The sequence below is a fragment of the Symphodus melops genome, assembly GCF_947650265.1.
Source record: "Symphodus melops genome assembly, chromosome: 9".
Classification (NCBI taxonomy): domain Eukaryota; kingdom Metazoa; phylum Chordata; class Actinopteri; order Labriformes; family Labridae; genus Symphodus; species Symphodus melops.
Window position 1 is genome coordinate 16,252,317 of NC_136699.1, and position 118,492 is coordinate 16,370,808.

The 118,492-nt window shown below is 41.3% G+C and overlaps 12 protein-coding genes and 1 long non-coding RNA gene across 26 annotated transcripts in view; 6 read left to right on the forward strand and 7 right to left on the reverse strand.

Moving 5' to 3' along the window:
* The window catches only part of rhogd (ras homolog gene family, member Gd), a 3,696-nt gene extending 640 nt beyond the window's left edge, over positions 1 to 3,056 (reverse strand). Inside the window, exons 1-2 of the mRNA XM_079352609.1 lie at positions 2,951 to 3,056; positions 1 to 2,401 (exon numbers count right to left, since the gene is read on the reverse strand). The exon at positions 1 to 2,401 is cut by the window's left edge and continues 640 nt beyond it. Coding sequence (XP_079208735.1) covers positions 1,794 to 2,369 — 576 coding nt within the window. The 5' untranslated portion in view covers positions 2,370 to 2,401; positions 2,951 to 3,056 and the 3' untranslated portion in view covers positions 1 to 1,793. The remainder of the gene's footprint in view (positions 2,402 to 2,950) is intronic.
* Positions 3,057 to 4,710: 1,654 nt separating this feature from the next.
* fhdc2 (FH2 domain containing 2) lies at positions 4,711 to 14,005 on the reverse strand. Of its 2 annotated transcripts, none has more exons than XM_079351997.1 (12): positions 13,745 to 14,005; positions 12,054 to 12,520; positions 11,904 to 11,965; positions 9,905 to 10,007; positions 9,559 to 9,644; positions 9,199 to 9,299; positions 8,924 to 8,994; positions 8,585 to 8,692; positions 8,176 to 8,246; positions 7,589 to 7,706; positions 7,277 to 7,441; positions 4,711 to 7,169 (listed from the first exon to the last, which is right to left on the reverse strand). In XM_079351997.1, exons 2-12 carry the CDS (start codon positions 12,513 to 12,515, stop codon positions 5,208 to 5,210), a joined length of 3,309 nt encoding a protein of 1,102 aa, XP_079208123.1. In that variant the 5' UTR covers positions 12,516 to 12,520; positions 13,745 to 14,005; the 3' UTR covers positions 4,711 to 5,207. The 2 variants fall into 2 exon arrangements, with proteins under 2 accessions (XP_079208123.1, XP_079208122.1); XM_079351996.1 differs by having other exon boundaries at positions 12,054 to 12,622.
* A 15,946-nt stretch (positions 14,006 to 29,951) lies between these two features.
* LOC306828985 lies at positions 29,952 to 37,389 on the reverse strand. Its single transcript, XR_013779822.1, has 2 exons — positions 36,859 to 37,389; positions 29,952 to 31,009 (listed from the first exon to the last, which is right to left on the reverse strand). It is a non-coding gene; the product is annotated as an uncharacterized lncRNA (long non-coding RNA).
* LOC306828980 (UDP-N-acetylglucosamine--peptide N-acetylglucosaminyltransferase 110 kDa subunit) lies at positions 36,161 to 51,387 on the forward strand. Of its 9 annotated transcripts, none has more exons than XM_079351736.1 (23): positions 36,161 to 36,677; positions 39,060 to 39,240; positions 40,199 to 40,442; positions 40,572 to 40,640; positions 44,015 to 44,131; positions 44,243 to 44,322; positions 45,150 to 45,345; positions 45,457 to 45,597; positions 45,728 to 45,828; positions 45,964 to 46,117; positions 46,360 to 46,461; positions 46,571 to 46,768; positions 47,077 to 47,235; positions 47,348 to 47,437; positions 47,531 to 47,656; positions 47,760 to 47,930; positions 48,036 to 48,152; positions 48,425 to 48,595; positions 48,674 to 48,715; positions 48,904 to 49,056; positions 49,628 to 49,880; positions 50,032 to 50,155; positions 50,229 to 51,387. In XM_079351736.1, exons 1-23 carry the CDS (start codon positions 36,641 to 36,643, stop codon positions 50,401 to 50,403), a joined length of 3,201 nt encoding a protein of 1,066 aa, XP_079207862.1. In that variant the 5' UTR covers positions 36,161 to 36,640; the 3' UTR covers positions 50,404 to 51,387. The 9 variants fall into 9 exon arrangements, with proteins under 9 accessions (XP_079207862.1, XP_079207863.1, XP_079207864.1 ...); XM_079351737.1 differs by having other exon boundaries at positions 36,162 to 36,677; positions 46,571 to 46,750; XM_079351738.1 differs by having other exon boundaries at positions 36,164 to 36,677; positions 39,090 to 39,240.
* Positions 51,388 to 52,092: 705 nt separating this feature from the next.
* gcna (germ cell nuclear acidic peptidase) lies at positions 52,093 to 56,952 on the forward strand. 2 transcript variants are annotated; one of them, XM_079352876.1, is made up of 13 exons: positions 52,093 to 52,157; positions 52,548 to 52,648; positions 52,972 to 53,164; positions 53,253 to 53,325; positions 53,396 to 53,442; positions 53,571 to 53,637; positions 53,730 to 53,797; positions 54,554 to 54,940; positions 55,046 to 55,202; positions 55,304 to 55,448; positions 55,944 to 56,079; positions 56,236 to 56,440; positions 56,563 to 56,952. In XM_079352876.1, exons 2-13 carry the CDS (start codon positions 52,559 to 52,561, stop codon positions 56,792 to 56,794), a joined length of 1,800 nt encoding a protein of 599 aa, XP_079209002.1. In that variant the 5' UTR covers positions 52,093 to 52,157; positions 52,548 to 52,558; the 3' UTR covers positions 56,795 to 56,952. The 2 variants fall into 2 exon arrangements, with proteins under 2 accessions (XP_079209002.1, XP_079209001.1); XM_079352875.1 differs by lacking the exon at positions 52,093 to 52,157 and having other exon boundaries at positions 52,414 to 52,648.
* A 1,890-nt stretch (positions 56,953 to 58,842) lies between these two features.
* On the reverse strand, positions 58,843 to 61,654 carry cetn2 (centrin, EF-hand protein, 2). 2 transcript variants are annotated; one of them, XM_079351752.1, is made up of 6 exons: positions 61,520 to 61,654; positions 61,209 to 61,280; positions 60,854 to 61,018; positions 60,637 to 60,765; positions 59,852 to 59,989; positions 58,843 to 59,731 (listed from the first exon to the last, which is right to left on the reverse strand). In XM_079351752.1, the coding sequence occupies exons 2-6, from the start codon at positions 61,209 to 61,211 to the stop codon at positions 59,642 to 59,644; spliced, it is 525 nt and encodes a 174-aa protein (XP_079207878.1). In that variant the 5' UTR covers positions 61,212 to 61,280; positions 61,520 to 61,654; the 3' UTR covers positions 58,843 to 59,641. The 2 variants fall into 2 exon arrangements, with proteins under 2 accessions (XP_079207878.1, XP_079207877.1); XM_079351751.1 differs by lacking the exon at positions 61,520 to 61,654 and having other exon boundaries at positions 61,209 to 61,513.
* A 512-nt stretch (positions 61,655 to 62,166) lies between these two features.
* On the forward strand, positions 62,167 to 65,863 carry nsdhl (NAD(P) dependent 3-beta-hydroxysteroid dehydrogenase NSDHL). The gene is made up of 8 exons (XM_079351543.1): positions 62,167 to 62,258; positions 62,395 to 62,431; positions 62,526 to 62,687; positions 63,233 to 63,379; positions 63,593 to 63,721; positions 64,162 to 64,304; positions 64,729 to 64,831; positions 65,228 to 65,863. The coding sequence occupies exons 2-8, from the start codon at positions 62,411 to 62,413 to the stop codon at positions 65,558 to 65,560; spliced, it is 1,038 nt and encodes a 345-aa protein (XP_079207669.1). The 5' UTR covers positions 62,167 to 62,258; positions 62,395 to 62,410; the 3' UTR covers positions 65,561 to 65,863.
* Positions 65,864 to 68,226: 2,363 nt separating this feature from the next.
* On the forward strand, positions 68,227 to 83,544 carry znf185 (zinc finger protein 185 with LIM domain). The gene is made up of 34 exons (XM_079352228.1): positions 68,227 to 68,323; positions 69,234 to 69,296; positions 69,606 to 69,732; positions 69,825 to 69,932; positions 70,031 to 70,057; positions 70,866 to 70,925; positions 71,028 to 71,075; positions 71,165 to 71,236; positions 71,334 to 71,414; positions 71,648 to 71,704; positions 71,802 to 71,924; positions 72,007 to 73,062; positions 74,386 to 74,451; positions 74,573 to 74,644; positions 75,134 to 75,208; positions 75,436 to 75,510; positions 75,718 to 75,798; positions 76,183 to 76,242; positions 76,388 to 76,441; positions 76,665 to 76,727; positions 77,206 to 77,256; positions 77,364 to 77,408; positions 77,609 to 77,656; positions 78,358 to 78,423; positions 78,580 to 78,651; positions 78,778 to 78,840; positions 79,142 to 79,231; positions 79,459 to 79,506; positions 79,836 to 79,871; positions 80,631 to 80,702; positions 80,797 to 80,871; positions 80,953 to 81,009; positions 81,914 to 82,019; positions 82,858 to 83,544. Exons 2-34 carry the CDS (start codon positions 69,287 to 69,289, stop codon positions 82,957 to 82,959), a joined length of 3,246 nt encoding a protein of 1,081 aa, XP_079208354.1. The 5' UTR covers positions 68,227 to 68,323; positions 69,234 to 69,286; the 3' UTR covers positions 82,960 to 83,544.
* pofut4 (protein O-fucosyltransferase 4) lies at positions 83,257 to 87,438 on the reverse strand. 2 transcript variants are annotated; one of them, XM_079352231.1, is made up of 5 exons: positions 87,061 to 87,438; positions 86,439 to 86,777; positions 85,951 to 86,331; positions 84,535 to 85,157; positions 83,257 to 84,377 (listed from the first exon to the last, which is right to left on the reverse strand). In XM_079352231.1, the coding sequence occupies exons 1-5, from the start codon at positions 87,061 to 87,063 to the stop codon at positions 84,227 to 84,229; spliced, it is 1,497 nt and encodes a 498-aa protein (XP_079208357.1). In that variant the 5' UTR covers positions 87,064 to 87,438; the 3' UTR covers positions 83,257 to 84,226. The 2 variants fall into 2 exon arrangements, with proteins under 2 accessions (XP_079208357.1, XP_079208356.1); XM_079352230.1 differs by having other exon boundaries at positions 86,984 to 87,069.
* A 137-nt stretch (positions 87,439 to 87,575) lies between these two features.
* Positions 87,576 to 92,638, forward strand: rab9b (RAB9B, member RAS oncogene family). The gene is made up of 2 exons (XM_079352234.1): positions 87,576 to 88,040; positions 88,933 to 92,638. The coding sequence occupies exon 2, from the start codon at positions 88,990 to 88,992 to the stop codon at positions 89,596 to 89,598; it is 609 nt and encodes a 202-aa protein (XP_079208360.1). The 5' UTR covers positions 87,576 to 88,040; positions 88,933 to 88,989; the 3' UTR covers positions 89,599 to 92,638.
* A 295-nt stretch (positions 92,639 to 92,933) lies between these two features.
* plp1a (proteolipid protein 1a) lies at positions 92,934 to 100,713 on the reverse strand. Of its 2 annotated transcripts, none has more exons than XM_079352232.1 (7): positions 100,529 to 100,713; positions 98,060 to 98,246; positions 97,763 to 97,919; positions 97,239 to 97,407; positions 95,628 to 95,701; positions 95,463 to 95,528; positions 92,934 to 93,540 (listed from the first exon to the last, which is right to left on the reverse strand). In XM_079352232.1, exons 1-7 carry the CDS (start codon positions 100,530 to 100,532, stop codon positions 93,385 to 93,387), a joined length of 813 nt encoding a protein of 270 aa, XP_079208358.1. In that variant the 5' UTR covers positions 100,533 to 100,713; the 3' UTR covers positions 92,934 to 93,384. The 2 variants fall into 2 exon arrangements, with proteins under 2 accessions (XP_079208358.1, XP_079208359.1); XM_079352233.1 differs by lacking the exon at positions 92,934 to 93,540 and adding an exon at positions 93,700 to 95,072 and having other exon boundaries at positions 100,529 to 100,709.
* A 2,497-nt stretch (positions 100,714 to 103,210) lies between these two features.
* On the reverse strand, positions 103,211 to 106,711 carry pcdh20l (protocadherin 20-like). The gene is made up of 2 exons (XM_079352887.1): positions 106,350 to 106,711; positions 103,211 to 105,767 (listed from the first exon to the last, which is right to left on the reverse strand). The coding sequence occupies exons 1-2, from the start codon at positions 106,395 to 106,397 to the stop codon at positions 103,230 to 103,232; spliced, it is 2,586 nt and encodes an 861-aa protein (XP_079209013.1). The 5' UTR covers positions 106,398 to 106,711; the 3' UTR covers positions 103,211 to 103,229.
* A 933-nt stretch (positions 106,712 to 107,644) lies between these two features.
* LOC306829550 (regulator of cell cycle RGCC) lies at positions 107,645 to 112,637 on the forward strand. The gene is made up of 5 exons (XM_079352632.1): positions 107,645 to 107,865; positions 108,757 to 108,921; positions 109,519 to 109,599; positions 110,232 to 110,294; positions 110,860 to 112,637. The coding sequence occupies exons 1-5, from the start codon at positions 107,844 to 107,846 to the stop codon at positions 110,865 to 110,867; spliced, it is 339 nt and encodes a 112-aa protein (XP_079208758.1). The 5' UTR covers positions 107,645 to 107,843; the 3' UTR covers positions 110,868 to 112,637.
* The last annotated feature ends 5,855 nt before the right edge of the window (positions 112,638 to 118,492 follow it).

Consider the following 118,492-nt stretch of genomic DNA (forward strand, 5'->3'; position numbering starts at 1 on the left):
CAACACAAGTATGCAAACCACAATCTGTTAAGAGCTGTGGGCCACCAGCACTGCGCTTCATGTGCTCCCTTTTACAAATGCTCAGAGATGCGTTGCACAAGATGTCAGTTTAGCACCTGTGACTTTCAAAGAGGGTTGTAAGAACAGGCTGTCAATGTGCTGACTGGAAGAAACTAAGGCACAGAGCTTCTGAGAAATAACAAAAAAAAAGAAAAAGAAATAAACCCAGAGTTTGTCAAACCTGCATTTAAAAAGGCCTTGGTGGCATTTGCATCACTTAAGGAAAACCCTTTGGGGGAGCATGGTGATGGTCTTTGGTTTCAAAAAGGCACCTGACCAAATAAAAGGCTCCTTCAAAACTGTAGAGGAACAAATGTTTTTACACAGTAGACAAACTGAATGGGCAGCTATGAAATGATGCTTCTCTCACAAAGGAAATCAAATGTCACTAACCCTGATGAATGGAACAGACATGAAGAGCGCAGCACGAGCCACACCACACGTACGCTAGTATTTCATGCGATGCTGATTTAGTTCTGCAGTGGTCATTGTCTGCTGACCTGAAATGTAAGACAATGTAATTGACGAGTGGAGCCCTGTTCAATGGTGGTTTATCTGAGTATTAATTATTACACACAAACATTTTACTGATCAAATAAACATAAGCTATTACAAAAAATATATTCAACTTTGGCCATAACCGCACTCAAGGGTTAAAACATTTTAGGGGAGAAAAAAAATCATTTACAGAGTAAATTCAATATTATTAGACAAAATATAGTCTCTTTGACTCGACTGTGTCGAAGAGTCATTCTTAGGCATGCTTTAATGGCATTCGGTAAGACATAGACAGAGGAGAGCTGTACAACAACTCAACTTTCTGATACGCGAGGAAATCCTGTACCAGTGAGGGTTAATTTAACAGAAGCCTTTCGACACCTGCTCCTGTATTATTGATGAGGGCAAACGGTCGGCTGCTTTTAATGGGACCAGCTTATCTTGAAAGGCCAACTGACTCTTCCATGCATGGCAGTGAGAGAGGTGAAAGAGGCTGGAAGTGAAGCCTGCCAGACAGCTTTTACATGCCACACTGAGCACGAGGGGGGGGGGGGGGGGCCGCAGCACCGCAACAGTTCAACCTTTAATCTGTGCTGGTGGCTAAGGGGTACTGGCACTTGTCCGAGTGTAAACGCACCTCATCTGGACTCAAGCTGCTTGAAATTAAAGATGCGTTCACCCTATACTTGGCTGTTTTGTTATATTTAAATAGGCAAGTCAAACCATCTTGATGGTGACGCGGCTTGATACTCATGAGATGCAACCTTGGTGAGAGTATGAGGTAGTCATTATTTCTCCACCTGAACAAAGGCAGATCTCTTCTCTCCAGTCGAACAGGGTAGCTTGGTTTGGAAGTTGTTATGGCTTTTGACAACCATGATCAGCATTTTATAAGGCGAAGCAGAAGAAGCTATAAATCTAGAAAAAAGATGTACAATTGGAAAATAAAGTGTAAATATCAAAAGTTAAAATGTAAGAAAAATAGAGAATACGGTCAGTTGCTGCCGTCTTGGCACAGTCACTTTGGTGATGATGGTAACGGAGTGAAATCCTCCAGGAGATGATTAAGGAAGAGAGGAGTAGCAGAGGAGCAGAAAAACTGCTGAACTGCTGTTGGTGGTGGAAGCAGCCAGATGACGACTTTTGTTCCTTAGCCTTCCTTTGCATCTGTGGATTTCCATCATCCCTCTCTGCAGTCCAAATCTAGGAACCCTTTTTTTTTTTTTTTTTTCTTTTTACAACAGCACACACTTCTTGGGGTTCTTTTTTGTGACAGGATACAACACTGCTCTCACAGCTTCAGCAAACACCTCCCTGACACCATCCTGCAGCAGAGCAGAACACTCCATGTATTTCACAGCCCCAATCTGCTTGGCGAGGGCATTTCCCTGCTGCTGGGTGGTCGGGGCCAGGCCCTGCTCCTTCAGCTTCTTCACTGTTTCTGTATCACCCCTCAGGTCCCTCTTGGTGCCCACCAGCAGGATGGGTACGTTTGGGCAGTGGTGAGACACTTCAGGGTGCCACTTGTGCCTGACATTAGCGTGGGAGGAGGGGCTGCCGATGGAAAAGCAAATGATGAAAACGTTGGTCTGGGGATAGGAGAGTGTGCGGAGACGGTCATACTCCTCCTGGCCTGCTGTGTCCCACAAGTTCAGGCTGACGGTTCGGCCGTCAACGCTCATCTGAGCACTGTAGTTGTCAAACACTGTGGGGATGTATTCTTCTGGAAAGGCATTGGTGGTATAAGAGATGAGCAGGCAGGTTTTACCCACTGCCCCGTCCCCCACCACCACACACTTTATGGTCTGCATCCTGCCTACGACCACTGGGGCTGCTGCAGCACCTGACAACACAAAAAGGGACCCTGAGTAACTTAAATGCCGCACACACAGAGGCTCGTGCACAAAGAGGGGTTTAACTAATACTTATAAAAGGTGAAAATGCCGATCAGTAACTCTGCGTCAGAGAAGCTAACAGCCGCCAACTTCAGCGCATCGACGTGATTAACGTTGCCTAGGTGAGCAACAATTCAAGTCTGTATTTAACAACCTCAACTGAGTTTCACACAGAGAACGTTGAATAAATAACATCACCTGAAAGTGATACGTCGCTTTTCAGTAGCGTTTATTACCCCGGACTCTTCACTTTTCATACTAGGCGTTCCCCCAGTGGTTAGCATTAAGCTAAGGAACTAGCGCCTTTGGTGGCTAACAAGCTAGCTAGTTAGCAAACAAGTTGAAAGTTCATCTGCAAGCTACTTATCAAAAAGTTATGTTTCTGTGCATTAACAAAATCCATTAAGTGACTCAAAACATCCTCACATCTTTTAAAACATTGTTTCAAGAGTAGTTATCAACTTTAACCATTACATTTGAGAGATTTTGTGACTTACCGCCACTTAGCTTTCGATCTCCTTTCGCCTGGAATAGTCAATCACAGCCGCATCCGGGGAGCTGTCCATTACGTGAAAACCGACGCACTGAAGCAAAGCATTCTGGTAGTTGTAGTTTTTTTTGTGACAGTCGTTCGACGACACTAGATGGTGCTAAGCTTCTACTTCTACCAGCACACACGCACACTCCTCATATAGCCTATATATTTAGGACATATATGGCTATTAATATTCTGCTTTTCTACATCTATATTAGACATTTAAAAAAATGATGTGAGACTTTATAAAATCTTTATTATAAAATCTAGGGGAGCATCGTTCAGTAAAGTACTCCGTGCGTCAACTAAACTTTTACTCTTTAATGATACACAATCTAAGCCACATTTATGAATGGATATTGCACATTCATCCCCTGCAGCAAAAAGCATTTATGGCCTTAATTATTGTCACAATGGTGTCCATTGATTCAACTTTCATTTAGCGTTACCCCTTGGAGGCAGTAATTATTTCTAATAGAGTAGTCTGTCGTGTCAACACAATTGACCATAAGACCTGCCACTTATTTAATTTTACTGACCACTCAGTTAACACTTCAACTCAAACTGTCAAGCTTTGGCATGACCATTATGCATGTCAAGAAGGGTATGAATGCATAAACCCCTACACACTCTTTGTTCTGACTTTACCCTTACTCTTGAACTTGCTTCATTCTCTCCACTAAATGCCAGCGTGTGTGTGTGTGTGTGTGTGTGTGTGTGTGTGTGTGTGTGTGTGTGTGTGTGTGTGTGTGTGTGTGTGTGTGTGTGTGTGTGTGTGTGTGTGTGTGTGTGTGTGTGTGTGTGTGTGTGTGTATTGAAACGTAATTACCCCATCTCTTGTCTTGTGGACCTCATGCAAGCTCTTTGGTCAGCACCGGCCTTAAAGCCCATATATCACTTATTCACCTTCAGACAAGATCATTATTCACACCAAGCCAGTTCTTTCAATCAATACCAAATATAGAGGGCAGCTAAAAGAGGGATTACTTTCGACTACTCTTTCTTGCACCCCTGGAGATCTGTTGATGATGTCACCTCTATATACTGAGGCAGGTTCAGAGGCCAGCGCTGACCGACAACCGGACACTCAAGAACACAAAGAGGCACCGGTTTATTGCCTTTCCCAAGAGGTTCTGGCGTCACTACGGCCTATAAAAAGAGAATTCCCACTGGGACCATACACCCACAGTCACCCTCTACCCCAGCCCTTGCACCCCTCTATTCTGCCAAGAGATTCTCTGAGACATCTCTAGCATTTCCATGACAACAGACGCTGACAAAGATGGGGGTGACTGTGTCAAGAGATGCAGTGAGAGGCAGTTCATTTCAGAGGGAAATGATAAAGAGAAAAAGACACAGGACCTCAACAGACAATTTGATTAGCTTTTTAAGAGAAGACACTAATATTCATATAACTGTCTTTATTCATCATCTCTTTTTATCAAACCACATATTACAATGAACAACCAATGCTATTCAATAAAGTTATAGAATCTTTTCAAATAAAATAACAAAACTTACAGAAGTCCTTTCCTCAAGAAGTCCTTTTCCTTCTTCAGTTTGTAAAGTGCATCAGAACAATGAGACCTCTCAACAAGTCAATTAACAAGTTTGATATAGTACCGAGTTCAGGCCAGTTTGTAAGGCAGACAAATGCGATCCCACAGTGGTCTCGAGGGGTAGGAGTGTCACAGTATGCAAAACATTTGGGCATTTTATTAAAAAAAAAAAAAGAACACCCTTTTTTGATGTGCAAGATTGCAATAGTGTCCCAAATTACAATTCTTATAAAGCACCCTTGTCAGGCACAGAGTATTGTCATTTTCTAGTGTTTAATATCCGCATGTTAATATCAATGTTGACCTGTTCAACATCTGAAAATGACTGTAGATAGTGTCTTCCTATAGTGTCCTATCGCTTGCAAAGGACACAGATGTGAGCAAAAGAGGTAGGATTTGCAGCATCTACTGTGAGTTTGTGAGATGAAGCAGATGTGATGAAAATGCTCCCATTGCTTGTAGTGCAGCTCCCTTTCACATATTGGAAACCCAAGCACCCAGAAATACATGCAAATTTCAGAAAAGGCTGAATTTAGAAGACCAGAAATCTGACTGATGACTCACACTCTTCATGAATATTCATCTGACATTAAAACTGAAATCCAAACAGAAATAGAAAGTGTGAAAACACTGTGCAGTAAAGGCCCTTGCTCATGTGCATCACTTCCACAGCGGCTGAGCTGCAGCAGCTCGAGGCATTTTGGGACCAGGAATACGTGAAGCTGAGGGTATTTTTGCGCTATCAGGAGAGCTGCTGGTGCTTGTCGTCTTGGCAGTTTTACTTCGAGCAGCAGCTATGACTGCCGTGCGAAGAGTTTTGGCCGTGGCAGAGGACGGGCTGTGGACACTGCGTGGCTGTGAGGGTGCCTGAGTCTCAGAATTTGGAGCAACACGTTTGGACACCCGTAGAGGAGTCCCTCTGATGAAGGCCGGCTGGCTGCTACCTGAGATTTTCTCTGGTAAAGATCTGTCTGAGGTCCTGCGGGTTAAGGTGGGCTTTCCAGAAGTCTGTTGCTCACTTACAGTTCTCTCTCGTGTGCTATGACTGCGCTTCACCTCTGTCTGAACAGCAGCAGACCGTGCGATAGTAGAGGCGCGCATGGATATGCTACGAGGAGTAGATGACCGACTGGGTGTGGTCGGGTGAGTAGAGGTTGGGGATCCATTTGAAGGCTCAGTTTTGGAGCGCACCCTGGGAATACCTGTGCCATTGGAAGGTCCTGTACGTGATACAAGGCCCCTTTTAGCCCCAATTCCACTACGCACAGGGGTCTTTGAGGCTCGAGGGTCTTCCTTTGATGTAGGAGATCCTGGAGTTGTCGCCTCTCGAAGGACAACCTCCCTCTCTTTCCTCCACTTGGAGCAGAGGCTGGGTGCAGGCCGTGGAACCGGGGAGGCCGGAGGTGACAAGGCGTCGTACGATCGGAGGCCTTTCACCAGAGTGTGGCACTCCAGTGATTCGCCCACTCTGGAGTACTGCTTTGCTGTCTCTCTCTCAGAACTTGGCAGGTCTGAGCTCTCCTCAGGCTGTGATTGGCTGAACTCTGGTAGACTGGAGTGGATGTAGTTCTCCTCCACCGGCGTGGATACCATTTTTGTGCTTGAGGGCTTTTTTAAAGCCTCAACAGGAGCAGAGAGCGCAGCGTTCGTTGACCTTGCGGTTGTCTCCTTTGCCTTTGGTTGGCGCTGGACCCTCTCCGGAGCATTCGTTAATGAATGTGATTGGCTTTCGGATTTGTGGTGCTTTAATGACCCAGCACTTCTTTTACTTTGCGAAACCATTCCCCTTGAGTGAGGGGAACGAGGTAAAGACCTCTCAAAGCAAGATTCGTTAGATTTACTCTGGATAGATATACTACTGTCTGTCACTGGCAGGCCAATCTTATGTCTCGAAATTGAGGTCTGTGTTTTAACACAAAGGGCAGGCGTATCAGGGGGGATAGCACCAGAATCCGTAATGGAACTGGGTGAAGATGAAGTACTCACTGAAACCAAGTGTTCATGTGAAACCTCTGATTCCTTTACAAGTGTTGCTGCCTTCGGTTGTCCTTGCAGAATATAAGAAATGCTGTCAGGTCCATGATGCTTCGCTGTGAAGCCACTGCCAAGCTGAGGACAACTAAATGTAGCAGTGTCTGAGTCCTGAACCATTTCCATGCCCTGGTTTATTGCTTTGCTGCGCTGGAACCTGCTCCTCCGACCTAGAAAGGTTTCTCTGCCAATTGGGGAAAATACGTCGTCAGTCTCTGGAGAGCTACAAAGCACAGCAGAGGACTCGTGGTCAGACGAGCTGTTGGAGTGATAACTGGCTGACGTTGGGCTGCTGCCAAGCTCAGGGAAGCCTTTCAGTATGGAAGAGTTTTGAAAATGGGTGTCTTTGGAGAAGTTCTGGGAAAGTTTGCGGGAGTCGGAGCTTCTCAGGCTACGTCGACTCCAAGTGTGGCTCAAATTCTTCTCCAAAAGTTTTTCCAGTTCATCTTGGTCTCCCTGGCTCTGAGGGTCTCTGGCGAGGCTGAGGCTGAGGTCCAGCCCCGTACAAACAGCCAGAGAGCGACGCTTTTCCCCAATCTCACGTTGACGTTCCAGACGTTTCCGTTCCTTTAGCTCCCTCTCTGCGTTTTCCTATAAGAACGGGAGGAAATTATTAAGTTCCAATTTATTTACAGCATATTTCTCTTTTTGACAGTGTGTTCAATCCAAAAATAAAGTCCTCAATTTCTAAATCCCACCTGGACAGCTCTTTGGAAGCGGTGGCAAAACGAATGGAAGACCCTGCAGGCCTCCTCTGCTCTGAATGTGCTGTCATCTTCACAGAAGAACTCCACCAGTGCCTGACTTGACATCCTCATACCTTCTACTTCATCTTCTGCCTCCTTCAGACGTTCCTCAGCCATCTGCACACGTGCACAAATAACACAATTATCCTTTAAAGCAAGTTCTATGCATTTGAAATCCTGCTTATATTCATTGTTCGGCAGAAAAACAATTTTGGGATTTCATAGGATTCTTTTTCATTTAATAGACTGTTGAATGTTTTATACCTCTAAGAAAGGTTGTGTATGCTGCTGAATCTCTGCCTCTGTCTGAATGTTCGCCTTGTGGGACGCCACTCTGCTTTTTAATTTGGATAAGTCCTCGAGCACAGACTCCTCAGACAACCTACAGAGAAAAAAAGGGGTATCCCATGAGGGTAAGAACTTTTCAGATATAGCTGTGAAACATACTTTGAGAACAGTTTAATTACAGGGAATACCAGAAGCGCTCCTGCTGTCTATTTTTTTTTTAATAACTAAATGATTCAAACGTCTCCTCAGTTATTTATAAACACACAAAAAAGATCGCACTGCATGCATGATATGTATAATTTTACAAACAGAAAAGGGATGGCTATCCTTTGGACCCTTGCAGAGAATTTCACCAGCAGAATATTGGCTCGGATTTCCAGTTTTGTCATGACCCAGTTTCACTCACACAGCTTGCTATTGCTAACAGCTGGGCCCCTTGTTCTAATACACGAATGCAGTCGATTTACATTACAGCATGTTGGGAGTATTGATGTTATTGCGTTTGTCTTGTATATTCTTGCACAGTCAGTATAGGATCTGATGAGGTTTGGGAAGAGACTGACCTGGAGGCGGAGCCAACATGGCCTAGTTGGCTGGGAAATGACAGTAAACTCTGGTCCTTTTTCACAGCTTCCTGTGGAGACAAACACAAATGATTATCAAGCCATTGTCCCACCCGAAGCACAAATGTTGATAAAATCATATGCTCTGTGGAGCGGTCTGGGCTCAGGGGATTAAAAGACTTCTGTTGTCCAATGAAATGTGTTAAGAAAGTTTCCTTTCTGGGAAAAAAAAACTATACTTAAAGTAATTTTAACATCTTTAAAAAGAAGGTGTTTGGCACACAGACATGTTTTTACTTACTCTTCTAACTAAAGAATTCAATACTTCACAAACAGATCTTTTTAAAGATACAAATTCACTTTAGCCCTCAGTAAACTCTTTTTTCTACACCTATATTTTAAATCTTACCATAGCAACAAAATGTAGCAGGTTCATGCCCGGCTTGTTGGCTTTGGTGTCAGCCAGTTTGAGAAGCGATGAAATCCGGAAACCAGCGGCATTCCCAGCATATCCACCCTGAGACGCAACACACAAGGTCAGAATAACACTCATCTACACGCACAGACATTGGGACACAGTTTTAAACAAACAATAATACAAGACCCAGGTGCACCGTCAGAGTGATGCGCCTGAACACACACCCAGACCCCATAGCAAACTGTGTATTGTATCCAGATGAAAGAACTGAATCAGCTTTGTAAGGCTGGAGAAAATAAAAAGAAATGGGAGGAATAAAGGTGCACTCACAGCATTCATATAGTTTCCTGCTTTCAGCACCAAACGTAGGATAGAGTGTAATTCAGGACAGCTCAGCAGTTCTAAGAGTCAGAGAGAGAGAGAGATTCAATATTGTACCTCATATGAGAGCATCGGACACCAAGAGCTTGAAACAAGTAAAACATCGTTTTAAGACACTCCAACTTTCCCACTTCAAACTGATTTAAAGTGGAAGCATTTTAAAAGGGCAAAGACCTCAATCTTCATAGAAGTGGGATGAACGACTCCCTGCTGTTAACTTTTACCTCTGGCCGCCTCCCTCAGACATCTGGCTGCCACACACAGAGAGGTCACAGCAGGGTCGAACTCTTGTTGCAGGATCATGGCATCCAGACGTAGCCGAAAGCTAATGGAAGAGGAAAGAGGGGGACGGATGGATGGATGAATGGGTGGGGATGGGTGATGGTGAAGACAAAAAGGCACTTGTGATCAATCATCAGTTAAACAAGCACATGTCATCACAAAGTGCAGCACGGGATGGGGGAAACGTCAGCAACTGAAACAGGGGAGTTTTATAGCTTAAACTGAAAGTAAAAGTGTCAAGAAAGTACTTTTTTTTTTTTTTTTTTTTACAGAAATGACCAAATATAGGGATATGGGTTTACCTGGGGACTTCCACTAACAGCAGAATGAAAAGATCAGGCTCTCCAAGCCAGCACCGCTCCCCACTGAACTTCTTCAGGCGAGACTCCTGAGAGAGAGCAGATGCTGGTTAAAATCTGGAGAGCAGCTGATTGAAAAACAATCTGGAAAGAAACAACATGCTGTCAACAGTCAACTCCAATATCTCAGCGCAGCCATTCTCCGGAAACGGACCACATCACACAACATGGTGTAATGGCAGACTCTTGATCATCCTAACCAGAGCCAGATGATGAGTAAGAGGAGAGCGTAAGGGAGGGGGAAGGGGTTGTCACTGTTGTATTTGTATGCCAAAAAAAGGCACTTTACCTCCTCATTGTCAGGCAGCAATTTGCAAAGTTCTGTGAGCTTCTCCGCTCCATAACGGTCCCCAGCACCCTGCCTGATGTCTTCAACTATCTCCTTCGCAGGCCTGCAAAAACAAAGCGAAAAATTCCTTTTTCATTATGACATCCGTCTTCATATGTGATTCATCAGCGCACATCAAGCACAAAATCCCCCCCCCCAACCCCAGTGCGTTATGAGCACTAACAGCTTTTAGTTTTGCTTTGATCACACAATATTTAGACATATCCTGTTCTTATCAGTCTAAGTGCTGTGGAGCGGAGCTTGTTTGGCGCCAAACTCAAGTCAAAGAGGAAAATAAAATCTGAGAAAATGTCTGAAAGACAGTGTGATGTCAAGGTGAAAGACCAGAAACTGAACTGACTGACTTTCTGACCCTGACTTAATTTCTCAGAGTGACACATCTGTCCTCTGTTCCAGCAGTTCTTCATTATCTTCTCCCCCCCCCCACCTCCATCTTACAAACCATCACACATGTACACACAGTACATTACATGCATGCTACTGGGTGTGGTTTTAATCATCAAACATAATGTCTTCATACAAAGCTCAACATTCACATCCATAGATATAACGGCAATGTGAGGCTGTTAAAAGCACCTAATGCAGAAAAGCTTTTTCAAAACAGCAGTGTATAACACACTTCTATTGAGCTGTCTGTCCACACAAGTTCCTCTTAAAAAAGGAAAAACTGAGTATAAGGGAAACTGAACAACAACAAAAAGAAGGGGAAAAAAGGATATTGAAGAGCTATTTCCTAGACACTGATGAGTGCAAATAAAAAAACACAGCTTTTGTTTAAACTACAACCACAATTCAGCTCTGCCTGTGTTTAGAATACAGTGAAAATAAGGTCTTAGCGAGGAAGATGTTTGGGTACATTCACATAATGGCTTTCCCTGCAAGTCTTGACAAATCTGCTCAAGAGAGGAGCCACTTTTCAGTTTAGCTGCACACAATTGAGTGAGCATTGTGTACACACATGGAGGCATGAATTATAGCAAGCAAGTAAATCTCTTGAAGTAATTAGTTCTACCTGCTACAATTCAAATGTCACTAAAGACAACAACAAATCATTATTTACAATGTTTCAGACAAACTGTATCTAGGTGTGTTTTAACGATTATTAAACAGCTCGAGTCATTAGACATACCAGAGGCACAGCTTTGTTTGATCCGGGCAAACATGCTAAACAGGCTTTTGTAGAAGGATGAATAGGACAAGCTGCCAGTGGGGTGTCTCTCTGCAGGAACTAGCTTTAACATTAGAAACATCTTTAAGGGCACCAGCAGGTGTCAACTCTGACTCTTAGGGCTAAACTGGTCATAGCTCTCTTTCAAGACCCTCACTCCAGCTGCCCAGGGTGCATCCTCCCCTCCACCTGTCCCCTTGCAATAAACTTGGATTCCCCCAACCTGACACTTGACTTCCTCTCTCTCTCACTCACTTCTGATGAGGATTCACACTTCTGACACAACCTGGTCTGCACACACACAGAAGCCCACCCATCTTTTATATATGGCCACACACAACTCGAGAGAAGAACTGTTCCCTGGGGCACACTTGTAAACACTTCAGTTTCCTGATCTTAGCTCCTTTTTTTTTACTACTACTTTCAGTATTGATTGTAGGTGACTTCCAATGAAAAGCAGCAGACTAATTGATTGAAGAATAAGTTTGTAAATTATCACTTATATCTTGATATTAACCGTTTAAATTGTTAAAAAAGAAAGAATTCAAAATGTTTTTTCAAAACCCAAATATCATTTCTTAAAATGTTGTCACACCAATAGCAGAAACCCTAACATATAACATTTTAAATAATACTTAACAGGGAAAAGTGAAACTGCATAAATCTGCATTTTGCTTTGAAAACAGACTAAAACAATACATTTTGAAACAATAGTTGCTGGCTATATTTCTTTTGATTCTAAGAACTCTATACAGGAACACAGAAGCTTACATTTTAAACTGCCGTAAAAATATTCCAATGTTCATGCTGCGTTTGGAGTCCAACAGGGAGATCTGTAAAAAGGAAAAGGACACATGAGTGTAAGAATTAACTTTCTCTACATACTGCAGATACTTTTTACTGCCATCCATATAATCTCACCTCATCTGGGCTGTCCTGTGGAGATCTGCAGCGCAACAATGAAGACCTACGCCTTAAGGTGGCCGTTCTGTCCTGAGGCTTACTATCCTTCTGTCCAAACAGCTCGTCCAGAGAGTGAAGGTCAATTGGGAACTCATCCTCATCCTGGGCTGCCCCACTCCACACACTCTTCTTCCCCTCCACCTTCTCTTTAGGGATCCGCTCCCAGTTCAGCTTCCTCAGCCGGCTGCGACGGGCGCTGTCTGTCCGGCTAAAAGGCGAAGAGGTGGAGGATGAAGAGGCAGGTGGAGGCGGGGGCGGAGGAGGTGGCGGAGGTGGTGGAGGGGCCAGAGGAGGTAGCGGAGGAGCAACCAGCACTGGACGTGAATCCATGGCTGTCACTTCCACAGCGGAGGGAGGTTCAGGGTGTGTTCCATGAAAGGCGCTAGGTTCCTTGCAGGCAACACTCAAGTTGATAAGCATAGAGGCTGTGTCGGAGTGAGGGAGGGGTGACAGTAGGTGAAGAGTCCCTGCTCAGTCAGGTGTATTTACTTCCAGTGACTCCAAATTCAAAGGTCAGTACTTCCAGTCTTGGAAAAAAGACAAAAAAAATGTATCTTTATTGAACACAAAAAGAGACAGGAAGTGATTTTATCCCAGAGAATTGCATCTGTCCAGCCAGGCAGCTTTAACTTCTTAGGCCACGACCTCACCTGGGCTTTTTCACACCTGGCTCTATTCTCCTTTAATTTGCATGTCTCTGCTGCATTGGCTGATCTAACAAGTAGTTGCAGCTAAAAATGTAACCTCTGGTTCAACTTTCCATGGAAGTTCAAGGCATTTTGGGGAAAGTACAACTTGAGCAAGGGGAGGTCTCATCCTCTCTTTGAAAAGCTTGTCCAATCCTGTTCAGATTCACCTCACTGCATGCACACACGCCTCCATCAAGCACCCTCTCCCTTCTAATTACAGTATATGGAGACACCAGCAAGGGGAGATGCACAGTTAACCACAAAGATGAGAAATAGAGGGGTCTGTAGCCTTGGAATCATGACATTCAATATTATTTCTACTTTATGAGAGGTTCACATCTAAAAACTGGTTGCAAGCACTTGCACAAGCAAGCCAACAGGATTAGATACCTAATGCAATTATATGAGTCATAGGTTTTAGGTGTCTGGTTCGAGGGGAAAATCTTCAATCATAACACGGTTTTGAAGTTGGTCAGAATAAGATCCTCTCGTCCTCGCTTGCGATTTCACCATGAATCACAACTTTAAAGGAATTTGTTATGAGGTAAACTGTTCCAGTGAAAGCCGCACGAGCGCACTGCAAAAACAGACGCGCGTTTCATCCTCCATCAATTGTGGAGATCTGTATCTTCACGAGCGACAAATGATTTGATAATTCTTGCTCAAGGGTTTGTGGGGGGAATTCAAAGTTGTGGGGGAAGCAGACAATAAAGGGAAATGTAAAAATGCAACATTAACTCCAGCCATGATAAATGTGTTAAAAAAACGTTCTTATTTAATAATTGACTTAGGCTGAACAACAAAAAGACTTCCGTTGCTCTGGGGATTATCAGTTAGTCTTTTAAGTTTATCCAATCAGAAAAAACAAACAAAAAAAAAACACTTAAATCAAATTAAGTTAAACTTGTTTGAGCACTTGTCACGTCCCTGATTCAGAACAACTCAATTGATTTCCCTTACCTGACGCTGACGACTTGACAACTCCAGCGAGTTAACCCCACAAGCACCAGGCACAGATCACTTTTGAATATTACAGCACACATTGATTGATGTACGCTTGCATTCAAATGTGTTAGATCGTGAACCTTCTTTATCGCAGTTACTTCCGTCAATCCGCTCGCTGCAGCCCTCTTGTCTCTCTCAACTTGCAGGGACTCTTCCACACCGTTCAGCGGGAACGCGCAGGCGCGCACATGCACGACGATATGCGTTATTGTTACCTCCCAGTTTTCCCATGGGCGGATTTACAGTTGTCAGGTATGAGTAGCCTTTACTAAGTTTATCTACGCTTTACTCCGCTTTAAGATTGTTTTGATGGAAATGATTTCTAAGAAATTTATCTCTTTAAAAAAGAAAATAAGTGTCACATTCTCAGCTCAATCAATAGCCATACCTATACTTTTCGTCATGTATTTAATCTTTCAGATATCGTTTTAATGGCCTTAATGCCTCACATTTAGCTTTAAAAATGTGTTAGCACTGATAAAACTGTGAAAGTTTACAGACAGGAGCTACATTGACAGCTTGACAAGTCTCCATTTCAAACTAATCATCACAGTGGGCAGGGCTGTGATCTGTGATTGGTGCAGAAGGCCTTGATCATGCTAAGATGAGTACGCTTTTGAGAACCCGAGAGGGTGAGCAGATGGCTATCAGACATGGGAAATGATTTATACATCTCCTCCCTGAACCTATAGAGTTGGGTCTTTCGTGAAAGCCAAGACACTGGAAGCCCCTTTTGAGTGCTGAAAAGGCACAGGTGCTGGGATGTAGAGACCCATAACATCGACCTTTCATCTGAGGTGCTGGAGCGCTCCTGGCCCATGTCACCTGGTGCACCGGAGAGTCAGGCTCAGGTAGCCCCGTTCACAGGTTTGCGTTGATAGATAGACGTCATCAGTGTGGGCTGTGCAGTAATTAGGGGGTTACGACCCGAGAGATGTGGCCATTGTTATGGCTGTGCAGCAGGGCATGGTATAGTGTACTCGTGCCAGAATAAACCTCTCTCAGGAAACTTTCCTTTCTGTTCACTCACTCTCTTCTCAGAGTACTGTGCACTCCTCAGAATACAAGGAAATGCCACTGTTGAGAGCAGCTTTATAATCTATAAAGACTTGAACAACCCTGCACAATTGCACATGTTATGCCAGCATCAATGCAGCCAGACATCAAGACGGTGATTAATGAAGAATAAGGAGTAAATCTGGCACCCTTCACTTGATGCACCAAGACACTTCTTTTACATGGAGACAAAACAGTCTGTGATGTGTTTACAGGCCTACTCCCAGCCGCCCCACTTTTGCATAACAGTGAGCATCAGAGCCAGTGCTTCACTCAGCCAATTCAATAGTGAATGGATGTGCATGCGGTTGTCCATGTGTGAGAGAGGAAAATGTATGGATTTAGGTTAAAGTGCAATGCACACATAAAGTTCTGAGAAATAATGTGTTTTTGGTTATCAAGTCTAAAACTCACAAAATTGATGGATCATAAGCGCGTCATTTCTGTGATACCTTGAGGAAACGTGCTACTTTTTTTCCTTTTTGATAAAGACATAAGCATTAACACACCACATCCCATGAGCCTTTGGAGGATCAGCGCTCAAATTCACTGCTGGCTGCAGCCATCACTCCTTCATAATCTCACTTTGAAGTCTCAGAGGGGTCCCAAAAAGGGGAAGGCTATTAGCTCCCTCCACTTCTAACTTACACACACATTATAAGGTGTTCACACAAACACAAAAAATGGCACTTGTGTTACATAGTACTTTGGCTGTGGTGATCGCATTCCCTTCAGTGACCTCTGCTGAAAATGGTTTTTCACACTGCAGAAATAAATACGGATCTACAGAAATCCATACTAAAGATTTTTTAACCAGATGCCCCATTTTAAAAGCATGTAAAAGTAACTGTAAAACTACTCCATGTGAAACTATTGATACAGCAGTATGGGGGACTTAGTGTTAGTGTGCCTCTGCTGAGTCTGGTTTACCTCCTGGATCTTGGCTGTTTCCAAGATGGGGTAAATAGGTCAGTGTGACTGTGGCTCTGCAGGGGTTTTATACACATACACAGACATATCATGTGTGCGTACGAAGGAAAAACGGCATGCACCTGGGTCTGATTCCAGACTGGGACAGTAGGTCTGGGGAGGTATTCCTAATGAAACCCAGCTTCCTCAGATCTCTGTAGTCTCCCAGCTGCACTCAGATCACGTGTAGTTATCCAGAACGGCCTGAAAAGAATCTTTTGCTTTGGTCGGACCGCTAGCTTGATAAGGAGAGACAGCGAGACACAGCACAACACAGACGACACAAACAAACTCGTATGCACTCAAACTAACCGAAACATGACATGAGTTCTTCAAGTATACCCTCTCCCACACATACATGTGTTATCAATCATGCTTAAAAGAAAGGTTTTCACTCAATAGTGCTGCTACAGAATTTGGACTCTTGGGTTCACAGACAGGCCATTAGGCGATGAAACAAAAGTTATAGAGACAGAAAGATGAGACGGCAGAGAGTCAAAGTTGTCCAAAAAGGAAAAACACTATATTAGCTCGCCGTAGAAGCTTTCTCTTTCCAGTTTCTTTTTTTTTTTTGAGCAACAGGAATTTGTCTTCACATTATTTTCTTCAAAATGTTTGTCTTTAAAGCTACTGTGAGGAACTTTAATTTGGGATTTTGACAAACCCTGCTGTGTTTACCTAGCTGTCCACTGTCACAGCAGTTGTAGCACTTGAGTCATGTGTGCGTTGTAGTGTAAAGTTAAATTCACCAGAGGGGGATGCTTGTGGAGATGCATGTGGTCATTTGTCCTTGTGTTGGGTCATTCTCTCAGCGTGTGTGTATGTGTTTAAATTAAACTCAGCAGGAGGGTGGGGGGGGCTGAGGTGCTTGTGGTCAGTTGTCCTTACGGGGGCTGGGTCGACTCTGTTTGTCTTTGCACATCTGGCCACTAGAGCCACTTCCGACTCCAATTAGGATTTCCTGAGACTCAATAAAGGGGATTATTGGCCTGCAAAAACACTCGCCTAGACTCTCCCATCCAGTCGCCTTCCTGCCCCAGCTGCTACGGTCATTACACCAGTCAAAACTACAGTCGCACTTCAGTAGAGGCTCACAATGAAACTGTGACGTACAGCAACAGAGACCTATCAGCCTTTTTCTTCTTCTTCTTTTCTTGCTTCTCTTTGTTTCCTTTTTAGTGAAATGGAAGACTCCTCTTCTATTTGATCCCCCTGAATGTGAAATAAAATAAATGCTCCATAAATGATGTCAGCGAGGCAATGGAAACAGCATTTCTCGCTAACTGGCCACAAGATTGTGTGTACCAAGCTGTGGTTTGGTTGGGCACAAAGCCCCACTTAGAGACGGGGGAAGGGGAGTCCTGAGCGTCTGCTTGTGTGGCAAGAGTGATCACACAGTTAATATTCAAAGGGCCGGGTCTGTTGTAAAGAAGCCACGAAATAGAGGTTGACAAAGCGCATCGTACAAACAAAGGCTTCTTCCTAAGTAGGCTGTGTATATAGCACGAAGCGTAGTGAACGGATGGGCTTTGCTGGGGTGGTCATGTATGGAGTCTATCGTGAGTTATTAAAGCAGGGCCTCCTGCTCTTTCTCACTCTTACATGCGATCTTAGTTTATGTTTGGATCCTTTTGAACTTTTGGTTGGAAGACTTTTGCACAGGGATGCAACATTTCTCATTTCGTGCAATTATGATGCTTGAACTCAGATTTACATTTTTCAAAAATGAACTGAATAAAAAAAAAATCTGCGTTGCATTAATCTCTGCAATTAAAACATTCAGAGGAAAAACTGCATTCTATTGCCAGTTCTTCATCTGATTATTGGTTGTAACGTCTACGTGCTTCATGGTGAGTAAAACCTTGCAAATTCCATTCTACATCACCAAACACACAAACACACACAACATGCACATACACACACAGTTACTTCAACCATCTAAACCTAATTATTCTCCCCCTGCGTCTCTGTGCCAACCAGTGATGTCAACCACTGAGAGACAGTAGGGCCGTTGGCTCGGTGCCAGTGGGCGGCCATGCTGGCAGGCAAGAGAGAAGAGGAGAGAAGTGCAGAGAAGAGGAGGAAGTTAAGAGAAGATTAGCAGTTGAGAGGTTAGCAAAGTAGGAAAATAAGGGGGGACCCCTGTAATTTTGGCTGGCCCTTGTGCTGGGGATGCAGGGATTAACTGGCCTGCTCTGCTGCTGGACTCACAGAACTCAGCCTCTTTCTCTCTGCTCCTTCTCTGGCTACGATAAACATCCCACCAACACATTTAAGGCTGAAAGGAAAACACGGAGTAGTTCTGAGGGCCAGGCCCTGAGGGGACTCCCTCCAGGATTAACCTAGCAGCTACCCTCTTCCCATCATTTCCACTGGCATTCACTGGGCCTGGACTGAAACCTATTCATCCTCACTAAACTGTTGCATAACAATACAGCCTGCCTTTTGCTGCAGCACTGGAGCTATTGGTAAAACAAACCACCCTTGGGCCCCCAGAACCCCTGAGCTTAGGGCCCAGTTTCTTGTGTTATGGGGGACCTTTGGAGGCAGGAGCAGTTATGGGAGCGACTGAACATTTAGGGCACACGTCATAGAGGAGGCATTAATGAGAAGCATAATAATTGTATTGCTTGAATAAAATGTTTGCTAATTGTATGAACAGGCTTATTATATTTCCTGCCAAAAGTTACTTGAGGTCAATACAACTCTAACGTTTTCCTATAGAATAGATAGCTGTCGGTTAGTTTAGAAAAATATAAGTAAGTTTAGTTCGGTGAATGTATGTTGGCTTTGTAGCTGATGAAAGTTTCTGTTTATTCCAGTAAAATGTTAGCTAACTTTGTTCATTAGTTAAGCCAATAAAATGTTTTCTGTTTTTTTTTAAATGTTAGCTAGCTTAGTTCAGCAAAATGTTAGCACTGCTTTTTTAAACAAGACTAGGTCAATTCATGATTGTTGCTCAGTATAATGTTTGCTAGCAAGGCTGTTTTTACATCTGTTCATTGTTATTATCAGTGTTCATAATTTAATTCATTTTCAACGTGGTCATTTTAAAAAAAAAATGTAGTAAGCCTTTAGGTTACTGCAAAGGTTGGTTTCTCTTAATGTCCAAACCCAGCTATGGTAAGATGTATCTTAGAGAGCTTATTAAAAAACGAAATACCTGCCTCTGCCCGATTCAATTTTATTGTGAAGTCCTGCATGACATGAAGATATTTATGGAGTGCCACAATAGTGAAAATAGTGGTGCTGATATTTAAAAAAGAATTTCAATACACACATGCATGTGAATTTTTCTTATTCATTATGTCCTCTTAACTTCCTAAATCTATTGATGTTGCAAAAAGCTGATGGTTTTGACAATAATAGTCAACCTTAACTTCAGTTAGCTTAATATATTACAGAATTAACTGATGTACTTCTATGGATTTGTAAACAGATGAACAGTTGACAAATTAACGTTTTTGATAAGTATTTCATTAAAAAATATCTTAGCTTAGCTAAATACATCCAAGTTAGCTAAGTTCAGTAATATATGAGTTAGCTTGAGAAATTTGTAAATAACCCAAGAAATTGACAAAAAGAACCTGTCACTATAGACAACACGATAAATGTGTAACTCAAAATTAAAGAAACTAGATCTGTAAAATGTCTTTTAGCGAATTACGTGCAATAGGCATACTTGCGCGATCTTAAAACGGAGACGGGATAGCTTTTTCTTATTGTTTCTAGTTTTTTCTGTCAATATATGTAGCCATATAGTCGGCATTATGATATTAATCTTCTTAACCGTAAATGTAAGTATGCCAATATTTAATCCCTTATAAACTATTCCGTTAAGTGTTGCTGACTGTGATGATGATTTATAAGTTGTTTTTAAACACAGTGGCTCACAGTCACCCTAAATGTGACAAGCAGTCAGTGGCAATAACAGTTAGTGCTGTATTTAAACAGTCAGATGATCTCAAAAGCCCTAATGGAGGCTGACAGAAAAAAATGAGAAATGACTTAATGTGGATCAAGTAAATGAGAAGACAGCATGTGGTTTATTCAGCTCCCTGGAAATCACGTGCAAAGCCTTTCTCCCTTCCTTCCTCTCTCTCTAACTCTGGAAGATCTGGCATGTTTTGGCAGAAGCAGAAAAGAGAATGAAACAAAAGGATGAGTGACCAGTGTGAAGTTGCGATGGCCAGCTGAGTTATTTGGTCAAAACCCAACAAAATGGACTGGATGGGCTGTTGCTAGGCTGTGCTGTAAGAAAGAGAAAAAAACTCTGACTGAGCTCATTGAAAAGAAGCAGAACCCTGCTTACTCACACAGATGTATCACTTTTGAAGTACTGCAATCACCACCAATTAGTACTATTAGCCACTATTAGCCTACCTCCTGTCATTCTCTCTGAGCTCTCAGTAAGCACTTAACTTGTTCAAAGGCATCTTAAGGACTTACCAAGAGTAAGAGAGGGATGAAAAAGTTGTGGGTGGAAAAGAAGCAATGGAAATTTACAAAGGATTTCATAGTTGGAAATGCACAGCATATTATTTGTTCAACTAACAATGTTACTCATAAGTCATGTAACTATCTCTTGCTAAACAAATTTCCACTGACCCTTATATCTGAACTCTAAGAGTACATTGAATGTTTGTGTACTTTCTTCGCTTTAGAAAATGTAAAAGTGGTTCAGATTTTTGTGAACTCTCAGGTCAACGCAGTGTCAATATAAGGGCCACAATGACCCTGGTGACAAAAGCATCACACACCAAAACACACAACTCATACAAACAAATCACTCTCCTATTGATCTCTTGCATGATTCTGACTGCAATGTTTTGTTAAAAGAAAAGGTCACAATAGCGAAACCCTGTCAAAAGTCTGAGTCAGATATTATTATACTTTGTGTTATACCATTTGGAATTTGGGTTAGGAACAAAATGATCACGAAGTATTAAAGGTCCCATATTATGCCCTTTTTGGGGTTCATATATCTATTTTCCTTTTTCATTTATGTGTCTACTAAAGTACATTCACAATCGCTAATGTTCGAAAAAAAAAAAAAGTCTGTTTTCATGTACTGCCACTCATCTGCCTGTTTGCAACGCTCTGAGTCCCCCATGACCGGAGTCCCCATGTGGGCCTTGTGTGAGCGGTTCTGCTTTCTAATTGGTCAGTCGGTCAGCACGGATGTCACATGGGCGTGCAGCATGAGCTTGGTCTTGCTACAGCGAGTGTGAATGACCAAAAAATGGCTGATTTTTTTACCCTGACAGAGGTGTGAACACAGCAGATACTATAAAGGAATAAATTTACGGCAAGCAGGAAGCAAGTGACACAGGTGATGCAAGATTAGTGTAATCTTTGTGCTTCATACTCTATTCTACTTGCCAGTATGAAATACTGTCACCATAGTGTTGGCCTTTGTTGTTTGTCCTACACCTTGGTTTTCCACGGCATCGTTTTTATGTCATGTCATGCTTCCCCCACCTAAGGAGATTTGTCTATGTTCAAACAGCTGCGTTTGGCGGCATTGTTCTGCATTGCTTTGAAAGTGGACGCTGTAGTTTAATACAGTCAATCATGTAAAGAGTTGTCAGTGTTTGACTTCCATTGGGTTTTCTTCATGAGCTACAAAGATAATCAACAATTGTGTATATAGTTTTCCCTTTTTTCCTATTTGGTCAATTATGTTGCTACCTATAGCTTACTCTTCATGTGTCAGTATGTATAATTGAAAGTATACATATTGTCTTCAAAATATGAAATGTTACATCCGAAATCTATTGTGATCAACTTTTACTGGAACTGGCCTGTCCTTCACAATGAAAGTTAACTATGTTTGTGGTTTCAATGTAAAACCTTTCTGTTTCATTTAGAAGGAGCAAATTCAACAAATTCCCACTGTGATTTTCCAGCTTAAGGTTTGAGGTTCAGCTCTTTTATTTTCTCATTTTCCTTCACTATTGTGTGAACATCTGAGTGTAAAAAGTTCAATATCTGCGACAGAGTTGTTTTTTATTTAAAAAAAATGCTGCGTCCCCAGATTTAACTGAATATTTGAACAGAGTTGTAAGTTTCCTTTGAAACCTAGCCTACATTTATCCTTTGTTATCTTGTTTTTACCAGACTTAAACTTATGTGTCTAAAAACTGTAGTTTTATTGTGAACTATGGATAAATTAAGAAAGAAGATGCAATCACTTTCAGGAATAATTGTTGCAGGATCTGGTAAGAATGAAACATCTGGAAAATCCTGAATATCAGCCATTAAATAAACACTGTTGTACACAGGAGAATAATTGCCCAGCACAGAGACAATTAGATAAACAAAACTGCTTGCTCGTCACGTGCATACAGCAGCCGCCTGCGGTTCTGTGTTGCAAAAACTCAGGATGGGCTCTTAAGGAAACAGATTCAAAGGATTATCTCAGACCGGTCCCAAACAGAAACCAGAGCGAGGTAGTATAACAAGATAGAAGAGTAAAGAAGTAAAAAGCTAAACAGAGAAAGAAAAAGAAACAACTGAGATATATGTGTTCAATCCCCAGAGGCTGATGTTTTGTTTGAAGAGCCCTGAGGTTAAAGTCAAAGGTCTGAGGTGAGGCTCAGGGGTTATCAGCAAACGTTTGGGGTAAACTATCATTGCCTTGGTGGATGAGCACTTCTACAGTTAAGTGGATTAACTCAGCGAAGGAATTCAAGAGTTAAAACCAGAGAGCAAGCCCACAGAAACACAAACACACAGGCTTTTGAGTACATGCACTGTACACTGGCAGACACACTGGGGATTTAATAGCTTTTTGCTCTGGGTGGGGTTGAATGTGGAGATGGGGTGTGAGAGGAAGTCAGAGGGGGACATAGGTGTTGGACTCTGTCATCCTGTTGTTACTGGTCACACCTGCCTGTTGTTCCCAAGAGCTTAAAGAGTTAACGGGGGGTGATATGTTTGTGTATTCAGACCAATGAAGTTCAACAAAGAAAAACCCGTTAGTTAGACTATAACCCAAATAGAAGAAAAAAATGTTTTGGGCCAACCTGAGGGCTTTACAGAGCCACAACAATTATATCCTGACAAACAAATATACCCATTCAAACTTCAATATACACAAACATACATTTATGTGAAAAATAATGACCAGGCACTTGTTTAACACCGCCCTCATTCAGCATTCTGGGGGATGTACTACAGTGCATTCTTAATGGTCTTCCAACTGTGACCTGAGCAGGAGGTGTGGAAGAGGAGGAGGAGAGGAGGTGGGGAAGAGTTGAAAAGAGAGGGGGGGAGGAAGGGAGGGAAGCAGTGTTGTTAACAAAAAGCTTTGGCTCAAATCTGTGTCCTTGTTGGCCTAATTCCAATACACAGAATGTTTTATTTGCTCTTTTATTTGCTCAGATTTCATCATGTTGACAAAATCTGAAGAGTTAAAAATATCAATGTGTTTCTATTCTGCATGCAGATTGGTTCCTTATTTGATAGGTTACAATGGTTGTCAGTATACAGCATGTGTGCTGCAGTCACTACACATTGCACACCCTCACAGCCGCTCAGCTTGGCCCTAGCTTCATCATTGTTTTGATTCTTGTTGCACAGAAGACCCCACAGTGAATTCTGTGTATCTCAGGCAGACCTAAGTCATGTCCAATGACCCGCAGAGAAGTCGCATATGAAACACGGCAGTCATAATGCCCAGCTCTCTGCTGCTGTGATCAAGCATAAACAGAGTATGCCTGATTACTTCCATAGGATTCTGTGACAATATGGGCATCAAAGAAGATGAGGGTGCCACTATGTGGCACATCAGAGCTGAAGGGTCCAGGGGCACAGATCTGGGCACAGAGTGGGTCTTTCATATGAAGGTCCTTGACTGACATCGAAATCCCTTTGAAGTGCAGTTTGGTGAGGCTTAAATCCCAGCTCTGGTTTAACATATTGAAATGGATCCTTTGTATTTCCACTCAGTGATCACATATGCTTACAGGTCTCACATACAGAGAAACATGGAGGGCATTTCCCCCCTGTGTGTTGAGCCATGTTTGATTTTCAGTGATCAAAGTCAGACGCCTGAAAGAGAGGCATACGCAAAGGATTGCAATGACATGTTTGGTCCTCAAGGTTAATTCTTAGCCTATTTCCCACCAGGTGCTTGCTATGGGTGTAAAAGCAGGGGAGGGCCACATATTGTGCAGCCTTAGTGCTCCACAGGCCATACTAACACAGTGCTTCCATAAAAAAAGCAGATAAGCTCAGAGTACTTATTATAGCTGACAGCAATAATAAGGTATACTGTGCAGGGCAGTGTTATGCTCTGGCCGCAGAATTTAATGTAAATGAATGTGCATGTCAATCTGGATAGGAAAGGCCATAAAATTATTTTATCCTCAGTATAAAATATTTGGACAATCGGACATGTCGAAATTTTCACATTACTTCCATGTAAACATTCATCCAGTTCTCCCTCTTCCACTCCCATATCCCCAGGTGCACTGGGCAGGTTATTACCAAGCAAATGTAATTATGAGCTGGCTGTGTTAAGCATTGTGAATCACACAAAGTGGATTTGCTCTAAATCGAGGCTATCCCAAAAACAGGTCTGCACCCATTGCATACAAGCTTGGGTGTATGAATTGCTGTCTATGTCACAGGTTTTGTCCCATCTTGTAACAGTGACGTAACAACAACCACAACAGCAGCATCACGTAGTAGTCATTAAGTGAAATGTGCAATTTTTAATATAACTGATAACAACTAGAAGGATGTCTATACAGACTTTAAAACTGATTATTTCCATCCCTAACTATTTATTGTGGGTTTTTTTTTTTCAATTCCCATACTGGACAAACTCCTCAGTCATCCTCAGTCTTTATGTTTGCGTTTATTGGCTATATGCACATGGTTCATGTGCTTGCATCTCACTTTGTATAAATTCGCAAATAGGCCTGGGTCCTGTTTCCACAGCCAGACATTGAGCCCTGCAGGCTTTCCACACTGTTTATCTGCATAGCCAGAGAAAGAAAGTCACTCAACCAGACTGTAGCAAACACGACAGCAGGGCTGCCACAGTCTCTATTGTCCCTCAGCTAAGTGTTGCTGATTTTTTTTTTTTGGCCTGAAATTCTCCCCAAAGTGGCTAAACATTTGGGTCAACATTCGTTATCCGTCCCCTCCATGTTGCTGTTGATTTTGTTCTAATTTGGAGCTGCTGGAACAGCCAACATCCTTCCAATCTTTCATGCTGTTGTGTTTTTCTTTCTTTCTTTTTTTTTGTCATAAATAATGTCCTCTTATCTTGACAATCATGCGGACTTGTAGTTGAGTTGAGTCAGGGCTTCAATCTGAGCCAATATCCATTTCTTACATGCACTTCTCCTCTCGGAGTTCACGTCATTTTAGACCTCTCCTGCTGTTCCAACAACAATATGAGGGCAGGCAAGGGATAAATATCCTCTGAATATCTGCCCAAATATTAAATTGGAAGGGTAAATAGATCTTGCTAGCATTGGTTAGCTTTTAACAGTTCCATCCCAACAAACCCCATAAATTGATGTAATGTTATCATTAGGCTTACAGATTTTAAGCTAGTGAAAGTCTTGTTCCTGTTTATGTTGTCTTCCTTAGATTTGAAAACACACATAAACAAAATAATTTATGATACTGATATCTTGCAGTAAGACTGTTTGCTAAAAACACCAGAAATGTGATAGGCTAATTTTAGTTTTAAAAAAAGACTCTTAAAATGTTTCAATTGGTGTAATGTGTTTATCTTTTCTTTTGCCCCCTTACATTTAAAAAAAAACTATCTGATAGTCTATAGCCTAGGCAATAGGCAATATAAAGATTACTTTATGTTGCCTATAGGCGTGTAGGCAACCTGTTAGCCCTGATATGAGAAAGTATTACATCTCTGTTACATCCTTGTTTGCTTGAAACTCAAAAACAAGAACCATGTTGTCCTAAATGAATGGTACTATGCAGAAAAGACCATTCAGGGTACGGAGTGAAAACATTTAAATGTTTCATTTTTATAAGCCTATTAAAGTTATGAATCAGTGGCCTGACTTTTAACAGTTTTTATGTCCTCTTGAGTGCATACATTTTGAAATATCTAACACAGACATTATTTTTTTTTGGTAAGGTTCCTTGAAACACAGAGGATATGGTTTGACTCTTTTATAACACACATTTGGTTGGGTTAATTTGTGGGGTCAGTTTGCGGCCTCTTGTATTGTGCTGCTGCATCATTGACATGAATTACTGGGACACTTAAATGGAACCGAATATATCTGCCAAAATGCCTGTTCATTGGGATGCTTGTGGCCCTTATTGTCCATGTAATGGCACAGTACATTGGGGTAAACATTAGACATAACAAAAAAAAACGATGGGTTCATTGAGTGCGTTTTAACTGTTTGTAATAAACTAAACATGGAAATTTAAAGTGAGTAATTTTAACATGATTGGTTGTTAAAGACTTCGCTGCCTCAGAGTCTTAACTCTGAGGCAGCGATGTCAAAGGTGACAACCCAATGACAACCCTTACTGACCCTTGTTTCTGATTCAGCAACCCCTGTTTCAACCCCGTTTCCCCTTTTTTGGTCCCATCTCCCATGGTGCCGTCTCTGGTGAGTGACCCAGATATTTAGAAAAATATGTTAATAGATTGTTCAAGAGTACAGAACAGCTTGTAAGGGAGATGAGATTATGACACCTTTGTGAAACTCTTGAAGTTCACAGATGACACCACCGCACCGGTCTCATCCAGGACAGTAACCAGTCTGCCTACAGACAGGAGGTGGAAAAGCTGGCTCTCTGGTGTAGTCAGAACTATCTGGAGCTGAACCCACTCAAGACTGTTGAGATGGCAGTGGATTTCAGGAGAAGTGCCTGTACTTCCTGTGTTAGGTCAGGAAGTTCAACCTGCCCCCAGGAGCTGCTGATCATGTTTTACACCTCCATCATTGAGTCTGTTCTGTGCACCTCCATCACTGTCTGATTTGGATCTGCAATCAAACTGGACAGACACAGACTTCAATGGACAATCAGGATTGCAGAAAAGATCATCGGTGTCGACCTTCCCCCCATCCAGCACTTAAACAGGTCCAGGGTCAGGAAACGGGCAGGTAGCTTCACTGCAGACCGCTCACACCCTGAACACAAACTGTTTATATTTTTAACAAATTGTTAAAATGTAATGTTTACATTGTACAGAGAGAGAGCACATTCTACTGAAGTAAAATTACTTGTGTGTTAAACAAACCTGGCCAATAAAGCTTTAGTATACTTAAACACATGTTCACATGTATTTAATCCGTTATACTGCTTCAAATCCAAGCAGAGAGTGTCTTACCTTGGGCCCCACTTCCATATTGTCATTGTTTTTACTTCTCAACACAAAAGTCCCCATGATTCCTGTAATTGTTCAGGGGGAGATAACACAGGAAAGAGAGAGGATGTAATTGTCTGAATCTGAACAGCTTTCAGATAAATACGGTAGTTATTCACTTTATTGTGACATTTGTGAAAATAACTTTCACTTTTTGTTGTTGGTGTCAAGAGGACACAGCGCTCCTTTCCTGAACAGTAATATTGGACATGCACAGTAATAGATTTCCCTATCTGCCTTTTTTTTTTGGCCTTTGACATTACCAGCTGAACCACCACAGCTGAGCCTGAATGCTTCACGCTGTCTCCTTAAAGTACTCCTTAAACCTAGAAAGAGACTTGTACGAGAACAAGATCTTTTTCATAAAACGTGGTTGTTGACTAATGACTGTTGATGAGTATTTAATGTTCTTAACAGGTTTTTACTTGCAAGATATAACTGGATTTGACAGGTTACATAAAGGCGTGTAATGTGCAGACAGTGGTTAATGACACAACAACTGTGAGCAACATTTCAAACAGCCAAATTCACTTTCAGAATATAGCGTTTTCAGTGCTTTCTTGTTTTCATATCTTTCATTTGTGGATTCGGCCCAAAAGTCCTGTTAATCATTTTTACTGTGACGTGACAACTTTACAAGAGGTGGTCAGTGTACCTCCAATGATTATCAGCTCTGTTCTTTCTCTCTATGCTCTCCCTTCGAGCATTAGTGTGTGTGGCATGTGGGAGTGAAAAATTGCCTAAAGTGTGTTTTATTGCAGAGGGCAGTGAGGGCAGTGGATTTGGTGGTCGACAGGCAGCAGTTACGCCTTTTCCTCTGGACTCCTTCACTGTTCCTTCCACAGCCACTGTGGTCCAACCCTGTTTCCGACCTATGCTGAGTACACACTGACACACACACAGAATATAAACACACAATTAGGCAGACATGATTGCACATGTACACTACTGCACATGCAAAAAAAAAAAAAAACATAACGCCCTGTTAATCTCTAGAAGATCCAGGCCTGCATGAGTCAAGATCAAGTCACGAGCAGTTATTTAAGACTAACAATATTTACCAAATGATGTTACGACTTTTGCTCTATACTCCCACTCAAATCACGTGTGTATTGTACCTTGAAATGAGACCCAGTTTCCGCAATATTTCTACAACGAGTGTCACATAAACAGGATATGTACAGAGGAAAACATCAGGGTGGGAAAGACAGAGGTAGGCCAAGATAGGAGGTAAACTGTTGAAAAAACTACATGAACAAATAATTGTACAGAATGGAGAATCCCTATGTGGGAAAGGGCAAATAAACACATCCAAATGAAAAAAGGACTCCATGCTGGACTGCATTAGCCATGCATTGTGGCTGTAAGTCAAAACAGTTGATGGGGAGTTAGATTTAATATTAAACAAAAACACATCACAGTTCAGAAACCCTTCTCTGTGCTGCTTCTGCTTATTATTATTATGAAGCTTATCTCCTCAAAGTTGGTCTAATCCTTTATTGTGGCATAGTGTGCAGTTATGTAACTTGGATCTGCATCAATAAGACAGAGAGGCAAAAGTTCTCACACACGCAGAAGACTGCGGTAAGATGGTCATGACGTCAACCTGTAATGCGCACAGGTGCAATAAGTCGAGTTCAAACACATAAGCTTCTACATGCTTATTCGAAGAGGGCAAGGGCACCTTTGGTTTTTAGGGTGAACAGTGGCATATTGTGCCCTGAGCCTGGTGATTTCTACACCCCAGTGGTGACCCTCTTTCCGGACAAAATGTTCCCCTCCCCATGGCTGACTCACAAGGTACGGCTGATTATTACGCAACCAGTGTGGAGGAGAGAGGCTACAAGAGGGGAGTGTGGTTTGTAATGGATGATCCATTTTTCTGTATAAAGGGTCTCACAAAGTGGATGACTTCTGCGTGAGAATGCATGGGACACAACACAAGTCCTATTTGCACAAGGCTGGCCACAGGTCAATTATGCTGTAACTATCAGTGGTGGGGAAAGCTGTTTGAATGATGTAGAGGGGCCAAGAGAGAAAGCAAAAGAGGCAGAAACTGGCAAGTGAATGGTTTGAAACACGGACGTCATATAGAACAGATGGGGGTTTGTTTTGGTGGAATCAGGGTGTGTGAGTACGTAAGGCCCATTGAGCTATATGTCTCTACTTGTATATCAACTAAAATCACAGTGTCTATAATCTCTAAACAGCATATAATTATAAGATTAGTTCTGGCAGCTCATTCTTAACATCAAGGATATAAGTGTCCAACTTAACTTAATCTTAAACAAACACAATTAAGGTACCAACAAGTGTTCTGTTTACAGCTGACAAAGAGGAGAGAAAATTCATGTTGAAGAACTGTCACTGCAAAAACTCAAATCTTAGCAAGTGTATTTGGATAATTTCCAATTAAAACACATCTCCTTTTATTTAATACCAGCTACATTTACCTGACAAATCCACATAAACATCTTAGTGCAAGATAGTACAAGCAAAGAATAAGGCCTGAAATGCTTGCAATCAGTAAAGATAGCTGCCATTGCAGTTTCACTTTAATTGCAGTGTCCTAAGAGGCCTTTATCAGAAATTATTACTCACATTTTTTTTGTCAAGACATGTACATAAGTCTTGCTGCACTGTTATCGATTTTTACTTGTTCATATTTTGTGCTTTTTAAAATCATAAGATAATAAGATAATAATCTGGACTTTTCAGGTGAACATCTAACATTAAGTAGAATTAAGACACAAATACACTTGCTCACATTAAACATTGCCATGTTACATTTTCAATTAGACAAACAAAACACTGGAAGGGCTCCAAATGATGAATCCCTAAACAATTGAGTTAATAACATTATAAAACAAACTGAAGATAAAACATGGGGATACATTTTAATGCAGACTCCAAGTGGTTTAACAAGCAAGTGAAAGCAAGCTTCATGCTCATACTAGAAATTAAAAGCAGCCTGGAGAAAAGAGTGATAAGATGAAAAAGTAACAACAACACGAATAAAGGACTTGAAAGGCTAGTGATTTTAAAATGCTAGTGTTTGTGCTCATTTTCAAGCTGCCTGATCTAAAGCAGCACACTGGTTCACAGAGGGTATAATATAAAAACAACAACAACATCTGAAAAAACAACACACACATCCACGTAAGCAAACAGGAGGGCCTCTCGGGTAGTCCAGGATCCAGGCCAGCCAGGGGGAGCCTCGTCTAATCCCCTCCTACCCCAGACATCCCGTCTCTGGGATTGCAAGCCGCTCGATGCCCCCTCAGGTGGATCTAAATAAGATCTGGCAAAGCTGGGATCAGCAGAGTTTTTCATCCAAGGAGACTTTTTAACCTAGGGGATTTAGTCTAAACCCTGGGAGAAGGCATATATTCACTGTTAAGTTTCTCTGCTACATCTCCAGTGAAACCTGTAAAACATGACTGGAGAAAGAGTTTGACCAAAAAGGCACCACTCTTCTGGAAAAGAGGAAACTTTAGGGAGACGCTTGGGAAGCTGCATTATGGTGATTAGGTTGTTTGCTCATAAATATTTTTAAAAAAAGATGGTGAATAACAGCAATAATCAGGGTTGATGAGGGTGTAATTGATAGTCAAGAGTGACAGCTGCTGTCATGCGAGGTGTCCCCCTTCACTGCCTCTCTCGAGGAAGGAGAGATGCAGGGAATAGAGGTTGGGCAGGGTGAGCTGAGAGGGGTCAGGGAAGTCAGAGGGATGACAGGTGATGAATGCAGAGATTTAAAGGAGGCACCGGGCAGGTCCTGACACCGTTACTGCAAACACCAGTCCTGACCTGTTCAGACACTGATGGACACAGAAACAGATGAGGTTATAGTATTAAGTAACTTGTTTTATGTCTGTTTTTCTCCCACCTGTGCCAAATGACTTTAAACAAACAACCCAGAGAATGCGCATTAAAAGGTAACTTCAAACAAAAGAGACGAGTTTATAAGAGTGCATTCTTCTGCATATTTGTGTTGTTCAGACACAACTTCCAACCGCAAAATGTGTGGCTATAAAACATCAGTCGCCACCTGACATATGTCTTAAATAAAGGCCAGGGGCATGAATCAAACTGCTAGTACCTGATGATCAACCTGGTGTGCAGCTAGAAGTCTAACATGTGCCTCTGACTGTCTTTAGAGTTTTTCACAAAGTGCACTTACTCTGAGTACACTTCAATTATTTGACAACTCATCTCTGACAAAATAGGGACTGTTATTCTCCACATCCCACTAATCTTCAACCTGCTAACATACAAACATGGCTCACCTTTCTCTCACTGCATTAGTGTGTCAACAGTTTCAAAGGTATGCCACGAAAGCAAATATGCTCTTCTCTCTATATATTCTTTTTTTCTTCCTGTCAGTCTGACAGAGGGAGAGATGTGGATATTTGCTTTGCTGAAGTTAATTGGGCTAAGCAATAAAGAGTGACACTCACACAGACATTGTGTTTGTCTACTTTATCTGTCTCTGATTTCATCTAAACCTTTTTCATGTTTATTTTTATTATCAATCCCATAGGTTTAGCTGTAAACTGGGTTTTTTTTCCTCATCCTTGCTTCCTGTGTCAAGTACAAAGCTCCAGAACAAATTCCTAAAGTTTCCAACCTGCCCCCTCTTTTCTATGTAAGCTGAACTAATACTTAAAATGATGTAGCATCATAATTTGTTGTGAGTGTTTATCAGAAGGGATTTCAATGCAGCAGTAAATGAAGTTCTTTAAAGCTCCAGTGCTGAATTTTCTGTTTATGTCCATTTCAGCGCCCCTTGTGGACAAAATACCTCTTTGCTGATTTTGTCTTGTTCATGTTGATCTTTACTGATGAAAAATCGTATCCTTCTTCTTCTTTTTTTTTTTAGCAGTTAAACATTAGACTCCCTCTGAATCTGTGCTCTACAAATGCATTAGGAATGACTATCATTGTTGTCGCAGATGGTCTTGTTTTTGATTATTGTTCATAAAAGGACATTGGTATTCATTTCAGTCAGTTCCATAAAAAGATTAAAACTCCAGGAGCTTCAATCAGAACTTTGGTTTTGAAATTTAACAGCAGAAATTTCCATTCCGACACATTTTTAAAGAAAATAAGTCTTTTTTTCTGTTAGTTCCCTGAAGGGCCTGTGTATAAGTTCTATTACTCGACTACAAACACATTGATCAGCAGGCATGAAACTGTAGATGCATTCTGAGATACTTTTCCATGATTGCTCTTCCAGATGTGTATGAGCAAGCGAAAATGTAAACTCATTACAGCCCATTATGTTAGTCTGAGCTCATGCACTTTAAGACACAGACATATTTCATTTATGAGTCACTGAAATAAGCTAAAACATTAAACTAATGAACAAAACATCTCCCTGTGTATCCCACAACAACCCCATTCAAGTTTCTAGGAAAGCAAACCAAAACATGACAAAAAATGTGGGTCACCAATTTGAATTGGATCTTATCCTAAAATAAATGGGCTGCAATAATTTAGGCTACTCATTTGGTAGCAGAATATGACCCAGCAATTAAACAGCGACAACAAACTCCCAGCATCTCCAGGCTATGCTGAGATTTTAATAGCAACCCGTCTAAATTGACCTGTGAGTGAATGAACCTCTTGCTCTCACGTGCTTCCGAAAATAGATTGTGTGAAAGCAGGGTCTGTTATGGAGGGCTGTCGGTGACCCTTTAGGCAGGAGAAGATGTAGTCACCCCGACTGTGTTCCTAGTGACTGTAGCCTGCACAAAGATAAAGCATGTCAGATGCAATTGCCATGGACACAAAGTGCCCATGACATCATTTTGTGCACAAGTGACCGCTACGCAGTGTGAAGAGTGAAGAGAGCAAAGTGTGGAAGAGTACACAAACCCTGCACCCTATGCATGCTTTGAGCACACAGAGCAAAGCCAATATGGGGAATGATGTCAGCCATTTTCCCATAGTGAGACTATGGGAAAAAAACAAACTGGAGTGCAGCAAGCAGAGCCCCCTTTTCAACATCTTCAGGGCAGAATGGCACGTTAATGACTTTCACTTTGTGGGCCACGTCCTTCAAACTATAAGGTCAGCGTGAATGAATCGAACAGATTCATTAGTTGAAGAGATAAAGGGCTAAACAAGGGAAAAAATGAGGGTCTGTTTTTCCTATAATTTGAATGGATATCATCATAGGTTTGCATTGAAACTATTATGTCACTCAATATAGAGCCTTTTTTTTTTTTTTTTTTTTGACAAAAATGTGAAAGGGCTCAAACATTGGTGGAAACCGTGCAACAATTATCACTTTTTTCTAATACAACACAATATAAAAACAAAACCAAAGAAAGAGTTGTGTGACTTGGGATCAGGTAGATAAAATAAGTTAGCACCCTACAAAAAAGAAAGAAATAGATGCAAAAAATTCTGTTTAAACTAATTCTCATAAGGTCCAGAGAGGTGCAGAAACCCTCCAGATACATTTACAGAGGTTGCCCTCTGTTGGCAATTTTGAATATTGCACAGAGGCCCATAAACTGTTCTGCAATGGCTGAAAGGAATAAATCATAGGGTGGTTGCCTGAAAGGCAAGCCATACTACTACTATTGCCAATATTCTTATTCTTCTTATTATAATATCCTCAAATTTTGGCACACACGAGTAATGAAACGAGCGGCTCGGCCATGATTTGGGTGCTATTACTTTGTGGAAACTTCTGGCACACGGTGTGGACACAAATCGAGTTTAAGCGACAAAGAATTTAATATGAATTGACAAAATTCAAATCCTAGAGTGTAACTGCCAAAAAGTTCAGTTTTGGAAACATATTTGTAAATCGCAATACTGAAGTCATTGTTGCTCGCATTTACAAACAAAATACATCAAAAGAAAGTTCTGAGTGTCCTCTCACTCATAAAACCAAACATAAATAAAAGGTTTCAGTCTCCCAGAGGAGGCATTTATTTGACAGTCATGCACCACGTACACACACATTGGGCTCTCACTCTGACATCCAGAGTTTCACAGTTTTTACACGTTTTAAAATCGCCACAGTGGTCCCAGTCTGAATGCTAGATGAAAGTAAAATGCATCAAAACGTGCGCCCTATTTGTGACGTAGCTCACTCTCAAAACGAATGGGTCATACCATTTTTAGTTTTCAAGATATTTGAGGTTTTAGGAAAAGTGGTAAGCCCATTCAAATGCATTGATGGAATGTTCTGGTAGTTTGGCATATATTCAGAGTTAGAGTGCTGACATCATTGCTGGAGTGACACAGACTTTTGAGATGGTTTCTAAATCTCCCAAACAAATTAATCTCAATTGATCTCAATGTTCATTCCACACAAATAAGTTTACCCTCAAAACGTAGGAAAACTTGTCCTCTTTTACCCATTACGATTTCAGGACTAAAGGAGCATCGGTTTTGACAAAGCGGCAGGTGATCCAAATAACTTTCCATCTACTATAATGTTAATCTTTGGACTAAATATTTACATTGCTGTGGTTTCCACATTTCTTGGATAACAGACATTAAAAATCTCATCAACACGTTCAGCTAGAATGTCCTCTTGCTCACAAAAATCATTATTCAGCCACTAACTCTTAAGTTTACCCCTTAAATTAACACTTTTTAGGGACACATTTCCCCCTTTGTCTCACTTTCTAAGCTGTCAGCTGAAAGCAGTTAAACACTCTTACTGCAGTCTCACACACACATGCATGCACACAGACACTCACGCACACACGTCAACCACCCTGTGCAGGAATTGTCTAGCTCAAAATGTTGTCCAAGCTACAATTATTATATACTCATTTCTGGAAAAAAATCATCAAACCTATTTGCATTAGTTTGGACGTCATTCACCAATACGCTGTGTGAAGCATGGAAGAAAATCCATAGTCCTGTGTAAAGTATTCAGGTGTGCACTAAGTGTGTAAAACAGGGATGTCCAAAGTGCGGCCCGGGGGCCATTTGTGGCCCTTGAGTGGATTGTTTGTGGCCCTTGACTTCAAATCAAAGAATCAGAAGATTTTGGCCCCAGGCCTCATCAGATGGCATATTTTGTTCTTTTTTTTCTTTTTCATGTTAGCGAGGGAGACCTATAAAAGCCTGACTATTCTTCCAAAAAATTAGAACACAACAGTTTCCCACTGCAATTAGTTATTGTGTATTTTTTGAAGAAGAGGTCAAAATACAAAAAGTTCCTTCCAATATTTAAAAAAAATAAAATAAATAAACCCCTGTAGCCCGTGAGCGATTCTAACGCGACAATTTTGGCCTGCAAGAAAAAAAGTTTGGACACCACTTGTGTAAAAGGATGTAACCCTTTTTAAAATATAAAGTAGACCTTGGCTATAATACAAAATTAGGTCTGCAATAATGCTAAGAGTATATTTTTAATTTCCCTAATTAAATTACATACTTTCCAATTTCATGTATTTGATCACTTATAGCAGTGGTGTCCAAACTTTTTCTCTTGCGGGCCAAAATTGTCGCGTTAGATTCGCTCACGGGCCACAGGGTTTTTTTTGGGTTTTTTTTAAATATTGGAAGGAACTTTTTGTATTTTGACCTCTTCAAAAAATAATGTAAATACACAATAACTAATTTCAGTGGGAAACTGTTGTGTTCTAATTTTTTGGAAGAATAGTCAGGCTTTTATAGGTCTCCCTCGCTAACATGAAAAAGAAAAAAAAGAACGAAATATGCCATCTGATGAGGCCTGGGGCCAAAATCTTCTGATTCTTCGATTTGAAGTCAAGGGCCACAAAAAATCCACTCAAGGGCCACAAATGGCCCCCGGGCCGCACTTTGGACACCCCTGACTTATAGACTGCACTGCCTGTACGGCGGACTTATTTGATGTAATCACATAAACTCATGAAACTGTGTGGCATCGATCCTTACCGCGTCTCTCTGCGCCAATGTGTTCATCCGCGCAACACCATTTGTAATCGGTTATTATTTTAGCAAACTCACCACGCGTGTTGGCGAGTTAACAGTAATTTTGCTCTAAGTACAATCCTTTAAAAAGAAATGTATATATTAGCGGATACAACAGCTCATGCAAGTTCACACACGTATCCTTGCAATGGTCTTGTGTGGATCTAGTTTATCTCAAAAACTAGTTCCTCCCATTTCGCCATTTTATGTTCCACAGTCGCTTTGTTGTAGGAGAAAACCTAGCGTGATCCTTACAACTGCAGCGGGGCTCACATCAGCTCTAAGATAGAGATTATACTTGTTTAGCAGACTTATTATTATCCAGACATATACACACTAATGCGGGGAGTCAACTAAACACCGTGCAGAGTGCTGAAAATCAAAGAGTAGGTTAGCTAACTTAGCCTCCCTGGCAACGTGTTTTGGTGGTGGAGACGCCCGGACCCTTTTCTCTCTGAAGCTGTTACCAACCAGGAGACACGTTGACGACCACGGTGAAAGACACGAAGACTCAGGAGATGGCGACCTCAGTGGGAAACGTGGCTGACAGCACAGGTTGGTTGTTTTTTAATTCAGCTAACACATTAAATGAAAACAATGATGTAGCCCTTCATGGTAGCCTATAGTTAGCGTCATTTGTAGCTGTCGGCTTGTAACGAATTACCTTTCTTAAAGGTAACTCCGACGTGAACAGGTCGACTTGAACCAATTGACCAAATGTTATTGTGATGTTTACCTGTGGACTGCACTGCTGATGTATCCGTTATGACCTTATTATACTGTTTGGCTTATAGCTAACGTTAGCTAATCCTAGCGTATGTTGGCTATCACTTAGCCCGGGTGACAACAAGATGTCGTATCTAAGGGAGTTGACTAAACATGGCCGTCCTTTACAAACCTGGACATCACCTTTTTATTATCTCAGCCGTCATTACTTCTTGCTATAAGTGGTACTGATGAAAAGATGGGCCTGCATCGTCAAGCAGCACAACCTGGCCTTGCACATGCCCAAGGTTAACCACTGGATAGTTTCGGTATAAGAATCCTATAAATTAAGACTGTTCATTACAAAGATGAGTTTTTTATGTTAAGCAGTCATTGTTGCTTCACGTGCCTGAGTAAGAGTAACAGGTCTAGGTGTGTTATGTAATGGAAACGACCCAGCCTTCACACGTACAGCCATTGTGACGTCATGTTCACGAATGGATGGACCTGATGTGCAGGGATCTCACTGTGCGCTCTGGCATTATATCAATGAGTGTGCTTGTATGTTCCCATCAACAACACAAGCTTGTAATAGGCTGCAAGCACAGGACTAAAGCCCCGTTTCCACAAAGCAAACAAACAATAAAAGCGTGACACTGCAAACACACCAACATCCAGCAATTTAGCTACTCTGTCAGTGCAGTGTTTCCCTTAGCAGCAGCCCCCCCTGATATATACCCCTGCTGATTTTTTTATGAGAGAAGAAGAGAAAGTAAATGAAAGGAGAGGGAGTAGAGGACATGGTCTCAGCTTATCTCTTTAGAAACTAACATGTATTATTTGTGCTAAGGGAGGAAATGTGACTACTGCTGCTGACTTTAAAAAATTTTTTATTTAAGAGAGAAACAGGGAAATGACAGGAGAGGGGAAAAAACTTCATAGTATTTTGCGCTACGGATCCTTAATGTCAGGACAATGAATGCACCTCTGAGTAAGAAACTGTGCATTGGCATGTCACTCTTTGTTACAAAACGCAACCAAGCTTTAACAGAAGGCTGTGAGGAGAAATAAAGACGGAAAAAGGATCCCGAAAAGTAGGATGGTACGGGTCGGTAATTTGGGAATCTTTCCCGGTTTTAGTCTATGGAGATGAACCGAACTGAACCGCTTGGTGGAAACGGGGCTTAAAGATGTTCTATTGGCAGCGCTCTGCTGCTTTAAAAACCTTCATGTGGGCCGGGGTTGGCCCCTGAGTTGCCAGTTGAATAGGGCTGCTGTAGGACCATCTGAATTTTGAATAATACTAAGCTTATCACTACTTACCATGTTAGCTTTTAAAGGCCAACAGAATAAGAAGATACTATCTCATATTAAACTGAAGATAAAATTAATCGAACGTCTGTGGCACACTGAAAATAAAGTTTCGATTTGTTTTTGTGTGTGAACATGTTTCACTCAGCCCTGCAGATAGTAAAGATGTTTTCAGTGTGACACAGACTTTTGAATTGTTCTTCATGGTGTGACCCTGCAACTGTGCACACAGCTTAAGTGTGTGTTTAGGCTGTGCACGCGATACCCTCTTTGCTATTTAAAAATGAAATGTAAAGTTGTTTCCTCAGGTAACTGGTTTGGTAAGGCTTTGAAGTATTTAAGCATGACTCATTACAGCTCTACTGTCAAGCTTTTGATGACAATTTAATGTAAGGTCAAGATTTCTGTCAGTGTATCATCGTCCCTCCTGTTCATTTTTTTTTTCATCTTGTGCTTTTTAATTTTTTTGAGATTTCCATCTCTATTGCTGGAAATCTAATTCAATAGAAAATAAAATCACACATTTAACTGTTTCAGTAACACTGAATCTGCAAGGAACAAGAGCCAGATTTAAAATATTCTTCACTCGTGGGCAAGTTCAGTACAGCCTCACATCTTCCATTCAAATAAAATGATTTTCTGAACCAAAATGTGTAATTTTTACCATATTTTGAGCTCAAAGTGTTAAAACGTGGGTTGTAAAATTCCTTCATTTTTGTTATTACAAACTCTTGTTTCTCTGTCTCCCTAATTAATGACATTAGTCATTTTCGGAAAAGTTCAAATTTAAAGTCATCCTTTTTAATTTGGCTGCATTAGCCACATCACTTTATTTCTAGTTTTCATTTGTCTGCTTTAAGTTCTTCCATCACCTCTAACATGTTGTTTCCCCCACGTTCTTGGGCTGTGTTGGTGCTCCAGAACCGACAAAACGTATGCTTTCCTTCCAAGGGTTGGCTGAGCTGGCGCACCGGGAGTATCAGTCAGGGGACTTTGAGGCAGCTGAACGCCACTGCATGCAGCTATGGAGACAGGAGCCTGATAACACAGGCGTGCTGCTGCTCCTGTCCTCCATCCACTTCCAATGCCGAAGACTCGACAGGTGAGGTGGGGGGGGCTGACGTTGCACACTGAGCTTGTGGTGTGGAGGTGTCGGAGAATAAAGGGTCTTCTTTTGACATTAGGTGCTCACAGCTGCTTTGGGCGGTTAAATAAAACAGTGAGCTGTTTTAAAGGGAATCCTGTCACTAACTCATAATCTTAACTCCTCTCCTCTCTTGATTCTAACAGTCTTTTGGTGGTGGTTAAAACTTTTCTTTACAGGAGCTACTGTGGAGGTGATGGTGTTTTCAAGATGCAGATCTTCACTTTTTCTTTTTCTTTTAATAAACCCAATGATGTGGTGTAATCCAAATCCATTTGAATCAGTGTTTCCCCAAGGTCTATCATGGAGTTGAGTGTGTGTGGTTCACATTTTTACCTGACTTCCACATATCAAAGATAAAGTTAAGGATAATAAAGTTGAACACATACTGACAAATCCTTAAAACAAAAAAAGCAGGTAGACCTGCTGAACAGGGATCTTACTAAGACAAAAACTGTGTATGAACACCAGAGCTTAGTGGAGGAATTTGTCCGGACAGCTGAACTCGTTGAATAACATGTTTGCCATTACTACTCAGTTACTGCTGTGAGACAGAAAATTTGCAACCTAATATAAAAGGTGAAATAAGTGGTAAACATAATGCCATTATGGTGTGATCCTAATAATTTACAAAGATAATCTTCAACCATAAACAGTCATAGCATTGCATTCCTCTTCTTGACCAGATTGCGCTTGTCAACACAAACACTTTGGTTTAGATGATTCTTCCAGCACGTTATTACAAGGGCATTATGGAATTAAATTGGTAAAGTTATGTCAATAAGGTAAAGATCTATTCTTGAAGCTCTGACATTCACCACCTGTGTTCCTGTCTGCCTCACCTTTTCTGCAACGAGCCAACGATGAGAGCCGCTCTTTTCACAACTGACCGCTCGTCCTCACTGTGGCCCTACAGGTCTGCTCACTTCAGCACCCTGGCCATCAAACAGAACCCGATGCTGGCAGAGGCTTACTCCAACCTGGGAAACGTGTACAAGGAGCGCGGGCAATTGCAGGAGGCCATTGAGCATTATCGCCATGCACTGAGACTGAAGCCAGATTTCATCGATGGATACATCAACTTGGCAGCAGCGCTGGTGGCCGCAGGGGACATGGAGGGAGCTGTGCAGGCTTATGTGTCTGCATTACAGTATAACCCTGTAAGTTACCTGAGCCAGTTCAACGCTCTCATTAGAAACTGACAACAAGAGAAACGTTTGTTATAACAAATTATTTTTGGATGAAGGTTACAGCAAATCACAAAATTAAAACAATCTTTTTGTTTTTAGGATCTTTACTGTGTGCGCAGTGACTTGGGCAACTTGCTTAAAGCCCTTGGGCGTTTGGAAGAGGCCAAGGTATGTTACACCGAGATGACGTTCGTGTAGATGTCTTGTTCGTCTTTTTGTTTGTGTCCCTCCCATAAAAAGCCATAGACAATATTTCTTTTCCCGCTTTTTTTGAGATTTTTCAGCCAATTCAAGTCCTTTCCCTTCAACGTCCTTGGCCAAGTGAAAGTAGCTTTTTCTCTTTTTTTTTTTTCTTTCTCAGAGTTGCAGTTCTTACTCCTAACATACAGCAACATATTCAGAAGCATTCGGCTTTATTGGGATTTCTGTATTCAAAAGAAATTCACAGTTCACAAATGTTCTGTTTACTTTGAAGATGGCTTCATATATTTATTTAATTTTTTAAGCATAGTCCACTTTAAAACAAATTCCCCTCATTGTGTATCATTCTCAGTCCAAATGCCCTCTGTGTTACCTCGACCTTTTTTGCCAGAGGTCAGCCCCTCCCCTTTCAGGAAGAAAGGCTGAAGTTTATAATTTGAAATAATAAATCTGTTCGGTCACTCGTGGACCTCGGCCCATGCATTTTCATAAAGTCGACTTTGGAGGGAAAATGCTGGCTCGGTCTTTGAAGAATCTATGAACTGATGCGACGCTAGTTTATATTTGCAATGCAAAAGATGAGATGGTTTCTAACCTAACTGCTGTACTCCAGATTATTAATAAGCAGTTACTGCCGCTGTGGGAAATCATTTTCTTCTAAGTATTATGCTTCCCCTTTTACTTTAACATGTCCATTTTAGAGGGTGAGGGGGGGGGGGGGGGTTCCCTGGGTTGGAGTGGGGGGGGGGGGGGAATTGGAAATGTGGAGTTATCCCACTGGTTACAGGCCATCTTATTTTGTGCTTTGGGGGGGGTTAAGGAGTGGGGAGGAGCATCAGGGAGTCACAATCTCCCCTGCTCTGTCGCTCCACCCCCCGCGCGCTCGCCAAGGATGGGTGGAGTGCGCGCGCTCAAGAGTTGTCTTCCTGACCTTTCTGTGATGACCACTTAGTGCCCAAACACACCCAGACAGAGCGCTTCATTCCCACGCTCTTCAGTGTGTCGTTTTACTGTTGTCGATGATAGAAAATATTGTCGATAAGGGGGGGAAACACAAAAGAAGCTGGTTATCTATTTTGATAACCACTTCTGTTGAACACGGGTCAAACTCTCAGCTTTCAGACGACTCACTCTTGAAGGTCCTTCAAATGGTCCCAGTTGCATCAGGCAGACAGCTCACATACTGCACTCCACCACCTGCGTCAGATGCTGGGTCAGAGAAACAGGTGCACGCGCAGCAAACAGTGATGACCTCTTTATTTCAGTGCTGTGGAGGCTTCTAGATTCAAATAATTACACCACAGACTTCTCTCCCTATCTCATTGGCCAGGATTCAAGAAAGCAGGCCAGGATAAAGAAATCAAAGCTTTAAAGTATTTCATGAATATGGTCAAAGATTTAGAACAGCAATGATTGATACTTGTTACCTTTTTGTTTTAAAGATGTAATCATATTCCCAAAGAAATGGGATCAGTTCATTTGGGCAAGATCAAGCCAGTAACTGCCCTCCTGTAGTTTAATATGAAAACTAAAGTCAAGGACATCTACATCCTGTCAAAATAATAAGCTGAACATATCAAAGCCTTTCTTCCCTCCCACTTACTCTTAGAGAATTTTTTTTTGTTTTCATTCAAATGAAACCTTCATTGCATGAATGAAAACCAGGAAGACTTTTTGATGTTTGTTGTGATTTGGAAGAAGCTGTTTTATTTCCATAATAAGAAAACAATATATTGTTTGAAAACTCTTACTAACGATCTTGTTTTCTGATTTTGTCTCTTTTGGTTTTTCCACAACTGATATTGTTATTTAGAAGGTTTCAGGTGGGTGACACTATTCCTGCGTAGGTGCCTGGCGGAAAGGAACACTAGGGCAGCCTCAGTCCTCTCCTCTTCTTCCAGCCAGCTGCGGCCACCACTCTGACAAAGTCCAAAAATATGGTAACGGGTTTGTAACTGCCAACAAAAGAAAAACAACCTCACTTCATGCTTGAGCTCCTCTTTCTTGTGGCTTCCTTTTGAAGACCAACAGAAACAAACAAAAAAAGTAACTAAACAAATGACAGTAAGCCTTTCTTTAAAAACAATATGCTATACTAATTACCCAGTTCTGTATTTAATAAAAAGAAACTTGGATTTGGAAGCAATAATCCTGAAAATCAAGTAAGACAAGTAAACCCTCTAACTCTTACATGTTGTTTATTTTTCCTATTTTGTTTTGTTTTTCCTTCTTTATTTGGAGTTGCAGCGTTCTGATGATGCAGATAGTGCGCTGTGAGTCTGCAGTAGCGCACGGGCTGCGCAGCGATTTCTCCAAGCTACCAAAACAGCGGAAAGCGCAAGCACGCGACACCCACTCCCCTCAATCCCTTTGGCCTGTTGGTTGCTGACCTCTCCCCGCTCACAACCAGCCTCGCTCCCGAGTGCTCCCACATCTCAGAACGAATTGGCTTTTTAAGAATTCTTAATATCAAGAGTACAAACCTTTACATCTAACGTCAGTTTGTTGGCTGCTCATCTCCAAACGCCCCATGCCTTAGTAAGACGGTGAAGCTGGTGGTTCAGCCATCAGTCCCTCACAAACGCCCCCCTTTCCCCCTGAGATCGGCTGTGGGAGCCGAGTGTGTGCCAGTCTGGTGTTGCAGGTGTTCTGCCAGGGGTTGTTGGTCTGCAGCTGTCTCATCTGGCCATTTAGCGGGCGCAGCAGCGACTATAATGATCTTTGCTAGGAGCAAGGTCATGCAAAGCGGCATCATGGTGCGTTGTGTTGGTGGTGGTGGCGGCAGCAGGCGGCCCACCACACACCTGCGTTTGTTGCGCATGCATTACAGGGGCCATCACTTGCACGAACTGTCGAGCATCCTAGGTTGTGAGATAATCTGCCGAAACAAACCACAGCTTTCCTGCTGATGTTTGTTTTAGATTTGACTATTGGATTCACCGTTGAGGGTTCTTCCCTCCTGTGTCAAGATTGTAGATGGCAGCAGTGTGTACATTGTGTGGTTACCACTACGCTCAGTGGACATAACTGAAGGATGAGGGCGTTCGTGTGGGTATTGGTTGGATCCGCGCAGCGTAGGAAAAAGCAATGCAGCTTAGCGCGGCAGTTGTGCGCACACAAGCCCATACTGTAGACTCACTTTTTGCCATGATGGAGTATAGTTACTAATTTTACTTTCTCTGCCCTTTTTGTTTTTTCTTACTTTTATTCTCAATCTTCTATTTTTTTTATTTTTTTTTATTTTATGATCCCTGCCCTCCCCACCCCTCTACACACTCTTCCTCTCCCGCTCTACCTCCTCTCCTCCTTTCCTGTGGTTTTTCATTATGAACCCTCCAAAGGCTTGTTACCTGAAAGCCATTGAGACTCAACCCAACTTTGCAGTGGCATGGAGCAACCTGGGCTGTGTGTTTAATGCCCAGGGAGAGATTTGGCTGGCCATACATCATTTTGAAAAGGTCAGTTCTGTATTTTTTTGCAGCAGTTTTCAATTCCATGTCCTGTCTCTGTTTCCTTTCTTGGGTTGTCCCATTTCTTTTCTTTTTTTAAAAGTTTGATTTTATTTTCAGGCAGTGACTCTGGACCCAAATTTCCTTGACGCGTACATCAATTTAGGAAACGTTTTGAAAGAAGCTCGGATCTTTGACAGGTGAGTCAGTAGAACAATACTCTAATCTTTGTGTTCAAACAGCACCCTACCACACCTACAGCGGAATGTGAGGCGATTTACATTGTTGCCTCCATTACTCCTTTGTCTGTTGGGAGCTTGAAGCAGTGACATTGTTGGGCAGGGCAGGTTTGCTGCACCCATATACAGAAACGATCGGGGGGACATGGAGTGGAGCAGGAGGCCAACCCTCATTAAACCCATTAAAAGCTGCACAATCTGCCTGAAACATCCGCAGGTTCAGAATATGGCGATAGTCTCGTCTCTTTACTTCCCTGTCTTCACTTTTGTTAAATGAAGGAGGCCGACTGTGATTCTGAGTATTTCTGTAATAAGGTCTATGAATACCTCCATCCATACATGGTGAATCATTGCCACCTGCTGGGCATTGGTGGTATTTGTTTGAATATACAAAATCCTGTGAGGAGCCTAGATAGATACTTTATTGATCCCGAGGGAAATTCAGGCATGTTAATGAATACACTACTGATTCACCATTCAGTATTGTTCAAAGATAAACTTTAAAAAAATCTGTTTTGTCAACATACATTTAATTCTAGATTATTGCCTTTGTTCACTAAACTGTGCGTCTGCTGGCAGCTTTGGTCTCCCCCTCAAGAATTCATCTTGACAAAATGATGTTCATTATGGGCTGAGCTGTAGGGAAACTGTGTTTTTATTTTCTGCAGTAAATCTGTAACTATACAGTTATGGGCTGTAAAGTAAATATACACTTACCGGTAAGTCATGGCACTAAACTTGCAAAGACTTGATCTGGAACATAACTTGTATTGGCTCTGTCTTTTCAGAGCTGTGGCTGGATACCTGAGAGCCCTGAGTCTAAGTCCCAACCATGCAGTTGTCCATGGAAACCTGGCCTGCGTCTACTACGAACAAGGCCTCATTGACCTTGCTATTGACACCTACCGTCGAGCGATTGAATTGCAGCCCCATTTCCCTGACGCCTACTGCAATTTGGCAAATGCCCTGAAGGAGAAAGGCAATGTAAGCCAATAAGATGTGTTCATTTATTCTCTGGCTGAGACAACCTTGGAAAATCAGATGTACAAAACATGAGCTCAATTTCACCCTTCAATACAAATCTTTCTATCCAAGGTTTCAGAAGCAGAAGAGTGCTACAACACAGCATTGCGTTTGTGTCCAACACACGCAGACTCGCTTAACAACCTGGCCAATATTAAACGTGAACAAGGCAACATTGAAGAGGCAGTTCAGCTCTACAGAAAAGCACTCGAGGTGAGTGAGGAGTTTCCTGTATTCCATGTTTTTCTGTCTGAAAAGCCCGGTTTAACAAAACATAATAATTGCTTTAAACATGAGCATGGCTCCCCTGCACTGTTATCAACTAATATTATGTTTCCATCAGGTCTTCCCTGAGTTTGCTGCAGCTCACTCTAACTTGGCGAGTGTCCTGCAGCAACAAGGCAAACTGCAGGAGGCCCTCATGCACTACAAGGAGGCCATCAGGTTTGTATAACTTTGTCTCCAGTGTTCATTAACAAATCCCATAAGTAAAACTGAGACCTGCCAGAATGTTGAATGATATCAATCAGTCAAGCCTTGTTGTTGTGCAGTCGATTAAGGACTTTTCCTTGTATTTAGAATCAGCCCCACGTTTGCTGATGCCTACTCCAACATGGGCAATACGCTGAAGGAAATGCAGGATGTACAGGGGGCGCTCCAATGCTACACTCGTGCCATCCAGATCAACCCTGCCTTTGCTGATGCTCACAGCAATTTGGCCTCAATCCACAAGGTGGGATGGATTCTGAAGTGTGATTCTCTTTATTCTGTACAATCACAGTGATTCACTGTCCTCAGAGTTGTCGCAACAAGTTTGAGATGATGTGACCCAAGTCTCACACCGCAAAAACAATTTGAATTGTATTTTAAGTAGTAGTTTATTTTTTTTAACGTTGATTTATGTAGAAGCATTTGATCAGTTACTATTTGAGAAATGTCGTGCTGGTTCTGATTCAATGTTGTTTTTACTTGCAGGATTCTGGTAACATCCCAGAAGCCATTGCATCGTACCGTACAGCCTTGAAACTCAAGCCCGACTTCCCTGATGCTTACTGCAACCTAGCCCATTGTCTGCAGGTTAATATGCGTTTATTGTCTTAACTTCTCAATGCTTTGAATAAATTGCTTATTATTTTGCTGTAGTTGAATTACAAGAATACTTCTCAAATTCCTGCCACTCTTGCAGATTGTGTGTGACTGGACAGATTATGATGAGCGGATGAAGAAGCTCGTGAGCATCGTGGCAGACCAGCTGGAAAAGAACCGCTTGCCATCAGTGCATCCACACCACAGCATGCTGTACCCACTCTCTCATGGCTTCCGCAAGGCTATTGCTGAACGCCATGGAAACCTTTGCCTGGATAAGGTACACGCACTGATCAAAGCAAGTAACCTTTAATTATTTTTGGTGGGAATGGAAGGTGGCTGGTGATGGCAGTGGCTGTCTGCAGGGATATGGGGAAGGTAAGGGATGGGCAAGATACTAGGTTATTTTTTTACTTTACAAAAAGAGGAGGGGGGGGGGCAGCTGGTGGTGGAAGGGTTGCTTGTGGAGATTGAGGATATGATGCAATTTGAACATAGCTTTAGATAAATCATTTTTTTCTTGATAGTTTAAATGCTGTGATTAAGTGGAACAAGGATTTGCTCTCGTGCTGTAGTTGTAACATCAGAATACTTCTTACTTCACAGATTAATGCACTGCACAAACCTGCTTTCGAGCATCCGAAGGATCTGAAGGCCAGCAGTGGACGTCTGCGCGTCGGCTACGTCAGCTCTGACTTTGGAAACCACCCTACTTCCCACCTGATGCAGTCCATTCCTGGAATGCACAATCCAGAGAAATTTGAGGTAGGTCATCAGTTAATTCAGTGACGCTATCGTACAGATGAAAGTCGTCTTTACTACAATTTAAGTCAGTATCTGATACCAGTGAGTTTGAACTTTCTCTTTAATTTCCCAGGTGTTCTGCTATGCGCTCAGCCCTGATGATAGTACCAACTTCCGCGTAAAGGTGGTAGCTGAAGCTCATCATTTCACAGACCTGTCACAGGTACATATTTTTACTGCTAAGTGTTTTCATATGTACTGCCCTATAACCCTTAATGATGCATCTTTAACTGACTGTTTCCTCTCTCTATTTCAGATTCCTTGCAATGGTAAGGCAGCTGATCGTATTCACCAGGATGGGATCCACATTCTGGTCAACATGAACGGTTACACCAAGGGAGCCCGTAACGAGCTGTTTGCCCTCCGGCCTGCTCCCATTCAGGTGATTGTGTGACTTCAGTTTCTCTAAACTAACCTCTTTTCATGGTGGTACACATGAAACAAAGAATACTCAACTAATACTAATACTCCCTCCTGCTCAACAGGCCATGTGGCTGGGTTACCCTGGGACCAGCGGGGCTCCCTTCATGGACTACATCATCTCCGACAAAGAGACGTCTCCTTTTGAAGTAGCTGAGCAGTATTCCGAGAAACTGGCCTACATGCCCCACACCTTCTTCATCGGAGACCACGCCCACATGTTCCCTCACCTCAAGGTTTGCTCATCTTTCCACTGTCTTGTTTAATAATGAACAAAAACACTTACATCACTATCATATTTGATATGGATATTAATGACGATTTTCTGTTTTTAATCACAGAAAAAGTCAGTGATCGATTTCAAGTCTAATGGACACATCTTTGACAACCGAATTGTTCTTAATGGTATCGATCTGAAGGCCTTCTTGGACAGTCTGCCGGATGTTAAAGTGATAAAGGTGAGTTAACAAATTGGTTTATGAACAGGGTCATTTCCTTTAGTTGTTTTTGTTTGTATTGACAATGCTTGGATGTTTGACATGAATTGACAATGATTCATTTTCGTGAAAAAGAACACAACAGTTATTCATTGATGTCAGAGATAATCTTTGTTAACATTCTGTGTTTGAAAGATTTCTATGTGGTGAAATAATCAAATAAATGCAAATATAAATTACACAGTGATTTAAATGTTACTGTACAAGTGAAGCTGAAACTGTTGTGTTACTAGATGAAGTGTGACAACAACCAGGAAGCTGCTGGGGACATCAATGGAGCTCTATCGATGCCTGTGATCCCAATGAACACGGCAGCTGAAGCAATCATCAACATGATCAACCAAGGCCAAATCCAAGTCACAATCAATGGCTTCACTGTCAGTAACGGCCTGGCCACCACACAGGTATGTCCTATTCAGACGGACATAAAATGCAGAAACATGGCGTCAGCAGCATGTGAATTTGGCTTACTGCTTTTTCAGATCACAGATTTGGTTGTAGTGTCCAAGACTCTGACCTTAAAGGTATGAGGTTTTCATGAATGTAAGGTGGAGGCACAGAACTGTTGGTTAATGGCTGGTCAGGGTTATTGGTGGCACTGAGGATTGGCACTCATTTATTATCAGTAGACTCGACTACATAACCATCAGGTGGTTCAATTAGTCGTGACACTTCAGAGCTTTTCTAAACAACTGTTTGTCATCAATTTTAGATCAACAACAAAGCTGCCACTGGAGAGGAAATGCCTCGCACAATCGTAGTGACAACACGCTCCCAGTATGGTCTACCAGAGGACTCCATTGTCTATTGCAACTTCAACCAGCTCTACAAGATTGACCCGCCGACTCTCCAGATGTGGGCCAATGTAAGTCCAATGGATTGCCTCCAAAGCCTTATTTATACCTCTGAGTTGCGTCGACGCAGTCCCTGCGCAGTGGCCCTACGTGCACCTACAAAAAGTCCTGTCAACTTGAACCGCAATGACTTTGATTGGTCCGCTGAGATTGTCATTTCCGGCAGTTTCTTTCACAACAGAAATATTAAACGGCTGTATACAGCGAAGAAAATCAGCCAATTGACATTCGAAAGTAGCGAAAATACATTTCTTCATCCAGGTTCCTCAGTGGGCTAACGAGTGTGTTAAATTCACCCGTTTTCAGCCTCGATTGATTTAGTTGTCGGACAGACCACCTTCACAAACCTCTCCTTAATCGCCACTGCCCCTAGAGGCTTGGCGGTGAATTGTAGAGCAACACATTCCCTCGATGCAGAACTGCACGGCGTCGGGTCTATACCGTAGGCACACCGTCGACGCGACGCAGAAGTATAAACTAGGCTTAAGAATTGCTGGGAGGTTTCCTTCAACACCTCAACTGTAAATACTGTTTTTTCTATGTCTCTTTGAAATGTGTTTTAAACCTCTACATCCCCTTCAGATCCTGAAGCGTGTGCCCAACAGCGTGTTGTGGCTTCTTCGCTTCCCCGCGGTGGGCGAGCCCAACATCCAGCAGTACGCTCAGAACATGGGTCTGCCTGGCTCTCGCATCATCTTCTCTCCTGTGGCCCCAAAGGAGGAGCATGTGAGAAGAGGCCAACTGGCCGACGTATGCCTGGACACTCCGCTATGCAACGGTCACACCACAGGCATGGATGTCCTCTGGGCTGGAACACCCATGGTCACCATGCCAGGTTAGGACACCAGGTTATCGATGGAGTGACTTATAACCTCTGATCATTCAGAAAGTGAAATGTTACTACAATATTTGATATAATTGCTGTTACATTTCAGGTTCAATTTAAATTAAAGCTACTTTTTAATTGTAACCACTTCTTTGTCTAGGTGAGACACTTGCATCCCGTGTTGCCGCCTCACAGCTAAGATGTCTTGGCTGCCCGGAGCTGATTGCCCAGAGTCGCCAGGACTACGAGGACATTGCAGTCAAACTGGGCTCTGACATGGAATTGTAAGTTATTGGATCTAAATTCTTGTGTGTTATTCATGTTGACTTTGAAACCTGACCATTTTGTCTCCTTCAGCCTGAAGATGGTGAGAGCCCATGTTTGGAAGCAGCGAATCTGCAGCCCTCTTTTCAACACCAAGCAGTACACAATAGACCTGGAGAGGCTCTATCTGCAGATGTGGGAACACCATAGCAATGGCAACAAGCCAGAGCACATGGTCCAAACAGTAGAGGCCAGTGAAAATGCCTGAGCTGGAAGCATGCTTAGTTATTTTCCCTTCCACCCTCACCACACCGAGCCATCCATGTCCCCCCCTTGTTTTTTTTTCTTTCTCTGCCCCGTAGTTTGGCATGGTCAGTTTTTTCACCAACCCTGTTCCTCAATAACCGTCTCCATCTGTCCTTTGCAATGGAACTCTTGATACGTGATGGAGCCAACAGATGTACACATCAGTCCCCCGACACATTCACCAGTGCATCACACATTTCTTGAGCCAGATAGAACCTAAGTCTTTCGGGTTGATAATCTGAGACTCTTGTCCTTAAAAAAAATAAAAACAATTCATTTGGTGAGCATGAGAGGATTGTGAATACCTGCTTACCCCTTCACTTCTTGGATCAGTGGATTTCTTCTTGCTTGTCAGTGTATATAAGACTTATTGCAGCTTTTGGAGAGAATGCCCAGCCGTCATTATTTGTTGATCTATTTATAAATGGATTAAGAGTGTTGTGTGTTTCAAAAGGAAAATGTTGCACCATGAAAATTGTAACTGACTTTAAGTTTCATCAGCTTTAACATGCAAGTGTAAAACATAAGTTGTGACTGCTCTTTAGTTTGTCTTAAGCTGTTGTTAAATTACTGCAATTTATAGAGTTGTAAGGAAAGTTGTCTATGAAGACATCTACCCCCCTCGCAAAATGCCAATTTAAATTGATTTTGTTGTCAATCAACGAAAATGTTAAGTAGCTGTCAATGTGTTTGATGTCACACTTAAAGACAAATGGACAAAGCTGGACAAAGGAGCTTCAACTCATTGGAAAGGGCCGATAATTGTCTCTAGTTATCAGAGCTGTTTAGAAAAAAAAAATGTTTTTTTTTAAATCACTCAAACCAGGAACGGCCTAGGTAAGTATTTTCTATGCGTTTTTCTTTTTGTATTGTCTGATAACTGTATGCTGTCAACAATGCCACAAGGTTCAAGATACTATAAAAAATAAAGAGATGAAAAGCTCTACTTTTCCATTTGACTCAATTGATCAATAGTAAATAAAGAATTAAAAGCAAAAGGCCTGTCTTCATTGTTTTAAAGATTACTGTATTTGCAAGAAATCTGACATTGAATTCAATGCATAGACTTCGAGATTGTGTCTGAGGTTAGGTTTTCCCAGTGCAGCACAGGTGATTGTTTTTTAAGGCTATCAAATCCTGTTTTTTTCCCCTCCATATTCTTACTCTTGATAGTAAATCACCTCAGCTCATCCGGGTCTAAAACCAATAAAAATGTAACTCGGAATATGAAAATGTCTTGTGTTCATAATTAAGAGTTTTTTTTTGTTTTTTTTTAATCTTTTTATCTTTAGCTTGAAAGCGCAGATGAGACATTGGTTTATCTGACCCAGTAAATTTAAACATACCATATCAAAAGAATCTGATGGACAAAACTGAACTTCTTTTGGATTGGGAACTTTAACATTTAAACTGCTTCGGCACTCTGGTTAATATTTGTTATATGTAGACTGGCTTTAAATCAATATTATTCAATGAGATAGGGAAAATAAAAATATATATATCTTTGCATTCAAATATAACAAAGGCTTATGAGAGTAGATTGATTATGTGGAAAGTAATCAATGGAAAAAGGGCGTAAAAAAAGATTTACGTCAGCTCTTGCGTCACTTGAGTCTATTCTTATTGGTCAATTTCTTTATGACAACTTCCGGTATTAAAGGCCTACAGGATTTGAATCTTCGTCGCTTGCAGGCAGAGACTTTCTCCCCCACAACGGTGTGTTCCGAATTATAATCCCAGTAAGAATATATTTAAGTGAAATAATCCGTACACTATTCGAAGTGTCCACAATATAAACTAAACGAGAACACTAAAACATTTAAAAAAGTTATCTTAAATCCGCACATGACGCTAACAAGTTGCTAATGGTAACGTCAACGTTTGTAACCGTGTGGTACCCGTACTTTGAGATTCAGTTACTGTTTTATCTTTTAAATTACGTTGAGGTTCAGTTACTGTTTTATCTTTTAAATTACGTTGAGGTTCAGTTACTGTTTTATCTTTTAAAGCTTTTAAATTACGTTGAGGTTCAGTTACTGTTTTTATCTTTTAAAGCTTGCCTTTTGATGTCTAAACTCTGCCACGCTCTTTTATGTTTTCACAGAGCAGAGAGAACTATGAATGATGATACCTCCAGATTATTTGAAAGAGTGGCCAAAAAAATGGGCTGGTCTGCAGACGGAGGACTGGACACGGCAGAAGAAAAGGTATGTTTCTTTCCCTCCTCCAACAGAAACACATTATTATCAATAAACTGTGATGAACTTGTTCTCCAGCGACTAAGATATTCCTCTTACTGAAACAAACATCATTATTTGGTTGGTAATCAGTTACAGTTTGAAGAGCATAATAATAATTGTATTTCCAAACTTTCCCTTCCTGGCATTTCAATGGAATATTTTTGAATGAATTGACAAAAGAATAAAAAGCTTATTAATTGTGGTGTTAATAATTCTTATTTCCTCCACTGTCATGTTGTGTTTGTTAATTTTAGTTTCAATGGTCTTCTTTCTTTCTTGACTTTTTCAAGCTGATGAGCAAAATTGGTAAAACACGCCATTGTGCCACAAGTGTTCCTCGACCTGCGGCCCCATCCGCCTCTCACATCCGGCTTTCCTCAACTGACAGTGAAGACGATCCAGATAAGGAGAACCAGTTCTCCATCGGCAACAATTACAGAACAAAGACTTTGGTCGAGTCCAGTGATGATGACTTTGACCAATGTGAGTGATTGTAAAATATTAAAATCTCGTATATGATGTCACAACTCAAAATAATCTCTTTGTTTGATGTCACTTTTTTATTCCTCAGTTCTTGTGGGAAGGGCTACACCAAAAGCTAAACCTGTTTATAAAACACCATTAAGTGCTGTCAAGAAAGAAAGGTAAACATTAAAAAGCCTGATTTGGTTGAAGTTTTTCCCATCATTCGTCTCATCATATTGTCATTTTCAGTTCAAAGGTTCTCGTGGTGAGCTCGGACGATGATGATTTCGAGACATGTGAGTGGTGTTTTTTCTGCTCGGTGAAGTTGTCTATCGGTACCGCTTTATACTAAATGTGTCATATTCACTTTGATGACTTTGATCTGTGCATGTTCTAAAATGAAATCCTTATTTTATCCACCAAGTCCTACAACGAGTGAAAACGCCTATCGCCAAGCCGAAGAAAACATCTGACAGTTCGAGTGAAGATAGGTGAGTGATGATTTATTTATTTATTTATTTTTAAGTATTGTCACTGTCTGGACACTTAAGTTCATATATTTATCCCTCTGTTTGTTCTAAAGCCTCAAAAACTTCATCGTCCCTGACTTGTCATTTGATGATGACTTTGAGACAAAATCTTCTTTTAAAGGTGAGTTTGACCTTCTTAATTATTACCCATTTGTTCATGTCAAACAAAATGAACAAACAACTACTGTGACTGTACGTGTGAAATAGGGATGTAACAGTTGCTAGAGGTCACAGTTCAGCTCGTACCTCAGTTTTTTGGGGGGGGTCTCAATATGAGTTTGTATCAACATGAAAAAGAAGTGCTACATTTCCTGAATTTCTGTCATTGATTTTAATCTGACAGTTGTGCAAAGTAAGAGTTTGTTCTGTTTTATCATCAGTCTGTGTATTAAACAAAAAAAGAGGAAAAGAAATCTTTGAAGTTGTAAAATAAAGACAATTTAAACCGTAGGACTAAATAAAATCAAGTGCCCTGAGGTTAAATGTTTCCTATCTATGAGTTGTGAGGTCACATCATTTTCGATGCAGCTGTGTTCGTGCTCTTGTTTTCTAGTGAAGATTGGACTACGGATGGGCTCTGTGCACGAGACTCGGCATTGAAAGGGGACATTTTCACGCACGCTTGAGGCGGCCGTCGTCTTCTACTGCTGTTTATGCACATATTGACTCGGGGGGGGGGGGGGGGGGGAGTATTAGCTCGCTGCTTTCACATCCACATGCTTTTTTCTCGCGCGGAGAAGTTATTGGACTCTGGTGATTGGCCTAGCATACTGATGCTGCTGAATACTGATACCACTTCTTCTTTGTTTGTTGTTTAACATCACTTAGCAAACACTTACAGTAACAGGCCTAAATGTTGTTGATGTCTGTTTTGCAGTGCCCAAGAAGAGCAACACTCCAGCAGCTCAGCGTCCATCGAGGAGACCTCTGTCTCAGTGTGACTCTCCGGTATTTGTCAGTGACAGTGAGGATGACGACAACATTGTGATGAAGAGCACGTGGAGGACTCGGCACTCGAAACCGAAGCCTCCAAAGAAGAATGCTGTGCTTGGAGATGAAGAAGACGGTTCTCCATCACTGCCTTTGCCTCCAGTCCCTCCCCACAGAACTCTGACATCACTGTGCTCTCCGAAACGCACACTCTCAGCCCCTCCTAAGCTGGAAGAGTCGGAGAGTTCTGAGGAGGAGTTCACGTCTCTGCTGGAGAGGCTGAAAAGGAAAAACAAGCTCACTTGCACGCCTTTCTCACCTCAGAACACGCACGGTAAAGATGTTGTATTTGGAGTTGATCGAGTTATTGCTTTGATGCAAAATGTGAGGAAGTTTACTGATGTTTTGTTTTCGGTGTGTTTCCCCTCTTTGAATTTAGAATGCAATAATGAGTCCGGTTCCTCTGTAAAGGGGCTCAAAACACAAGCTTCGACATCCTTAACTGAATCACCTCTGAAGATAAAGACTCCAGGAAAATCTACCTTCTTAAAGCCCACAGTCAGTCAGACGGAGCCCAGGCCCGGAGCCACCAGCAGGTACAAACTGTCCACCGGTTACTTAGTTATTCATTCACTTTGTTTCTGTTTCATACACAGACATTTGATCCTCTCGTTCACCTTGTTCTTTTCCTTAAAAGGGTGGCATTGTGTAAGACTCCAGGGTGCTTTTTGACGTCCCTGTCGAACCCTGGGGCCAATTATGGACGTCATTTTAAGCAGAACAAGGAAGAACTCACCAGCAAACTCTTCCAACTGTACAATACCTCTGTGTTTGACAGCAAGGTGACGAACAGCCCCTTTTTTTTCCTCTTTACATTATTTTTAGAAACGTCATCGGTTTTGAATGAATATAATCGAAACACACTCTTCTTAAAGGGCAGGGCTTTACGAGCTTGATTTTTGATCTTCTCCGTCCTTCACATTCACCCAACCCCTCCCCTCTGTGTTCCCTCAAAAGCCCCGCCCCTCACTTACATGCACTAGCGCCATTGGTCCAGAAACAGATTTCAGCTCATGCTTTGAGTGTGGGCTCGAGCATGCATGGCGTAGAGAGGCTTGATTGGTTCAATGAAACGTGGTCGAGTGCCCGACATTGGTCCAGGTTTTTGTGTTCACAACTGCTACAGATGACAGATTTTTTTCAGAGCACATAAATTATTAATTACTGTCAGGACATAAAAGATAGTTTCAACCAAAATATTTTTTAAAAAGTCTATCTGGAGAAAATGACCTGCCTTTAACACCAATATATTTTCTCTTCCTTGTCATCATGTCTAGCTCCCTGTCAATATGTCGGTTACTTGGAATAAGAAGATGCGTAAAACAGCGGGTTACTGTATCACAGGGCAAGAGCGAGGTGGAGGAAGCCGCTACGCCCGCATTGAGCTGTCAGAGAAAGTCTGTGATTCTGCAGGTAATGTTTGCTACACCACGACTAGCTACGATGAACTCTTATTCTAAATGCATATTATCATATGATCATATTACATACATATCATCCTGTCATCAGTGTGAAGTTTTCCCTTTAAGATTTGATTGAGACTCTTCACATTCTCATGATTCTGCTCAGATCGTCTGAGGGACACACTGGTTCATGAGATGTGCCACGCCGCCACCTGGCTGATTCATGGCGTGAGGGACGGGCACGGAAACTTCTGGAAACTGTACGCTCGGAAAGCAACATTGGCGCATCCTGAGCTGCCGATGGTCACTCGCTGCCACAGTTATGACATCAAATACAAATTCCAGTACCAGTGCACGCGCTGCAAGAATACGTATGTCGTGATCAATCCAATCCATACGCAGCATAACTTTCTTTACCTTTCACCATCACTTATCGATGTGTGTTTAGATAAATAAAAGCAACGTGTAAAACCGTACCTCTTTATCTTCACAGGATTGGCCGACATTCCAAGTCACTGGACGTACAGAGGTTTGTGTGTGCCCTCTGCACAGGACAACTGATTTTACTGATGCCTTCCAAACCTCGAGCCCCAACACCTTTTGCAAACTTTGTCAAAGAGAATTATGGGACTGCACGTCAGGAGCTAGCAGGGAAGGGCCACGCGGAAGTGATGCGTAAACTAAGTGCAGATTTTGCCTCCAAGACAAAACTTGGTCAGAGCTGAGATTATGACGCTCTTACAGCAGTGGACTGAGCTGCACAATCCAAGCACATCTGTCCAGATATGAAATACCTTAGTCTTACATTACGGAGCAGCTGTGATATATTTAATATTGACTTTGTATTTTTGTTTGTTTGTTTGTTGGTATGTGATTACTGAATGGAATCGTTGTAACTGGAAAATCTGAGCCTGACCAGCAGTTTCCTCGTCCAGCCTGTGTTTGTGTTGGTGTTAGTATTTGAGGCAGTGCAGGGATAACATTCTTATTCCTGGTATCATTTATTCTTGAGATCCTTTTTGTTGTGAATTTGCATTTTAGCAGGTAAAATGTACAAGTCAAATTTTTAAAGGGATATTTTTATTTGGTTTGTTTGATATGAAGTGAATAAATACAATTAAAATGTGTCATTGTACTTAATGTAGTCTGCTGAGTTATGCACCTCTGCTCATTTCTTTATGGATGTGTTTCTTGCTTTTAAGCTAAGTTAAAGCTGAGTGCATAAAAAAGTTGAATGCTGCCAATAAACAGGATCATGTTCAGTCATACAATGAAGCATAAATCGGACCATGTGCTGAAGATTCTGCAGTATAGAAATGTACGTGTTTTTCATACATTTCTCATTTGAGGTGAGGTCAAAAGTGATTTGATTTAATGGTAAGGACGTTTGTTAGCTGTGCCTTCATCACTGTATTCAGTGTGTTGTGACTTAGTAATCACATGCAGATCTTCATTGTTACCATATCCTTTTTTGACATGTTATGAGGAGGCGTCAGACTGAATGGCTAAATTATTGTCATGCTTATATTAATTTACTTTCCCACACAGAATATGTACTCATGTCTGAAACTGTTGAGAGGTGCTGTTTTCCCTTTAAGCTCTTCATGTCCATTACTCACAAAGGAGGGGACCCTTTCCTGTTATTCCACTCAACTACTGCGGTGGGGGACAAAATGTTTGCTTCGCTGTGTAAAAATACAACCTGTATAAGTCACACTTACAAAGCTGATGGCAGACTTGGTCAGCCTGACTGAGACAGTAAATATATTTTCAAAGTCTTTTTAGTGAGAACATACTGTTTCCTGTTGCGCTCCAATGGAGGGCTGTTGATATAAAGATGAAGTCCTTATAAATTATATAATTATGTCGATGCAAGTGTGATACACTGACTTTGTCAGTGTAATGTGACCACTTATCACTTCCTATTACACATTTGTTCACATTTACACATTTGGATCGTTATAGATATACACAAATGCTTCTATGTTCAGTTTATGTATGGATCAAGTCTTCATCTTGGTGTAACATTACTGTGCAGCCTAAAAAGTGAGAGAGATTCGAGAGAGATGCTGTATGACACCAAAAGGCAGCACTGCTGACGGAGTAGAACAAGACTCATTTTATATCTATGAAAGTGACAGACATAACATAATGTGACATTAGTTCATGCTGCTGCTCACTTACTATAAAAACACCACTTTTTAAATCTTGCTATGGCTCACAAAACAGACGCCGTTATCTACTTTGTCTTCCCTTTTAAGCACAGGTAGACCTCTTCCTGACAACTGCTTGTGCTGTGGATGGCTGTAACCTGCACTTTGACCTGACCCTCTCGATTTGTCCTTAAATAAAAAGAGAAAAGCAATGTGGCAGCAACATTAACCTTGTTGACCACACTCAATAGTCTTGAGTCTAATTTTCCCATCATAGCTGTTGGCCTCCAATCCTTACATTCTGCCTCTCAGGTTAATCAGCTCTGCTCCCTGAAAATGCTCAGAAATCGGCCCGCCCTTCTCAAAGAGAGCTTGACTGACCCTGAACCTCCAGGAATCTCAGAACTATCCTGTGGTCATGGTCATATACCTTAAATGTACTTGTTAGAAATTAATAGTTGGAGGGCTGATGGTGGCAGCCTCCCCATTTAATCCATGTGCATTTTACTGTGCTTTGTTTTTGCAGTTACATTTTTTTTTTATTTAAATCTGAAAGAAAAGAAAGAAAAGCTGTTAAAAAATAAACAAATGAAACTAAGTATGAAAAATAATGCAGGACACAATGCTTCAGTATATTTAATTTATACTTTAAACACTTGTAAACTTTGTATATCTACTATTTAAAGTCACTCTGTATCAAACAAAACATCCAGAGGAAAGGTTACAATCAGCGGAGGGATAAATATTCAATGCAACAAGAGGAAAACACACAATCGATCATCTTATAGGAGAGAGATAAGTTGGTGGGACTTCTTTAGGAGGCGTGCAGGTCAGAGAGGTCGGGCAGCTTCCCTGATTGATGATTGACCCTTTAGAGGCACAGGCACAAATCTACAGATAGCACTGTAGGGAGACGACACTCGCAAACCATCAGCATGAAACAAACGCCTAACATCATATATTTATGTGGATAAACAGCGTATAAGAGCTGAAACAGGAAACAGTGGAGCAACGAGGACAGAACAACCTACAGTACATGTGGCTGACAGCAAACATTTTAATCCACCAAGTCCATGTAATGTACTGTTTGTCACTGTGTTGAGGCAGGCACTGAGTATTTCTTATCAAATCTACATTTCATCATAAATATCTGAACATATTCTTCATTAAAGTTTGCAGCATTGATAACCAGACAGTGTACTCTGACTGTTTTTGGCTAAATGTGAAGTATACTGTCAAGTGAATTAACAACATATTAGATCTTAAACCCTCCCTTCATTGACTCATGTTTAACTTTACTTTAAAATAAAAACAACTCAGTGATAAGGAGAAGTGGATAGAAGAACAGCATTACATGTAAACACCACCACCAGGCCCCTCCATGTCATGCGTCAACATCTCTGCTGAGATCCACATTCATCAGTACAGACAGGTTTTCTTCATGATACGCAGGAACTCCTGCTGGTTCACTTCTCCATCGCCGTCCCTGTCTGCCTCCTCGATCATTTCCTTCAAAAACACAAACACAACAGGAAATGAAAGGAGGATTTAAGGGAGTAAAAAAAACAAAAAGAAGCTTGTTTGACAGCATGCAAGAGTCTATATTATATTTAAAATGAAATGTTTTACCTGCAGCTCTTCATCCGTGAGGTTCTCTCCCAACTCCTTTGCTACTCTTTTCAAATTCTTGAATGAGATCCTGCCGGTCTCGTCATCATCAAACAGGCGGAAGGCTTTCAGGATCTCCTCTTTAGAGTCCTTCTCAGCCTGAAATAAGCCAAGCAGGAGAATAATTTTACACCGCTGTAAAAATGACAAGTGTCATTGTGATATAATGTTAAGAAAATATGGACAATTTTCTGATAATACAACGTCTGCCACAATGCCATTTTGATTAGAAAACATTTATAAAAATGTGATCAATACAATGCAATTTTGAAGGCCCATTAAATAGAAAAAGATCAATCAATATTCATTTTGAAAACACTAACCACTAAGTATAATTTGATAGGCCTTCTTTATATTTTTAAATGAATAATATTAAGAGAATGATTTGGATTGGCCCATATAGCAGTGGTTGTAATTTAAAGATGGTGATATGATCTTGTTTTAACATTGTAACAATATACAAACTCTGATCAATCGAAACAATGTATTGAAACACACTATACTACCAGTGTAATCATTCTGCAGGAACTAGGTATAGTGAAAGTCAAGACAACGGAACAGTCCCATCATAAACTTAAAAAGAGATACTAGAAGAAGGAATTTAATAGGTCATCTGAACTGGAATAATGTGTTGGAGTCAAGGTTTTGGATTATTTTTATAGGTAACTTAATTTATATTAAAAGCAAATATAGGATTTTAAAGGGGCAGATATAGGCCTCTTGTATTTCATAAATTAGGTATCTACCATTTTCTGTGTCATGACAGAGAGGAAGTCAGCAAAGGATATTTTCCCTGTGCCATCCTTATCCACTTCACCGATCATCTTCTTGATCTCCTCTTTCTTTGGTTCAAACCCCAAAGCTCTCATTGCAACCTGGAACAGTGGAAGGAAGTAAAGCGTTAAACCCTGTTTCTCCCCATTATTGAACGTATTGATTGCAATCAGTTTTGAGCACTTTTACCTTGAGCTCCTTGACATCGATGAATCCGGATCCATCTGTGTCAAACAGCTCAAATGCCTCCCTGATCTCCTGCTTCTGCTCCTCGGTCAGCTCTGGTTTGGGGGTCGTCTTCTTGCGGGGAGGTGGTACAGGACCCTGTAGGGATGGTCTCTTGGCAATTGTCGCCTGGCGGAGACACAGGAAGCAGGTGAAATGAAAAATACTCATAGGCTACTAGTTGCAGAAAAAAAACATCTCTATGTTTATATTTACAACAGAATATGATGTTTGCTTTTTAAGACAAATCACTGTTTCCAATTATCCAAATGAACCACACTGACATGTATTTAAATGATTAGAAGACGTCCTCACTCACCATGAGATAGCCTATTGTACTTGCTTGAGAAAATTTAGATTTTCTTCAGATTTATGAGGCAATCACTGTTTCCTTAGGCGGGGATGCCTCCCGATCATTTAGGAAGGAGGAGGAGATGAAACGGTTCACACTTCACCTCAGCTGCTCGCGCATACCATTCATTTATAGAGAGACTGTCTGTTATCCCTCAAAATCGTCTATTTCAGAGCCAAAGAAACCTGATAAAATACTCAAAAATGACCCTAATAGCATGTATAGGTTTTGCAGCTCATCACCTGCTGTCATGGAGCCCAAGCGTTTGATTTACTCACCCTTCTTTAACCCGCAGACGAGCCACTGGTGTATAGAGAACAGGAAGATGCAGACCGGCAGACACGGGAGTCAAAATCAAATGCACCGATCGGGCAAGAAGATGATTGGATGTGCCGGATCACGGGACGCAAAACACGACTATAAAACATGAAATAAGAAAGAAACCATAGACATAATAATGAGATAATACTATTAATGACGTCAAAAAGTTATTCCAAAAGACAGGGACGAACAATGTGTGCAGCATACACAGAATCACAAGTGTCAATTAATGAAATGTGTTATTTGAACACAAGTTTCAATGTTTCTTATTTAAAACAAGCTTTTCTTGTTTCCCATGGCTGTTTTCTTCTACTTGTACTATCATCTTTTTCTTTAATCACTTTCAATCACATTTCACCCTCATTTAATCGCTTGATTAGCATTTTGGTTAGTATATTCACAAATCCACTGAGAAGTCTTTTAATTAATCAACGTGTGTATTTTAATTAAGAGTTCAATTGCTTTCCTCCAGACATGTATGAAGCCTAACACCAGTCTAAACTGGGCGGGGTCTAATTCCCAGGAGGCGGAGGAAATCCCTTCTCCCTCGCCGATTGGATAATATTGTGGCGTTCTTTGACGTATTCTCCACGCTATTGGCTGTTCTCTAGCGTCATTTTATGTTGAGCGGTGGCTTGACCAATCAAAGAGACTTTCTCCTCAGGTCATTGATGGTTCGTATTCAGGCTCGCGCAGGTAAGTAACAAAGTGTTCTGCACTTCATTGGACACACTTTTCACATCTATGACCTGCGTGTTGTATAGTTTGAAACACTAAAGTTAACACTTTGTTAAGCCTACTAAAAGTCCTGATAGTTAAACTTACATTTCAGTCACTTTCTACTCATTATGGCCACGCGGGTTCGACCGGTGAGTTAAACTATTTTTTTGTGCAAATCTACTGTTTCTTGTTGTCTGCTGCTGCTGCCTGTTAATGAATGCATATCTGCTTGTAAACATATAGAGTAGTAAACGGTGTGCAGTCATCGGGGGGTCAGGCTTCCTGGGCAGACACTTGGTGGAGAAACTGTTGGAGAGAGGCTACACAGTGTCTGTGTTTGACATCCGTCAGAGCTACGAGCTGCCCGGTGTCACCTTCCACCAGGGAGACCTCTGCAACAAACAGGTGAGTCAGGTTTGAAGCACGAAATGTGAAGACACAGACCGAATTCCTGATGAACTCACTCTTTTTAGGACTACACTTTCAAATTCAGCTCTTAAACAAATTGTGAAATGTAGAGGTGCTGTTATTATTATTAATTGTAAGCTATTTTGTAAACAGTTCAGCATAATAGGAAGGCTCATTCTAACCATTATACCATGCATGTCATTATACAATATTAACGGGTTGAATGCAGGGCTTTAACATGTAACAATGGATCGCAACACTGTGTAAAATAAGCCTTCTACTTTTACTAAACTAAATATATGTATATTTTTCTCACTTCTTAAGGCCCTTTGTTTACTGATTGGACTAAAATTGGTACTCAAGCTTCAATGGTAAAATGATCACATATCATTTTTTTTAACAGGCCTATTATTCTTGGAGTTTACTTGCAGTCTTTTCACAAACACTTTAGACTCGCTCCATAAAACATCATTAGTCTGAACCAATGATGGTTCTCATACAACTGTCAGCAGCTGTGAGGTGTCTGTTGTGCTCCGTCCTAGGATCTCCTGCCAGCTCTGAAGGATGTGTCCTTGGTCTTCCACTGCGCCTCCCCGGCCCCTGCCAGTGATGACCGTGGGCTGTTTGAGAGGGTCAACATTCAGGGCACACGCATCGTGATTCAGGCCTGTATCGAGGCTGGGGTTCAGGTGAGGCAGCAAAGGGGGAAGACGAGGTTTTTTTTTTCTGTTAAAATTTGGCTAAAATATATTCAAGATGCATTCTCTGTCTCTATATATACCTGATGCACATTCAACCATGAAACATCTTGTATCAGCATCAAGAGCAGCTTTAGCCGGCAAGGGCACGGCCATATGTTTCATCTGTACCATTAAAGCTGTTTATCTGTCCATTTTTTCCAGAAACTAATCCTGACGAGCAGTGCCAGTGTGGTGTTCGAAGGCACTGACATTAAAAATGGAAGCGAGGATTTACCTTACGCCAGGAAGCCCATTGACTATTACACAGAAACCAAGATCCAGCAAGAGAAGGTATGAGAACAGTATTCCTAACTGAAGTTTACAGATTTTGTTTATGTTGTTTGAAAATAAGTCTGCTGTTTACTTGTGTGTGTGTGTGTGTGTGTATATATATATATATATATATATATATATATATATATATATAATGTAGTTGGGTTTTTAAAAAAAAAAAAAAACTCAAATAAAGGTCAGTTACAGAAGGAGGCTCTGCATTATTCAGCTATAATTCAGAGTTGTGTCTTTGATATCCTGTGACCTACCATAATGTAGGTTTTGGGTCTGACTTTATTTTCAATAGCTGTTGAAAATAAGTGGTTTGCACCTATCTTTGGACTCTTTCCAATATTCTCCATCCACAATCTGAGAGGAAATGATCACAGCACTTTTTGCAGTATCTTCTGTTTTGCAGCATCCAGAGTTGAGTATCTGTTGCTGCCTTTGTGTTTCAGTTGGTCCTTGATGCTTGCGACCAGGAGAAGGGTTTCCTCACTGTTGCAATCCGGCCTCACGGCATCTTTGGCCCTCGGGACCCACAGCTGGTTCCTATCCTAGTGGATACGGCTCGCAGGGGGAAAATGAAGTTCATCATTGGGTAAGCCATAGGGTCTAAAAAGTTGATTTGTTGTGCATTTAAAAATTAAGCATTTATTTTAAGTTTTGTTAAAATGTGTGCTGATGAAGAAAAGTTATTATTTAGACCAAAATCATTTTTTGGTACCGTTCTGTGAACATGTTCATTTCCACAGTCCAAATGGGTATTTTAGTTTCAAGTGGACATCACGTAGAGGAACTGCAGCTTTTTTTGCACTTCCATGTTGGCTTCATTTTTCAACACGGGAGTTTTCCACCTTTGAAAAACACACTACTACACAAGCATCTTTATTCAGAGGATGCAATTTGTTCTGCTAGTGTCCCTCGCTTTACGGTTACTAACGTGTTTAAACCTGTATGTACCTGTATTATACTGGGTCAGTGTGTGTTCTTTTAACTGTTTGACTCTTTTTGTTTTTTTTAAGTGATGGGACCAATTTGGTTGACTTCACTTTTGTGGAGAATGTGGTTCATGGCCACATCCTGGCAGCTGAACGCCTAAGGTCGGACTCCCCAATATGTGGAAAAGTGAGTTCAAAGAAATGTTTTCAACTTGCAAAGTTGTATTTATTAGTAAATCATAATGCAGGTTGCAACAGCTGCACTAAAGTATGACACACTAGAACGCTGATAAAAGCGAGGTCAAAGGATAAAAAAATCGGAATTGGAGAAAAAACAAAGAATCAGGTACACATCGTTGTTGACTACTTTCTGTTATAGTCCTGCTCCATCACAGTTTTAGTTTGTTTTATCCTTGTAAGCGATTAGTCTACATCAGGCATAGTCTACACCTTGACTAGTGCCCCTACTTTATGTAATTGTCTAAATTTATTCATCATGTCGTTTGTCTTTGAACTCTGTCATAAGTAATTCCATTTAAAGGTAAAATTACTTTAAATGTTTTGTTGTCTGCTTTAATTTCAGCCATATCACATCACTAATGACGAGCCAATCAAATTCTGGGACTTCATGTCGGAGGTGTTGGTGGGTCTGGGATATGCTGCTCCACGTTACCACCTCCCTTATTCTCTTGTTTACGGACTGGCCCTGCTCCTCTGGCTGCTGGCTCTGATCCTTCGACCTCTAGTTTCTTTCAAGCCCACGTTTACACCCATGAGAGTGGCACTGGCAGGAACCCATCACTACTACAGCTGTGATCGTGCCAAACAGGAACTGGGCTACAAACCACTTGTCAGTCTGAAGGAGGGGATAGCACGCACAGTGGACAGCTACCCCCATCTCAGACAAGGGGCCTGAAGGTAGATTAGAGGTTAGGACTGTTTAGACATGAAAGCCTGGGGATGCTTGTTCCAGCTGATCAGATGACTGACTGGACTCTTTGAAATAAGAGAACAAACAACTTAATCTAAACCCCATATTGTACCACGTTTGTGTGCCTTTTGAACAGTTATGTGCCATTTCCACCAGCAGATGGCAGCATGTGATACTGCATTTAGTCAACAAACTACAGTCTGTTGATACAGAGGGTTGAAAGAACTTGGTTAATGGTAAGAACAAATAAACAACAACTGAAATGTACAGATCCTACACTGTAAGAACTGCAAAGATGGACTATCTGTCTTATTCTTTTTTTTGTTTTCACCTGTCTGCTGTACACACATTAATATGTTGTTTATGTCAACATGCATTAATACATTCCATGATATTATTATTATCATTATTATATTATAATTATTTCTAGACTTTTTGTTGAACAGTGACCTCAGCTATATCTACAGCATGTATAGAAGAAAGTATGCTGATTATTGTGCAGATTCACTTGCCTAAAGGCGTAAACCTCTCATGCTAGAATATATAACTGTACAATTACAAGATACACCTATTATACATAAAATAAATAAATAAAAACTGATATTACTTCCGGATTTTCCCACCTGATCAATTTGCCATAAACAACAGGAAAAATGATTGCTATGATGTGAAACTGTGCAGTGCACATAAGGGCATGTGGACTCTGATTCAAGACTTCCTACTTGAAATGCTCAACTTTCTCAGATGACTCATTTTTTTGTGTCGTATACATTAAGATATTCATGAGGTATTCAGACCACTTCATGTTTTTCACATTTTTTTTACTAGCCTTATACTAATTATGAACTACTGCTAATGTGTTTATAATTAGCATAAGGCTGCATTATACAAATATGTATATAATATATTTTATTTCATACATAATTTATTTTGTCCTGTTATAATCAGATAGTCATAATAAGTTTTATTAGCTAGATATGTGGGCAAACCTAGAAGGAGTTTGTCTCTGACTTTACATTCCTCTAATTCTTTGCACAGATATATTCACATACACACATGCATACACAAAAAACATTTTATTAACATAAATGTTATATTATTATCCATAGACAGATCATTTAATTTAACAGGTGACTTGGTAGGCATGACGTCTGCGCGTGTGTGTGTGCGTGCGTAAGTTTTGCTTGTTTCATCACTCTGGACACTTGCAAGATGGCAGGAAGGTTGATTCCAAACATTCTTTATACCTTCAATCAGATACTTGAGTAGCTCTGGTTTAACAAACTGTACGTCATTAGCATGACATGTATTTGTATTTGAGTTTGGCAAACTGCTGAGATACTAAACCTAGTCGTGTCATCCAAAGAATGAAATGGGCCTAGACATTTCATCCTGAGCTACAAGTACTCTTTCCACTTTCCATCCATCATCCTGTCATGAATCTGATAAAGTTTCACATGAGGAATACCTAGTTTTTAAGGTATGAATGTTTCATGTATAAATCAGATTTGTCATTTGTAGGTGACACATTTTTGACATTCCCTGTCTTGGTGTGGTATCAATGAGGTTGGGGTTAAGTTCGGATACTTTGCATTCCCGTTTTTGATTCTGAGCCAGCAGCACCCTAATGATTCACAAACATCACCAGGCAAGGCTGTCTGACTGGTTTCTTGTTCAGGGGACTGAGGGATTCAGTAGATAAAAGGCGTCAGCATTTTCTTCTCCACATAGTGAAACTGTGACTCTCAGACTTTTTAATTTCCTGTTCCTCCTCCCTACCTTAGTGTGATATGTTGTGAAATGTCTTCACACCCTTTTCTGATTTGAAAAGCATTTGTTAATGTATACACAGCATGCGAGCAATTCAATAAAGACATCAGTCAGCTGATATTCAAACTGAGGCAGCTTTTCAGTTGTATATATTGAGGGAACTTGACAAGATTGTTATTGTTCACTGATCGAGTGAAAACTGATGGAGAAAATATTTTCTGATATATTTTCTCAACATATTACAACAACTTTTTAAAGTTGAAGTATTTTACCATCCCTTTTTTGTAATGATTTCTATTTCAAGAGTCACGTATATCAGAATGTTTTATTAATGATTTCTTTTACAAAAACACATCGCAGAACTCAAATGTATTATTTAATAACAAATCAGTTCATTCCAGTTTATTTGTCAAAGCTCAGATGGATCTTATACAGTGTGTGTGTGTGTGTGTGTGTGTGTGTGTGTGTGTGTGTGCGTGTGTGTGTGTGTGTGCATGCGTGCGTGTGTTTCCTTCCCAGTGAGCATGAGAACAGCGTTCCCATAGGAAATGTTGCTGTGAGCTCCTCCATTACAATACGCCACGCTGTGCTCTTCATCTTCTCCCTGGTACCTCTGCCTCGCTCCTTCTCAGGATTGATATTCAGTCACCTGTGGGACAGGTATGTGCTTGTTGACTACCACGAACAAAGACACCGTGAAATGGAGTAAACAAAATTCAGTTCTTAGCAACCTCTATCATGCATGCACACGTACGTGGATATACAAACACACTGGGCTCCACCCCACCTGCACCTCCCATGACTGGCTCGTCTTGTTAGTGCTCACGCCCGTACCTGTTCTCTGCCACAGACACCTGTCACACAGAGACAGACTTTTCCTCTGCTCACACCAGCAACTCAAAGAAGTATCTATCACTATCACAGATTCTCAACTGAGCCGGGTTGGACATTGCACTGCTCGGTATAAAGGGAAAGCAGGTACGTACTTTGGCAAGATTAAGCAGACTATCTGCTTAGATTTTATATTTAGAGCTTCAGTAATCAGCAGTCTTGAGAGGGGAAACTGTGAAAGTTACCAATCATGCTGTGTACATTGTTAACTTGGGATTATCTGTGTTTGCCCTCTCGTTTTTCTGGGTGTATCCCTGTCTTGAGAGTTGCCTGTCCTGCTCCATGCTTGCCATGGCTGTTATTGTTCTTCATCAATCATTTATTTCGTGAGGACGGACAGTAAATCTTAGATAAATATGCCTTTTATGCTCTCAGTGTATTTGTTCTGTAACCAATGCGGAGGACAAATTTCTCAAGAGAAATTGTGGCAATGTGTTATAGACAAAATGGATTCACAGCCGCGGGAGTTTTACAAGTTATATTTGCATGTTGAATTTGGCAGAACTCCACAATCTTTGCATTAGTTGTAGTCTGGAACTACTTTGAGACAGCACAATTTCACAATTGCAGTCCAGTTCCTTTTTTTAGTCTTGAGTTCCTTCAGGACGAGGAGACTTCCTTCTATGCCTTATTTCAACGTTAAAAACTGAAGGGAACGCTTATCTGGAGGTTTGTGAAAACAATTCACATTATTGTCATTCGAAGAATATTGTCAGAATATATTGATCGTAAACACAAAAAGGTCATGTAAATGTATTGAATTTGGGTGTCCATTCATATTTCATATTTAGGCAACAGCAGTATTTTTTTGGAAAGTGGTAGGACTGGATCGTCTACATGTCTGAAGGATGAGACAGAGGAATGCTTTACAGAGCACATGTTCCTTCTTGGGAGGGAACAAGGCGCATTTTAAAAGCGGCTGTGTTGTAATAAACTAATGCAAATTGCACTTCCTATTACACAAATCTCAATGTGTCGTTTGAACTTATCTTTTCAGGTGGCTTGTAAAGAAAACAGAGTAAAGAACAGAGAGTAACATCCAGGCCAAGCATGTCAAAAGGTAAGCAGGCTGACAGATCAGATCTGAATGTGATGACGTGTTTCCCCCTGTGAAAGCAGAGGGCATCTGAGGGCGTGTTTCTGGGCTGGACTTATGACTGTATAAATTCTAGGCTTCTGCCATCACCCTTCTTTTAATACATAATACAACTATTTGATTTTGTGGTGTATGGTCCAAAAGGAGGCTGAATACTATAGGCACAACGAGCAGCTGAATCAAGCAGCCACTGAATAAAGAGGTCATTAGGAGGTCATTTTTACAGTGTGTATTTTATCTAAGATTTGTGACGTGATATAATTTGTGTGACAGGGGCAGGAAAAGCAGAAGTGTTTCGTACCACCAAAGTGAGGACCAGGTTGAGGGACGATGGAAGCTGGCTGCAGCGTCGCAGTGAACCTGATGATGAAAAAGAAGAAGAAGAAGAATCAAAACCATGGTAGGCCTACAACATATGCTTACATTTCAGTGTATATTATCATAATTCAGTCACTTGAATGGACAAAACCCAGTTTCTGTGTATCCAAACAGGTTGGCAGAAGTGAGGGCCAGCCGTGTCAATGGAGCTCCTATTGAGACGAGTCCAGTTTCATCACCAACAAAACCCACCCCGCCACCCACCAACTCTGAGACACAGAGGTAAACACACGTTTCTGATGTCACAGTTATCTATTGAGTACTTGGTAGTCTCCTAGTCAACAGACTTGTGCTCATAAAAAGTTTGTTTCATCCCATAGTGCACCAAAACCAGGATACCTGATAAGGTAAGACCAGCATGTGCTCATTTCAACAAGAAATCTGAAATAGATTTCTAGATTTGTGTTTTTTTCTGTAGATATTCCTTTGGCCTGAATTTCCCTCGGGATCAATAAAGTATCTATCTATCTATCTATCTATCTATCTATCTATCTATCTATCTATCTATCTATCTATCTATCTATCTATCTATCTATCTATCTATCTATCTATCTATCTATCTATCTATCTATCTATCTATCTATCTATCTATCTATCTATCTATCTATCTATCTATCTATCTATCTATCTATCTATCTATCTATCTATCTATCTATCTATCTATCTATCTATCTATCTATCTATCTATCTATCTATCTATCTATCTATCTATCTATCTATCTATCTATCTATCTATCTATCTATCTATCTATCTATCTATCTATCTTATTCATTAAAGGGGAAATTTATATTGTATAAAAAATATAAAATTATACAAAAAAAATCGAAATGTAAACAATATAGATACAAGAAATATAAATAGCAGAGAGCTGCAATTTTTTAACAAAATGTCATCAGAATTTTGTTAATTTACTATTTTAGTAGTAAAATAGTAAATAGTATAAAAACACTGTCTTGCATGCACACTGCAAAGTGGAACATGTGCACAAGGTAGGAGTGAATTGTCCTGTTTGAGGGTGAGCTTTGTGATCTACTGGGAGCAGGCTTGGATAAATAGTCTAACTGACAGTAAGTCTGACTGCAACAGGAAGGAAGTACCTACTATCTCTTCTTCCTTATTGTTGTATTTTTATGCATTTGGTTTTTTTCTTTCAGAGGCGTTTTCACTAAACTAGACAAGCCTCCCGTAAACTCACCCGCAACTAACGGCACAAGGTAAGAGCTTCTCTAACTTTAATAACTCAAAAAACTTTCAATGACTTTTCTTCTCTGTTTTCCATCTCAGTTTTACCTTTTTTTTCTTTTTTTTTATGACAGTGGGACAACACAATTCACCAAAAAACCTTCAGAGGCCTACAAGAAAATGTGAGCACACTGAAACCAGATATGCATTAAACTTGGTGGTAGCTGAATGTATTTTTAATGGCAGGTCTGTTTTTGCTTCTGTTCTTCAGAGCCCCCTACACCGTGAAGCCCACTTTGGAGAGCCAGGAGAGCCAGCTTAGTCCAGAGGAGCAGGAGAAACGGTAAAAGACTCCCCTCGCAACAAGAACACCATCCAATTTGAACTCACATTCCAAAAGTAGAGATTACATTTACATCATAATAATTCATTATTCACAGGACGGAGGCAGCCAGCAATGTTCTGAAGAGTTCTGCAGGCCGGCAAAGGTCTTATGTGCTTTCTGCTGCAAAGAAATTTGAGTATGTGTCTCATGTCACCTTCTTTATTCTAATTGTAATGCTCTTTCTGTAATTCTTTAATCAAAGAAGGAAGAAGTGTGATATATATATATATATATATATATATATATATATATATATATATATATGTATTTACTACACATTAAAATGTTCAACTTTCAATTACATGTGGCTATAAATAGTGAGTGTATTTTGTTTTGTTATTTAAATCTATTATGTTAAACAAATCACAGGACCAAAGCAGAAGAACCTTCACCTGTCAACAACAGTCTAGCTTTTGTTGCTAAAAGGTAAAAGAATATCCAATGTTACATTTTAAGCAATAAGAAAAGCCTAATAGTCCAGTTGTGTGATCATGGTTCTCCATGCGTGGCTATAATCTCGCAGGGTGGAGCTAACAGATGATGAGGAGAGGGCTGCGACTCTAGCACCTGCAAGCTCTCCGTCCCCCTCCCCTGTTGCCCCAGTCACATCCGTTGCCTCTGCACCTAAGCCCAAACTATGGACACCGTAAGTCCTGCACAAAGTATTTTTACTGCAGATTGTGTCTCCTGTTCCCTCTTTTTCATCTGATTGTCCCGTTGGCCTGCAGACTGGACCCAGGAGTTAAGAAAGCTGTTGAAGCCACCGTTAATAAGCCAGTTGCACCAAAGGTTGAGGAGAAGGAAGCAGCCCCAGAGCCTGCCAAAGAAGACCCCCAACCAGTATCTGTCAAAGAAAAAGACCCTTTTGAAGATATGAAACCAGGGTGCACCAAGATGGCCACCCCTCTCCCTGAATACATCCCTGAACCAGAAGATCTAAAATATGCAGTGCAAGACGAAACACCTCTGGTTGACCTCACCCCCGCAGAAGTCCCACTTTTACCAACTCCATTATCTCCCACATCTCCAGCAGTCCCCCTTTCTCCCACTCCAGTGTCTCCTCCCCCGGTTCCAGCAGTCCCACTTTCTCCCTCTCCACTGTCTCCTACCCCAGCTCCAGCAGTCCCACTTTCTCCCTCTCCACTGTCTCCTACCCCAGCTCCAAAAGTCCCACTTTCTCCAACTCCAGTGTCTCCTACCCCAGCTCCAAAAGTCCCACTTTCTCCAACTCCAGTGTCCCCTCCCCCGGCTCCAGCAGTCCCACTTTCTCCCACTCCTGTGTCTCCTACCCCAGCTCCAAAAGTCCCACTTTCTCCCTCTCCACTGTCTCCTACCCCAGCTCCAAAAGTCCCACTTTCTCCAACTCCAGTGTCTCCTACCCCAGCTCCAAAAGTCCCACTTTCTCCCTCTCCACTGTCTCCTACCCCAGCTCCAAAAGTCCCACTTTCTCCAACTCCAGTGTCCCCTCCCCCGGCTCCAGCAGTCCCACTTTCTCCCACTCCTGTGTCTCCTACCCCAGCTCCAAAAGTCCCACTTTCTCCCTCTCCACTGTCTCCTACCCCAGCTCCAAAAGTCCCACTTTCTCCAACTCCTGTGTCTCCTACCCCAGCTCCAAAAGTCCCACTTTCTCCCTCTCCACTGTCTCCTACCCCGGCTCCAGCAGTTCCACTTTCACCCACTCCTGTGTCACCTGTCCCATTTTCACCTGTCCCAGTGTCTGCTGTAACAGCGGTCACAGTGAAGACAAAACCAGATCCAGAGCCAGAACCATCTCCAAAGCCAAGGTAATGTATCCACAAAGCCATTCATTCCATTCATAGTGCAGTTCTAGTTGTTGAAAGCACAATACTGATTTAAGGATAGGTTTGAGATGCTTGTAACTTCTGTCAGTCTACTTCTTTATAAAAACAGTGCGTTGTTTGACAGAGAGCCACCAAATATTGTATATTTGGGTTAACTAACATTCTAAAGTAAATGACCTTTAACTCATTGATGCATTAGTGGTAATAAATCTGTTATTAAATGTATTGTAATATAACACTTAAAGTTTACTTTAAATTACAGTTAGGAAGTTCAGTTTAGTATTATATTAACAATATAGTTTATTATAAAACACTTGTCAAAACCAATGTCACAAAGTGCTTTACAGAATTTAGATGTACACAACAGTAAAATCCTATTAAATTCATGAGGAAACAACAATAGCATTAAAAAAATAAAACACAAGCAAGACAGAGATTGACTAAAGTTGATAGTAGTGCAACTTAAACATCTCAGAAACAAGGATTGCAAGGAGGCCTTTTGATGAAAATACTTTTTTTAAAAGTGATTGAAAAGAAGATATTGATGTAGCTAGTCCAAGATCCACAGCCGACGAGCCCCCTATTTTGTTTTAAACAATATACATCTTATACTCAACAACTACATACTTTTTACAAAGAGGAATGAGATGTTAGGTTACTGCACACTGCACACAATGATAGGAGGCAGTTCCATATGTCTTCTACATGTTAGAACAGATGCTAAAAGACATTTAACATACCAAAAGTAAAAATAACTAATAATATATATATATATATATATATATATATGCATGACTTACACCGATTTCTATGCTAGTTCTTATGTACATATTGGGAACCTCAAACTTTTTTTTTATTGCAGTCAATCGCCTTATTTCAATAGTAAATCATGATTAATTGCATTTTTGATTCCATTATTTCACATTTAAAAATTATTCGGCTTTTATTTGGAATGTTTGCACAATCTTTAAGCTGAGAGTATTTTACTTGCTGTTTGAATTCACTGAAATGCAGACCTTAATTAATTGTGACTACAGTTGTTAATGCTGACGTGTGTGTGTGTACACACATTTTTTTGTGTGTTTATATATATAACAATTGTATATAACAATTGTGTGTATACACACATGTTTTTGTGTATATGTGTTTATATGTGTGTGTGTATGTGTGTATATATATATTAGATAAATCATTGTTTAAATGGTTATCGTTGAGTGTAGTGTTTGTTTGCTCTATTACTTTTTCACACGTGATTGAAAGCTGCCCTGGAATGCCAAGTGTTTGTTTCTCCATCTGTTTTCACAGCTCCACGGTTGACACTCTTAGCACCTTGTCCGACACCCTCATTTCTTTCAACACAAGTTCAAGCAGGTATTGGAAAAACAGAAAATGATAAAAAGTTCATGTTGAAAAAATGATGAAAGACAATTGTGTTATTTCCTCCAGCCTCAACAACAGGCCATCTGATAATTAAAGTTGCTTTCCTCTCCAGCTTGAAGGATAATGAGCCAGACCTGGCAAAGGAAGAAGGGGGCTCAGCGGACACTCACACTGCAGAGGAGGGGTATGAGACCAACAAATTCCTCACTCACATCATAGCAGGGTTGGAAGAAGAAAATATGATGGCAAACTGCCACTGTGTTCACATCAAAGTTAACACAAAATTACCCACCACTATATTTTAAGGTGCATTAAACTCCTCACACAAGAGGGTGTCCAATTAGAAATTATTAAATGTGATATCTATCTAATGTTATTGCATAATGCACGCATGGGGGCAGCGGATAGCTTAGCGGTTATGTTGCACGCTCCATGTACAGAGGCTATAGTCCTTGTTGCAGTAGCCATGTGTTCAAATCCGACTGTGGCACTTTACTGTTGGTCATGTTAGAAGAGATGTCATTCCCGCTCTCTCCTCCCAATATGTCCTGTTTCTCTTCAGCAGCCCTACACAATAAAGACAATAATCCCCCCAAAAAAAGATCTTTAAAATTTTTTTTGCATGTAAGCAAAAGCAGATGCACTGAATTTTTCCCCTTTTTACTGTCTAAAGTGATGAAGAAGAACCGACTCCAGCCATCAGCAACTCTATACCCTCAACAGACGACCTCCTGTCTCTCATTGAAGGGTTTGTTATAAATACTATCCTGCCTGGTGCTTCTCACCTTTAAAAATCTATAAAATTATATCCACTAGGTGGCACTGTTGGGCTTTTTATGATCTCCTCCTACCCTCTACCTCAGTTGGCCTTTTTTTCTTGTTCTTGTTCTGGAATCTCTCCTGAATCCTAAATCCCTTTTTGTTTAACACATTCTCCACTTCCCTCTCCTCTCCTTTTTCCTCCCTCCTCCACAGGCCCGGTGAGTCAACAGAGCCCGTTCCCCCCAGCCCAGGACACTGGAGTCAGTATCTGCTTAGCGGACCAGACAGGTAAAAGAAAGCGCTCTTTCCCACCCAAGCCCCTAATACAGAGTTATGCAAAGAATTATCCTTTCATCAGTGGAAAATCGATAACTCCCTTGTCAGTAGCAAGCCAAGGCTTTACCTTAACTCACCTCACCAGAATTAGTTTTGCATTGTCAAGGGAGCTTGCACTCAGCCTCTTCTGCATTTGACTTTTGTGTTTGATGTTTGCAGTGAGTCAAAGCCAGCAAAGTCCAACGGCACCCTGGATCTCCTGGCTAATGATGTCATAATAATGAACTCAGAGGCACGCAGGTAAGAAAGAGACACTCGAGTCATGGCCTCTGCTTAACCCTCCCCCCCTCCCTTTTTTTCTGTGAAATATATTCTTATCTCCACAGATGAAGGGGCCAAGCTTTACCAAGCTGTGTTAGATGTTAAATAAAATCCCATCCCACCTCAGGTTTGATTCATAAATCAGGACCCCCCCCCCCCCCCCCCCCCCCCCCCCCCCCCCGTCTTCTAAGATTCTATTTTAGCCCCTGCTTCTTTTTAGAACGAAACAGTGTCACACTTTCCTGATTCGACCCGAGTACTACTTTGAAACAAAAAGCCACGTCTTATCTGTAGTGCGACTGGAAATAGAAGAGAATGTTCTGAACTGATTAGTATTGCGGCTTTTGTTTTTGTCTCTGCCAGCCTCAGCACGCAGCCAGAGGAGGAGAAACCGGCAGATGAGACAGCCAAAGAAACACAAAGGTAGATGGAGATGACAGGCTGCTCTTAAACAATTATCTATCTATGCAGAGATGTTCCTGCTCAGAAATGCCTTCTACTCAGATATGCCTTGTAATGTTTTATACTAACGCTGCCTGCAACTGTGCTATTTCTCTTTGCCCGCCAGCTCCACAGAGACTGTCACTGTAACCACCAAAACTGTGATCATTACTGACAAAAGGTATCAGAACGCACTCACACAGAACCAGTCTGTTCTAGGCTCTTTTCAGATGGCTTTCATGCCCGTTAAATAGTGCAGAGTGTTTCAAGCTTTTCTAATGGACTGGCGTTTTAAATAGTTTATGAGAAAAACCACACTAACCCCCCCCCCCCCCCATCGTGCCATTCATCCGTACCACCCTCCATACTTTTTCTTTCTTTTTTTCCTTTCTGCCTCCATGCAGCGAAGAGGACAGTACAGATCCCTGGAGCTCACGTGTGAAAACAACCACAGTCACTGAATCACGGTATTTAATCTACAGCAACACCAAACATGAAAACATCAATTAGAATAAAGAGTAGTGTACTTCATATTCTATTGATGAAAAATCTCATTCACTAAAAAAAATGTAAGATACAGTGCATTGCGGTACATTCAATGATATCTTTGGAATGTTTTTTCTTTGGTTGGTTAAACATTCTTGATCATTTAAAGCATCTGCTTAGTAATTAGTAATTGATATCGGCCGTAACCAGGGTTCATTTTTGGTGAACGCAACATGAAACACAGATTTTACCATTCAGCAGCAGAATTGTCTTTCCATTTGTCAAAGACATCCACATTCTGACTTTGATTAAGTTTGGCCCGGATTCCTCTGTGTTTCTGTTTACCATTCAAACTGCATTAAATCTTTCCATTATGAGTCAATGTGATCAGAATTCCTCCGACACAAGATGGGCCATGCTGACAATTGAGAGTGAAATCAGTGTGAAATTGTTTTTCAGCTCGGCTGATCCGTTTGATCCATATCCGATAGGGACCACATCCCCTAACAGGTAATCATATTGGTTTGGAGCTGTGACTGTTTTCCAGCCAGCCAGATAGCATCTCAGCATGCATAATGCAGCACTTTCTGATTACGAGCCACTTTCCCCCATTGCAGCTCCTCTGACCTGCTCCAGCCGCTCTCAGATATTTCCATCAACAGGTACTGAAATTATCATGCAAATTCCCTATTTATCAGAGTCATAACTTTTTTTAGTGCAATACTGTCATGTTACTGTATAACCTTAGAGTTACTACAACTGCCTCATTGTGATGGTTCTTGCCCTATTTTAAGAGACCAACTAAGCTCTGTGCCAACATCTTATTTTCACACTCAAACTGTTTTCATAACTTTTTTTTTAGGGTGTCAACTACTTTCATTGAGGACAAAGATCCAAGTGAAGACACACCGTAAGTGTTCCATTGAGTCAGCTATTGAGCTATTAGCTCTGAGAGTGGCAATTATTTTAATAGCAATTATATTAGTTTATATTTATTAGTTTATATTAACTATTAACTTCTTAATTATGTATTATAACCTTGTTTATAGTAGAAAATAGAAAATTCCTCCAGATGACCCTGATGAAGGCTTCAAGCTGAAATTCTTGAGTCTAATAAAGTTAATCTTCATACTGAGTGTTGCTGGAGCTATGTGACCTCTTCATGCCTTTCCCTCACCGTAAGCCTTTGTAGATGGTGAAGTAGTGCCAGAAAACCCTGCTCTACTTTAGTTATTAGAAAAGTAGAACATTGAGATGGTCTCATCAACAGTAAATGAAATAAAAGGAGAAGCTGATAGTTTGTGGAGCTAAAATCCCTTAATGTTTGATGTTAAATTATTTGATTTATAAGAATAGTTATTTTATACTTGAATCTTTGAATCCCAATAATAAAATCCAAGCTAAACTCTTTTCATATTTAATGCAAGAATATACCATTCGCTGCATGCTCGCCTACGTTTTTTTTAAAAAATTATTTTAATTAGAGTAAGATATGTGTGTTTCAGCGAGTTTTAGAGAAATGCCAGGAAATGTGTGCTATTTAAATCTCCCTCCTAACCTGTATATTTTAATCTTTACATTTCTACAACTATTTTTCCTCTTTAGTTACAGTGCGAGCAGTAATGCTTTGGAATCCCTCGCAGATGATGTTATCCCTATAAACACTGAGGTTAAAAGGTATTCATCTATTCAAGTGTATAATTGTGTTATGAATACATGTATGAGACATGGAGAAAAAAGCTGTGGTCTTACTGAAAATAATCTCTCTGACTGCTCTGATAATTGTCTAATTTGATGTTACTTCTGCATTGTCTCTCCACTCTCGCTCTCCAGCATCAGTACTCGGCGATCGTGGACAAGCACGTGGGACACCAGTACTACTCGGCAGACTTACACAGAAGAGAGGTGATGACACACTTTGTATCTCCCTTACATCTCCACACAGTGCATTCTACTATGATTCATTCATTTACATGCACCCATCCATGTGCATTAGCCACTAAAAGCTTTTCAATGTATGTCCCCTTTCAGAGATGAAGCAAAACCAGAGGGCCAAGCTGCAGATCAAAACACGACGATCATGTTTGAGAGAAAGTAAGTCATCCTTTTATTAAAAGCTCCTTGTGTATGTCTGCTCCTTTTATCCCATAACCTCCTCCCCGTGCACTCTTGCACTACGGTGGAGAAAGAAGGCTTTCGCATCTATTCAGCGAGCCAGAAAACATTGTGCACTGGTGCTCACAAAAATAGGTCAGATACATATTTGTTACAACTTTAACCCACAACTGGCGTAAGCAGATCCCCTTCGAGCCTTTTTATTTCTTTTCTTTTTTTCTTTTTTTTTACAAATAGAGAGTTTTTCTGTCTCTAATGTTGTGTTTGGTTTGCACTAAAGATCCAAGGAGAATGATTCCCCGTGGGACCGGTGGACGTCACCCACTGTCTACACCTATTCTACAGGACAGGATGATGAGGAGGAGGAAAGGTATCTCCGCAGGCTGGGTTCATTAAATGCACATTAAACCTGTTTATTTTCTACTATTTTTCCAGATGTGATGATAGAACCTTCAGTGCCTGTCAAGCATTTAATTAATAGCAAGCTAAATCCACGTTCCTCGTCTGAGGATAATCAACTGCCTCTAAACTTGTATGTTGACTCTAAATTTGTCCTGCCATACATATTATAATGCAGTGTTGTCCTCTGTTTTGCAGCCATGAGGACACACAGACAAAGACAGTCACAACCATCACCACTGTCAGGTTGGGGAAATATTTGAATTTCGTAAATCTTACATCTTTTCATCACAAACCGGAGGAAAGAATTTGATAGCACTAGAGAAATGTAGGTTAATGTTAATGATAACAAAACCCAGGAGGAGAGCTAAGAATGAGGCAATACTGCCGTACATTAGAAAACATGGCACACCTGGTCAATAAATCCCAAGCCCTACAGTGCTGTGAGTCAGAAAGATCCGCTTCATACACTTATAAAAACTGCAAAGATCTTGTTCACTGGATAGCATCCAGCTTATTGACTGCTACAGACCACAGTAAAAGTCTAATACAGCTTGCCTTGCCTTGCCTTCCAGGGAGACATACAGTGAGCCAGAACCGGCTATGGATCGGTAAGTTTATGATCTTGTTAATATCAGACAGCATAATGCAAGAATAACTTCTCCAGAGTGTTATTTTCTACTATTTGGTCTGTTAATTTTCTTACTTGTGTGCAGACACTCCTTTAACTGGGCCTCTTAGTATTGCATGACTATGAACATTTTTTTTTTTAGCAAGGGCAGGGTGTCACACTGAAATTAAAGTCTTCTTTTTTGAGTGGAATTGATGTTAAATGTAAATGAGCCTCATTAAATAGGTGTTATGTCTGCTTTTAAAAAAAAAAAGAAAAAAGTTTACACTTGCACAATCCAGATCCGCTCTATCTTGGTGTTTGTAACATTACCGTCGTAGTAAAGGGATGTGAGATTTAGGCCAAACCCTGCGGGAACACAGCTGCATCCTCGCAACACTGCATCCTGGGTCGAAAGTTATCTGACACTCCTGTGTGATACCTGCTTACACCGACTCCTGACTCAACTCTATTAGTGAAATCTAATGACAAGATCTGATCTCCTATTGTCTTTCAATCTGCCCTCATTTTCCTCCCACTAATTATCAGTCTCCAGATGTCAGATTAATGATGTGTATTAGAGATGTCCTTTTGTCAAATCCCAGCCTGTTCAGCAGTATGCCATTAACATGGGATGGCAGAAAATGATTATCTCCTGAGTTACATTTGACAGTTATAGAGCCTTCTTTGTAAGCCATCACACTGCCGTCGTCACTGAGTGAGAGATGAGACTAACACTGCTGCTGCACTCTGTCTCCAGTTATGACACCTATTCCAGGACCGTGATAGACGAAGAGCGGCGTGTCCAAACACCAGAACCCGCGACAAAAAAGTGAGTGATTTGATATTTAGAGAAGAGTGACAGCTGAAAGCCATTTTGAATATGCACATTCACTCACTCTTTCCTTCATCTGTCCCTGCTGCAGGGGGTTTGTGTATTTGAAAGAGTACATCAATACATCAGAGCTGTCCCTGCATAATGCCAGAGACACAGCCGATGGGTAGGAGCAATCCATTAATAACATTATTGATTAACAAAATAGGCTCTTCTGTTGACCTGTTTACTGCTTATGTTCCCACAGTGGGTCAGATTATTTGACATCAAGATCTGCAAACTACTCATACAGCAGCCCCTCAAGGTAGGTGACATACACACAGAACCCTTAACCTCTATTCGACAAGATACATGCACCAAGCCTTGTTCCCGTACTCTCAGCCCTTCAAAAGACAGTTCAACTGTGTTCACATATTTACACAGCTCATTTGTCCGTCTCCTTTCAATGCTTACCCTTCAGAGCTTCGATTTATAAAAAAAGGACGCTTCCAAAAACAAAATTCTTCAACGTCCAGAGCTTCAAGCCGATTTCACTTACTTTCAGTGCTTCAACTTTTATCTTTCAGTATCAACACTTATACAGACACCAAATTCTCTAAAGCTTTTTACTTCAAGGGGTTTAATTTATTATCGAGATGTCACTTACACTTGACGTGTGAACTCCTTTCAGCATTTTTCTGCAACTTCTACTTTAACATCATTCACTTTGACTCTTCGTCATTTGGTGTTGCAGCGTGTTGCAACATTTTTTCAGCACTTTTTGGTCTTTCAGTGTTCGTGTTGAGTGTGCCACTTCACAGGTTGGCGACAGCGAGCACATTTTCTTCACAAGACCTTGCTTGTTTGCGTAGTAAGGTCAAGTGTACATCATGGTTGTCAGTTACTTTTTCTGCAGCCACTCCAATTAAAACTATAGCAAGAACACAACTCCCTAAACCTGTTCTAAAGCAGCTATAAGCCTGACCCTTTCCCCCCTGCCTTATTATCTCCAGTTTTAACGAAACCAGTGCAAGCGGCAGGGCAGAAATTCCAGCAAGCCTGCTCATTAGGAGGCTAAGTGAGGACTTCAAAGGATTATTTACACTTATTAAGTTCCCATGCACAGCGGAGAAAAGATCACAGGTTATTTAAGCAAACAGAGCTGAAGTTGCTCGAGAGCAGCTCGAGTCAGTGGACGAGCTAACTTTTCTCCCTTGTTGTCTCCCTAGCGGCACGCTGTCATCCACCTGCAACTACTGTGGAAAGCAGGTCGGCAATGATGCCAAGATCTCCATTGAGCACCTCAATATCAACTGCCACCCTGCCTGCTTCAAGGTAACAAACCACTGATTACGATAGGAGAGGAGACTAATCTGAAAATAATACCAGCTTTTATTCACTTTAAAAAAAAGTTGACATTTTAGGATTGTATTTGTTCGACTTAAATAAAAACACGTGTGCCACTCTCATGTCTGTATGTTACATATTAAATTATAATCGTTACAAGGTTAAAGCTCAGCTCAGTTCTCTATCAGAAACCAATAAGGAACAGGACTTACGATGATTAGTTCATAAATCACAGACAAACTGCTTTAAAGTTTAACTTAGAAAAACTAAGTAAAGTATAAAATATTACACCTTTGTTTGATTTTCACACAAAACCTACAAGTGAGAATGCAAACACGAGGCTCTACTATGAGGTTATGTGCTGTACACATTCTTGGCTTGGAGTGGTCATACGTGTTATGTTCTTAACTGAGTAAATATTGGGTAACATGAGACGCTTATTGGGAAGATGCTGGTTGGCAGATTTAGGCAGCAACAACATGCCATGGCTTAGCGTTAAGCTAACCCTCTTTTAGCTATAGTTCATATTTGACAAGTGGAATCAATCTTCTTCTCAAACTTCAGGCAAAACAGCCAAAAGGAGTACTTTTAAATGTTGACCTATTCATTTAAAAGTCAAAGTGAATGACATGAGTTTATCTTTTTCATCTTTGTATTTAGCCGCTGTATGATGGCAGTCTTATTACACTTAATCATACTTTCAAAGCTGCAACCGTTTTGTTCACTGTGTGTTATGACAATTATGAGTAAATTTCAACAGTGTCTGCCCTTCACTGCATGTTTTCACTAATTACGTTTTCTAATAACATTCTCCTTCTTTTCAAAGTGTGGCGTCTGTGATAAGCCAATGGGAGACCTTCTCTTCAGCATGTTCCTACACGAAGGGAAAGTCCACTGTGAGAGCTGCTACTCCAGAGCCCTCGACTGATTATCAGAGCTCTTCAGCAGCCTCTTATCCTCGTCACCTTCCTTTCATGTTCATTTGCATATAAAGTGAGAACCAGTCAGTCTCATAGTTCAGACTTTGTTCAGTTTAAACTTAGCAACGATAGAGAACAATACGATTACTTGATGACTCTTACATTAGGTTATGTTACTAGTTCCTCAAAAACTATACATGCTTATGTTTTTTTTTGGTGTTGAAAGCTGCATCTGCCTCAGTAAACTATGAAGGATGTGTCTGTGCAACATGACGTTGTACATATAGCAGACTCAAACAAGCAAGTGGGGTACTATCTTATTATTTAGCAGCATTAGTTATGCAAGAAAATAACTTTGTTACAAAATGTGTTCTTTTTTTCTTCCTTATAAAAACTAGTGTGTTAACATGTACAATGCTTTGTTGAGAAAATAAAATGACATGAGTCTATATAAGCCTGGTTCAAAAAAAAAAAAAAAAAACATGGTACAAAGGCAGTGTTGCTAGTAGAAACACGGAGCTGACGTGGCGGCTTGAGCAGTAACACGTTTTTAAAAAAAACAAGCACATAAAAAATAAAAGTTATTGCACATTAACATGATGGGAGTCATGAAACAAAACACGGTTATAGGTGATGTGGTAAAGAGTGTAGAAAGATGAGCATTGTTCCGGAGCAGATTTTCCACAGGGAGTTGAGCTTAACTCTACGTTTGCCACTCTCCACTTCTTGATGAAATGATATTTCCTTGCATAGTCATTTAAAAAGCTGTGTACATAAATGCCCCTTAAGCTAATAATAACCATTAGGGCCTGCAGAGTAACTGTAAAGGAGCTAATGAAGCTCAGTGGCTTCTGTCATGATGGTCTTCACAAACAGTTAGGCAGAGCTCCCCTGGTGTGAAGGACGAGTCTCTGTCCCCACTAACATGAAAAGCTGCTTCCTGTGAGAATGTGCCTCTATGGAACAACTGCACAGCATGCAGTTAATGTTAACACTGCAAAGCAAAGTACAAGCATGGATGGCCCCCTCTGTTACAGTAACATAACTTTATAATGGTAGCATATTGCACTCTTATACATCATTTCCCCATTTGTACTTGGGATTGAGGACAAAACCGTCATGTCAGCTGGGTGTTTGACGGGTTAAAAGGGTTTTGGCTCAGGTGCAGAAATATGAGTAACGTCTGCATCATGTCTCCCATTTAAACTGTGCACAATATGAGACCCCCCTGTTGTCCTGGACGTGCTCCATCCTCTGATTGTTTCAAGGCCTGTGTCAGAGTTTTCCTCTTGCTCTGCTCACAGCAATGTTTTGGATGTGTTTCCACAGGTGCGAAGGGTCCGACTCGTTATGTCTTATCAGAGACTCCAGTCCCTCCGCTTGGTCCAGGCTCTGCCAGTAATCCTGCGGCCATATTTGCAACCATCTGCAGAGAGATATATAAACAGATTAGGCTCATGATGGAGGACGTTTTAATTAGACCATTAAAAATAGGCTAATTTATCCGACCCTAGGGACATTGTTATTCAAATTAAAACACAGAATGTAGACGCTTTTGGCACGGTGAAAAATTGGAGACTCACTCGTCATCCGCAGGTAACTCTTTGACGTCTCCGTAGCCCGGGTGGGGCAGGGGGCACCCCATGTGAGAGTTGCTGGCCGTTTTTGGCTGAGGGGGTTTGTTCTTTGAAGGTGCTCTCTTAAACGCTCGCTCTGCTGCTAATCTTGCATTCTCCTGATCACACACGTAACATTCAAACCCATTCAGGTAGTTTGGTTTACTCATGTCATTGACCCCCCACTCTCTGGTCTCCAGAGCCTGCAGCAGACGAGCATTAGTAATGCTTTTGAAGTTCTTGAACTCTAAGTATTTTGCATATTCATCGTCATTTTCATCAAGATGTTTAAGAAAGTCAGCGAGAGCTTTGGGCGAGGGGAAGTTATTGATGATGATAGCAGAGTGGTCGTTGGGCATCCAGTCTGCCACCACAGGCGAGCCTTTATAGACGGGCACGCAGCCCTGATGGAGGGGCCGCCACAGCTTCTCTGTCATGTAATCTGGACACAGGCCGTTCTCCAGAGCCAGGTGGAACTTGTAACGGGACACAAAAGTCATGAAGCTGCTCTCTTCGCCGGTAGCTGTGGCGGTGTCCTCCAGGTGTTCAGGCAGAGGTTTGTTGTTCAGGCATTTCCCATAAGAGTCCACCTACGGAGAAGAACGAAAGTGACGGAAAGAAAAAAGGTGGGGCACAATAAAAAAAACAAGTTGTGCTTTTAATGGTGTTTTTTTTTTTTCATCAAACCCTCATTAGACTACTTAAAGCGAACTGTAAAGTTTCCTCTCTACTTGGGCTTCACAAACAGAAGGCTGCATCAACAATCCTTTAACAGAGATGTTGTTGATGTTACATGTGAAGATGAATTAACCTTTGTGTATACGTTTGGTTACAAAATGTTACGTTTTTGAGCCAAGTTATAAAGATTGACTCGTATGGATGTGTTTGGAGGAAAAACAAACAAACATTTGAAGCAATTGAAAATTACAGAATAGGATAAAAGGTCCAACCAATACAGATACTTTTTGGGATACTCAGGCACCCCCCACATCCCATCCCCTTCCTCCCACATGTAAATGTAAAAATTAAGATTACAACCCCACACTACCTACATTTTCTTTAAAGCCACACAATATACTAAATCATAATTGGACCTATTAGTCGGATGTTATGCAGTTGCACAGCAGCATTTTTATATGGCAAATCACAGCAGTGTCTGTATGGAGGTAAAAGCATTTCCTCTTTCTAACATTTTTATCCTTAGATCAAAAAGACGCACTAACTGTACCAACACCTGCAGAACTCATGATTCTTTACAATTACTTCGAGCAGTGCTACAGCATATTGGTTGTGAAGCTAAAATTCCTTCCGACACTGTTAGTGTAGCTTCCTAACCACGCAACTAGTCAAAATGGCCTTGAAAGGACACTTCTATTTTTTTACCTGAATGTACTTCATGAGCTCCTGGACGTATCTGTTTCTGTCTGATGGCACATCGCAGTGAGACTGCATGTAGAGCACAGGAGCCAGGCCCTCCTTCCTCAGCCGGTTCTTCACCTCCAGGGACACGGCCACAGGCTCAAGCAGATAGTCCAGAGAGGGCAGCCACTGCAGGGTCAATGGATAGTCTGACTCCCGGCGAAACGTGGCTGTGTAGTTAAACAGCCTGATTCCCGGGCCATGGGAGAGAAGGTAGTTATTCATGGGTGACTCTTCATGGAACAGTGCCCAGGTCTGGTGGCGGAGACGAGGGAGTGGAGCCTCATATGCCCTGAAGTCTGTTCCATAAAAGATGATGGATGCTGTCCGTTTGTACAGCTGGACCTTTCAAGATCAAACACAAGATTACTGTCGGTACGACTACAAATAACAATTGATATAAATGTGAGGATCTTCACTCCTCCCAAACCAAGGTTAAGAATCTGTGATACCTTGCGGTTGCTTGTGACCAGGCAGGAGGACGTCCCACAGTCAATGCGTTCAGTGTCACCAGGAAAATGAGGGAACAATCCTCCACTCCACCAGAGGAGAATGGGCAGTTCTTTGTTGCTGCGGCGGTCAGTGTTACCCGGTCCTGAGTATGAGCTGATGGAGGCAAACCGCATCTCTGATAGAGCACTCTGGGGCTGAAAGGCTGCTCGCTCCACTGCATCCAAGGCCTCGAGGGGAAGCTGCTCATCTGGAAAGGAGGCAAAGGAGACCCAAACCCAGCACAGGACACCAAACAGCCCCAGACACATACAGGGCACCAGCCGCCCCCTGCCCGCCATCTGCAAGGAAGAAGACACAGGCAAAACAACATCTTAAACATTTATAATGTAGATACAGGTAGGTTAAGATTCAAAGGGGGAAAAACATCTAGGTTTCTTTTCTCTGTAATGTTTCTTTAGACCTGCAAATAAAACCACGTGTTACGTATCATAACCAAAATTAGGACATTGGATGCAGATAATTCTCCTGCAACAAACAAACTCACTGAATCAAACATTGATGCCATACGTGTCAGTTGCTTTGGGCAAGCACCACAATCGAGATGTTTCCAAGTGTTCCTACCATTATCCCTGCAGCAAACACATGAAGGGGCGCTTTTACCCGTGGACCCGTGCGAGTTGATTTTCAAAGCGTTGTCTGGAAAATAAGAGCCAGTGAGGTCTGTGTGGGAAGAAAAACAGCTGTATTCTTCTTCTACGTTTCTACTATTCTTCTTCTTCTTCGGTGACTCAAACCAACCCCAAGTGTAAAGTGCCACCTAAAGGCGAAGAGTGCCGACTGCTCCGCGTGTCTCCAGTTTTGCGTATCTGAATCAAAAATAGGTAGACAATAATGTTTAAGTGAGGTTTTTAATAATACAGATACCAAAAAGAAAAACTAGCATTCACTCTGTAGCCATAGTCTCTTAGCATAGTCCAAAAATATTTCTGTTTTTACATTGCGAACTATATCATGGTTGAATTGACACTTGATTAGTCAATTATGCAAAAGAAAGAAACGTATTCTACTGGGTGATGTAAAAAAAAAAATATATATATATAAAAAGGGATGTGTGTTGTTTACAGGGTGACAATATGAAATGTATCTCATTGGTCCTGAAATTGTCTGATAAATACCTTTAACCTTAGGCTATCGTTACATGTTTCAAACAACCGTTGCAGTAAATAAAAAAAGGACCAAACAGTTTCTAACAATTTGAAAGATATCTTAGTTTTAAGACGTAGGCTACCAAGTACCAAACGTAAAGGTCCTTGTTGATGTAAATGTAAACAACCTATATTGATTATTATACTTTCCTTTGTTGGGGACTTCATAACGAGTCTATTTAGAGACAAACATGTGAAAATGTTCCAAAGTAAATTGGTAGAATAAGTACCCAGAGTTCACACTGTGTTGACATTATCAGACGGACTTTAGGACCTCGGTCTGTTGGACGCTGTGCACGTGCGTCTCCTGTGTTCGTGCACGCACGTCACGACTTGTCAGTCAGATGTAGGGGAGCGGGGGGGCAGACCACATCAAAACAACCTGCAGGGATCAGGGTGAGTGATCGTTCATGTTTACTCTACATTCAACTGGCTGCATTCACATATGCATAAACGACCCCCCCCTGGAAACGTTTGATCTCGCTTGAAGATGACAGAGCTTTCCAGAAAGGCTGTTAGCACTGAAGCTAACAGTTAGCATGACAAGGAATGTCAACAACAAGACATCACACTAGCCGGCTAGCTTGCTTGTTGGCTGGAAGGCTTGCGAAGCCGCTGCGTAGTATCACAGTTTTGTAGTTTGGGGGTTTTTTAGATAGAAATGCGTTACCTGTATCGGTTCCTGGTTAACTTCTGCTTTACAGCTTCACGAACAGTTTCGCTGAGATCCATCGACGAAGCTGTTCAGGTTGCATTTTTTTTAGCCTCCAGCCACAGATGAAAACAAGCTGCTGCATGGTTGTGGTCTGCGCAGGTGCAGACTGGAACTTCCCAGAGCAGCCCCTGTTGTCAAGGTGCCTGCTACAACTCACTTGTTAAATATATATATATATATTTTTTTTTGGATGATAAAGAGTGATCATAATAGTGAAGCACAGCACATATTGTTAGTCTCTATGTCTGTGTTGTGCAGTAAACAAAAGAGCTTCATCCAGAGACCTTTGGCAGACATCTCTGTTCACAAGCTGTCCTTTGTGTCCCTGAAACTAGTCAACCATTAAACATCGCTCATCTTGTGTCACAAAAGTTCACCTTAAGTTGAATACTAATGTTGCAGGCATAACAGGCATTGCCCAAAGTGTTTATTCTAAACAAACAGAAAAGTCACAGTGGTTTGGGTGTGACGTATTTTCTTTACAGTCAGTATATTTAGTTTTCTATTGCCCTAATGTGATTTGCATTTCCCTTATGAGTGAGTCTTAAGTTCTGTGTTTGTTCCTCTTTCTAGGTTATATGTACCCTGATCTGCCACCTGGTAAGGAGGCCTTGCTGGGTGGAAAGAAGTATGTCGGGCGGGAAGAGCCTGCTGCTGAAGGTGATCCTGCTGGGGGACGGTGGTGTGGGCAAGTCCTCCCTTATGAATCGCTATGTCACCGACCGCTTTGACTCCCACTCCTTTCACACCATCGGCGTGGAGTTCCTGAACCGGGATCTAGAGGTGGATGGGCGTCTTGTCACTCTTCAGATCTGGGACACAGCGGGCCAGGAGCGCTTCAAGTCCCTGCGCACGCCTTTCTACCGAGGCGCAGACTGCTGCCTGCTCACATTCGCTGTGAACGACCTGCAGAGCTTCCAAAACCTCGGCTGCTGGAAGAAGGAATTCATGTTCTACTCTGACGTGAAAGACCCTGAACGGTTCCCTTTTGTGGTGCTGGGCAATAAGGTTGACATGGAGCAGAGGGTGGTGGGGTCAGATGAAGCACGGGCGTGGTGCGAAGAGAACGGCTGCTGCCCTTATTTTGAGACCAGTGCAAAGGACGACACTAATGTCACAGCTGCATTTGAGGCAGCCGTGCGGGAGGTTCTGGCTGCTGAGGACCAGATTGACCATGCACTTCTGAGTAGTACTATCGATCTACATGGCAACCGCAAAACTTCTCGTACATGCTGCTGATTAGCCAGGTGTAATCTGCCTTGTCTTCTCTCTTGCATAATCTTGCACATAGCAGTTTTCAGGGCCAGTAAGATAAAGTTGACGGTACATATACTGTAGGTGCAAGGCACTGTGCACAGTATCACCTAAAGATAACGTGGAGAAGGTACAGCGGCTCTGAAAGGGGTTACGGTCAAGGATACAACTGGTATCAAGATTGTTGAATGACTGCTCTTACAAAGGTACAGGCATACTGTAACACGCACACTCATCCTTTTTACTGCTTCCAGTAGTGCTGCACGATGAACTTTTTTTTTTTTTTTTTTTTTTTTTTACATAGCTTCAGCTTTGTCTGCCTTTTGTTGGAGTTGTATGAAATTGTCTTTACAGAGCATTTGTCTGTTTGGAATAATACACATTTTAGTTAACACGGTAGACAAGAGAATTTAACAATCCTCACTTGAATAGCACACTTTACATTCTGGCATAGTGTACAGTTTGACTCCTCCTCAACAGTCTGACCCCGAACAGATTTTCCCCCAGGTTTTAGAGCCACTCTGAATACGACATCACATTTTCCTCTTATCAGATATTTGAGCAGAAGTGGAGAGTTAATGTATTTACTGGACCCAGAGGGTGTCTGTGAGTGACGGTGTTACCGACCCCGGCAGATTAGAGATGCTTTGAAACTTCCAGCATCAGTATAGCAAGCGGTCAGGTTCGGTTCAGTTTTATTTGCGTTTCCACAGCCAACAGTATCCTCACGCCTCACTCCCATCACAGCGGCACGACTTAGTGCGGACGGCCAATGAATTCCACGAAGAAGAAGAAGGTGACGCAGTTATCAAAGATCAATGATGACGACGAAGGTCTGCATCTTCGAGGTCGCAAAGAAACAAAAACAGCCTTGAAATGACTCTCTCCAAATCACATGGTGCGTTTAGTGTTGTCTTTTTTTTCATTTATTACCGCAGTTACAAAGGAAGTGAAGTTTCTTTTGAACAATCGATGGACCGGAGTGTGTCTAGCTCCAACCTTTAGGGTGGGATACAAACGCTTGGCACCCCAACAGAAGGCTTCCAAAAAAAACGGGACGATACGGATCACTTATTTTGATGCCATTCCCAACTTTTGACAGTGGAAACGCCAAGAAACGTTTACCATACTGAACTGAACCTGACCGCTTGGTGGAAACAGAGGATTTAAGATGACCATAAATAAGTATGTGTGAACAAGTTAAATGATTTCTGCATTCAAAAGGGAGACAATATCGATTATTAGGGATAAAAAAGGGAACGCTTTCATTTTGGATCTGACTGTATGCATTGGTACGAGCTATTGTGGTAATCTGATTTTGGTGAATCTACTCTCACTGTTCGATTGAGGCATTATCTGATCATTTTAATTTCCCATGATTTATGTCTGTCTGTTTCTAAGTAAGAAGGTCCTAAAAGTTTAAAACATAATACTGCCTTTGTAATTCTCACTCATAAGCTGCTGCTTTTTTTCCCTTTTTTTTCTTACTGAAAGAGTAAGATGAATCTTTTGACCAAGGGCTGATTAGTCTGTTTTCGGATGTAAGAGGTTTTTTTATTTTTTTTATTTACAATTTGAATTAACAGTAATTTGTGTCATACATGTAGTATAATGTCTGCTTTGTTGATTATGTAGCAGGCCTTAACATTCCAGTCCTTCACATTTTCCATTGCATTGTTACCCTCCTTTGCTTGACTGGTACATTACATGCGCCTTGTGCCGTCAGTCTGCTCCACTCTTGGTCTCAGCTGAATATGAAATAGCCTGAGCACAAGGATACGGCTGTTAGGACTACTGATGTGCGCATTGTGCATTACCTCTCCTCTCCGTTTATGCAGTGTTCAACAAAACATACAACAGAGTATTCTGAGAACTTAACAATGTTTGTTTCAGCTGGATGGCACGTTTTTTGTTTCAATGTTTTTGGTACTGAAATACATTACAGTGTATTACTGTCATCAGCCAGGGGGCATTGTTGTTTGCCTGAGTGGGTTTGAGAAGATAATGTCTGAAATTCAGTGATTCAAACTGAGGTAAGAAATGTTACAAACTAATCATTCACATCAGATTGTAGATTGCTTCTGTAGTGGTATGTTAGTGTATTATTCAAACACCCAAGTCTGTTTGAAAAAACACGTCAATTGAATTTCTGATTGCACAAAGTCATTATGGTTTGTTTTCTCTTAGCTGGGGATCACGATTTATGCCTTTTTGAATTCATGTTATACTCAGTGTTTGTGCAGACCAATGGTGAATAGAACAGGAGCTTCACTGTGAAACTAAACCAAAAGAAGTCAGGTACATTTACATTTACTTTCTGAGCATGGTTCTTTTGGTTTATCAAACGCTTCCAGTCAATCTATAGGATTAGTGTTAAAGTTTACCAGGTGGGCTGAGAACTTCAGAGAGAATCTGTACTAACTGTGAAGTGAGTAGGGCATTGGATCAAAATCAAGCTGGTGTCCTACATTCATTCAAAGCTAATATGAGGGCTGTTAGTTTGTCAGCGTTAATATCTGGATTAATCTCCTTTCTGTACACTTTGTTTTGATCTTGTTCATATAAATGTAGCCGATCAGACTGTTTACCTAAAATGTAACTCACCTGAGAACCAGATGGTACTTAAAGCTGGTAGCATAACCCTGCAGTATGTTGGCAACATGATGCTGTCTTATAATCGCTGCAACCCGATCTAACGTCAGTATTTTGTTTTTGTTTCTGAAATATTTATGAATGTAAAAACACTTTTCATTGGGCTGTCCATATTAATGGCTTATGTATTATATTGCAAAGGGCATTGCTTTTATTCAGTATGACGCTGAACGTCTGCTTCACTGTCAGTGCTCAAACTCATCAGTGTGATTAAAGCCGTGTAAAAGCTAGACCGTTCATCCTGATTATGTGTTGATCTGATGGAAAAATCCTCTTTTGCACTATGGAGAATAAGACTGGGTGTGCCAACATGCTGGCAAGTGGTACATACTCTCCGGTGCTTGGCTACAAATAAAACATGCAACAAACCAAACAGAGACTCTTATGTCTGTGGTCTTTATGCTCATGCTTTGAAAACCCATGAAAGTGTGCACCTTTATAGCAACTCTAATTGTTTGCTTAACAATTGAAAACCAAAGTTCCAAAACTATTTTTAAAACTAAAATAGGTCACTCCGAGTAATCCGAACACTTTAGCTCTCTACCTCTGTGCAGTTATTTTCACCATGAGGACAAAAACACAAAAAAGTTTCCAGTTTGCAGCATGACTAATCCTGAGCAAGGACCCAAAATGCAAAATTCTTGAATGTCATCACACAAGACCTTGAATGTCTTTGAATGTTCCCACGTGTGGGAACCTGAGAGCTAGACGGTTTATTTCCTCTTCATTAAGAGATACTAAGCATGAACCGCATACTGTGAAATAAGAAGCAGGCAGGAAAAAAAACAAATACAATCATTAGATCTGCCTCTCAAACCTTTCGGAAGAAATGTAAGAAAACATTCTATATTAAATGGTCAAATATCCAAAAAAAGGAAATAGGCAGAAAATATATATATAGAAAAAAGAATTCTGCCAGTATTATACAAGTTTATAACTTAGAATGTGACATCTAATAACCTCTATTCAATTTAAAGCACTAATAAAGAGTCACAATCCTCTCCTCTACTAAGATGAATCAACAGATTCCAATACTTCATAGAAGTAGCATTTTGACGACCAGCTCAGTTGTGATGGACTTAGTTGAAAAGAGCTCCTGCAGCAGCACCCGAGGCACTGTCAGCAGGTGTCAGACGTGTTTGCAGGGTACGGAGAGCACAGTGTCCCCCCTCTGTCTCTCTGCAGCCTCCCATACAGGTCGTAGCCTCGCCTCTCCTCTTTCACCCTGTGCCTCAGGTTCACCTGGTTCAAAGCCAAGTGCAGGGAACAGTGCACCTGTGGACATAGGAGGAGAGAATACAAAACACCTTACAAAATGCCTTGGCCCCTCTGAATGTGGTCGGACGCCAAGGTTGGAGCGCCAGTTAAACACTGACACCACCAGATGCTACAGCTTCACAGACTACAAATATTTTCAGAGGCACGCTGCAAAAATACTTTCAAAGAATATCCTTTTTATTATCAAACTTTACCAACACAAAAAAAAAGAATCATCAAACAGCCAAAACTACCTCTCACAGCTCCATAAAGCTTTCACCAAATAGAAAAATCTAATTATAAAGGTTTAGTAAGTAACACGGTAAAGTGTTACAGTAAAGTGTAAAAATAGTCATTTCAGCTAAATAAAGGGAGTTGTTATACAATAACTACAACAAAATTCCTAAAGAATTAGAGACAAATCAAAGCTGTCAAATCTCTAAAAAGTAAAGTACCTCAGCCAGGCATTAAAAGAAGGGAAGACTCACATCTTCATTTGTTTTTGGCTTCATAATGAGGCAACTCGATAAGTTGGCACCTAGTGCTTTGGCTATCTCAAAATTATGAGAAACAATTTCAGACCTATTTCAGATCAGAACTTCCCTAATATGTCCTTTTTTTTTTTTTTTTGGAAAGACGTGTTAAAAAAATCCTTTAAAGTTCCTTCAGAAGCTTAACTCTGAATCCATCATTTCCATAAAAGGAGGGAGGAGGAGGGGGGGGGGGGGGGTCATGTGGCAGCAGGGGTGGTGTGTGTGTGTGGTTGCGGTCCCAGTTGAGCTGCATTGAGGGTTTGGAGGGGTCTAACCCCCTCTTTGTCCTGAGGACCCCGCTCCTTTTGACATGTGACATAACCCTTGGCAGAGACTCGTAGTGCGAGTGGCCCCCACAGCTGGCTCCCTATTGGCTGGCTTTTCATAAACGTGCCTGACTCCATTGTTGAGACTTTTCTCCAGCGCGTGAGAAAAGTCCTGAGGTCAGCATGAGACTGCAAATGCATGCTTGTCTGCCACCATGGCAACCAGATGTGAGGGATGGTAGCCATGGTAACCTATGGTCCCTATTCCCTTTAACAGCTGCATTACAGCTGTGAGTGTTGCAAAGCAGTGATTTCTTACATACATTAATGTATTAGTGGTGTGTTATTTGGATTTTTAACGTTACCTAAAGCAGATGTGATTTTTAATGTGAGCAAATAAAAAGGAGCAATAACTCTCACATATTTTGGTCATAAGGCCTTAGCAATAAAGGGTTTTGGTTCAAACCTCAGATACATATAATACAGTTAAAACAGTGAAATAATAAATCAGTTCTCAACAAGGAAAAGTAAAAATATAAAAGACAACATTTTTAAGAGTCTGTGACAACAGGTGGCTCTGTGCTGATGATGTGGAAGGAATTGTTGGAGTCCATTTAGATCGCCATGTTGTTGGGGGAGGAGTGACAGATCAGACAGGAAGCAGGAGAGCCTAACACCGTGCACTTATACCCTTTCTCCCCAGATACCGCAGAACAGCAAAGTTATAGGTGGTTGACACAGTGTAGGTGAGCTATGAAGAGAAAAGGAGAGACAGAAAGCATCAGAACAGAAATGAAAAGAAGAAAAATGACACCACAAATAGGAAAAAAAAAAACATGATAAAGCGCTTGTGACATTAATTTGATCGCAGACACCATCCATGTAACGGCTTCTGTAATGGAGCATGCAAAGCATAATGGGTGCACCATTTGGCTGGCTGGAAAACCACCAGACATTACAGCATTATTATGATGTTTGTGTCAGCTGAGAATGAGGAACAGAGAGCAATAGTACAAAAGTCATCAGTCATGGAGGCTTGAGATGCCTCACCGCCTACACTTTGAGCGTCACTAAGTCACATGAGCCATAACACTATTGTTGGTGCAGCCAAATTGGCCCCGGCTGAAGCATAATCACTTACTAGAGCCAGGAGAGTGATGCCCGCGCCAGCAAAGGCAGCAATGTAGAGGTCATAAGTCATCTGGTACTGATGGGAGGAGATTTGCATTAAAAAGGAGATAACATGTTTTCATTTGATTTCAAGAAAAACATGAGAGCTGAGATTGAATCAGTTATTGTTTCTTACCTCTCTGGTCTTACAAACACCGGACAGGGTTATACCACAAGCTTTCCCTGGAACTGCATTCCACGGCAGGAGACCTAGGAAAAGTGGCATTTCTCCATTTCATTTGACTTCTTATTTACAGACATACCTAAAGGATAGAGATGCAACAATTGTATTTTTTTTTCCATTATCCAGTATTCCCAAAAAACAGTGAACATTTCTCAATGTTTGGTGACGTCCCAGGCTTGTCTGTGGCACTCAAAGCCCTTTGGCTAACATTAAACTTGTGAATGTTTCAAAAATAGGTCACAAATGTATGTTAATTTCTATAATGGGATAAATTATTTCCGAAAACATCTGGGCACAGCAGGTTTAAGCAAACAAAACCATAACCCAGGTAAATAGTGCATTTGTTGCTGCTGGAGATCAATACATATTTGATGAGCTCGTGAGTGTTTACACCATCAGGACAGTGTACATTGGATGTTTCACAAAACACAGTTTCCATGTTTATCATAATGAAGGATGATGCCACCCAGTGACAGTTGGGCTTTTCATGTTTTTACGAACTATCAGGACTCTAAAGCTCAGTGGATTTAGTCTGAAATATTACTACTGACAGGGTTGCAAAACACTTGTATGGATCATTTTAGTCCATTAAAGATACATTTTAATTAATTTGATGGTCCTGTTATTTTTTTCTATGACTGAGGTTATTGTGTGTGGTTTTTGGTCTGCACCATTTGGATGGTTTGCCATAAGATTTGGTAAAATCATATACTTTCCTCAGAAGATAAATTGTTATAACTTTAGCCCCGTTTCCACCAAGTGGTTCAGTTCAGTTCGTCTCAGTACGGCAAGCAAGATCCCCGAATTACCGACCCGTGCCATCCTACTTTGTACCCTTTGGACCCTTCTGCTGGGGTGCCAAGAATATTGATTCAACCCTAGATGGTGGAGCTAAACACTGCAGTCTGTTGATTGGTCCCGTACGACAGCGGCATTAAAAGACATACATAACCCCGCCATGTCTAGATACACAATATTTGTTGAATTTATTAGCGGTCTACACTGTCTCAGGCTGCTACAATGTCACACGAAATAGGGCACGCGTTGGCTGTGGAAACGCAAACAGGATAGAATCAAACCGTACCAAACTGTACTGATCCATACCGGACCGCTTGGTGGAAACGGGGCTTTTGGTGAACCTGACACTTTATAGTGCTATATGCAGAACAAAGTTTGTTATTTTTAACAATATTTTGGTCCAATTTCAGGACCGATAACTGGAGAACTATCGGCTTGCCATGCTCTCCAAGTTTTGAATTCACCTGTGTGTTGCTTTTCACTAGCTAGAAATAGCATGCTAACACAGTAGTGCAAGTAGATGCTGAACACTCAGGTTTAGTACTGGCATTGCATCATGTTAGCATCTTTGCAAGCAGCTTTTTATGACTTACAACTAGTCCTAGTCATAGATTTTGGACAAAACTGGAGGTCAGTGTCAGAGTAGAAATTATTCAGACAGCTTTTATTAGTCATTGTTGGCAAATTTAATATATACAACCATAGCTAATTTACCCTTAATACAGTTAGCGCAAGATATGTTGCGGTTAATAGATGTCTCTTTACCATATTGCCTTGCATCCACACAGAGCTGGTTGATACTTGCTGGGGTCTCAGTCAGAACATCAATAGTGTGGCAGGTGGCGTCCATGTTGTAGAAGAAGTAGACAGGCAGGGCAGAGAAGGCGAACACCAACAGCCACAGCACAGCTAACGCATACGTGACGACTATAAACTGTACAATGAGAGAAGATGAAACATTGGTGTGCATAATCGTAAACTCAACTAATGCACATAAGTAATGTAAGATAGTTTTTCTATGAACAGGGACTCACTAAGTGACCAAATGTACTTTTTTTCCTGATTAGCTTTACTTATTATCTCACTCTGTTCTTTTCCTCGTCTCCCAACCACTCAGCTTGTTCCCCAGCCGCTCAAACACACACTGTATGCTTATCTTTGCATGTCCCCAGAGGTTTTTAGCAGCTTTAAGATTTTCAGCTCAGCACCCACTAGGGAGTGATATGTGTATTAATCCCATCCAATCTCTCCAATCCCCTTTACTTGTCCCACTCTGGGCCCACTCTCACCGAGGAGCTGAGGCAGCGGCCACACATGGTGCTCCTGAACTCTCCAAAGGTTTGCCTGGCAACGCTCGTGGTGTAGAAGCCCTCAGCCAACAGCACGATGCAGTAGACGAAGAAAAAGGAAGCCAATCCATAGATGAAATACTGGTAATACTGAATGCTGAAAGGAACGATGATAACAGGGAAAATTCAGGGTTGCAAACAACTGAAACCTGATAAATAGACTAGGCCTAAGAGAGTCCACAGCAAGATGAAAACGACATCACTCTCATGATGAAGACGCTGAAATTCAACACTCACATGTATGCAAGGGTGATGTAGTCCTGAAGGTTACGTGCAAAGTAAGTCTCGATGAGTCTCTCTGTCTCTGTGAGTGCCTGGTGACCACAGCCACAGAAGAGGGCAATGCCAGAAAAACACAGCAGAGTGGCGACAAGGGAGCAGTAAGGCACCCCACCCAAACAGCGCATGCAGCAGTCATAGCAACCTGTTTAAGAGGACAGAGCACCATGAAAGTCAGGGAGCCTATTTAATTGATGCATTATGACAGAAAAGAAGAGGCACTATGTTTCAAAGTACAAGTAATGCAAAGTAGGAAAGTGAGGATCTCGTTTTCTACCATAGATTGAAATGGATGTGTGCAAACACTTCACAAAATTCAGTTTTCAGATAAAAATGTTTTTTAGTTTAAAAATGTCCAAAACAGGGGTCGCCGGTGGCGCAGCGGCAGTGCGCGCGACCCCATGTATTGAGGCTCAGTCCTCGCGCGCGGGCGGCCCGGGTTCGCGTCCGGCCTGTGGCCCATTTCCCGCATGTCTCTCCCCACTCTCTCTCCCTGATTTCCGACTCTATCCACTGTCCTCCCTCTATAATAAAGGCATAAAAGCCAAAAACAAATCTTTAAAAAAAAAAAAAAAGTCCAAAACAGAGACATTTCTAAAGAATAAAAAAAAACCCTCAAAAAGTATCGACAGTCCAAAACCAAAAGAAATTTAGCCTACAATCATTCCAAGGAGATTCAAGCAGCTAATCTTCACCTTAGAGAAGCTGCAATCTGGGTTTTTTCTTTTTAATAAATCAGTACTATGAATGTAAAAAATGGCAATTATGTTCTGTGGATAAAGCAACATTGACCAACAAATAGTTTAAAACATAAAACAAGCTTCTTGCATTGCTGGATTATTTAAAGGCCATGCTGTCATAGTTTGTGAAAGTATTTTAAAAGAAAGTGCACAATGACACTGGCAGATTCTTGGAGGTGTCTGAAACGTCTTTGTCTGTTGTGAACCTAACCTTAAATTCCACTGGAAAGAGGAGGGAGAAATCATGGAAATGAAAGAAGAAGAAAAAAAAAAAAATCAGCATTTGATTCTGAAACCTTCTTCATTGAGATTACATAATTAAAAAATTCAACCAGACCCCCAAAAACAAAAGCTTCTGCTACTTTGTCTTAAGATTTTTCTGCATGGTAAACACGTAGCAATCCTTCATTTTAAGCAGCGCATTCTAACAAATGGTCATGTGCTGTTTGAATGGATGCCAAGGGCCAAGGGCATGGGGATGTGTCTGCTCTGACCCCCCACTCGCACCCTGCCCCCATTCAGCACCCAGCATGCAGAGTGTGAGAAAAAGGGGGAAGGAGGAGAGGAGAGACAAAGTGAAAAAGAGAAAGAGGCTGCTTTTGTGACTGCAGAGACAACCGTCTTTGTCCCACTGCATCATTGGGGTACAAGGGCCACCAATGTCAAGCAAACAAAGACCAGAGGCACGTCCTCTATGCTCAAACACACACACACACACACACACCACACACACACTCAGACTTCCTTCTGGGGAGACTCAGGAATGAAGAAAGTGACAGTGGGGATCTGTCTGTGTAGAAAAGGATGGAGAGGCAAATATAGAAACAAACAAAACAGTGTGCATGTATGCCATTGCACACTTGCATACACATACAATGGAAGCAGACAGACTGTGGTTGGTACCATTACTGTAAACACAGATGGAGGGGGGGGGGCAAATAATGGCCCTTTACTTGAACACATCCACAAGTGTTATGTGTGGAAGGGAGAGGGACAAACTGCTCACTATTAGCCTATGAAAACTGCTAACAACTGTACCTTGAAGGAGGTCATTTAAAAGATAAAATATTACAATAACTAACACATAATCAACGAAATAATTATAACAAGTAGTAGGATTGTGACTCAATTTGCAACACGTGTAAATAGAAATGTAAAACGGCTAAGTGCACCCCACTTTAGACTCTTGTAACGGTGTATCTTTGTTTCCTATGCGCGTGCCTTCAGACCACAGACTCAGACACACCTGGTACAATTGAGCTAATTAATGACGTCACAAGCCTAAGCTAACAGCTGCGGAACCAAAGTTTCCCACAGTCCCTCTCTGAGACTTGTCGACAACAATAAAACAGTCCTCGTTAAGTCGAAACATGCAAAGCCGAGGCCAAGTTCGGCTCTTTAAAAAAATGGAGAAAGATTGCGACTGAAAGCAAATGCGACAAGGGTGCTCTGAAAGCAGTCCTGCCGTTTCAAGCATGAAATAAATCTCATAATATCTGTGAAGCATCAGCCGGAGAGTAGCCGACCTCTGAACGAGACAAAAAAAAAACTTCAGTTCTGATGCCGTTTCAGTCTCATTCATATCAGCCTGCAATCACATTAAAAAGCAGATTTGTTAAAACTAAGTTTGTTTCCGGTCTGTTAAAAGCTAATAAAGGTAAATATTCCCATGGCTGGAGTTTCTTACCCATGTCTGGAAGGATGCGTTAAGGACTTCGTTGATTAGCCTGCTGCTGCTGCTGCTGCCTGCTCTGCAGCTGTTCTGATGATGATATGCGCAACCAGTTTTCGGCCCCCGTATATCAATCTCAACTCTCTTTCTGTTCCCACAACAATGCACAGAGCTGCTGATGGCTGCAAGTGCAATCTTAAGGAAACAATGTCTCCTTTCAATGAATTTAAAGGCGGAGAAAAATGAGGAGGTCATGGTTTTTACGCGTGTTGAAATTTCATTAGTTCATTGTTGATTAATATTTTTTTTTGCAAAAACAGAAGAACGTTTTGTTTTCATGGTTAAAACGTTTTCCTCTACTGTTAGCTGACCATCAAATCTGCCATGCAGTCTGTGGATCAACAAGAACCTTTTCTTTGAATGACAACATGATAATAAAACCGAATGAGGAACAGCTCATAAATCATGCAGAAGATCTTTGTAATTTGTGTTTGTAGTATAGCCAGTGAAGTGATCTGGATCAAAAATGCTCATCAAAATGAACCTGCTGTTATTAAAAAAAAGAAAAGAAAAAAAACCCTCCTATGATCTAAGTCTGTTTTAGATCCATTTATCTGCCCATCTTTATAGATTACTGTTCAGTGTGGTTCAGGTCAAGGCTCCCTGTTAAAATAAGGTGTTTCTTCAACGTTAGTTATTTATGTATAGCATAAGACAACGTTAGTTTTTTATTGATTAAAAAGAGGTTATATATGTCCACTTAATCTTTATTTAAGCAATCTTTAAGTTGTCTTAACAGAGCATGGACAGTGAGGAACCGACTTTCAGTGTGCACTTTTTGGGCTGTAAACTACTTAATACACAAGTTCCTTTGATAAGAAAAACAAAATTGTTCTTTTTAATTATACAGGATTAATAAAAAATGCCCTCATGTGAATCTCAGGAATATTCCACTGGGTACTTTTGGTCAGTGTAAGTTGTGTCTTTGTTCTTGTCGGTTAATTCAACCCTTTTACCCATAAATGTTTAGCTTGTGAAAAAGAAATGTGAAAATGAGATGTAGTCTACTTTGAGAGGAACAGAACAGCATGCAGCAGGAAGCATCACTGATCTCAAGCGACCTGACTGTGGTGGAGTTGAGAGCCGTCCTCTGATTCATCTCCACCCTCTGGCCAAACCCCAGATAAAAAGATGCTTGGCTTCATCTCTGTCCAGTAGATGGCAGGCTTTCTACTGCCACAGCACTTAGACAGTGGCAAGCATTTTATACAAAAAAAACCCAACGACACTCACTTTAGGAGAAAAAAAAACATGACATGAGAAAAACTAAACATGGTGCCTGTCTAGTTTAAGAATGTAAGATGGATTGTCAAAATGAGGCATTTAAACCACATTAGGCCTGCTTTAATATTAATTTGACTATGTTGTAATCTAATGGGATCTGATGTTCCTTCTTAAATTTGTAATTTTGTTATGGTGCTCTTTATTCCCCCATAGCTAATGTACCTTACCTCACAGTACAACTATATTCAACCTTTTTTTTCCTAGTTGGTACTGTAGCTCTGAAATACTCGAGAGAAACACCTCTCATGTTATACAAGCCCTTTTCTGCACTAACCAGATTGTTGTACATTGTTTTCTTACAGGCTTGGGATGCTGACTCTCCTTCTTCCTCTCACAAAGGTGTATCTTAAAAGGATCACTAAACAGTTTATGCTACCATTAAAGTAACAAAACAAAAAAAAAACTTGACTGAATGCTTCAATAATTAGCCTAGTCTCCTTGTGTAATTGTGTGTTAACAGATTTGTAAACACATTTTACCCTGACTCATTCATATTTAATGCATCACTTAACCTGGTTTGATATCTCAATTGTTCCCCTGCATGCATACAAATGTATCTGAAACACATGAGAGCAACTGCCTTTTGTAAAGATTTCTTTGAACACAGTGTGATATCACACTGAACATCTGTCATCGAAACAACATGCCTGTTGGTTTACTTTGTGCAGTACAGTAGCTCCTCTTTTCCCTGTGCCTTTTGGGTGCCATCCAGCGTTGTGGGTGAGAAGCAGCGCTATCGGATAACAGGTGTGAAGCAGTGACTTGAGACGGCGGTGTTCCTTCCCTCTGCTGCCTCTCACCTGTCCACAACCGCTCTCCCGCCTCCTGTGGTTTGTAACGGTGATGCTTCTTGAGAGACTTTCATCACCTCCTTACTGGAGGAACATTAAACCCTTTTGTGTGTCTAAATTCTTTGGACTCTCCATTACTGAGGAAGGCCCAATCAACTCAGCCGCTATTACCTCTGTTTTCTTCTCGCTGCAGGGGACAAGGTGAATAATAAATCCCTAAAGATTAACACTGTGATGTTGGTATTTTAGCAGTCTCTTGCTATAGCATGCTGTAATACTGCACACATCACATTATGTGGAATATAGTGGAAGGAACTCTCTACTGATAATATCAAATACTTCTTATTGTTGTATGCATCCCTGGTAGCCTAAATGTTATCGGGTCAATATTATTTTTTACAATGTTCTGCAGTATTACTCTTGACAAATGTTGAGTACACTGTATCAGAATCATTTAACAGATAGGATTATTTAAAAGCAAGAAGCCTTTGACAAATAGGCTACTCCTGTTTAATTCAGGGGCTGATTTCATCCTTGAAACTATGTGAGTGAGGATTATACATTCTGCTTGCTTCATCTTGTTAGTCTTCAGAGTAATATTTGTTTTTCAGTCTGAGTGGAATCTCATTGTTCTCAGAGCGTGTCCTCTTCTTCTGTCTCAGACTGCTTCTCCTCTTTTTCAGGTATAAAACGGTCGACACCACCAGCAAACATGTGGATGTTAACATCATAAACAGGCCTACTACCAGAGCCAGCTGACCTGATCTGGTGTCCTCTGCCTCACAGATGGAAGCCTTTGAGGGGGCTTGACCAAAGTTATGTGTTCCTGTCCAGGTGGGCGCTCTGTCCAAGTGGCAGGGCTCCATGCTCTCATTGACCAGTAGATTAACCCACACGGTGGTATAAAGTGGAGCTGGTTTTCCTCCATCTCTGACTGCAACAAACAGGTGATGCATTCCCAGGTCCTTTAATTGAAGTGGCTGAATTACAGTGATGTTCCCTGACTTTGAATCAATTTGGAATGGGCTGTTCTTTTGCACTGTTTCTGGTGCTACAACAGTGTATGTAATCTCAGAATTTAGCCCTGAGTCCTCATCGACGGCGTATATTTTTGTAACCATGGTGCCTGCAGTGGTTGCTGGAGAAACAGTCAGGCAAGAGAAGTTACTGCTGGGAAGAACCACTTTTGGCTGGTTATCATTTATGTCTTCCACAAATATTGTCACCCTGGCAGTGGACGTCATAGTGACCGGATGGCCATAATCTCTGGCCAGCAGGTAGAGTTCAAAGCGGTCCTGTGTCTCGCGGTCCAAGTTGGTGGTGGTGCGGAGCATTCCCTGGGTGTTATCCACAACAAAAGGTCCGCTGCTGTTAACAACATGCAACTCTGTGCTCCCGTTGTCCCCTTCGTCTGGGTCAGTCGCCCTGACATCTCCCACCAGGGCAAACGGTGCGACATTCTCAGGGATGAAAAAGATGAAGTGAGGTGTTAGAAACACAGGTGCATTGTCATTCTGATCCAGAACACGAATGGATAGTGTGGCTGCTGACTCCAAGGGAGGAGAGCCGCTATCTCGTGCGAACACAGTAAGTGTGTGTTCCGCCTGCAGCTCCCTGTCCAGAGAGGCGGACACAGAAAGTTGACCGGTCACCGAGTCAATGTTAAAGATGGTAGATATGTGTTTGTTCAGCCTGTAGGTCACCCTCCCATTGCGTCCGCTGTCTGCATCTGAAGCTGAGACCTGTAGCAGTGACATCCCATGCTGGTTATTTTCTTCCACCTCCAGCTGATACTGAGACTGGAGAAATTGTGGAGCATTATCATTGACATCTGCCACCATCACCATGATCACAAGCCTGGAGGCAGCCATCACAGATCCTTCGGCTGATCTCCCGTGCGCTACCACAGTAATGTAATGTTCTCTTTTCATCTCATAGTCAAGGGGCTTTGATGTGGAAAGCAGATATTTACCATTCTGCGGGTTCAAAGTGAAAGGCACCTCATTCTCAATGGAAAGAGATGAGCCTTTAAAGCTGCTGTCAGCCTCCAGCTCTAAAACAGCTAAGACAGTGGGGGGCTGGTTCTCTTGTAACACCAGAGTCTGGTTTTGATGCTCCGCTATGAACCCGACCTTGATCGTCAGCTCTTGGTGCACCTTGGGGAGTATGTATATGGTTACCTGAGCGTCTGCTGGTGGGCAGTGATGGCTGTTTGCTAACACTCTCAGTAGCAGCAGCTCCTCCACGTTGTCACTTTGGAGGTCCTGTGATAGTCGGATGTACCCAGTGTGGCTGTCAAGGCTAAAGAGCTTCTTGGCTCGCTCTGAGACTTTGGGACTGAGGGAGTACATGATTGCAGCATTCAGGCCTGAATCTGGGTCTGTGGCTCTGACCTGAGCAACCAGTGTGTTTTTCAGAGAATCACCGGGGATGGAGACACTGCGGGGGCTGTCAGGGCTGAAGCTCGGACAGTTGTCATTAACATCTGTGACTGTGACTATTAAAGTTGCTGTAGCACTTAGAGGGTCCAAGCCGCAGTCGGAGGCCACAATCACCATCTGATACAGGTCCCTGGTCTCCCTATCCAGAGTTGATTGCACTATCAGCATGATGATCGTACCGTCTTCTTCAAACTTTAAACTAAAGACTCCATCAGAATCTTCCAAGTGGTAATGTAGCTCACTGTTATATCCAACATCTCTGTCCTTAGCCTGCTCATCCAGTAAGAAGCTGGTCCCCACATTGACATCCTCAGGCACCCTCAGGTGTATTTCACCATTTTCAAACTGAGGTGCATTGTCATTGATGTCCTCTATGATCACAGGGAACTGTATAAGGTCTCCTGAGGGCCCCACTACAGCATTGTGTAAAATAATGCATTCCTCAGCCTTTGTCTCCTCGGGGCAGAGGGCCTCGCGATCCAGCTTTTGCTCAGTCGTGTAGAAATTTCCTGTGTTTTTGTCCATCCACAGATACTCCTGGTTCAGGAGCTGGTAAGGCGGTGGAAAGTGTTTACTGAGTGACCCGGCCAGAACACCAGGCTCCTGTTCCTCTGGGATGGAAAACCAGACAGAAGAATCACACATGATCTGCCGGAGATGGATCACGACCAGCATATTCTGACAGGAAAGAAACAAAGTTTGAGCAATTTTTAAAGCACCATTCTGATTTTGGTTATGATTTGACTCTCTTTCATGCTGCACTTGAGAGTGACAGAGTCTAGAGGTTTTCCTCGGGGGTGATAAGGTTTAGACTTAATGCCTCAGTGAGCTCTTTAAGGAAAAGCAGGCAGCTGCACAATAAAGGTAATCTGAGGCCCCTCTCTTATCTTCAACCAATTACTCTCTCGCAAATATACAAACAACAAAAAAACAAAAAGCAAATAGAAAAGCAGGTGCTTGGCATAACAAAAGAATAATACATTTGCATATACTGCACATATTTTTTTGCATATTTTATCACATTTGCCAGTCATCAGTTTTTGTTTGGTTATAAAAGAAGTTCTGAATATTATTCAGCTTATACAATATAAGAAAACATTTCAGCTATTAACTTTAACTTGATAAGAAAAAAAAGAGAAAGCAATTAGATATCTCTTATAGCTATTTGACTGTCTTTGGTTTCAATTTATATGGCTTTTTAACACTGGATTTAATGAATTGACATCTGGATAATCCCTGTATTGCTTTTGACCTACTGACCTGCAAAAGTCCAGCCCAGTTCATATTATCAAGAGTCCCATGGCCCATCGCCTTCGCACATGTTACCCAAGATCCCCAGCAGCAAGTGAGCACCGAGGACGAAAACAGCAACCTAAACCTGCACAGCTGAGGCAGAATTCATTACATGCCCCTCCTACAGCACTTACCTTGTGTGTCAGACTGACATAGGAGAAGCTAGAGGAACAACAGGTTTACCTGCATTGGAGGAACACAAGTTTTTGTGGCAACTCTGTTCCTAAAGGATAAAACGATTGGGCATGTGGTTTATTGACATATCTTTCATCTATACGGGATGGGATTAATATACAAATACCAAATGTGCTTGCACCTGGTTTAGCACAGCTGCTGCCTGCTATTCATTTTACTTCATCATCTGAATCTGAATCATTGTTCACCAGCAGAGTGTAAAAAAAATCATATAGCCTACTGGCATGTTTTTCACTAATTACGTTGTATGTTAAAATTATGAGATACAAACATGAAAAAACAGGTATTGTTCTTACAATTTACACAAAAAAACTTGCTAAACTTCAACATTACAAAAATTACAAAATATGATGAATACTTATGCTTGTGTTTACTGTATTTAGTGCAATTGAGCATTTTACATATGTTGGAGTTAGTTTACTTAAAACGACTACTTCTGTCACTGCTGGTAAACATACAAGACTACTTCTCTAAACGTTACATAATATGGGCCACAGAGGAACAGCTGTTCTACAGGGATTTGAACTGAAATTGCATCAGAGCAGCCCCTCTTGACAGAACCGGGTACTGAACACGTTACAGCAAAATCTATTCTTAAAATTAATTAAAAAACAACTATATGAATAAGTTAACTCTACTCAGTTATTCTAACTATACCAGGAGTGTGGGGTTTAGTAAAAGATATGTTTGTGGAAAAGTTAGTGGCTAAGAAGGATATTATACATTTTTAAAAACAATTCAAGTATAATACGAACAATAATTCCCAATGTGACGAGGCTCTTTAGAAGCACGTTCCTGGGACCATTATCACAGTTTATTATTCTTAAAGTTTGATTGAAACTCAGAGTGTCTCTTCGAGGTCCTCTGTAAAATGTTAATGTAGCAAAAGCTCCCTGTGCCAGAAACAGAAAACTTCCTTGTGAATACTAACAAGTCCCCTTAAGATTCAACACACGCTCTCCCTTTTTTTTTTTTTTAATTTAAAAGCATGGTAAAAGCAAAAAAATGTCTCGACCAGAGTTACGTAACAGCTTATTTCCGTCTGTCTCATTTGCGTGATGGTTTTCTTTTTTAACTTTCCGCCCACTTTTTCCAGCTTCAGCAGACTGCGGTCTCTCTGCGACGTGATTGGCTGCTCCGGCCCGATAGTTTAGCGGGTGTGGGACCTTTATAAAAAAAATCCCTAGCCTACTCGTCAGCTTGAAATATTGTTAAGTTACTCAGAGACAGAGCTGTCTGTAGGTGTTTTCACTTCACTGCTACAATATGTCCTCAGAAGTAAACACAGGTGAGTCCAACCTCCGTTTTTAGAGATGATGCAGTGGTGTGTTAAGGCTTTTAACAAGAAGCAATGAAACAGTATTATTCTGTTAGAGAGTTTCTTACCTGTTTGTAAACTTTTGTTTTTCCGGATGTGCTCGTTTTTAGATTGACAATGAGCAGATTGTAGTTATAGCGTTCTTTGCCTTAAGTTTTTGTTCTTCCAATTGTTCTGTAAGAGTTCGTGATTTGCACAGACTTTAGTTATTATTTATTATTATTTAGTCGTTTTCCTTCCTTTATGGAAAAATCATAGGCAGACAAATACGTTTTAACAGTGTTTATTTGCTTACGTGTGGGCTGTATTCTGCTTCTTATATTGCCTCATCTTTTCCATCACTTTCATGAAGGCCTAAGCTTAACAATTCTCTGATAAAAATGTTTTTTAAAGTTGAGGTCTGTCCATCCCATACTGCATGGTTATTTTAAGACTGTGCTTTTAACTCTTTAAATGGTACAAACTGTTTGATTTTAGCCTTCAGCAAAGAATTTGGTAATATGTGTTTATCACAGTCGTATCCCAGGTTGTGAGAAGCTTTATATGCCTTATGGGCTGTTAGTTTTATATCCACACATCAAGTTAGCAGATTCAACCCACTGACATAAACGCCAAATGCAGACTTTGGATTTTACTTGATTTTTTTTGTTCTTCATTGAGGGATCTCAACATCTTTGAGTTGTTAATTACTTGCTTGTTTTATTTTAGAAACGAACATACAACATTTATTCAAGGCTTAGAAATGTGATTTACTTGTCTCCCCTGCCTCTTAGCTTTCTGAAAAAAACTTAAGACCATCTTAATATTTTCTCTCAGTGAAGTAATGTGAGTTCCCTCCAACTACTGTCACATTTTCCACAGAGTTGGAGCTCGAGCTGGGCGAGCTGCTGCAGGAGTTCCAGGATGTGGTGGAGGAGCTGAAGGCCCCGTCTCACAGCCGACCTCATGTGTACCAGCGGGTTCTGCAGGAGGCTAAAAGCCGCACAGGACCAGCAGAAGACAGCGGTGTTGATGACTCGGACTATGGTAAGTTAGTCAATAGTCACCTGCAAACAATGTTACTGTTAAGATAATGTTATTGTAAAAAGTGTGGGAGGTTAACATTATTTATGGCACTCCCCCTGGGTGCTTGTCGAGCTCCTTTATCAACCCAAACAACTGCAGCTCGACACTTTTAATTTGCATGAAATTATCAGTACAAGGACACATCCCTGTACACTATTTTTCTCACAACAGTAGTGTGGCTGTGTACTGGCATCGACTGCAATTGTGGATAACCCATATTCTGTAATTGTCTGATTTTTCTAGTTTTTTTTGTTGCTGCTGAATTATCAACGGTTATAAGATAAAAGAGGTTTCTCTGCTCCCATGCGTTGTCATAATTGAAAGCATTTTGCCTCCCTTACATTTCAACAGGCAAATTTGTTTTTCAAAAATTGACACTGGGGGGCGCTTACAATGAAAACGGGTTCACCTTCTTTCTTAATTTGTTGTTTATTATTTGCATTCCTGTATGAGTGTAGTGTGTCGTCATTGATCATTTGCATGCTTCCTGGCCTCAGTGCTTGTCTTTTTTTATAATCTGCTCTCATCCTCCCCTCCCCTCCCTCTCTCTCCCCCCAGGCAGCGAAGCTTCTTTGGGAAACAGTTTGAACACCAGTGAGGAGGAGCTTCACACAGCAGGCATCACGCTGGCACCGAAAGGTAATAGAGGCTCCCATCAGCCCCACCTCAATCCAGATAGCCTCTTGTTCTTCAAGTGATCACTATCGCTTTCTCTCTGATCACTATCAAACACTCCCAAAAAAAACACTCCATATTAGCCTCGGAGCTGTTTTTGTTTTCACACAACAAAGTGCAGTAATGTAGAGGTACAAGTGGCTCAGGTGTGTGTACATGAATGAAAGTGGGTGTGTTTCTGTTGCATGCAGACACACAAGACTACTCTTACAATCTCAAAGGATGAAAAATAAGGGGGTGAGCATGAGGTGGCATTTACTCTGTCAGTGTTTACAGAGAATATCTTAAGATGTTAACAACAAAGATTGTGCTTGGAGCCATCAAGCTGACAAGTTTGTTTTTTTTAGCACTTAAGAGCAGTTTTCAGTCAGAAAAAAAAGAAGAAGCCGGTAATGTGTTTGCCATTCATAAAGCAGTATGCTTCATATGTAATTCTGGGACTTAGATTAGTTCTCAGCTTTTGGTCCAAAGGAAACACCATGGCACTGAGCTGCATTTCTTCTAAAAAAAAATGTTCCACTGCTTCTTTCTTCTTCTTTTCTTCCCAATAATATTTGTTAGTGAAATTCAATTTTTCTCTTGTCACCTTTCTGCAGCCAAGCTGGGAGACACGAGGGACCTCGAGAGTTATATCAACATGTTGGACCAGGAACTTGCAGGTAAGTCTTAAAGAGAATCACAGCCCTTATCACTCAATCCCTCTTTGTTCCTTTTTCCACTGAAGCTGACATGCAAGCAGGCTGCAGTGCGTAGTGGTGGAGGACACTCACAGAGTAAAACATTGTGTTGTTGTAGCCACTTTGTTCTTACCTTATAATACACCCCCACTCCACACTCACACACACTGTACCACATTTATCTCTAAGCACCTCTTGTGTGTAAATGCCATGTCTGGGGACTCAGGTGGGCTATCTACATGACCTTTGGTGATAATAGCATAAAGTACTTGACTACATGAGCATTATGATTCCACTATCAGTACCAAAGCAGTTATATGAACTACACATTCATGCCACTGTGCACATACTCAAACCACCCAGAACAAAACATAAACCTCTGCTATCATCAGAGGTCCTGACACAGAGAGAATTATGTTACAATCATAACCACCCCTGTATCTTTACAAGGCTGGTTAAGGTATGTTTGCAAATAACCATGTGTGCTTTTTCCATATTCTAGCAACTGAGCTAAGTTTTCCTTTTTTTTCTCTCTCTTCTTCTGCAGAGATGTGAGCAGAGTCAGAAAATGAGCCACGTAGACGAGGGGAGAAAGAGGCCAGGGGCAACACAGCCGAGCAGACAGACAGATCTACGCCAGAGCAGATCTGAGGGGAGAAGAAAACACTCCCCTGGCTGCTGCAGGGGAAAAGGTTAACATCAGAAATTAAAAGGGCACTCCATTCCAAAAAAAACGCAAGAACAGCCTCAGACCCCTGGCGATGCTGCGTCCAGCTTGCAAGGCGACGTCGACTGCAGCATCGGATCCAAGATGTGAGACTGACTCCCTCAACTAGCAAAGCCTCCATCTGTCCGGGAAGAGAAAGAAAACGCTGCCTGGAGAGTAGAAAGCACGTTCATGCCACATTTAAAATTCCCATATTCCCTATGCCAGTAAAAAGCCCTAATTCCTCTGTGCTATGTCTTTTAAGATGGCATATTTGTTTTGTTCCAAATTGCAAATGGCACTTTAGTTTCTAACTTATTTCAAGTCCAAGGGGTTAAGATCTGCTTATGAGTTGACATCTCTGGTGTACAGTTTTTTTTTTATTACCATTTTGTAAAGGTAAATTTTTGTACAGACAACTACGAATATAAATAAAGCAACATTTTGATATCATATCATTGCATATTTACCTTATTTTGTTGATTGAAAACTACAGATTCAGAGCAGAAAAACTCATGCTCTTACCACCACACCTGATTCTAAACACAATTTTAAAAGCCTTTCTCTTTTCTCAAACACACTCGTGACAGTTCTGACAACAAATTATCCTCAATGTGCCTGAACCTTTACTGTGCCCTGAAATGGCTGTTGCTACTGTCACACCACATGTCTCAGGAGCTCTTCACCCATTCTTCTTTGTTTGTACCGTTGCATCCTGTATGCCTGTTCCGATCACGCTTTGAGTTTCACTTCTACCCCGATTCAGGGAAGCCACAAATTTAGCTCAGACAGCTTAAAGAGGAAGTGCGTCAGTTGTTATGTGAGAAACAATGATCATTTAGATCTTGTGCTGTTATTCTTTGACTTTGCTATAACTTACAACTACAAATCAGAGCTTTGAACAGAGGGAAGGAAACAGCTCCGCTTTGTTTAAACCTCTTATAAGAGAGGGCTTTAGCAGTTAGCAAGCTGTGACTTTCCTTCACGGCTGCATTTATATTCTGCTGTCATTGCACTCCAGTATAGGTCTACCTAGTGCCATCCATTTAAAGATGTCTCTTCCTTTATCAAAGCAGCCCTGCTTGGTTTCAGACAAGTCTGAGGTGAAGGTTGTGGTTGTAACATGGGATTTTTCACTTGTGACTTGTTATTTTACATTGAGTGACATCAGCTGCATAATCCAGCTGAAGTATGCAAAATTATATTTAGCGTGTTGAAGAGCTGTCAGATTTGAGTAGCGGATGAGGTTAAGTAAGAGCTTGGAGCAAGACTCGAGTATCTGTGAAATATTTAGCAACGCGTTTTATTGTGATCACACTCAAGACTTTGGCTTCATGGTGATGTAAGCTAAGGAAAAGTGCCCTTTTCGAGACCAACATGTCAGGGACTGCTGGTTTATTGAACTGACATTGTTTTCTCCTTAAAAATCCCCAGACAGCTTTTTGATAAGACCTGTCACCTGTACCACCTGCCATTGTGATATATTACAGACACAATGCTTGGGTGGAGCTGCTTTTCGACATCCAGTCATTGGCAGCAGACAAAGGAAGGTTGGCCGGACATTAAGGACTGTGTTTCTTGTCTGTTTATGTCTCATTAAAAGACAATTTGTTCACAAAGTTCACTGTTCTGAACCCTGGCCAAGTATTTAGCCACACAAGTGCAGCTGCGGGCCCAAGAAGAGAGGGAGGTTGTATTATAGGTAGGCTGTTTGTCATGGTTTGGTTCTGTGTTTCGTATTGTTTTAGTTTGAAGTTTCCCTTGTGTGTTTTAATGTTTCATAGTCTTGTTTACTTTAGTCTTTAGTGTGTTTCTCTGTGTCCCCCTATGTTGCCTGTAAGTTTATTTCCTGTGTTGTGTTTTAAGTCTAGTCTTTATTGTTTCCTGTTTTATTTTGTAATATCTGGTTTAGGTGGTGTTGTCAGTGTTGGGTTTGGTGCTGTTCTGGGATGAATACAACAAATACAGACTGTTCTTGGATCAGTAACACAAATGTAGATTATTCTGGGATCAGTAACACATAGGAGGGCTGTTCTGGGATGAGTAACAAAAGGTAGACTGATCTGGGATCAGTAACGTATAGGTTGCCTGTTCTGGGATGAGTAACACAAATGTAGATTATTCTGGGATGAGTAACACAAATAATGGCTGTTCTGGGATCAGTAATATAGGCAGGCTGTTCTGGGATCAGTAACACAAAGATTCACTGTTCTGGGGTGAGTAACACAGTGAGAGCAAATGAGCTTAAAATGTAAAATTCCTGCAACGCAAAGAGGAATAGAGGAAATCCACATGGGGGGGGGGGGGGGGGGGGGGTAGAGTAACTTGCTCCTCCTGTGTTGTCTGTTCCACTTAGAGAAAGGCGAGGATGACTGATTGAGGCCACAGCTGTTCAGGATCCTAACAAACAAAGTCTGCATCGACACGATGGAACTTCCCTCACAAACAGAGGGCACATCCTGTTTTCTACGATCGAAGGCGAGGAGTTTCAGCAATGCAGGAAATGTGACGTGTGGTGGAGATGAAACAGAAAGGCATATGATTAGAAATGTTCCATTATGTGTATCCCATGGTGGTTTGTAACAATAGGGTTTCAGATCCCGTTTGGTACTTGACATTGCTGCAACAATCACCTGCTCTAATCCACGTTGTCATTTCATTGTGGGTGAAGAAGCCACCAGCAGCTAATTAAGCTATGATTTTTATTAGACTGCTCTTCATAGGATCCTGGTGTAATAATCAGTTTGTCTTTTGGGAACACCTCCTCATTGTTTTGCTAATTACAATGTGACTGGTATTTGATTGGCATCACACTAAAATAGGAGGCCAATATGTCAGCTGGTCGCCTTGTTTAGATAACAGAGTAAATGATGAATGACCCGGCTTCATTAGTTGGTAAATTGGAATGAATAGATGTTATGATGAGACAGTGAACAGTCTTGAGAGATGAAGACATAATAAATATGTTGCACCTCTTTTGGCCGTCACCTATAGACTCAGCCATTGTGGTAATAAATGTCACATGGACTTAAAATCTCTCCACACAATGCTGGTTTGTTTTAAGCTAGTTAGAAAGCTAATGAAGATGTAATTGAGTATAGCAGGAAGGAGACACTTGTTATTATCAGACAATGAGTAAATGAAGCAGAGATATGGCCTGTGCAGCGACGCTATATTGGCTGAGATGAGTTGCAGCATGCAGAGCACGCAGTCTTCTGCCGTCTGCCTGATGGGGAACCGGAGCGACGCCTCTCCCCAGAGAGCTCCCCAAATGGTCCCGGCTAACAAAGCTCTCCCGAGGAATGAGCTGGTTCAATCGTCTAACGTTCGCACATGCACATACACACGCACATACACACGCACGCACGCACGCACGCACGCACACACACACACACACACACACACACACACACACACACACACACACACACACATACACACACACACACACACACACACACACACACACACACACACAATTTTCATACTCTGACTGGGTCTTACATAACTGAGGCTGGTCCCTGAGCCTGGATCAAGGACTCACATCACTGCTTTGTTATCCTTGCTGAACCCGCCAAAGGCAAAGCAAGGATCTTGGACCATGAAAGGCGTTAGTGGTGTACTGTGAAATAAAATCTCTCCTTTGACAAAACTTCACAGTCGTGTGAGGCTTTCCTGTTGGCAACAAGCACTGTAAATCAACAAAGAATCATTATGCTATTCAGTAATAAGTCATGCTTGCTCAATTAGATCTAAGATGGCATTACTGTCGACTGGTTGTGTTTGGTGGGTCACTTGGTATACTGAAATATTTAAGCAACTACAGAATGGTAGGCTACAACACTGTACAGAGATGAATGCCTCCCACTGTGTTTTACGACTTGGCGGCGCCCACCTGACATTTTCCCTTTTAGAAGCATTTCTTGTTAAAGTGAAACGTTTTGCTGAACGTTATTGTCAAAGAATGTTTATACATATATTTTCACCAAAAAGGCAATCATATTAGATTGCCTTAACCCCAACTTCTCCAAAGTGCTGTATCCTTAAGAGAAAATTACTTTGACTCTTAAAGGCCTATTTTTGCTTACATTGCTCACTATGCATTTTTTTTAAAGTTCATCACGTGATTGTAAAGAGTAAAAAATAATGTCCTCTCTGGTATGTTGACATAGACATGGCGAGTATGGAATGCTAATACTAATATTCAGCCCACAATACCAAACACAGCCTCACTGAGCTGCTGTTATGCCTGTGCATCAACTGTTGTCTTATTAAACTCAACTAATACAACTTTAAGACTTTAAATTAATGGAGCAAATTGGGCAAGTTTGTGTGTGTTAGCTTTTTATAATTAAGCTTATTGGCCCGTTTTTCAGCTTTGTACAAAAAATGACTGGCACATTAGAAACAGTAGCTTCAGGTGATCTGTAGATGTTAGAAAGGAAATCAAACTAGAATTGAATATCCAACTCAGTCTGAGATGGAAAAAAAATGTATTTAAAGACATTAGAGCCATGGAAACATTTTAATGGCTTGTTTGGAATTTTGAGGTTATTGACGTACGTCCAAGTCTCATCCTATAACCATGCCATTTCCTGTTTTGCTCTCTGACTCTCCAGACCTCATTGTATGTGAGAGGAAACCAGTGCAATTACTTTCAGAGGAGTTCATTCCTAAAGAATGTGACTCATCCAGCGATGCCTGGACTTCAAATGAGCCATTACATCACTGCTGACTGGGGATTTCTTGACGCCACTTCACCCTTCCTCTTTCAGCTCAGACAGGCAATTTACTAGAATTCATTACTGAAACTCAAGCTAATAATGTACAACAAATCAAAGAGCTCAAATATATGCAGAACTCCAGCTTTGCATTACCCCTGTATTTAAAATAATGTTGACTTTAAGGTCTAGTTAAAGACTGAACACTGGCAAGAAAAGAGTAAAAACAAGCCTTAAGAAGATGTGGAGGCAAGAATAGAAGTGACATTGGAAATAGTTTTAGAAAATGCCATGGGCTACCTAGTGGGCAGGAAAAGCTGTGTTTCAATGTAACAAGGTGTTGAGCTGTCTGTCACACCAGGAGGTCTCAGTGCATCTTTACAGCTATGAGAGTGCTCCAAGTGTTTAAGTAGCTCGCAATAGAAATAAATGTAGTCCATTTTCAAGATCCAGGGTTAGACCTTGACATTAACCTGAGGCACCAAGTGAAGTATTTCAGTGGTGTTAAACCTTTATTTTGTGGCTAAGAAGAAGCTGACATCTTTATATCACTGCTGACAATATTTGATATCCAAGCAGGAACTGTAAACCTCTGATAAAGCAGCGAGTGTTAGAATGCATTTGTTTATAATTTATGCCGTGTGTCAACACTGGAGGCTGAAAGGACTCGTTAAGATTATTCAAATGTGATTTCATATAGCAAAACAATTTCATCTGTAAAAAGGAGAAGTCACGTGTTTATAACATTTTCTGTTTAAATATTAACAGCATGGATCTGTTCGGGCCAAATTCTGTTACATTTGTCAGAGGAATTGGAGAAATCACGGTACAGGAGTAACATTTTAACCCCACTGACGAAGGAACAGCTCTGCCTCTTGGGGTAAAAAATAGGCTTAACTTCAAAGGGATTTTCAGTTGGACAAAAATAGAGCCGATTTTTTTTTTTTTGTGGGGGGGGGGGGGTAAGCTCAGATATTGAAGTCAAACTTGCAGTGTATTTGATCTCCAAGATCTGTGAAAAGCCTGATGGCCTGGATTAGCACTTAAGATCAAATTGGTGCCACTGAGAGTCATTGTATTGTGATCTAAGTGATAAGATACTTTAAGGAAAGTCCTCTGAGAATCTTCTGCAGTCTGTGCCGCAGCAGCTCATTCCGGCGAGTTCAGACACCAAAGATCCACTGACGCAACCATCCCCTGCCACCAGTAACCCACATCTGAGAAAGGCATTAGTGGACTGCCATCTGATGGTGAACTCCAGCTGATGCAACGGGGAGATAGCAATGAGCCGGGCCTCAGCCAGCGAGAAACAAATCTGCAAAATAGCTCTAAATCCGCAAGATAACACTGTGAATTATGTGGGCGTTAGAGCTGAAAATAAGAATTGTAGAAGTTGTGAAACTTCCTCTCCGATCCCACTGTCAGAAGTGGACCAACTAGTAGAAAAAATAAGCTGTCAAGCAGCACCTTGTGGTAACAGGGTTTTATGTGCAGGAAAGAGGATGGCTAAAGTGTAGAGAGTCTGAATGTGCTTGTTTCCTGCTGTTACTTCCCTCACACACACTGGGAGCACACACACTTTAGTCTCAGCATCCTCAGTGGTATCTTCAGGCCATCCATCACACAGAGGCTAGATCATTATGTAGTCGACAAGCAGCTTTAGGCCAGGAGCAGGTGGGACTCCTTGTTCCAGATGAACTATAGGCTGCTACTGTTCTTTAGTGGACCCCCATAAAGCCAAACAAGCCCCCTTTACTGTTGACTCGTACATTACATTAGAGCTTGTTATGTTCTTGCAGTGTGGCTCGAGTTTTGCCCCCAAAGGCTGAATATAAGACTGGGACTGATATTGTTTTCAACTTTGCTTTTTTTTTTTTTTTTTCAACCAATGAATTCCTGTTAAAGCGGGGGAAAAAAAGCCAATGAATATATCTCACTAACAAGTGCTGTCTGAGGAGCCACAGCTTGCAGCTTCTGCTTCTGTGCCACAGATGTCCATCCGCATCCAGAAACCATCACAAACACATAGAACAGCCAAACCATTGGCTTCTACTCCAGTTTAATTTGACACCAAATAAACTGGAGGCATACTGGGAGATGTGGATCCATGCTTTGCTAGTTTGATGAGCTATACAAAAAAAGTCTACGTTCATTGTAATTTAATGACATGATGGACATTTCACCAGTGAGATTCTTTTTTGGCTCTATTTTCTGTTTGGATGATTGTGGCTGTCAGTGCAGGAGTGTGCTATATGTTTGTTAGCAGGATACATTCAGTGATGGATGAGGATTTCTTTGGAGGAATTGTCAATAATAATAATAATTTTAAAGTTGGAATATGTCAGCTTAATGCTTTAATGCAAAAGTTGTATGTGTTTCCTGTATTTAAAGCACTTACAAAGATGCTCTCTTGGATTGCACTGCTCTCTCTGTAATCAATTCATTGAATGAAAAATATACTAAACACTGTTATCAGCACCAAACTTGTTGTTGGTATGCCAACTGAAAACAAATGCCATGTTCTATATTCATGAGAAGCACAATAAGATACAGAAAGAATAGATATTTTATTTTGTTTACTCCAGTTCTGGCGATTATAAATACATTCTATGGACATAAACATAGAAGTAACAGGGCATCTTTAGTAATCTGTACAATGACACCAAAATAACAGAGACTTACCAGGATGTATTTTAGCTCAGTGAACATTGGTGTTGATGATTTCAATCCTAGTTTCTGGTGAAAAATGTGTT

Bases quoted from the DNA above. Each gene is read 5' to 3' on its own strand.
- fhdc2 (XM_079351997.1), bottom strand. From the start codon at position 12,515: ATGCTTATCAACTTGAGTGTTGCCTGCAAGGAACCTAGCGCCTTTCAT. The intron at 8,247-8,584 runs GTAAGATTTAAA...TTGTCTCCACAG, and splicing joins TGCTACATTTTGTTGCTATG to GAAGCTGTGAAAAAGGACCA. The intron at 7,170-7,276 runs GTGGGATTTAGA...CCGTTCTTATAG, and splicing joins GCTTCCAAAGAGCTGTCCAG to GAAAACGCAGAGAGGGAGCT.
- LOC306828980 (XM_079351736.1), top strand. From the start codon at position 36,641: ATGGCGACCTCAGTGGGAAACGTGGCTGACAGCACAG. The intron at 46,462-46,570 runs GTTAATATGCGT...CCACTCTTGCAG, and splicing joins ACCTAGCCCATTGTCTGCAG to ATTGTGTGTGACTGGACAGA. The intron at 48,153-48,424 runs GTGAGTTAACAA...TTGTGTTACTAG, and splicing joins CGGATGTTAAAGTGATAAAG to ATGAAGTGTGACAACAACCA.
- gcna (XM_079352875.1), top strand. From the start codon at position 52,508: ATGTCTAAACTCTGCCACGCTCTTTTATGTTTTCACAGAGCAGAGAGA. The intron at 55,203-55,303 runs GTACAAACTGTC...TTTCCTTAAAAG, and splicing joins AGGCCCGGAGCCACCAGCAG to GGTGGCATTGTGTAAGACTC. The intron at 55,449-55,943 runs GTGACGAACAGC...CATCATGTCTAG, and splicing joins CCTCTGTGTTTGACAGCAAG to CTCCCTGTCAATATGTCGGT.
- cetn2 (XM_079351752.1), bottom strand. The intron at 60,766-60,853 runs GTAAAAGTGCTC...CCACTGTTCCAG, and splicing joins TCGATGTCAAGGAGCTCAAG to GTTGCAATGAGAGCTTTGGG. The intron at 59,990-60,636 runs GTAGATACCTAA...GGCTTATTTCAG, and splicing joins CTGTCATGACACAGAAAATG to GCTGAGAAGGACTCTAAAGA.
- nsdhl (XM_079351543.1), top strand. From the start codon at position 62,411: ATGGCCACGCGGGTTCGACCG. The intron at 62,688-63,232 runs GTGAGTCAGGTT...GCTCCGTCCTAG, and splicing joins GAGACCTCTGCAACAAACAG to GATCTCCTGCCAGCTCTGAA. The intron at 64,305-64,728 runs GTAAGCCATAGG...GTTTTTTTTAAG, and splicing joins AAAATGAAGTTCATCATTGG to TGATGGGACCAATTTGGTTG.
- znf185 (XM_079352228.1), top strand. The intron at 77,657-78,357 runs GTAAGTGTTCCA...CTTTAGTTACAG, and splicing joins GATCCAAGTGAAGACACACC to TGCGAGCAGTAATGCTTTGG. The intron at 80,703-80,796 runs GTGAGTGATTTG...TCCCTGCTGCAG, and splicing joins CCAGAACCCGCGACAAAAAA to GGGGTTTGTGTATTTGAAAG.
- pofut4 (XM_079352230.1), bottom strand. From the start codon at position 87,004: ATGGCATCAATGTTTGATTCA. The intron at 86,778-86,983 runs GTGAGTTTGTTT...TCTTCCTTGCAG, and splicing joins TGGCATCAATGTTTGATTCA to ATGGCGGGCAGGGGGCGGCT. The intron at 86,332-86,438 runs GTATCACAGATT...TGATCTTGAAAG, and splicing joins TGGTCACAAGCAACCGCAAG to GTCCAGCTGTACAAACGGAC.
- rab9b (XM_079352234.1), top strand. From the start codon at position 88,990: ATGTCGGGCGGGAAGAGCCTGCTGCTGAAGGTGATCCTGCTGGGGGAC.
- plp1a (XM_079352232.1), bottom strand. The intron at 97,408-97,762 runs GTGAGAGTGGGC...CTCATTGTACAG, and splicing joins GCCGCTGCCTCAGCTCCTCG to TTTATAGTCGTCACGTATGC. The intron at 93,541-95,462 runs GTAAGTGATTAT...CTATGTCCACAG, and splicing joins GCATCACTCTCCTGGCTCTA to GTGCACTGTTCCCTGCACTT.
- pcdh20l (XM_079352887.1), bottom strand. From the start codon at position 106,397: ATGGGCCATGGGACTCTTGATAATATGAACTGGGCTGGACTTTTGCAG. The intron at 105,768-106,349 runs GTCAGTAGGTCA...CTTTCCTGTCAG, and splicing joins ACTGGGCTGGACTTTTGCAG to AATATGCTGGTCGTGATCCA.
- LOC306829550 (XM_079352632.1), top strand. From the start codon at position 107,844: ATGTCCTCAGAAGTAAACACAG. The intron at 107,866-108,756 runs GTGAGTCCAACC...CATTTTCCACAG, and splicing joins GTCCTCAGAAGTAAACACAG to AGTTGGAGCTCGAGCTGGGC. The intron at 109,600-110,231 runs GTAATAGAGGCT...ACCTTTCTGCAG, and splicing joins CATCACGCTGGCACCGAAAG to CCAAGCTGGGAGACACGAGG.